The sequence below is a fragment of the Podarcis pityusensis genome (assembly GCF_964106645.2).
Source record: "Podarcis pityusensis genome assembly, chromosome: 3".
Classification (NCBI taxonomy): Eukaryota; Metazoa; Chordata; class Lepidosauria; order Squamata; family Lacertidae; genus Podarcis; species Podarcis pityusensis.
This window is the reverse complement of record NC_138026.1, coordinates 38,664,718-38,783,481: the sequence shown is the minus strand read 5'-3', so window position 1 is coordinate 38,783,481 and position 118,764 is coordinate 38,664,718. Positions and strand designations below refer to the sequence as shown.

Genomic DNA, 118,764 nt, shown 5'->3' with positions numbered 1-118,764 from the left:
TATTTATTATGCCGGGCTGTTGGTATAATTCCTCCAGGATGTCTGAATCAAAAACATATGGTGGGTAAATGTTTGTGCAGACCAAAGGTGCCCAGCTCAGTCTCCCTACCTGGTGAACTTTATTAATTGAGCACAAACCTCTGTTTTGATAAGCCAGTAAGGTTTAGTGGTCATAGCAATTAGACTAGGATCTGTAAGGATTCAAATCCTGAATCAGCCATGAAGCTCACTGGGTAACATTGGACCAGTCAGTGTCTTGCACCAGTCACAGCCTAACCTACCTCATAGGGTTGTTTTGAGGAGAAACTGGTTTTGGGAAGACTTGAGTTCTTTGGAGGAATTATGAGATATAATTCCATTTATTTATATAAAAGCTTTTCTAAATGGCTTCCTATTTTAATATCTCTATGTGGTATACAAAAACACAACATAAAAACAATTTAACAGTACTGTAGAAACAGGAATTCAGTAATAAAAAGGTTGACTTGCAGGTCAGGAAATCCTGGGCAAAAAGATATGTCATTACAAGCAGGTAGCTAATGGATGGTGCTTCATGTATGGCAGAGGGAAGGGCATTCCAGAACGCAGGGACAATGGTGGAAAATGGTATTTTTAGGTCACCGCCCTATGATAGTTCTTTAGGATGTGGTGCCATGAGTAAAACTTCCCAAGATGATCTATGTAAGTGATCTTTCGGGTCTACACAGGCAGAGGCAGGTGGTTCCTTAGGTTACATGGTCCTGAGATGTTCAAGGATTTTATACATCAGTAATAAGAATTTGAACAGGGCCTGGTAGCTATTTGGCAGCCATTGAAAATGTGATGATAAAAGAATAAACCTTACAAATCATTGGCATTGTATTAGAATCATATGCAGCTAGATGCTTGTTGTCATATCTGTTCTGTTTTCTGCACTGGAAATTCCTTAATACTGTGCGTATCCATCTGTCTTACTGTTTCCAAGGTTTTCATGATAAAAAGCTTAATAAACATATCAAGAATGCTTTAATTATGTGAAACATTTATTCGGTGCACATTTTACGCCTTCTGTTAAGAGCAGTGCTTTATTTGCAGTTTTCAGAATTCAGTATAAGATAAAATTATGCATAGTTTGGATGCAGACAGTACAGCCCACTCTTAAAGAGAATAAAAGAATTCTTTCAGACTCACAGACCAGTTGATAAACATCCGAAATGCTAGTACTTTTGTGTTTACTGCAGTGTGTTAACATATCCTTCAGAATTTGACTATAATTACATTTCAGATGGATTGACTGTATAAATTTTATTTCATTTGACTCAGGATTCACTAAGAATGCCCGGACAGTTTTGGAAGAATATCACTATAGCTCTGGTAAGACACTTTGTTTCATTCAGCCATTTCTGAGTAAAGATACTATTCAGTATGACAATATTATCTTTGAGATTTAAGCTTTACGCCATTGCTATAAAGTAACAATATTTAATGCCTTGGGTTTTATGTAATGGCACTGATAGTTCATTTGCACATAGTTATGTGTTACAACATTTTTATACTTTGCTTTCATTGCAGTACTAGTGTTGAATAAACTTCCGATTCTAAAAATGCATATTGCTTCCTATGTTTCAGAAAGCGCTTTAGCAAAGTATAGCAAAATAAGAGTTAAATTGTTTAGTTGCTGGAGTAAACAAATCTTTGTGTTGTCACATTTCTTACAACATGAAGAAAGAGCCATGGATATGAAAGAGGAAGCTTATGTAAGGGCTGCAGTTACTTCTGACAATAACTGTTCCTATTTTGAAAACAAACTAACAAAAAACCAATATGTGCAAATTGAGTATTCACTTTAAATTCTAAGGTAGGGTTGTCAAATTTCAAAAAGTAAAAATCTGGACACAAAAGTTTGGCCAAAGTTGTTGAGTTGCTTTGCAGGGGTGGGGGCAAAGTTCTGGAGCGAAATCTCAAAAAAGAAGAAGTTTTTGAGCTATTTTTAAATGAAAATCACCAAACTCTACACTACCAACATGGGCTGCCATATGTCCAGATTTTCTTGGACATTCTGGCACTTTCCATCTGGACACTGTTTACGAGGGCTGCATACTGCCTATGTCCAGGAAATTCTGAGCCTATGGCAACCCTATCCTAAGATCTAATTTCTCTGCTCTAAGGATTGTTCCGCATGCTATCAAATTACAGGAAAGCAATTTCTGGTATTGATGTGGGTGGTGAGAGACAGAACTCACTAGAGATAATTGGCCAAAGATGCACAGCAAGGCTCAAGGATCTGTGTATTCTTGGATAATTTTGTGCTTTGAAAAGGACACTTAAAAGTATTTGCTGTGACTTAGCTTTTATATGCATCATAACAGAAAGAGGGGTGAGTATGGAGAATAGCCACACATTGTCTGAAGCACAACAGGATGGGGAAGCCACAATGAGATCTCATGTCTTGTTCCCATGCCCTCTTCCTGGCTAATCCACTGTGGCACAGTAACTTTGTATAAAATTACTGGGCTGCACCTGGCGATGCTGGCTGCTGATGGTGAACCTGTGCTGTGTCACTGCAACACGCTCACTGGGAACAATATCCGCCTGGAGCAGCGTTACTTGTGTCCTGTTCTGAACACCTGCTTGGTAATGAAAACAAGGGGCAAGCCATCATCCCAAACAACATCCTTACCACTTGAGTGGTATCCATCTTTGATAGCTTGATCACCACAAGCTGTAATAATGGAGACTCAAGGCATCAGGTTGGAAAGGGGGGGTAGCTTTGATGTGCAGGACATAAATCTTATTTGTTCATTTTATATTAAAAAAAAATTGCAGGTGCTATTGGTGTTAGAGATGGGAAGCACATTTTTTTAAAAAATGCTTTAAATAGCTGGAGGATAACTGGACTGAGAAGTATACAGCTTATTTTGCCTTTTTAAAAAAATATCCCTAGAGCTTCTTTAAGAAATGAGGAATCAGGGTTTTTCTCTCTCTGGTTAGTGATAATTATGCAGAAAACCTGTATAAGCAGTTTAACTAGAGCCTAAGATATTTTTAAAAATGCATATACTTGGATTGTGGGTGGTGACATGATGCTATCATACAACTTCCAGCCCTGGAAAATCTTATGTGTGTTTCCAGCCTATTAGGCTTTCTGAAATCTGTTATTTGGCCCACATGCAGCACACTCCAAAGCTGTGTTGCTGTATTTATTTCTATGAAACCTATGATCAAGATTCCATTTCGGGTCTGTCCGATGATATTATACTTGTTCTAATCCAGGCTTTCTCAAACTCAGGCCTCCAGAGGTTTTTGGCCTACAACTCCCATGATCCCTAGCTAGCTGGACCAGTGGTCAGGGATGATGGGAATTGTAGTCTCGAAACATCTGGAGGGCCGAGTTTGAGGAAGCCTGTTCTAATCCCAAACAGTCCTCGGTGAGGCGCTTTCTAACATTCCTGGGTCCATGCAACATATGTGAACATGTTCATGGCTGGCATCAAAGGTTGCCATGGCTGAGCATGTGCCAGGGGGCTCACATCCTAACATGGGGGGCACTGACAAAAACGCCACCAGACCTCTTCCTTCTCTGTTGCCACCAGCTTGTTTAACCATCTCTCTCTCTCTCTCTCTCTCTCTCTCTCTCTCTCTCTGGTCCAAACATTGGTGAGGGGTGAGAAGGTGGGGAGGAGATGCCATTGTCTGTGTGCTCATTGGCTGTCAGCCTGGCAAGCCAGGAAGCAGGTGATAGCAGTGATGAGGAAGAAGAGAAGCAGCTGGTTATAATAGTGGTGAGGAAGTAGACTCAACGAGGGAGAGCAGCTCATGAAAGGTGTCCTGCCCAAAGGCATTCGAAACAAGGAATGTGCCACACCGATAAAACTTCCATGTAGAACAAACTGATGTTATCATAATGCCACCACATTTGGAATACTGTGTACAGTTCTGGCTGCTATATGCTAATATAGATTGTGGCTCAGAAGAACTTTAAAACAACTTTGGCTGCCTTTACCATATCCTAGATGTAGAAAAGATTCAGAAAAGGGCAACCAAAAGGTTACAACATTTGGGACTTTTCAGTTTAGAGAAAAAGTGAGTGGTGACATGATAGAAGTTTACAAAATTATTGAAAAAGCGGATAGAGAGCCAGTGTGGTGTAGTGGTTAAGAGCGGTGGTCTCGTAATCTGGGGAACTGGGTTCGCATCTCCGCTCCTCCACATGCAGCTGCTGGGTGACCTTGGGCTAGTCACACTTCTTTGAAGTCTCTCAGCCCTACTCACCTCACAGAGTGTTTGTTGTGGGGGAGGAAGGGAAAGGAGAATGTGAGCCGCTTTGAGACTCCTTAAAGGGAGTGAAAGGCAGGATATCACTGTGAGAACAGGATGATGGACTTGATGATTGGCCTGATCTGGCCTACTCTGGCTATGTTCTTGTGTTCTTAGTACTACAGCCTGCTTCAGAAGTCACGTGGCCTTAGCCTCAGGAGAAGATTCTATTTTGAACTGTGAAGCAAAACCTGCAACATATTAATAAATATATGTATTGTATGTAGCCTACCAGGTACTTGTCAACCTCTTATTCTGGTGGGGTTGGGGAGCAGGCCCCAGCAAGCAGCAAAACCTGGGTGTTTATCAAACTCTGATGATGCATCAGCATAGCTTAACCTAAATCCACCTCACAGGGTTATTGTGAGGATGAAATGAGGATGAGGAGAACAATGTCCACAACTTTGAGCTCCTTAAAGGAAAGGTGTGGTGTAAATGTAATAAATAACACAACCATTTATGGCTAGTGGACTATGTTCAATTTATAGATTACAAGGTGTACAGCTGCATAGAAGGTTCACTTCTATGAACTGGTGTTTTGTCCACACACATAGATATAATGTATCCATAATTGTGAATACTAACAAAAATTAAAGTGTATGCAAAAATTTAACGAAGAACATTTGACTGCGAATTCTCTCTCCCCCCCCAACAAAATATATACAAATTTCAGCAGTTTGGGTCCTATTTTAAAGTGAGAAATTCTGATAGCACAGTAAACAACTTAAAATGTTAGTTTAATAATAGTTTGGTATAAGGAATGACAAATCATTGTCGCTTAATGTAATCTTTCTTATGCTTAAATCTTGTGCATGGTTATCTGGTGGTAAGCACAACCAAAGACAGCACGACTCGTTTCCAAGTCACCCTCCATAAGATTGCACATTAAATGAACACATTTCAATAGAGCACCACGAGGTGGCATTGTTTTGTAAGCTTTGGACGCTGGTAAAGGAAAGTCTTAACAAGAATTTTGATATCCCCAAACGTATGGTTGTACTGCAGCCGATCCATATGGAGTGAGCACAATTAATGGAAATTAATGGGATTAGAAGAAGAAATCAATGGGATTTGCAGCCCAGTCCTAATCATACTTACTGAGAAGTCCCACTGGATGCAGCTAGTAATACCTAGGATTGCAGCAGCAGCAGTGGAGATGGAAACAAAAGGAAGCAATTCAATTAGCAGCAGTAATTAGAATTCACTAAAATTTAATGGGGAGGGGGTAGTGTCTTCTTAACCTCAATTTGACAAGTGGACATAATTTCCTCTTCACTCAAGTGGCAGACCCACAAAACAGTTACTTTGGACACAAAACAAATGTTGCACATTGCTATTTCCAAATGACGGAGAAGTCTTAGTGAAAAGAAGGCTATAAAGTTCATGCCAGGGGTAGCCAACATGGTACCTTTCAGATGTTGCTGGACTCCAGTTCCCACCAGCCCCAGTCAATATGGCCAATAGCCACGGATGATGAGGGTTGTAGTCCAACAGCATCTTGGAAGCAACTTGCTGGGTACCCCTGGTCTATGAGATAGATCATGACCTGGGGGAATGAACACAAATCCTCCTGATGCGCAGTTGCTAATTTTAGCTTTTCAAAATACAACATGTGAGGTAATGGTATGAAATCTGGCATAAACAGGACTAGGTGGTGACTCAATAAACATTCCAAAGATAACCAGGGCTGTTTTATGGCTTTCTAGCATTCTGCACTGTGGTGCTGCTCCTTATTTACATTGGTTTTGATTGATGCAAGAGAGACAGCAGAGTTAATTTATGTCAGCTGACCCAAGTTTAAGATCAAGCCACGGGACTTAATTTGAAAAGTTGGGAAAGGAATGCAGTTTGCAAGTGACATCATATGTAATCTTTGAAATACTAGTTATAACTTTAGGTTATTTTTGCAACCCACTGATCATGTATTATTTGGTATAGGGGAGCACAGCCAATTTTTAAACTGGGGATTAGTTATGTGACTGGAATTTATAAAAGTATCTGGCATTCCTCCACGATCTCCCACAGATTGTTTTCCCCATGGAGGCATGATTTTCCTCCAGACAACTCTGGGGACAGCGCAAAAGACGGTTACTGTCAGCTAGCTCTTGCATGTTATATATTTCCCACATGTAAAAATACTGGCAGTAATTTGGTTGGCCTTAATGAAAGAACAAAAATGCTCTGATGGGAGTTTATCACTCATGGAACATGTTATATTGTAAACTGTCCTGTGATCCCGCATGAAGGACAGTATAGAAATAATAATAATAATAATAATAATGGGAGTCTGACTCCCTACCAGGCTTTGGCTGGGTTCCAAGGCAGGCCACAACTGTGGGTCCAGTTCTAAGCAAACAAATGAGAGTTGAAAAGAGTCATGTAACATGGCTGAGGACTATGTCTGAGGACTAGGTGGGGTCAGATTCTGAAGCAAGCAGTCTAGGCAGGCAAAGCAGCGAGAGCAGTGGCTCAGACAGAGGAACTAAGACTGTAGCTGCAGTTATAGGGAGTCAGCCAGGAGCAGTAGTTATGAAAAGGCAACTATTGGTTCCTAACAGAGGCACCATATTCCAAAGTACATTGAGGGAGCCCGATGCAACGTCACACAACATCCAGACATTACTCTGCTCACGACTCTGCATTCAGCCTCAACAATGGGGGGGGGGCATAAAAAAAAGATTGAGGGAGCCCAAAGAGCCTTTGTCCCCTGGAGCAAGTGCCTATGGTTCCTAAAAAACACCCCAAGTTCCATATAGCCACACATCATATAGATAGGGTATCACAGCACCATATTTTTCTGCTACTCTCAAAAAGTACCCATTATCCCACGCATACCAATACCCTGTAATCCTCTCCAAACCTTGAACATTTCAAACACAGTTTACAAAAGTTTGATCCTTGTCAGAGATATATTACTGATTTTTAGTATCATCAATGGTAAATTATGATGCACTGCATCTTTCAGTACGTAAAGGAAACTCGCTTTGCAGGAGTGACTTATAGGAAAGACTGACTTAGGAACAAAAATGTGTTCTCACTAGACTACAGAAATTCGATAACTTGGCAAGAGAATTTTGGATGGTCTCGGGAGTAGACTACTTTACACTGGTGCTTGGCAGTGAATTCAACAAATGTTGAAATAGGATTGAAGCTTCAACATCTCATCTCTCTGTGGTATGTGTCAGCTAGTTAGGAGACCCAAAGGAACTGAAGGTGAAAATACAACTGTTTTGGTCACATAGTAAACAAGTAACAAAAATCAGGAAGCTTGGAGTCCACACTTAAAAGTGATGTGTTAAAAAATTCTAGCTGTAAAAACCACAAAGGTTGCTAGTACTGTGCTAGCGGAAGTGAAACTGAACTGTTCCTCCTATGGAGAGGATCACATTGCCAGCCTAGCTGGAGAAGTTAAGCCATGTTCGAACCCTTTCCTTGAGCTTTTGGGCATGTTTGCAACATTCCTGATCTCATAAATACATTTGCCCTCTCCTTGGCTCTTCTCAGCTCCATATCTGTGACCTCCTATCCTCCCTCAGGTGTGGATAAATATAGCCTACACCCACACAATACATTTAAAGGACTCTTTAAATGTGGAGAGCCAGTGTGGTGTAGTGGTTAAGAGCGGTAGTCTCGTATTCTGGGGAACCGGGTTCGCGTCTCCGCTCCTCCACATGCAGCTGCTGGGTGACCTTGGGCCAGTCACACTTCTTTGAAGTCTCTCAGCCCCACTCACCTCACAGAGTGTTTGTTGTGGGGGAGGAAGGGAAAGGAGAATGTTAGCCGCTTTGAGACTCCTTAAAGGGAGTGAAAGGCGGGATATCAAATCCAAACTCTTCTTCTTCTTCTTCTTCTTCTTCTTCTTCTTCTTCTTCTTCTTCTTCTTCTTCTCCTCTTATACCACTATCAACAGCTAAGGCTTCCTCCAATGAATCCTGGGAACTAGTTTGTAAAGGGTGCTGGGAGTGGTTAGGGGAACCTTAACTGACTATGTGTCTCAGGATTCTTTGGGGGAAGCCATGACTTTTAAAGTGGTATAATAGTGTTTTTGGTGAGTGATAAGAATGTGACCTCAGAAACCTATTGGTTATTGGACTCCACTTGGCTTGAGCCTAACCTTTGTTGCTCTTTGGCATGAATATCTAAATAGTTGCTTTATGTTATTTTTCAGTAACAATAAACTGATGGGAGTATTAAGAATTCTTGAACGATTCTCTCATAGCTCATTTCGTAATCTGAGTCATTAATCTGTCTTTTCTTCATTTTGTTTTATTTTACTCATGGTGCATGGGAAACTGTTATTTATGGTATATTCTCCTGTTTTATTGAGCCTGTACAGTGAGTGGGTTGGTGTGTGTGGTTTTTTGCTTAATTTATTTTGGATCCAAATTCTACGAAGCTGCACACAGAGAACTCCTCAAAGGGCTTCAGGTGTAAAAGAGCTGACTGAACCTCTTTTTTAAATTGTGTCTCATCTAGTGTAATAAGTAAAATGTTCTGCTCATATCTATAAAATTATAAAACTTTTAAATATATCAAGCTTGCTCTCTTGGGGCCTGTTGGTTAAAAGGCAGCAGGCTGATATTGCATTGATGAGAAATATTAGATATGAGCAATAAAATAAATATATTACTCATAACACTAAGCTATTCCCGAGTGGATTTTATAGATGTGAACATGATTCATCATTTTAGGCAAATATCATTCAGAAGCTTCTAAAATAGGATCTAATCCCAGAGGCAACAATAACCTAAACTGCAGGTAAAACCTTTATTAGAAACCAAGCGAAAACGTGTCAAACTTTCGAGTTATCTTGTTAACGCTAGTACTACTCCCAAACTAACATCAGTTCAACACACCTTAGTGTGTTCCCAAGCTGGTTCTGCCAGATGGAAACGTTTTGACTGCTACCACTTACAGCAAGCTCCAATCTTCAGGCTGTTTTCTTTCTTTCTCAATATTCTCAAACTGCAAATAGTTAAGCCCTCATCTAAACAGCTACAGTCTGCAAGTTCCAGTGAACTAGGCTGCATACACACTATATATTTAAAGCATTAACTTCCCCTGAAGAATCCTGGGAAATGTTGTTTGTGAAGGGTGCAGGAATTGTAGCTCTGTGAAGGGTAAACTACAGCTTCCAGGATTCTTGGAGGGCGGCTTCTCTAATCCTGAGGTCACATGACCTAGCTGAATGGCATTTGGAGTATGGTTGTCTCCCCCTGCTTCATCTGACCACACCTCTTATTTGGGACTCACCCCAGCCTTAGTTGAGTCAGGGTGGAAGATATAAGCCCCATTAAGTTTGATCCTCCAAATTAAGGATCCAAGTTTGGAGAGGATCCCATATTTTGGGGGTTAATTTTCCTGAAGATACATACTGCTGAGGGACTTCAACTGGCATAGCCCTAACCAAGATCTGAGTGTTGTAAATTGGAAAGGGGAAATACTGGTCTTAATTTTTACATCAAAACATCTACTTAAGTCACACACACCCTCAGTATTTAGATATTTTAAAATCATTTACAGGCATCAAGCAAAAATGAAACCAATGTCAGCTTAGGCAATTATGATTTTAAAAATGATTTTAAAATAATAATAATTTTAAAAACCACATGTGCAGAAACATACCATATATCAGCCACTGAATAATGGTTGCTTTCCTAAATCTGGACTATTCTACAATCCTTAAAACTATTTGTGATAGCGTAATCTTGCTGAGGTCTGTTTCTTAACAGCACCAGAGTATACTGTGAGTAATTTATAGCCACCAATCTCCCTTCACACTTTCCACATAATCTTTTGTTTATTGGGGCACCAGTTTCCTGTGTTGCTACACAGGAAGAGCTGCAGGAATTAGAAATTAGCCAATTGTCCATTTCGAATTGTTAATGCAGTTAGCGGAACTGTGCCTGGAACGAAGATTTCGGTGAAAGAGATTTCAACATGCGTTCAATTCTCCCCACTGAAATCAATGGGACTTAAATAATGATCTCGCCTGCATTGTTTCAGACAACATTGCCGGAAATGGAATATACAGTGCTCTATATGATATCATACCTTTTTCCATTACTGTGCTGATAGAAAAGCATTCTATGTTAAATGGCCTCCATCTAGTCTAGAGATAATTGAGTTTTTGTCCTGTTGATGATTGTAGTGAAACTGGAACTTGATTTTGCCTGGACTGAGGCTCAATATGTATGCCTTACTCCGGCTTATTATACCGCTGCAGCTATGACCACCATGACCACTGTTCTAGCTATTTCATATATATTAGATATCAAAAGTATGCTAGGAACTGTACTAAAAACATACATTATTAATGCCCTGCTCCAGGGCACTTACAATTAATGCAGGGCTGGCCAACATGATGCCCTTTAGATGCTATATAAGAATACCCATCATCCCTAAGCATTGGGCAGCCTAGCTACGGCTGATGGGAGGCAGTCTAGTTATTGCATACCAGGTATACTCATTCTCAGTGCTTTTTTTCTGGGGGGACGCAGGGGTACACATAACCCTAAACATTTTGTGAATCTAAGTTTGGCCTCATTGAGGGGCAGTATTTCAATATGAGTAGGAAAATAAGAGTACACCTAAACATTTTTTAAGAAAAAAAGCACTGCTCATTCTTACATTACTCCATGAACTCCATAAATAACAGCCTGTTGGAATGTTATATTTCTACATGTGTCTTGATTCTCTTCAATAAATCTATGTATGAGAGCTTTGTCGAGTTTTGTTGAATACTATCTAGACTGAGAGAGAAGTCTCAGGACGGAATGCACCATGTTGCCTACACCCTATGAACAAGACGGTTGTTTGGACAATTGCTTACCTCATAGTCATAAACCAAAAATTGGAGAAAAGATAGCAGGCAAATAAGATTAAGCAAAGGTCTCACATAACACTGTTTTGGATTGTGTCACCCTCATTGATTTGGCTAACCCCAATGTGCCATTTGGATGAGTAGGCATAGGAAGAATATTGTGTAGGCTTGTTGGTGTCAAAAGCTCTATATTTCTATACCTGACACCCATACCCCCCAAAACTGGTGCCTACAACCCCTTTTGCTCAGAGGGACGTGGCTTTTGCTTAGAGGGATGCTGACTTTTGCTCAGGAGTGTGGTTTATCATCTGCACTTGGCAGAGGGTAGGGGATAAATTAATTGAGTTTGCACTTTACTGTGAACCAAGGCTTTTTTTTCAGCTGGAACTCGCTGGAACTCAGTTCTGGCACCTCTCAGGTGTGTGCCATTGCCATTATAAGAGAACAAGGGAGGTGTTCTTGGTGAGTTCCGGCACCTCTTTTTCTAGAAAAATTGCACTGAAGTGAACCTACCTAATCTGTGCTCAGACACAAACATGGGTGTAGCCAGGATTTTTGTTCGGGGGGGGGGGGGAAGCATTTTCTTAGGAGGGCAGAACCTGAGTTAGTGAAATATACTCGGAGTCGAGAGTGGATTTCATGCTCTTTATTCAGCTCATAGTGGTGAGGAGGAATGGAAGTTCCCCCAGAATGTCTGCTTTATATACATTATTTACATAATGGGCCCCACATGATTGGCTAATTCCGGGATTCACCTGTAGGCCAATCAGGTTGCGGATTCACTTCCACCTGGAGCTGGATTGGGTGGCTCCTGTGGACCAATCAGACTGCTGCATTCTGGAGCCTATTGTTCTAGGACCAATCAGACTGCTGCATTCTGAATCCTATTGTTCTAGAGCCAATCAGACTGCTGCATTCTGAATCCTATTGTTCTAGGGCCAATCAGACTGCTGCATTTTGGATCCTATTCAACTCAGTACATAACAGTTAGCTATGTATCTTTATTGAATTTTATTGATTTAGGGGGGCAGCTGTCCCTCCCTGCTCCCCCTTGGCTACGCCCATGGACACAAACCAAAATGCAACTATGGGTTTATCCACACTTACCTTTCCTCTGTGCTTTCCAGGTACGGTCTGCACTTTAAAGTTCCATGTTTAAAGCTCTATTTTTTGCCCCAAAGCTTTTCACCATGAAAACCTAAATTGGAGCAAACAGCAAATCCATGGATAACCTGAATTGCCATTTGTTGCACTTCAACTTTAAAGAGCAGGTTTTCACAGGGAACACTCCAGGGTGAAAAACAGAGGACCGGGACACTGAGCTTTAAAGCGTGGACCTGTGTTTGTTAAGCATGGGGCAAAAGGTAAATGTGGATAAGCTCAAACTTTCAAAATTTGCACTTCTCCAAATTTTGCAATGCAGTTCTCCACCCAAAAAACGTAATGGGGGAAGCGCACAGAAAATGCATGATATGGTGGAGAATTGCTTCCAGAATTATTAGGATGAATGTACATGGAAATGTAAGTTTTGTGCAGACCTTTAATAAAATCACAGACTAATGTGGAAATGGGTTGAACTGAAGATCGAGAAAACAAGAAACCAAGAGAAATAAAAATGGTCAGATTTATCCATCCTTATTTGAGGGCTGAGACTTCTGAAGGAATTGGCATTCTGCACAACAGTATACATGGGGTTTCCTTGGGGGAAAAAAGCTCTGATGAATAAACATTCACAAACTCTTTATTGTAATATATAGATAGATAATTTGAGGATCTTTACAATTTTATAACATGCAGATAGAAATATGTGTTGAGAAACCAGAGAAAGGAGCTGAGGGAAGTCGGAGGGTGGGGTGGGAGGTTGGGTTTTCTGTTTAGGGGGGAGGGGGAGGGGAAAATGGAGGGGGAAAACAATGTGGATGATGTATTTTTGTTAAAACTATTGTGCTGAAATTTCTAATAAAAAAAGTTTAAAAAGAAAAAAAAACCTGAAATTTTTGTTTGCCCAGAATTCAGCAGCCCATCTATTGCTATTTCTTAAATAAATAAACAAATACCTGTGCAAAATAGATTTTGCTCCTAAGAGTAATCTAAAGGCCATTCTTCTCTGTTCCCCGTTAGAACCTTGCACTGGCATCTGCTGACTGCACTGCCTTTGAACAATTCAGTTTTGTCAGTGGATATCAAGATATTCATGTCACAGCCAGGTCATTAGTAATTATAGATTAGGAATGAGGATAGTCAGTGAATAACAGAAGCAAATGGAGAGAAAGTGCACCAAATATGTTCCCTTTTGAGCAGTCCTGTTCCTCTACAGATATTGAACTGTGTTTCATACAAAACTTTAAGAGCAGCCTAAATTTTCAGCCCTTGCCAAGCGCTGCAGTACTGCAGCGTGAGGTAACCCGAGTGCGATCATAACAACATACCTTCTGAGGTAAAGGACATTAGCACCAAGCTATTTATTTCTCATTTCCCATTGAAATATTCGTAGCTAAGCCTATGGCTGCCGTCCACAAAATATTTAATCTGAGTAGCCCATGCATTTGGAGGGGCACCTGTCCCAGAATGAGTCAGTTGTGGTTTGTAGTATTTTAGACAATCTCCCTGCTAGTAGTGATTTATTCAAGACTAGCCTTATCATTGGACAAAGCAAGGAGGCTAATTATGAGGCGGCATGTTATAATAGGCAGCTGTTTTGTTTCACTGGCAGATGGAAGGGACATTCTTTTCCCAGAAACAGCAGGATGTGAAAGGTAAATGGAATATCAGATCACATTAAGGATTTGAAGAAGGACCATCATCATCTATTTCAGAAAGCAACGTAAGGGATGTTTAGCCTAGAGAAGAGGAAATGAAGAAGGGAGAACAACACAATAGAGGTCTTCCAATACAGGAGATTGGGAGTGAGGGGCTTGTGTTCTCTGTTGCTCCAGAGGTTGGAAGATACAGGAAAGATTTCAGCTCAGCATTAGAGAAATGTTCTAAGAGTAAGGGCTGCTCAACAATGAAATAGACTTGGGTGGTGGTGGACGCTCCTTCCTGAGAGGCATTTAAGCTGAGTCTTGGAAGATATCTAGTGGTATCCTTCACTGCAGATCCTGCGCTGAGCAGTGGGCTGGAATACTAAACAATCAGCAACTATGTAATTCTTTGTTCTTTTCCAACAAAAAAGTCTCTCTCTGTCAACAAGGTCCATCAAGGCAAAGGCAACTGCCAGGACTGAGCTGTAGGTAGGTTGGAAGCTATGAAGCAGAAGTTGTATCAGAGTTAGATGTAGGAAACCTTGGCTTAGGCATTGGGCGTGTATCCCTCTCAGCCCCCTGCTGGAGATCTGAGGCTAGACAGGGTCAGGAATTCGGGGACACTGCAAAATGTGTGTTCACACAGCTGGCCCCCTTTATCCACACAGCTGAGGAGAGTACTATGGCCCAGCACTGTGCGCTTGTGGCCAGAGACTCCCCCTCAAGACCCCTTTAACGGGTAACCCTGATATCACCGCTGCAGAAGGAGCGAGTCACCGCATCACCTGCTCACTGAATATTGGACAAATGGATTCCACCCAAAGCCTAAAACCACCAAAGTTGTGACAATTGCTACAGGGAAGGCAAGACCTGCAGAGCAGGGGGAAATCCTTCCCAGCTCTGAAAAACAGCAGCCATCGTCCTACCGTAGCAACGCCCATGAACCTAGAAAGGAAGCAGTTAGTCTGAAAGAAAAGATAGAAGTACAGGGGGGCTGGGTGGGTGAGTGATGCCACGGCTGCAATGGATAGGGATACACCAGTTTAAAAATGGGTTCTGGTGGGAATCCAGACAAAAAACTCCACAGCAACCATCGGGGGCGGAAACCTCGCCCACCATCTGACCTGGTGAGTGGATATTCCAGTGCATGGAAAGCTGACAAGTCTTAAAGTTTGGTAAGAACCTTTCTCCCTGAGATTTAATTTTTCCATTTGGAGAGAACCTGAGGCAGCAGGTAGGGAGATGCATTCGTTCATAAGCCCCTACCTTGTCCCAGGTGGTACACAGCATTGTTCTAGTATTATTTCAGTTGGGGCAGCTGTTGAGAATCTGTAGCCCTTCAGATGATATTGGATTGCAACCAACATCAGCCTCATCTGGCATGGACAATGGACCTGGGATGATGGGAGGTGTAATCTTAATAACATCTGGAGGGCCACTATGACCTCACCTCTGGGCTAAGGCTTGTTCACCCAATCAAGATTCAGATGTTGTTACCTCAGGTTATCCTCCTTAGGATAGCATCTCCTTCTAGCTAAATGGATAAGTACCATATTTTTTGCTCTATAAGACTCACTTTTTCCCTCCTAAAAAGTAAGGGGAAATGTGTGTGCGTCTTATGGAGCGAATGCAGGCTGCACAGCTATCCCAGAAGCCAGAACAGCAAGAGGGATCACTGCTTTTGCTGCGCAGCGATTTCTCTTGTTCTGGCTTCTGAGATTCAGAATATTTTCTTTCTTGTTTTCCTCCTCCAAAAACTAGGTGCGTCTTATGGTCTGGTGCATCTTACAGAGCAAAAAATACGGTAATTCCCAGGACAGAACAAAAGACTTTCTTGGGTCATTCACTGTTCGTTGCAAATGTTCTGTGCAAATATGACCCCCAACCACCAGAGCTAAAAACAACAACACACCCTGCAGTTTGTTTACGGGATCACTTTATCGCAGGCTGAAAGTAAGCCGAGTCAAGAACTGGTTCTGCCAAGGGTGCTGTCTCTCCCTAAGCTCACCCTGACCTGCGCTTCACCCTTTGAATGTAAACAAACCAAGGATTGAAGTTGATTCACTGCGCTGTATCCCAGGATAGTGGATTCTGTAAACAGGATGCTAGAATGCCAAAGTGCCTAATGTGAGCCTTGTTAGCATTCCACACACCAAAATAGTTTAAATTGCTTCAAAATTGGCGACAGATTACTTAAAAGGTCCTGGTTTGTGATAGCTTTCTAATGAATACTGTTGGCTTTTCACATGACGATTTTCCTGTAAATGTTTTTTATTTAAAAAAATAAAAAATCTCAAAATAATTTTTAAAATGACGTTGACCTGCTGACCCTTCGCCACAATTCTTTTTTGAGGGATAAAAGGAATTGCACACCCTGTTTGTGTTTGATCATGTTTATAGTCACGAGAAGACTCTTCCTGCAAAATGTGAGGTTCCTTCATATGTACATACAGAGGTAGCTATAGAGTGCAGTTCTATATCCACTGATAACTCAGCAGCTGAGGAACTCGGCAAAGCCTGCTTCAAACTTCTCAGCTGTTGACAGGCTTGACTTGCTGAGAACACTGGTTAAATATAGCACGAACGAGCTCAGCTCAACAAAGTCATTGCTCTCTGAACAGTGTGAGAGGAGACCAGGAGAGGGGAAATGCAATCTCAGAACTTGACTGCCAAAGCTTAGCACCACAGAGCAACAGTTGTGGGTGGGGGCAAAACAACAGCAAAAGAGGCTTTCAGACAAAAGCCGGGGGGGGGGGAGAAACATAACTGAGAGGCTGTACCTCCTGTTTCTTCTGCGTGGTATTTCTCTTAACAGGAACTACGTTCCTCTTCTGCTCTCTTCCCTATTTCCTGCATTACTTCAGTCACTGATAGATCTAGAAAGCAAGCAAGGGGAAGCTTCTGTCTCTGTGTTCTTCTGGGCCTGATTAATACCTTCAGTCTTGGTCATGCAAGCTAGATTCCTGAAGCCTTCCAAGAGCACAGTGTCTTTGTAAAAGGAAGGCAACTCGGTCTTCTCTTCCACTTGGCAGGTAAGACTGAATTGACTTCTCCAGTGGAGTTTTTCATTGAGAATGATTGTTTTTGCTTCTTGTTTGTGAATGTTCCCTTGGTTCTTTTGTGTGTGTGTGTGTGTGTGTGTGTGTGTGTTTGCCTTCTGTGCTTAACATTCTGCTTAATGTGGAAAGTTGAGAAGAGAGACACTCTCTTTACAAAAAAAAGAGACGATAAAAAGACTGTCTTTTTTTGCTTTTATCAGTACAGGAAAATTGTCACGTTCTTTTACGCTATCTGTCAAACTAGCAAGGCTAATAGCAACATTCTAAAACCATAATAGGACAGGAGATGGGATATGGAGGCATGGAATATAACAAAGGCATCAGCTATGTTTGTGTAAGCACATGCTGTCAGAAGGCACATTAAGATTGGGGTTTTATTTTAAGAAGACTGGCTGAGGCTAGTATCACAACAGCTATAAAACCTAGTAATGAAGACTGGCTGGTCAGCAGGATGAAGTAGGCATGCTGTGATATTCTGAATTAATTGTGAGGCTCTTGTCTGATGCTTTCTAGCTCACCTATCTATTTTTCACAAGCCTGTAAGTGCTTTTGTACACCTGGTACATTTTGTTCTGCCCTTTTGACAATAGTCCTAAGTCTTGCTGCTGCTATCAAGAATATCTATCTTATTAAATCATAGTCCGAATGTTTACTCTCTGTGAATAACTCCATGAGCATTCATAAACAGGATATTTTTGGACATAACAATGTCAGGATTTATTTAAGTATAAATATATCTTTACAGAGAACTGACCATTCAAAATGTTACCACGTTGCTAGAACCCACATTCTATTTTTTACTATGACAAAAAATAATCCAGTTATAAAAACATTTACTTCCAGAGTACATGGAACTTACTTCCATGCAACTGATAGTACTCTGTAAAAATATGTTTATCATATTTTATTTTGTGTTTTTGCATTTTATCTTCTTTTTGTAAACCACACTGAAAACTTAGTTGAAGCATATAAACCCTGGAAATAAGTAATGGAACAATTGTGTTTAAGAACCGCAACTTGATAGGATTGTATACCCATATGACCACACCTATCTAACTATTAACTGCCTAAAACCAGCTAACAACAGAAAAATCAGGCAAACAAATAAATGCAAGAATAATTCATAACTTGTTGGAAAGTGTTGACATTTACCTGAAATACTTCCTGTTTCTTAAAAAAGATTTTTCTAGTAATAAAAGAATGCAGTAACAGAATTTTCTGTTGTGTGCCCAATGCAGATCATTTGTTCAGTCCTAAGAATATATAATTTGTTGCTTTATTTAACTATCTAAAGAAATAAAATGACAATCTGATATTTCAATCATTAACACATCTAGTCTGAATTCCATCCCAGCAATTAAATGACATCTTAGTGCCATGATCCTAAATTCTCTTACTGGGAAGTTTCCAGTAAGTGGACTTAGGATCATGACACTAAGTTACGATTCAAAAGTGGTTATTTTTGTTTATGGGTATAAATTATGGCTGATAATGTAACTGCTAAGAAAACAGTGAGAGAAATGAAACAGTAAGAATGAGACACATTTCCAAAGAGTCATGAGAAAAGTACTGTGCATTATTTATTTTCCAGAGATGTATCAATTGAATATTTAGAACCAAGATGATCTACAGTGCCTATTCATGGTCTTGGTTTCTCTTCTTGTCAGTATGTTTAGGAACGCATGCAGCTGTCTGTCTCTTTCTTCTAGTGCATGCCTTAGGCCGGCCCTAATAGGAACTATGACACACCTACTCCCAACCCAATAAATAATCAACTTCCACCCTTCAGCGCCAGGAACAAAACTTTCATCCATCCATATGGAACAGGTCAGCCATGTTAATATGTATCCATTCCTTAAAGAATACTGGCTAGCACCTGCAAGGGAAACTTTTTCTTTTCAATACTGCTCTTTTGTGTGAATGCATTTTTCTGCAAAAGAGCTGTTTTAATTGTAAAAATTGAAATACCATAAATGTGCCTTAGAAGCTGATTGTGGGGAAAGGCAGACTGTAGCCTTTTCTCATCTGCATGTTTCCATTGGGAGGAGCATAGAAAGAGGATGATGTCAAGGAGGTTTAACAAACTGAAGGACACCCGTCCTCTTTCTATGCATCTCCTGTACTCCTGTGGAGCTTTTTAAAGGATTTCCTAATGAAAGGTCAACAACTTTGATTTCCTAAAAAAACCTTAACTTTGGCTGCCCCCCCCCCCCAAATCCTGGCTACGCCCATGCTAGCAAATATCAACCGTGATGGCCGTCATGAGAAGAGTCCCTTAGTATAACTCTTTGAATATAAATCACTATAATTAGCAGCATTTTTGTTATTATTATTTTTAGGTGTGTAATGGCTGCTTGCTAAACACAATAAATCACACTGAACTGAGCTGAATTGACTAGCAGACCCACAAAGTTTCATGTAAAGAAAGCAGCAAGGTCTTATCCTGTGGGCTAAAGAACTATAACTCAAAACAAGAGAAAGGTTTGCATAGTCCTGGAATAGCTTGGGTGCTAGAAACTAATTTGTTCAACCATTTACCTCTTTATAATAAAAAGAGGGGGAGGAGTTAGTGAAGCACCATAAACGAAGAGCCTTGTGGAGTTAACCTTCTCACTTTGTGGGAGGGATCATTTGTTTCCCCTTGTCACAGCAAATAGCTTAATGTGTGCTGGCATTTTTGATGGCTTCGTCTTAATAGTTTTCAAACAGGAGTCTGTCTGAATAAAATTCACCAGCTGATATGTGTAAGGAGCAAAACAGTGTAATGACCTAGTCACCTCTGTGTGTTCCCTTCCCCTCACTTCTAAAGTGGGCACACTGTCTAAAATTACCCTTCTAAACAGGTGCCCACAAGGGGACTCTGGGGGTTTCCTATCAAATCTGTGAAATATGGAACATGGACTTTACAACAGCTGGGCCACAGGGATTGTTAATAGCTGGACTGTTTTTGATGTAGATTTTCATCCCAGGAAAATATATTGACCTAAAAGCATGTTCTTTCCTCCCTCCTCCTTCTTCCAACACCCCCTGAACCAGTTTTGGGGGGCAAACAGCGGGAGGAGAGTGGGGAAACCCCACTGCCCTATGTGGAAATCCTTGTGTGGGCTCTGCTACTGGGACTCATTATTTGAATCTTGCTCACTGCCATCATGGCTAGTCACCATTGACAGTCTTACCCCTCATGAATTTGTCTAATCCTCTTTTAAAGACATCCCAACTAGGGGCCATTACTCATCTCATGGGATAAAATTCCGTTGTTAAACTATGCGCTATGTGATGAACTATTTCCTTTTGCCTGTCCCGAATCTTCTGATATTCTGCTTCGTTGAATGGCCCTGAGTTCTGCCTCAAAAACTTTTCCCTATCCACTTTTTCTACTTCATGCATGATTTTTAAAGTAAACTTATTCAAAAGGCCTGGATGAACTTGGTGCAAAAATGGACACAAGGATGGCAGCAGCCAAGCTTACCTCAGAAGGCTATTATTCCTTATCTGGGGTGCCACTACTAAAAAGGTCTTCTGCCTTAAGGGGTTGACTGCTTCTCTTCATCTGGTGGGGCACCCAGAACAGGCCCCAGAACAGTTTTGGCTAGGTGGTTATATTTCAGGTAGCCTGGTCCGAAACTGCTTCTGGAGTTTGGGACCAAACAAACATGTAAAGGCAGGTGCTGCTTTGGCCTTCTGTGTCATCAGCTAACATATGGAAAGGCTGTTAACTCAGAGCTCCCACAGCTGCCCATGTAGCTGTTGTCCTGGCCTGATCAAGGCACATTCCATAGGTTCAGAGAGAAACTTGTCCCGACCACAGCCCCTTGGCAACTGTCCACACCTGCTCACAAATGCCTGCTTCACCATTTTAGGCACAAGCGCACACTGTGTTGGGGATGTAGATGCAATCTGCTAAGTGTGTGGAATCCTCTGTCAAGGCTATCATCTAAACACATCACTCACTGGTTACCTCTCCTTATCATCCGTTCCAAAGAACAAATAAAGCAATCTTTGTCATCTATGAATAAGCCTTTTGCTGGCCTCCTCTTCTGTGTTGTTCCCTATTTTCCCATTGTCCACTAAGCTTTCTGCTCCTTAACCCATCAACTTTGTGAGCCCTTCCTTTCTCCTTCAAAGCTCAGCATGCTTTTGTCTTGTATTCCAGTTGCCATTTCCAGCTCCTCTCCCTTCCCATGGGAAAGGCAGCCTATATCTTTCTCTTTCATTTCCTTGCTGTGGCCTTATTTTCTTATGCCAACAGATGGTTTCTACTCCTGGAACAAGCATTTTCTTTTGCTACATAAAATATTAGTAATTTTCAGCTATGCTTTGATATGGGTTTGTTTTTTTTAGCAGTTCTAAAAACAAAAACAAAAACCCCCCTAAATAGTTCATGGCCACCAAAACAAAGAGAGACTGTGAAGGCCTCCTTGTGGGGTCTGAACTGGCAGTGATGGACCAGGGATGAAACCTTGGGGTCATAGTAGATAGCTTGATGAAGATGTCAACCCAATGGTGAAAAGGTAGGGTTGCCATATTTCAAAAAGTAAAATTCCTGAAACCCACAAAATTGTTAAGCTTTTTTGGGGGGAACAAACCCAAATTGAGGGATCCTAACCCCCAAAATAGTGATTTTCAGCTTTTTGAGCTGCTTCCACTGCCTTTTCCATCGTGTTTTCCCTGACATTTTGCCGATAAAATCCCCCCCAACACCATTTTTACACCCGAAAACTAGGGCATGTCGGGGATTTTCCTAACATATGGCAAGCCTATGAAAAAGCAAATTCCATGCTAGGAATCATTAGTAAAGAAATTGATTAGAAAACTGCTGATACAGTATACAAATCTATGGTGCAACCACATTTGGAATAATATGTCCAGTTCTGCTCACCTCACCTCGAAAAGGATACTGTGTAGTTGAAAAGGTTCAACCAAAATGTTCGAGCAGATGGAGCAACTCCCCAATGAAGAAAATCTTGCAACGTTTGGGACATTTTAGTTTAGAGAAATGCCAGGCAAGAGGTGACATGACAGACATTTATAAAATTATGAACGGCATGCAGAAAGTGTTCTTAAAACTAATACAAATCTAGCTAGCTATTGGCTTTCTGTAAGGTTGGTTCTCAGATGGGACATTTGCAACTAGCAACTTTGGTTCCCAAATGGCACATTTGCAACTGTGGCCCCAATTCAGATAATGTTATTTATGCTTGAGTTCCACTGAAATGGATGGGACTGAATTTGTCACACTGATTTTAGCTGGATTAAAGTCAGCAATTCCAACTGATCAAAGTGGCAATTCTATCTAAACATGGGTAGGATTGTAATTTTATCCAGATTGAGAGTTACATGTGAAATGAGGGATTGCCATGTGAAAAAGGTGGCATTGATAGCTGTGGAGGAGATAGAATTTTGGCAGGTGTAAGCTAACCTGCTGAAATCACATATTCTGCGCAAGTATTGATGGCACAGGACAACAGCCCTCTCCTCTTTTTAACCTACCCGCCCTGTTCACCAATTTGGGATCTTACCTATTTCCTTTTAAGAACATAGGAATATTAGTCGTTTCATTTTAGGGTTCCCCCTCTCTCATTCATTCTGTCTAATGTGTTACAAAATACTTATTCACTCAAATTTCCTAAAAACCATAGTCAGCCAGTAGGATACACAAGAAGTTTCTTTCTTCAGTGCTTTTTCCTCAGCTTCTTCCATATTGCTTTTTCTTACAACATGTTCTAAAGTTACAGTGATTTCTTCTTGTGCTGAAGGTCAGGTTGCGTATATACACTAGAGGAAGGCTGTGGAAGAGTTTTGTAGGAAATAACACAACAGAGATTAGATTGCCATCGGCTATTAAATACATAAGGCTGAACTCACTGAAGTGCCCAGACCCTGATCCAGGATAAATTCCTATGACCCCCAAAAGTGCACTTAAAATGTGGATTTCTGGAATGCGAGCCAAATTTGTATGAGCAACATAGCAGTTGTGTGACTAGTTTACATCAAGCCTCCAGAACTGAAAGGAGGATAAGGAACCACACAGATCAGCGGCTGCAGCAAAAGGGATCACAGGGGACAAAGATGACTACTTTATTTTTTGGAAAGGGTGATAAGGAGAAGCTTCCTGATTTCTCAATGCATATTTACTGAATCACCGCAAAGTCTTCCAAGGGTTTGTCAGTTGCTGGGTTTGTGCATGGAGAATGATGTAGACATCAGAGTCTCTAGGGTTTCCCCACTCTCAAGTTTTCCCCTAAATCTGAATTCTTTCTGAGATAGACATAAACTATTCCATTGCTACATTTCATGGATTTTTAGGTGTGACTCTATCAAGCTTTTATGGATCATAGTTTGAGAGTTTTGAATTGCTTTTGTTCCAAAGATACTGTAACCTGACCTCTTTGGATAATGGAGCACAGAATCCAGTTAATTTAAGAAATAGCTAGAGGATGGCAGCAAACAGAAAACCTTGCATTTGCCAAAAAAACCCCAAAACTTATAAGGCTACAATCCTATACCCACATATCCGAGAGTAAGCACCATTAAACTTGCTGAGATTTACTTCTGAGTAGCCACATGACCCAGAAGCTGTCTGTGGACAAACGCTGGCTCCCTTGGTCTATAGAGCAAGATGAGCGTGCAACCCCAGAGTCGTCCGTGACTGGACCTAACGGCAGGGCCAGATTTAGATGAAGATAGGCCCTAGGCTACTCCACTTGTGAGGCCCCTCCCCATCCCCCACCCTCACAACTAGAAGAAAATGGAAGAGTGTTATAAACAAAATTGAGTGGAGCCAAGGATAATGACAGGTATTTAAAATTCTACAATTCACAATTCCTCCTCTAAAGGACATTAGATATTATTGTTAAATACCATGGTGATTTTAAAAAATGCATAAAATTAACACTGAAAAACTTTTGCAATAACTGAACTTTGTAAACCTTTTGTGGCCTGGGCAAGCCTAGAACTGATTAGTTATCATTTAACTCTTAGGGGAAATAATTAGCATCACACGTCATGTGCATGGAAGTTGCCGAACCAATTAACCAACTAGAAGGATTACTGTTAATATCACCAGTTTTCCTATAACCTGATATTGCTGGATAGTTTTGATGAACTGCAAAAGCATTTTTAGTTTGCTTTCTGTTGCCACCCTGGAACTTTTCTTTATTAGTGCCACTTTGTTTTGTTCAATTCCTTGCAAATGAAGGAAAACAACTTTTCTGCTTGTATATGTTGATAATATAATTTTGGTTACTGAGGACAAACAAGATTGTACAAAAACAAGATTAGGTGCAGGCCTGGCCAGGACATAGGTGCCCTGACTGTGACAAAGGTGACCTGTGTGCTTGCTTGCTTGATTAACAGCTGTTGGGAACTTCAAGGTCCCTGCTCTCCCTTCTTATGGTCTTTGTACTGGACCTCGAGACTCCATGTCAAGAAGGAGGGCAAGTGGGCACTCTATCAAATGACAGGGCAGGGCCTTTTCACTGGTGGTGCCCATGGTATGCCTCACTCTTCAAAGACCTGCTCTCTTTTGGCCTGTATTTTGGAGCTTTATAATTTAAGAAGACTTTGGAAGAACTGGTTGACAAGTGTTATCAGTTGCTGACGTATGGGCGGATTTTATTTGCTGCTATTCTGTGCTTCTGGTGCACCAGGGTTTACACTAGCGTAATAGAGTTGGCCAGGATGCCAGAAAGGATACAATTTATGAGCTTTCTCCATTATCTGCTCAGCAGGGGGTGTTCAGTCAACAGTGCAAAGGCTGAGCTAAAGCATTCCCTGCTGGTTACCTGCATTCAGCAATAGGGGTCGCTGTTTGGTAGCACCCAATTGGTTAGCTGTCAGATTCTAGAGCTCCCTATTGGTGGCTCTTAGGTAATTCACCAAATACAGAGTCCATTCATAAAACACAGTGTTCATTCATAAAGCAGTAACATAAATCTCCATTGTTACATATTGGGTGTATATTTCAGTGGTTGAACGTACAAGTTTATGGACATTCTGTAGTGTAGTGCTTATGCGACTGTGAATAAAAGGTGGCTGGGCTCATTGTCTTGGGGTTTGCGGGGGGGGGGAGAGGTGACAAAACTGATTTCCAATAAGTGCCCCCCTTTATTTCCATAACAATTCCTTGAGTCTGTACTCTGAATGGTGACATCAGGGACCTAGAAGGTGCAGGGCTTGTCAGTCCAACCCCTGCACGGTCTCATCAGGGCTGACCTTAAGGCAATTGGAGTAATTGGGCCAAATTGGGCCCCGCGGGCTACTCCTAATGGGCCCGCTGCACCAGGGCACTCTAGATGGATTTTATTTATATCTATAAGATTTTGCAGACTTTGGCTGTGAACTGGGGCCCTACAAAAAAAAAATCAAGTTGCACCCCGCTGCTTCAAATTGGGCCCCACTGGCTAGCCCTGAGTCTAATAGTTGCTGGGCCTGAGTTGCCCTGCCTTTGCAAGAAGTCTTGGGTTTACAATTTTGGGAGAGGGGAGACTGTGGCACTGGGGAGCGGGCAGGCTGGCGAGGCCCCCTAGACTTAGAGGCCCAAGTTGTCCTGCCCTCGCATGAAGTCTTGGGTTTGCAATTTTGGGAGAGGGGAGACTGCCTCTGGGGAGGCCCCCTAGATTTAGAGGCCCTAGGCTTCAGCCTACTTAGCCTATACATAAATCTGGCACTGCCTAACGGTCAGGGGTACCTTTACCTTTACCTAGGCACGTACATCGCATTACTGCTTTAGAATTCTTGCTGCCATTTATGTTACACCCCCCCCCCCACACACCACCCTTCATCCGAGGATCACAGGGCAGTTGACAACATAAAAACACAAAAAATGCACAACTATCCTGCGCATGCCTATCCATGGCGACCACCATGTGTGAGTGGCATGTGTCCAGGGCGCTGGCATAGTCCCTGATTGGTGGGCTTTGGTTAGTTGTTTCTGGGGATGTGGGAGGGAGAGGAGCATCTGTACCCTTTTTTGCCATTTGGGGATGTTCCAAGATGTAAATCCTTCTCTCCTCCTGGGCTGAGCAGATACAACATACAGGAGCCTTTGTGTCAGTGTAGCAGTCATAAATCTTCCACTCCCAGTGTAACTGGAGAATAGGATTCCTTTGCCTTTCCTTTTTCAACTGTAGGAATTCACTAGTGGTACAAATCAGATTTTGCCATCTTTAAAATAGAACTATAATCGAGGACGGGGAATCCCAACGAGGAGATCATATATAAAGTAGACATAACTAGTAAAAGTGTGGTAGACTTGTTGATGTCAGGAAATCATTGAAATCATGCTGTGTAGGATATTGAAACAAACTCTGCACATCACTGTAGAATCCCAAACAAGAGGCTTTCTTGGTCAATGATTAGTTCATGAGATCAAAACCCAGCCCTTTTCATGCAGTAAGTAGTGTATGGTGCTCATTACAGTTGGCCATGTGGCAAAGTGGTAATCTGATTTCTCCATGATGGAGCCAGTTTGTTGGGACGTGAATAATCTTTCTCCTCAACTTCAGCACAGGCTGAAAATCAATTCAGCCACGTGACCGAGCAATTAGATGGTGGTGGTGAGGTGGAAGCGCACAGAACTATCCATGAGGCCAGGTTTTTTAGGCTGGAATCTGTCATAGAATCGTAGAGTTGGGAGGTACCCCAGGGGTCATCTAGTCCAATCCCCTGCAACGCAGGAATCTCAGCTAAAGCATCCATGACAGATGGCCATCCAGCCTCTGCAAGGTCGCTTGTGGTTGCTTTTCAATGTGGGGCAGAAAGTAGCATTGTGCAACAATGCAAGTTTTAATGACACAGACACAGGAAATGCAAAAACACCATTTAAATATAGCTTGTGAAGATGACCTGTATGTGTGAACAGGCCTGAGTATGATTTAAATGTCTCCAGGGTTGAGAGAAACCGCTTGTCTTTCCTTTTTGGGGCAAATTATTACATACGCAGTTAACACTATTCTGAAACTTTGTACTACAGAGACAGATAAAATTATATTCTAAAAGTACGGTCAGTTTTTGTTTTGTTTTTGTACAGAAAGATATGTGAATTCTTTCAGGCCCATGGGAATTAAATGTTTCAGGGTTTATTAGCCTAATTCTTCTGTGGCACATGGGAAGAAAATGATCTTTTCTTCATAAGCAAAGGATCCTGACCTTGAAAGAATGGTAAAAGTAGCAATGTTAGTTGCATTTGGTTAAATGGTTTCTACTGCTGTATTTTTGTGAACTCTTATTGTATGTGGGTGGCGTTCTCGCCTTGCTCTCACAGTAGTTGCCATTACAGTTTATCAGACATATTAAATTCCCCCCCTTAAAACAACAACAGAAGAAACATGCAAAATAAACAAGGATGTGATTGAAAGCAGTAGTGAACTGACGTCATCCTTTTAAACTGCTGCCAGCTTGCTTTGTTTATTGATGAGATCTTTGTGAAAATAAGGTCTTTTCTACGCCCAGATGAGAAGCAATGGGGCTAAGTAGTCTTTACTTTTGTTTTTCCATTCCCATTTCCCTCTCTGCTTCTAATGCACTTAGGCTAAAAGTAACCTTGTAATGGGCTGAGTTCCGGTAACTGAGTAAGATACAGGCTGAGAGAAGGAAAGAAGCATTGTAGACTTCATGACGAACTATTTCAGCACAGCAACCTGAGTGTTTAAGGAAATGAAGCAATGCCCGTTTATTATATTTGCAGTTACTGTGACAACAAACATATACTCCCCGCTTCGCCTCCCCCAAACCCTCATACATCATTCCTGACTCCGTTCAAAGCCTTTGAGTCCGGCAGACAGAATTTTCTCTTAAGCCCTTTTGCATACCTGACAATATAGCTCACATGGTGTTATTATTACCTCCGTTGCAAGGACTGAATTAGGTTGTTTATTCAAGTCGTTTTGGAAGGGTAGCAGTTGTGCTGTCTGTTGACACCTGAGTGCTGACCCTAGCAACGCAGTGTTTAGGTAAGAGAACGGCCATTTCCAACTGCAGGTTCTACAGTCTTGTGGCTTTCAGGATTCTGAGAGCAGCTGCTTTCACCATTATTATTATTATTATTATTCTAAAAACACTGCTACTTTTACCATACTTTAAAAAAAATAAAAATCAAGTGTCTAGGTATCATGGATGTGGAGGGAATTTTGAAACAGTTGGCAGGAAGTATCTATTAAAAGAATTAAAAAGAAGAGATATATGAGATTTCTCACCCACCACACTGAGCCACCTCCTGATCATGGAAGTATCAAAGAATCATAGACTTGGAAGGGACCACAGGGGTCATCTAGTCCAACCCCTAAAGTAAAATACCTGCAAACTACAGATTCTATAATCAGAGTGCAAATACAGTGGTTCTCCTAACTAAGCTTTCACTGGTAAGATTGGTGGGAAATGCCTGTTTATTTTATTGGAGCTCAAAGTAATGTATCTGAGTTCCCCTCTCCCCATTTTATCCTTACAGTAACTATGTGAGGTCAGTTTAGGCTGAGAGATTGTGACTGACCCAAAGTCACCTTGTGAGCTTCGTAGCCAAATGGGGATTTGACCTCGGGTCTTCAACACTATCCACTACACCACACTGCTTGGCAGTCACGATAACTTCTGCCTTAAGAATAGATCTGACTTGTGTCACTCTGTTCAACATTTCTTATCACCCAAGTGAAGGAAAGTAGAATGAACAGGCCTTAGTTCTTAATGGGGCACACTAAAAGCAAACACTGTCTGACTTTCAAATCTGTTTTGAAGCTAGGCTTGCTCCACTCCCCTACTGGTGGTGTGAAGCAGCTAATGTTTCTTCAACGTTTCTGCTGACAGCTACAGCTGACAGCTACATCTTGGTGAACCGCAGTATAAACCCTGCCTTCAAGCTGTTGCTTTGATTATAAGTGTTTAATTCCTCTCATAACACATTCCTGCAAACTCCGCATGAATCCCCTTCCTTCCCAAGATAATGGTGCTACAGTTCCCTAGTGCTGATAGTCATGTCTTTGGAAATAATTGCGCTGATTTCAATTAAACTGCCTTTCATTTAAAGCAGATTAGGATTGTAATCTTGATCAAAATAACAGTCCAGTGCAGCGTGGACAGTGGATTCACTTAAAGGGTTTGTCGTGTGGGAATCAATAGAGAATGATGCTGATTGAAAATGATACGAGCTATAAGCATTCCAAGAAAGGCCGTTTGGTGAAAGGCGGCGAATGAGCCTGTCTCTGTGCAGTGCTGACATTTGCAGCGGGAAACATGTTGATCTGTGGCTGTTCAGAAAACAAAACTTCATCCTCCATCCATATAAATTTTACACTGTAAGGACTAAATGCCACATCTGTTACCATATAGCAGATGAAACTGAATAATCTCAGTCTATATCCTGCCCTCTTCAACTAGACTTCATGTTGAGGCCTCAACTACAGGATACGCAGCACAATCCTATGAATGCTTACTTAGAAGTTATTCCCATTGAGATCAATCTAAGATGGCCCTAGGGCTATTTGGACTCATAAATATGCCCAGGCAGTTTTAACAGACTGTATTAATGGGAGAGATGGAGATCATCCCACTACACATTCCTCCCGTCACCAGTGTGCCAAGGACCAAGTGACAGGAAGATGAGCAACCATCAGATAGAGCCCCTGAAATTATTGAGACGGTGAAGATAAAACAGGAGAGTTCTTATTGCTCACTAATCTGCATACATCTTCTTTCACTTTATTGGCTCTCCCCCACCTTCACCTTGCCATGAAAACAGAAACAATGAGAGAGAGAGAGACTGAGAGAGAGAGATGGAGAGAGTGCACAGGCAGGTAAGCCACTGATCCTCCCTATCTAGTCAATTCACCCACCCATTCCTCCCTTGAATGTCCAGGAGAAGCAAGAAATGGGCAAAGAGATTGCCAGCAGGGGCCCAAGGGGAGTACCCTCCTGAAATAATATGGTAGCAATGAGTGGATGCAGAAGCATGAAGTTCAGGATGATACGAGCTATCACATGTGTCATTTTGTCCTGGCTGCATCTGCAGTCCTGCCAGTGAAGTGAATTTTGTAGCTCTGTTGTGTTCTGGTCTGATGCCAAAACCCACAGGGAAACCAATGAGATTGCTTGTCCATGACAAAGATTGGAAACAGACTAAGGCATTTTATGCCTCTGTCTCCAGACTCCACCACCTTAAGAGAGCTTTGGAGCCTCGATTGGTCAATCCTCTGGCCTGTAGATGGGTACACCTCCTCCTCCTCCTTTCCATAGCCTCCCTCCTGGTGTGCTCCCCACCCTGCTGGACTGGTGGTGTGCAGTGAGAGGCATCTAGTTTTGGGGGCTCAGGTGAAGGTGTCTGTGAGGGGCTAGGCTCTGGCCTGTAGGCTCTGGTAGTCTGGGAGGTTCCTCTGGGAGTTCTGGTCCAACCACCTTGGGCACACTGGTCTCCCTATCTTCCGCAGTCTTATCTCTGAGTCCTGACCCAAATTCTGCTCCCTATCTGGTTCCCCTGCAGCCTACAGCATGGGTAGGCAAACTAAAGCCTGGGGGCTGGATCTGGCCCAATCGCCTTCTAAATCTGGCCTGTGGACAGTCCTGGAATCAGCGTGTTTTTACATGAGTAGAATGTGTGCTTTTATTTAAAATGCATCTCTGGGTTAGTTGTGGGGCATAGGAATTCGTTCATATTTTCCCCCCCAAAATATAGTCCGGCCCCCCACAAGGTCTGAGGGACAGTGGAAAAAGTTTGCTGACCCCTGGCCTACATCTCTGTGTCCAGATCATTGCTGGTCACAGAGGTCATGACAGTCTGTCCCAGCAAGCACTTCTTTTCCTACTAAACTCCTGTAGCAGTTAAGAAATGTATCTAAAACTGGGGTCCCCACTGTGGGGCTCATTGACACCCGGGCATCTCAGGCACCCCTGACATAAAAATAATGTTGTTTTAAAGGATTGCCTAATTCCACACACAGCCTTTTGTCTGTCTTTTATTTGTTTAGATGTGTGTAGATGTTTTGCCTGTTTTGAGGGAGTTCCAAGCATTGCTAGTCATTCTTCCGTGAAATGGATATTTAGTGGTACCCATAACAGTTTCTCAGATTTTCAAATGTGCCCCTGGGCCAAAAACAGTTGAGGAACTCCTGATCTAGAAGGTAGTTTATGAAATCCAACTTTAGACAATGGGATATCGGAGCTGGGCTTAAGGCAACGCAAAGCTAGGCCTCTGGAAAATCCCACACCGTGTGTGGGTGAATTGTGTGAACTGCAAATTGGTAGAACAGATTTACACCCCCCTATAGTTCCTTGAGTTAAAACAACATTTAATATATATGATTGTGAAAATAGCTTTTCTTGATCTTTCTGTGTGGCTGAAACAGGGCTAAAATTCCAGAAGATATAGAAGATAACAGTGGCTAAGTGTCAAATAAACACATATTTTAAAATGCTATCATAAAACATTACAGGAAGGAAAACAAACTGTAGCTGTTACATTGTTCTTATATGTTTCCAGCACGCTGCCAAAATGAATTCTTTTGGAGGTTAAGAAAGGGGCCAAATTCAAGCAATGTCTGGGTATGTTTTTGCTTAAAGTGGAAATCTATCTTTTGACAGGACGTGAGGTTCTCAACCTTTCTTTTTATAAATTAGCCATTGTAAGTGTCATGAAGAGAAGGTAATGGACAACTTCACAGCAGACAATAGCTTCAGAGTATAAAGGTAAATTAGAATAAGTAACACTAAAACTGAACTTTATGCATAATAGCTTGGAAAGCTACAGAGTCTTGTTTTATGCACAGAGAGCTTCAGGTCTTCACTGTAAAGTGTTGTGACATTCTAGCATGAGGCTGATTTGGATTCTCAGTGACATTGTTATTGCCCATTTGCTCATGCAGAATCAGCAGCCTTGATGTTTAAGTTAAAGAACCGACAAACACCTCTTATTCCCACCCTTCTTCTTGTAAACACTTAAAACTTCAAAAGTGACAAGTATTTACAAGAAGGAGTTTTTGTGCGCTTGAAGGCATACGGATCAGACCAGTTTAAATTCCTCAAACATCCCTTGCACCCACTCTGCAAACAGTCATCTGCATACTGCCCCCAAGAAATTTGCAGCAGAGAGAGGCCAATTCTTTAAAAAAAGAGGCTATATGCATGTAAATTTAAACATAAAACGTGTGCTAAATATGCTGCGTAATCGGTGCAAATAATGTATACACCCACAATGGAACCACTAAATAGTTAACACTGTAAGAAGTTGCTCACTGTCTTGGAATGTGAGGAATATTTGTGGCAGTTGATAAAGGAGAGGCCACAATCCATACAGGATACATGATGGGTTTCCCCACACTTCCCCTTAAGAACTGAGTCACTGCTGTGGCCGACATTCTGATTGATTGATTGATTGATTGATTATTGATTAAGCATGGATTGATTAAGAGGAAGAACCATTTGCCCTGCTGCCTTTTCTTTCGTTACCTTGCTCAGCGGGCTTTAAGGAAACACTTGCAGAGTTGGTTCTGTGTGGTTCAATTACCACTTTCTACAAGGCAATCAATGTACAATGCCTTGAATGGTGGGGGTGAAACATGCAAATATAGTAAACAAAGAAACAGCATAATTTGTAAAATACAGAATGTTGGGTAGTATTCAATGAAGTTTCGCTGAGAGTAAAGGTAAAAGTTAAGGGACCCCTGACCATTAGGTCCAGTCGTGACTGACTCTGGGGTTGCGGTGCTCATCTCGCTTTACTGGTCAAGGGAGCCGGCGTACAGCTTCTCGGTCATGTGGCCAGCATGACTAAGCTGCTTCTGGTGAACTAGAGCAGCGCACGGAAACACCATTTACCTTCCCGCCGGAGTGGTACCTATTTATCTACTTGCAGTTTGACGTGCTTTTGAACTGCTAGGTGGGCAGGAGCAGGGACCGAGCAACGGGAGCTCACCCCGTCGTAGGGATTCGAACCGCCAACCTTCTGATCAGCAAGTCCTAGGCTCTGTGGTTTAACCCACAGCACCACCTGCGTCCCTTCGCTGAGAGTAGGCAACTTCAAATTAATGAACATGGCTAAGTTAGGATCATTCATTTCAACAGGTTTACTTTGAGTAAAACTTAGTTAAATTCCACCTGATGTGTTTAATTTACTCTAGTCATTACCTGGGTTATCTGGAAGAATGCAATGGATGGAGGTTACATGCCTTGTAATACAATATATTGATGTCTACTTCGTTCTGATTCACCTACTGCAGGTTCAATGCAGAAGTTCATTTTTTATTTTATTTTTAGTCATCGTTTAATAATTACATTAGTATGTTCAAGATACTTGGTGTATAGAATGAAGGAGACAGGCAAACATGTCTTGCTGTTGCTTTATAACCTTGAAAACAAAAGAAAAATTGAGTGTGGCCCAGATACAGCCTTTACCACATCTTGGCCCAATAAAATAGACGGTTCGTGACACAGGCTAAGCCTTTAATGGATCGCGGCTTTAATGACAGCATAATTTTATTCAAGCTCTCTCTTTGATCATGGAATTGAGAAAGTATTTATTTAGCATGCTATTTCATCTCACGTAATAAGACACAGGTTTACTTTTCTGGTACCCAGTCCAGGCCAGATGCAAAAATAAAGATCCATGGACTATAATATTCATAAGAAATTCTAGGGGAATGTTGTAGACAGTTTAAAAAATGATAGATAGATGATGATAGATAGATAGATAGATCCATCATCTATCTGATGATAGATAGATAGATAGATAGATAGATAGATAGATAGATACCGTATTTTTCCGTGTATAAGACAATGCTTTTTTATTTTTTTAAAATGTTAAAAATTGGGGGTCGTCTTATACACGGATAGTGCAGGGGGGGCGGGCAATTGGTAGCTGCCGCGAGCAGGAGTTTGTCAGCTGCGATTGGGCGGGTGAGTGGTGGCTGTGGCAAGGCCTGCTGGTGTTTGGCTGCTATAGTGGCAGCAATTGGGCGGGTGATTGGTGGCTTCAACAAGCCCTGCTGGTGATTGGCTGCTGCTGGCGGCCAGCGGGCAGACAATTGGTGGCTTTGGTGAAGTGTGTGATTGGCAGTGGCGGTCAGGCAGGTGAGCGATTGTTTGCAACGCCCCCCAAAAAGCTTAACAACTTTGGGCAATCTCCCCCCATTACCTTAATTTGGGGTCCCATAAATTAGGGGTCGTCTTATACATAGGGGCGTGTTATACATGGAAAAATATGGTAGATAAAAAAGTGAAGTGTGTGCCATAAATGTGTGTGTGTGTGTGTGTGTGTGAGAGAGAGAGAGAGAGAGAGAGAGAGAGAGAGAGCAGAGCAGGCCTTCAGGCAGACCAGTGAATAGTCTTCTCTTTTGTAGGGTACCACTCCTTCTTTCTATCAGCAAAAGACAAACAAATAAAATACATGGAAAAAAACAAATAACAGCAACAATAATGTATTAACTAACTAACCATTGGTGGCCTTTTCATGACATCTGAAATCAGGTACCTGAGGTTGCCTCCCTCACTTTACCTAATGGTAGGGTTAGCCCTTAGTTGTGTATAGTCCCAGATACAGAAATTGCATACGTATAATTTCTAATGAGTGAAGCGCCTCACAATGTTCATTTCGCTAAATATTTCAGAATCGTGAAACAGCTCTTCCTCTCTGTTTAACAGAAGTTGAGGCACAATGATATGACCCATTTCAACCCACCCTGGGACCTGCTGTTGAAGGGTGGGCATTGGGTAATAAATGTGATGATGACGACAGACATTGTCGTGGCTCAGCCTGTGTGTTGCTGTCTCCCTCCATGTCCACACTGCACTGAGAGTCACAACGACACAGTCCCTTTGGGGTGAAATGTGATGGCATTCCCTCGGACGACTTGGATGTGTCTTTCAAATTTTATTTTGTTAATTTTTGTATTTTTGGCTGTTGTGTGCCTCCCTCCACCCCCACCCCACCCCCCATCCTGGTACTGGGCACACCTTGGGTATTTCAGCCATTTTGTCAGTGGCTTATATCTCCAATCTTGGCACAATGTGATTGCATGACTGCTCTGTGAGGCAGGTATTGGGTGATGAAAGAGCATAGAAAGAAAAGCTTCAGAACTGGACAATTAGAGACCAGGCAATGTATTGTTTAAAAGTAGACGGAGCAGCTTCTGGATCCAAATAATGGCAGGAAGTCAAAGGTCTGAAGTGGTTCCCCTTGGTTTCCTGTTGCTGCAGGTTTCTATTATCCAGTGGTGTTGTCTGCTGTAGTCAGACAACACCAAGAGCCATGCTAGAAATCTTTCAGAAGCAGAGCAGCTGCTACTTCATGTGCCAGGAAAGCAGCTCCAAATATCTACTGCCCTGTGGTGGCAAGAGGAATTGAAACTTGGGATTTTGGGGACTTCTAAACCACATGGCCATATTTCCCCCATTTCCCTGCCACAAGTGACATTGACTGCTTTAACTGGTTTGCTTCGCAGCGCAGCGGGAGCAACATTAATAATTCTTGTTCATGTTGTTTCATATCCTGAAGAGCAAAAGCTTACGGAGAAAGTGTTTTGGCTCTGCAAGGGGATGTGTGTGAGAGAAAAATTGGTTTGATTCCTCTTTTCTTTCTGTCAGTCTCATTCTGCTACGTCAGGTCTCTTGGGCTGGCAACATAGAAAGAGGCCTGATACTTCATACTTGAGGATGAGAGACCATAATAACACAGGCTGAAGTGGCTACAGAGACATGCAGTGATAAATAGCAGCAATTAATAATATATAATTAAGTAACACCCACACCCCATTTGTTAAGCAAACTGAGAAAAACTTATGACTTGTGGAAAACAGTTTTGGAAATAATTTTTGGTGAAAATAGTGAACTGAAGAGTTTCTAGGCAAGATAACTTTATCAAGAGCCATATGCATATCACATGCATGTGTTAATCGATGGAACACAGGTTCCACCATAATGTTTAATGAATTAAAACAACAACTTCATTTGTGAGGCAGACATATCCTTAGGCCAATCTGGAGTCTTAGGATGGCAGACAAACCCAATATTGACCTTTTCATACCTTCCAACATTTCTCCGATGAAAATAGGGATGTCCCATTCCATAATGATAATTTTACTATTTATGCCCCACACATCTTACTGGGTTGTCCCAGCCACTCTGGGCAGCTTCCAACATATATAATAACATAATTAAACATTTAAAAAACCCTTCCCTGTACAGAATTGCCTTCAGTTGGCTCTGGTGTCGGATAACTCCATACCCTCCAACATTTTTCCAATGAAAATAGGGACACCCTGAGGAAAATTGGGACATTCTGGGATCAAATCAGAAACCAGGACAACTTCTCTAAATCAGGGACGTCTCTGGAAAATAGGGACACTTGGAGGGTCTGTCTTTTTGCCAGATTCTATCGCAAGATATATATTTGGCATAAACAGCAATGGTGTTGCAGAAAACAAAAATGTCATAGCAGCTGTGACTGATGCCTGAATCTTTTCACCAAAATGCACAGAATAAAAAGTTAGTCTCTCTTCTAGTTCATTTTGCACAGGGGTAAACTTAATGAAAAGCAGGGCCTATGGATCTGCTGAACAAGACTGTGGAGTGCCAGAGAGTGAGTAAAATATCATTACATCATCATGGTATTTTTGGCCAGCTCACATCCCCATGGAACCTGCTTGTTTGTATTGTGGGCCTTTACGTAAATGTCTGTGACAGGTTTTAATTAATGCATTTTTGTGTGTGTGTGACCCTGAGCATTATTCTCGGTGTGTACAAAATATGCTGCATCCTTTACACTGTGAAGAAAAGGGATTTGGGGTTCCCTTATCACTTCTGTTCTTATACTGACTTGCCTTTGTAAGACTGTGTGTTGCTGCTTCTTCTCTTCACTAGAGGATGTGGGAAAATGGAGGAGGGAAGGAAGAGAATATTCCTTGAAATTACCTTCATAGGTGGAAAAGAGGACCACCCACTTCTTAAAATATCTCTGCGCCTCTGGACAAGCTGTTATGAAGTTTCAGAAATGCAATGGGTGGGGCGTGAAAGAAAATGTCGCTGCATTAGTACAAATCCTTGCGTGTACCTAAATGGGTTTTTTTTTTAAGATCACGGCCTGGCTTAGCCCATCACAATCCCCTTATAACCACTCGGACCATTTGCCCATCTAGGCTAGTGTTGTCTGCTCTGCAAGTGGTTTGGCATGATCTTAGGCAGTGCTTTTCCTCATCACCTGCTATCTGGTCCTTTTATCTGAAGATGCTTGGGGTTGATCTTAGGCAGTGCTTTTCCTCATCACCTGCTATCTGGTCCTTTTATCTGAAGATGCTTGGGGTTGAACCAATGCCTTTCTGCTTGCTCCACCACTGTGCTCTCTCTCCCCTGCCCTCAGATGCAAGCCAATGTCTCTGGCATAACTGGTCCTTGCAGCAATGGCAACTGCCCCACCGAGTATGCTGGACTCCAGCCCCATCAGTCCCAGCCAGCACAGCCCATGATCAAGGATGATGGGAGTTGTGATCCAACATTTGGAGGGCCATAGGTTGCCCCTGCCCTGGACACAATCTTATTGTTCTGCTATTGATGAAATCATCATAATCAAGTTTGATCAGCTGAGTTTGAGGTTTACATTTCATCAAAATTTTAATAAAAAGCATATGGCAAGATATGTAACAGCCATTGTATGATCTCAGAGGTATCTGAAACATAATGGCCAAAACTGAACTATGGTGAGATGGAAAATATGGGTTGTATCCAACTAAGTTCTATTCGGACTAGACCCTCTGTAATGAATGGACCTAAGTTAGTCATGCCAATTAATTTCAATGGATCTACTCTGAGTAGGCTTAGCATTGGCTATAACCCAATGCATAAAAAAAAAAAAAATCACAGTTCCTTACCATTTATCCTTGGACATAGTAGTAACAAATATTTTTTATACATATATTCCCAGATCCAAAGGAGTTTCTGTGGAGCATTGTGCCAAGTTAAAATTGCTCTGAGATCAGATTTTGCACTATTTCCATTGCTGTTCAATCAGAGTATCCGTGTACTCTCTGGAGTGCTCACATGGTGGTATAGAACAGTACTTCTGGGATGTATTTCAGAGATGTATATGTTTTCTTTTAAAGTATGATGTGCTTTCCCCCCTGGTTCTTCCATTGTTAAGCATGCCCAGAACACGCACAATGTATGTTAACAACAGTGTTCCCACTCCAGACATAGTTTCGCACAATAATGCAAGCTTGAAACAATGCCTAGGGTGGTTTGCCATTTTCTTTGCAAACTCTAATGTGCTAAAGAGCTAAAGAGCACTGCACTAGATGTGTTTGGTAATACATCCAGATGTACATTCATATACAGCCTGTGTCAGGCAAAGGAATTTGCAAACCAGTCTCTGCCTTTGTATCTCCCTTCCTCGGAATTATGGCAGAGAGATCCCTTCCTGGAAACAGTGAACATTTAAATATCTAGTTCAATAGACAGTGAGCAAGATAAGAGACCCAAGTTCAGTTTGTAAGGGTTATGAAGTCCGTTACTCAGAGTACTTTCCCAAATGAAAAGAATGCACAACTCAGTGGGAATTGCAACAAGGAGATACAGATAGGATTGGGTTCCAAAAGGCATATTTTGCATTTACTGTACCACATCTGCCAGGCAAATGAAAAGCCCAAAGTGGTTTTCAAAATAACTTTCTATACCTCACAAGCATAGACACCAATAGCATAGGTCCTCTAATGAACTGGTAACTAGTTAAGGAACAGGAAGCTGGGAATAGGAATAAATGGAAAGTTTTCACAGTGGAGTAAGGTATGCACTGGGGTCCTTGAAAGATCTATATTTGGATTGGTGCCCTGGGGTCTGGAGTGAGCAGTGAGGTAGTCAGGTTTGTGGATACTAATGTATTTATGATGGTAAAATCCAAAGCAAACTGCAAAGAACTCCAGGGGGGTCTCTGCAAACTATGGAATTTGATCTTTGCCAATTCCAGTATAAATCAATCTGATCTGTATCTCCTAGTCCAGCAGGTTAGACTTCTGCTCGCCATCAATTTTCATACTTCCTGAATGCTCCAATATATTTCTTGGCTTAAAAAAAATGAATCAAAATGTATATTTGGAGAGAAAGTAACACACACACACATGCAAAATTTAAATGTGTAGATTTCCTTTATCACTTCCTAGTGATTGAGGCTGCAGTCCTATGTTCCCTGGAGAAGTATCCCCAAAGCCATAGGATATTATCAGGGAATCTGAAGGAGATCTGAGTCCCATTCCCAAACCATTGGCCCAACTGACCAAGGGCCAAAAGGGGGGGGGAGGTTCTGGGGGTGTGCTGGTGAGAATAGGCAGCCCATGCACTAGCCACTCAGCCAGATATATGCCGGCATCCTTCAGGGGCCGAGATTCCAGCTGGCTAGCCCCCATCTGGATCATGCCCTTCCAGCCGTGATGAACCCCCAACCTCTGGTGCCATGTAAATCAGCAACTCAGACTTCAAAAGCCTGAGCACGCTATATCAGCAGAACATACTGCACAAACAGGACAGGCATGAGGCTTGTGGAAACATACTAACAAGCTACAGATTTATTAAGCATAAATCAGGACAAAAGAAACATGTCGTCTCACTTTCTTCTCCTCAGAGAGACCGTCAAAAGCAAAGGCTATACACACAACGGAAGTTCCCAGCAAGCTGTGCTGTTATGTAAACAGACATGTGACATGCAACAGTTCCATGTCTGCAACTAAAGGTGGAATGGAATTTTCCAACAATATTTTGCTTTTGAAGCTTTATAGGGGATCATGGGGAGGAGGGACCAAGGCAGCATACAGCCCCCACACCACCTTGCAAAGGAATCTGCTGGACTGCAGATTCTGAAGTGGACAGTGATCCTCTTTAGCCTAGCTCAGGAGTCTGCAACCTTTAAGACAAAAAGAGCCACTTGGACCCGTTTCCGAAGAAAAAAAAACTGGGAGCCGCAAAACCATTGCGACATTTAAAACAAATATAACACTGCATATATTGTTTCTTACCTTAATGCTATATATACAGGATCGTAACGCACGCACCGTCCCCATGCGACGTCACAGCCAGTACAGCGCCCGCCACAGTGGGGAGTGTCGGGGCGCACAATGCGCCTCCTCCCCTCGCTAGTATCCGCCCCGGAGCCGTGGCAAAGGTGTAAAAGAGCCACATGCGGCTCCGGAGCCACGGGTTGCAGACCCCTGGCCTAGCTAAAGGAAACTGCTAGGCCTAAAAGGCTCCCTTTTAAAAAATAATAGCCCATCCCAAGACACTGGGGCCTGCTTCCAAGTAAACATCCATGGGACAGCATTGTGGAATAGCAACTCCAGCTGCTGCTGGTGTGGGTCTAAGACCAAGACTTGTAACAAAGGACTCATATTCCAGGGAGTGGGGAGGGAAGCTGTTAGCCTGTTGTGGTTAAAAATGGCGAAGAATTTTGTGACACCCTAAAGACCAGCAAATGGATTTTACAAGTACTACAGTTCTAAGTCAAATCTTCCTGTTGAATAGTTCACCACTGTCAACTATGTCCAGTCTTTAGACTGCCACACAACTGTTGTTTTTATTTAGAAACAGGGTTCTGGAAGTAGAGAAGTTGGCTTTTAAATAAATTATGCCTCGATTTTGTTCCTTATGAGGTTAGATATCAAGCAGACTCTGAAAACCAAAACGTATTACAAACCACCCAGGAGTTCATTCCCTAGGTACTCACATTATCCGTCTCCTGTACTGTCTCTTTTAAACCATCACATTCAGCTGAAGGCAGATTTTGAGTTATACCTTTAAAGTAATATATGGACTTGGCGGGGGGGAAATGGTGTCTTTTATGAAATATAGCACCGTTTTATTCTGGAACTGGTCGTGCAGGATTGAAGTTTCCTGCTTAAACGTTCCAAAATGAAAATTTTTATTTCATTATCTGTGAAATGCTCTGCTTTCATCCGCGGCCAATATCTTCCTCTTTCTTACAGTGTTGCAAGCCTTCTGGTTTCAGTAAATCTTGAGTTTGGCTTGGATTTTACCATGGCTCTCTCTCTCCCCCACCCCTCCGCTTTTCAATTACCCTTCAACACAGACTTTTTTGAGCGTGCTCTTAGATTACATGTTGATTGTGTTGACTGTAAATGTCAAGTTGTTTTTCAACGTGCTCTTTCCTAGCACTATACAGCTTTCCCCAGCCCCTCCTCTTTCCTTTCCTTTTTTGTTTTGTTTTGTTGCAAGGATGCACAAACAATTCATTTAGAAAGGACATGGGGGAAATGTGTCTTGTGCTATTATAACTGCTACTACCCTGGGTGGCTATCCATTATCCCCAGGGCTATTACTTAAATGGTGACTTCATTTGATATGACCCTGCCACTGTTAAGCAAAGTAACATTCTCTAGAGGTGAACAAACAGTGCAGGTCCTGTTAGCCAGTGCAGAGACAGCTGGCACTGAGTTTGCGATTGGAGTCAATGGACTTGACTCTCGTTATGCTTCCAGGCAGAATGTCTGGAGCCAGTCACCATCCAAGAAAGTTAATCTTGAGGGCTTGTGTACATTCATTTTTAGCACTGCTGTTATTGTATCAAGCCTGGTTGGGTAGCATTAGTGAGACAACTGTTCAGACAAAATGGAGACAGAAGGCTGCCAAAGGGGCTTGCCTTGTTCTTCTCCAGGAAATGTCCGCTCACACTAGATGTGGGCACAGCCCTGAAGGGGTGGAGGGCACCTCCTTAATTATTTTTTTTTAAAAAAGCAAAGAGAAGAAGCCACTTCATGCACTAGAACAGAGAGGCCTCTTGGGGAGAATGCATGCGTTTTCCCTATTAACACTCATCTCTCATTGCATGTTAATGTATATTGTGTATCACGGAGCCTAGGACGTTGCCTTTAGTCCATCTAGCTCAGTATTGTTTACCTTGGCTGGAACATGTGCAGATGAGGGCAACCAAGATGACAAACAGGTCTGGAAACCAAGCCCTATGAGGAACAGTTGAGGGAGCTGGGTGTGTTGAGGAAGAGGTGATTTGGTAGACTTCTTCAAATAACTGAAGATGCCTCACATGGAAGATGGAACCAGCTTGTTTTTTGCTTCTCCAGAGGTTAAGACCTGAACCAATGGATTCAAATGACAAGAAAGGAGCTTCTAAATATTAGGGATAACTTTCTGGTGGTAAGAGCTGCTCAACAGTGGAACGGGCTGCCTCCAAAAGGTGGTTGACTCTTCTTCATTGTGGGTTTCTGAGCAGAGGTTGGATAGCCATCTGTCAGGGATTCTTTTGCTATGATTCCTGCAATGTAGGAGGTTGGACCCTTAGAATCCCTTCTAAGCCTGCAATTCTACTATTCTATGAGGAGCAGTAGCTCGCCAGGGTTTCAGAAGGTGTTGCTGAATCCAAGGCTGCATACATGCTATGCTTAAAGCACATTTAAAGTGCATCCCCCCAAAGAACCCAAATAACCATAGCTCAAATCCCCACAGAGCTACAGTTCCCTGTTACATAGGGATTAGTCTGTTTTTCCGAGCAGCCCTCCAGAATCTGCCTTGTAATTCATAAGTTCACTGGAGGCAAGGTTGCTTGGACTGGATATTCATACAAAATGTGGCTTGGATGTTCATACAGATGTTTGCAGAAGACTCAGCTCATGCCAGAATCAGCGTGGTGGTGAAGTCCTCTTCTGTGAATTAAAATGACCCCATGTTGCAGAAAACATAGTGGATTAGTCACATTCCAAGGAACAGCAATTGTGCCCTGGGGATGCCTGTCTCATACTCATTTGCCCCTTCAGACCAAAAGCACTTCCTACCAGCATGATAAGGCAACCAGCTTTATCAATATCTAGCAAATTGGGGATCTTTAAAGAACATTCCTATCTGAGCAGATAGGGATCCCTTCTTTCACTGACACACTTGACAATTGCTTCAAAAGTAAAGGTAGCTGTGCTGGCCCATAAGGAAAATTCCAAATCCTTATCGGGGAAATACCAAATGTCGGTTTTGCAGTTAGTAATTAACAATATAGCCGAAAGGGTTTGCTTCCAGCTACCTTCCTCCTTTGTTGTTATTGTTTAGTCGTTTAGTCGTGTCCGACTCTTCGTGACTCCATGGACCAGAGCACGCCAGGCACTCCTGTCTTCCACTGCCTCCCACAGTTTGGTCAAAACCTTCCTCCTTAGCTGAGCCCAAATTCATGATATTTCACCTTGGCCCCCAGGCTCAGTTGACCTAGGTGATATGAAAGCTCTGTTTATAGTGGTTGCTGAGTGATCACTGTTTCAGCACATGCAGATTATCACAATGGTTGCATGTGGAATTTGTGAATGCATCCATAATTTACCTTATGTCAGCCTTCCCCGGTCTGGTGCCCTCAGAATGTTTTGGGGTTGTATTCAAAGTAGCACCATGGAGATTGTTTCATCGGGCAAGCATTTCTGCTTCCAGATAGGATGAGATCCCCCCTCTCCTTCTCACAACCCATGTTGTTCTGGGGGTTCTCCCGAACCCCTGGAACAGATTTGGGGAGGATGCAGAGGGTGTGTAGGGGGAGAAGAGGGGGTAAAGTCCCATTACTGCAGTGTGACTCATTGTGCAGGCTTCTGCTAGTGCAGCAAGTTAATCAAATATGGCCCATTGTCTACAACTCCCATGATCCTTGACAATTGGCCATGCTGGCTGGGACCAATGGGAGTTGTAGCCCAAGCCCTCTGAAGGACAGTAGTGTTAGAATTCCTGCTCCATGATTGTAGTCATGGGATTTTTGTCTATCACATGACAGTGCATATTTGACTCCACAAAGTGGGAAATGACGGAGACAGGAAGCTTCCGAACGATCGACCAGGAGGGAGAGAACATGCCAGTCGGGCATGTTTCTCTGCCAGGGTCCTACTCAAGAGTAGGATGAGCGGCTGACAAGTAGGTAGGGGAAGGCCACCCAGCCTTCCAGCTTTGGAACCTTTGGGGTACATTTCATTTGTACAATTGTACAATTAATTGACTTCAGGCACACATCAGTAAAATACTGCTGTAATTAGTTGAGCCGGTAAGAGATGAGTGGGTCTTGAATTTTAAAATATAGACTTTGATAAGCTGCATTACGTATGTGCAATAGGTGACCAGATGGAAAAGGAAAAATGTAAAAACAGAGTATGTGCCAAGGTTTGAACACAGTCCAGAAATTTGCATTGACATTACGCTTCCTACAAGATATGGACATTTGAAACCACAAAATCTGTGAAGGGACTCAAAAAGAGGGAACCTCATAGGAGTTCTTGCTCTCCTGGTAGTTTAAGAAATATAGCAGTTACAAATATAACATCTAATAAACTATGGCTCCATGGACCGATCTTGAGGATCAGTTTCTTTAAGAAGACATTAATACAGAACCATTATGTCAAAATGTGATTAGCACTGATTAGCGTGTTAACCTATTTCAATGTGTCCTAAGAAGGGCTGGAACTCTGCAGCAACTGAATGGCTGAGTTATGAATTAAGAATTCTCTGGCTCATGTCTCACTTCTGCCATGACCTCAGTAAATGGCTTGAGACAAATCACTGTTTCTTATGCTATGTAAACATTCCCAACTTAAAAAGCAGCGAGGTTGTACTTTTATCGCTGCGTTTCAAACCACATTTTCAGGTTGTTGCACACATCAGCAAGGTGTGATGTAGAGTGTTACAAAGGTTGCACGCTACTCCCAACCTCTGCCAAGAGGTATCAAAATTCAGGTGGGGTTCCAGTTGCTCACCCAGGATTATTTTTCTGTTGGGAAATCAAGGCACAGCAGAGGCTTGTGTCTTTTAAGAAATATGGTATATTGTACACATATTTACCCCTGGGTCTACTTTGGAGTTCAGAGCATTGCATCTCAAGAGGGGCTTGTTCCAGCCCTGGATTCCAGCCCTGGATTGTTGAGCCATCCTGACCGCCATATCTGACTCTGCCCCAGCCTGCCAAACTGGTTCCAGCCTCCACAGCAGCTCATGAAGTCCTGCCCGCTTCCTTTCATCTTCCCAAAACCCCCTGCTCCAAGCAACTCCTCCCCATCTGTCTTCTCACCTCCTTCATCCAGACCTCTGGTTTTAAAAAGGACGGCATTTTTCCTGTGTGACATCCCGCCCTCTCCCGTCACCTAGGCAACCTCTTCCTCTCACCTGCAGAGCCTTCTGCCTGGTAGACAGTTTCTATTGATGGCTTAATGAATTATTTCCAGAACCTTTTCTTAAGGACTTCTGTCTCAGGTCCTCACCCTGGCTTGAAAGAGAAGCTTAGCCTGTATTTTTTCACTGGCTTGGGATCTTCCCTTCAATACTCCAGATATTAACTAAATTCTACCATTTATTATTTTCTAACATTCACTAACCCTAGCAGTTATGGGTGCCTTTGCACCCCCCCTCCAAACTCTGTTACCCTAGATCTGTAACAATAAGCTTAGTTTCATCCTCACATCTGCAGTATGCAGATAATACTGACGTGTTACCAGGTTTACTGAGCTACAGTGTGGGATATGCTTGGAACTCTGCTATAGAAATGATAAGTTAAGAAGTAATGTTATGCGATTGGAAATCTGGCTCTCGTTTAGCCATTTCAGTAAGAGCTGTGTGCTGTCGAGAATTTGGCTCTAAAAGTGTTATTCCCACTTCCTGCTTTTTTATCTGTCATACAGAATGCTGATACATTTGTGGTTTGCTTGGGCGTGCTAATAGGGCATATGGTTTTGTAACAACTGCATCCACTTTGTAGCAGGTTCCACTAATGCTTTTCATAATTTAGGAGTATAATTAGTTCTGATAAAACATTATTTAAAAAAAAAAAACAAGACCAAACCATATGCCAGGGAATGAAAGAAACATACCCTTGTTTATAAGATTGAAAACAAACTAGCATGTGTACATGGTGCCTGGATCATTGCGCTGTGTAATGTTTCTTCATTATTTTCATGCCTGGAAGCCAGTTTTGTTTTATCCTTGTTGGTGGCTTATTCATTTCTGAGTACCGTTCGAAGTGCTAGTTCTTATCTTCAAAGCTCCTCATGGTCTACACTAGACTATCTGATGAACTGCCTTCTCCAGTATATACTCTAGCCCACATGGTATGCTGAATATCAGAAGGCCTGTTCTGGGTCTGCCCATAGACTGAAGGGCATGTTTGGTGGTGGCACCTGTGCTGGGGAATGTCCCTTCCTAGGCAGACCCCTATGAATTTGTCAGGAGCAGGTCAGCAATAAACCACACGGAGTAAGTTAACTCTTTATTAGACGTAACAAGGTAGTGCCCGGCCCAAAGAGCGCGGGAGCTCTTCTCGGTAGGTCCTGCCCCTATGAAACAATTGTGGAGACTGAAGGTCTCCACAGCTTTCCACCACTGCCTAAGTCTCCTCCTCCCCCAAGCAATCTGAAACTATGCCGGCATGCCTGTCTTTGCTCCTCCTTCTTCATTCCTCTCCTGGTCCTGGGAGACCAAGGGGGAAGGGGAACTTGTTGTAGCAAGAGGGCAAGACACCCTGGCTTTTTCACCAGCCTGATTCATCCATGCCTGTGGGCCTCCCTCCTCTCCTGCTTCTGCTTCTGGACTTCTCTCTGCCACAAACTCTCCCTGCTCACCAAGTCCTATTACCGCTTCAGCTTCTGACGCCTCCCCCCCCCATTTCCTTCTTCCCTTGGGGGTTCCCCCATTGCTGCCTTCCACCATTCGCAGAATCACAGAATGGTAGAGTTGGAAAGGACCACAAGGACAACCTCCTGCAGTGCAGGAATTTTTTTTACCCAACAAGGACTCGAACCCACATCCCTGAGATTAAGAAGAGTCTCATGCTGTACCATTCCTTTGCATCCACCCAGCCCATGACAGACTTCTTCACTATAAGAGGCCAGATATGCAGTGGTACCTCGGGTTAAGAACTTAATTTGTTCCAGAGGTCCGTTCTTAACCTGAAACTGTTCTTAACCTGAGGTACCACTTTAGCTAATGGGGCCTCCCGCTGCTGCCATGCCGCTGCCATGTGATTACTGTTCTCATCCTGAAGTAAAGTTCTTAACCCAAGGTACTATTTCTGGGTTAGCGGAGTCTGTAACCTGAAGCATCTGTAACCCAAGGTACCACTGTATAATGAAGTCTAGCAATGTTCACTAAAGGCCAACTCAAAGACACCTGGCTTTGCCCTTGTGTTGGTTTGTACTACTACAGCTTTTCAGATAAGGAATTATTTGTTGGAAAGTGCCCCGCATGAATTCAGTCCTTCTCAGTAACCTGAACACTAACTGCAGTTACTAGGAAATATAAGTTTGTGTCCTGTCCACAGATTTATCGCAAGTTTTCTCTAGAAGGTAGGATGTTCTCGTTGTATGATTGGTATCTATTTGGCAGTGTGGGCTCACCCACACTTCTGCTAGACACAGGTCCTAGCCGTTTTCCACTTGCCCTGCTGCTCCCCCCCAGAAAACATGCTCTTTAGCGCTAAATTGGAACAAATAGCAATCCGCAGAAAACCCAATTACTGTTTGCTCCAATTCATCATTAAAGATTGGGTTCTGCTGGGGGAAAGTGGTGGGACAAACAGGTATGGATAAGCCCTATGTCAGGCCTCAAATCCACTGCAGATCCTGAACCCAAAACCTGGCAGACTACTGGAAAGGATTTAGCCATGAGTTTGATCAAACTGTGGGAGGCAGTGGAAGACAGGAGTGCCTGGCGTGCTCTGATCCATGGGGTGACGAAGAGTCGGACATGACTAAACAATCAAACAACAATGCTATTACCAGGCTCTGACCTACGGTAAATAAAAACACGAGAAGGGCCTGTTGCATCAGGTCAACGTCCCATCAGGTCCAGCATCCTGATCTCATGTCTTTGCCTCTGTCTTACCCTTCTCAGCTTAAACAAGTGCCGGTGTAACACTCTATGTATCACTTCTCACAGAGGAATACAGTTATTGCCTGTGGAAGAAGATGGGTCTCTGCAAGAGGTGTTGAACATTACCTTACTGGGGTTGGAGAATTAGAATTAAGTTTCTGCACAAAGTGTGGCAATGATATAATATTTTGATGGGGAAGTTGAAGGATAGGGCATTGGAGCCAGAAATTAGAGCCAACAGCTGTGTATATTACCAGCATGTTGTGCTGACCACATAAGGTGACATCAGCAAGTTCTTGCCATATTGAACCAAGACAAGACATTACTGTGGGAAGAGTAATGACCATTAAAAGCTGTTTGAGAGTACAGTGAACAAATGCATGGCACACAGAGTCAGTTTCCTACTGACAATAGAAAAAATGGCAAATGTTTCCTAATACTGAGGATTAGCCATTTCAAGAGCAAAGGAAGCCTTTTGTAGGCAAGCTAATCTATCTGGTAACTTGCCAGATACATTCCTGCTGCTATCGCCCTTCTTTGCTGACGATGAAGCAAATTTTGGAGCAAGATACAGTTTGTTCATTTGAAGCTAAACTTCAGGAGCTGTGCTCACAGATGAATGTGATGACATAAAGGAGAGAAAAACTAAGAAACATCTTAGATATACGGAGCTACGTTAAAGTGGCTTTCCTGTTGTTCTGCTCCATGCCTCTCTAGTAGAGTGTGGAAACTTGAATTATCAGGATAGCCCTAACCATGTCTGTCATTCATTCCTGCATCAGTGACCAAATGGTTGTCAGTTAAGCTGATTGCATGTGACTTGAACATTCCTTGCCAGGCAGGAATTGTGCTTTTCAGTGGGTACCATGCTGCCATGATACTGTAAGACTCAGCCTGGAAAATGTTGGACTAAGACCAGAGAGTCCAGCGTTCACTCCGTGGGTAACCTTGGACAAGTCAGTCTCTCAGCCTAACCTACCTCACAGGGTTGTTGTGAGGATAAAATGGGGAGGAGGAGAACCACGAGCTCCTTGGCGGAAAGATGGGATATACAGTGGTACCTCGGGTTAAGAACTTAATTCGTTTCAGAGGTCCGTTTGTAACCTGAAACTGTTCTTAACCTGAGGTACCACTTTAGCTAATGGGGTCTCGCGCCACCGCCACACAATTTCTGTTCTCATCCTGAGGTAAAATTTTTAACCCAAGGTACTATTTCTGGGTTAGTGGAGTCTGTAACCTGAAGTGTCTATAACCCGAGGTACCACTGTAAATGTAACAATCAGTACTATTTTTCTAGAAAAATAGGTGCCGGGACTCATCATGAACTTGTTCCCTTATAATGGCAATGGTGCTCACTTGAGAGTTGCTAGAACTGAATTTCAGAGAGCTTCAGCTGGAAAAAAAAAGCCCTGGTAACAATAAAATTTTAAAAATAAGACTTCAGCCTCTGTTGATCTGTAGGAAAAATGTGCTAACACTGGTGAATTGGTACAGATTTTTTCATCTGATCAATTTCATCTGAAATCAATTTCAGCTATGGACACTTCAACTTCTCTCATATGAGCATATTTGCATTCTATTAAAGCAGTAGAATTGGTAGCTATTTCAATGTCAATGAAAACAGGAGATGGGAACAAGGGGTTATTACTTACACCACTGTTAGGTTAAGCCAATTCGTAGAAATGAGGTGTTAGTCAAAGCCAGCTTGTCTAACTGACATGTGCCTCTCCACTGGTTTCCTATCTATATGTAATTCCGACCAGCCTCTTTATCTGATTCTACAAGTATTACTGATGCCACAGCATTATCTGATTTGGCCTGTTTTCCCAAGAGCTCTGATGAGTATATATCTTACACTAGATGAAAGAAAACAAGATTAGGTTGATCCTCTTCTGACATCCTCCGTGTCAGCAAATTCCATGGAAAGATTTCTTTCTGATCTCCGCAAAACCAATGTAGAAGTCATGTAATTAAAAGCACACATGTTGATAATTATTGAAAATTGAAGCACTGTTTCCCAGAACAACAAAGGTTTAAGTAAATAACCAGAACACTCATGTACCTACCACATAAAATGAGACAAAAATTCACTGCCTTGAAGAGTTACGCAATGTTTTCTTCATACTGTTGAAAACAACGTAAACACTAACTTTTTAATTTTCCCCTTTACTTTTAACATCTTGGATGTACGATATATATCCAATTTTACATATGAGAGTGGCTTTTGGTGGTTTGTGCATATTGTATGCAAAAGGCATGCAAAAGGATCCTGAGGTAGTGTGGTAGTGGTAAAATTATTATTGCCAGGCTCATTCAGTCATGAATTTGCAGCATTTACCAAATGAGATGCTTTAAAGCAATGTAGTTATTTGGCTGCTTAAAAAAAAGTGCGAACTGCTTACTGTTAATAATGCTGGTTGGGTATATGTTTTGTTCTGGAACAACTTTTATTAGCCACATCAATGAAGAAACCAGGTTTTGTTTGTCCTGTTCTGTTTTCATGCTTGGAACACCATGAAATCAGTGTTCTTGTAATATTTCCCCTCGCCCCCTTTTTGCATCTAATCTCTCCTGGTTCCACTTTACTGGAATTCTGCACAGATTTCCTTGTGGGGGGATGAAGAATTTGAAGCAGTGCAAGTCAAAAATCCATCCTGTGTGCCAAACCAGCAAATTCCATTTGTTTATTTCTCATACTTCTTTCATTTCACTCGTATGCAAATATCTAAAATAGCAAGTTTGCTATGTTGTTTTCCCTCTCATCTTTTGTTACCAAGTTAGCACAATCTACCATAATTTTTGAACTCTCAATTAAATAATGTGGAACAGAGATGGGAAGATTTCAGGCTTGTAGGATCTACTTTGCTTTTCTACTAGGAACCCTGTGGTACATGTATTTAGGAGAGTGTGTGTACTTAACACATGACTCTAAAACATGATTATGAGAGGTGAAAACTTTCCCAGAGAAGCAGTCAAGCATCATCCTATTGTGTGCCTAAACAGGTTGTTCACATCACACCAATTTATTTGGGACAATCAATAGAGCATCCATTTATAACAAAATAAAACAAAAAGAATCATAAGTCATATGTTGGCTAATATGGTGCAGCATAAACATAAAATCACAGGTGCATTTAAACACACAACTTAACACATTTATACTCCCAGTCTAAAGAAATCAGAGATGCTAATCTCCAATATAAATAAAGCAGTGGAATTATGAAATTCCTAGAAAACAGAGAAAGATCGCAAAGTGCAATCTCCTGTGCTTGGAGAGACTGCTGAAGCTTTTGATTATGATATGCATGTGAAATAGCATGCATGGAAGTGCAAAAGTATTTGCCTGAGTATGTGCAAACCAGACAAAAGTCAGGTCAAGCGTTCGCCCATTACACCCCAAATACCACTGTTCAGAGCCAGGTGCACTCTAGTGGCTCTGGAGGGTGGACCTCCTTGTAGGATTAAGAGACAGGCTGCCTCTGAGCGCATGCTCAGTTCAGGAATTGGGCCCAGTTACAAAATGAAGCTCAAAGACATTCATTACATAAACCCACTCCTGGTTTTATCCCCAAGCTTTTTTGTGTTAGAGCATTCATTCTGTTGTAGTCAACGGAATAGAGCTATTGGTCATGTTGGGAGCGTGTGGTGCCCATAACAATTTCTCCTGTTTGCAAATGTGCCATCAGGCCCAAGCAAGTTGGCAATCTTTGTACTAGGAGATCCTGCTCAGCCTTCCCCCAAGAACTGCTCACCAATAAAAATGTACTGCTCATCAATAAAAAGCATGTTCTACAATCATTAAGTAATTGGCCGACCCACCCTTAAACTATGTGAAATCTCCAAATAGGTTATTATGTGATGTTCATGTCACTTACTGATGGGGTGGAGTGAGATCCCACAAAACATCTGAGTCACCATGAGAGCCAAGTACTTTTTCCTGAAAAGGAAGTAGGCTGAAATGCTCATGACCCATTACAGTTCAGTAGCAAATTGAATTGGCCTGAAAGGAAACATTGGCCAATGTTTATTTTTCCACCACAATCCTGAGACACCAAGTGTTTCCTAAACCCCACAGGTATTGTTCACGTTCATAATAGATATTTATTTTTAGAGTGGGGGCACAGATCTTCTAAGAGAGAAAAATGCCACTGGTTGAGTGAGGATATTCTGCTTAGGTATTCAAGAGCCTAGGAGCCAGTGGGTTGGATTTCAGTGGGACCAACTTAGTCTGAACCCATAAACCTTCATATGATCATTTCCCTAATGGAAATAAGGCTACAAAGAAGAACTCTGTGCTTGATTTTTCTTCTTCAACTGGGGCAAATAAAATGGTGAAGCAGCTACAGAGCTTAAGGATGGCAATGGAGAAGGAACCAGGGTATTGGAAACTACAATAGTACATGGTAAGCTGCCTTATCGCAAGTTAGACCTTGGTCCATGCAGGCTATCTCAGTATTGTGTATAATAAATGGCCACAAACTAGTTTCAGGTGAGGTCTTTTTTAGCTGCCTCTGGAGATGCAGGGTGGGGATTGATCCAGAACCTTCTGCATGCAAAGCATCTGTTCTGCCACTGAGTTAAAGCCCTTCCAGCAATAATGCTTCACAGTTGCATGGCACATACTGAGAGCTCAAAGTGCTACACACATGCTTTATATCCGTAATCCTTATTCAAACAGCTCTGTTAGGAAAGACAACAGCATTAGCCTTGTATTGCAGATGTGAGGCTCAGAATGGAGAAAGAGTGGTTTTCTGTGGCTCACAGCTACTTCTACTGGGGAAAGCTTACTGAATTCATTGAAACTACAGCACTGTGATAATGATGGAAATTTGAGAAGTAATAAGACCTATGTTTAGGAGACAAGCATAGCACTGGCTAACTGCAAGCCCTTCTCTGCTCTGTTGTTGTTTAGTCATTTAGTCGTGTCCGACTCTTCGTGACCCCATGGACCAGAGCGCGCCAGGCACTCCTGTCTTCCACTGCCTCCCGCAGTTTGGTCAGACTCATGCTGGTAGCTTCAAGAACACTGTCCAACCATCTCGTCCTCTGTCGTCCCCTTCTCCTTGTGCCCTCAATCTTTCCCAACATCAGGGTCTTTTACAGGGAGTCTTCTCTTCTCATGAGGTGGCCAAAGTATTGGAGCCTCAGCTTCACGATCTGTCCTTCCAGTGAGCACTCAGGGCTGATTTCCTTCAGAATGGATAAGTCTGATCTTCTTGCAGTCCATGGGATTCTCAAGAGTCTCCTCCAGCACCATAATTCAAAAGCATCAATTCTTCGGCGATCAGCCTTCTTTATGGTCCAGCTCTCACTTCCATACATCACATCTCTGCTCTGTAGTTTCCCCCAAACAGATTTGTTAAAGTGCCTTAGGATTTACAATGACACTATTAATCTGGCCTTATTAAATTCCTCATGGAGACTAGATGGTCAGTTGCACATGTTGTCCTGTGTATGGTTGACAAGTCAGATAAGACTGCAAGCATCAAACTGAACATTAAATTCAGAGGAAGAGGTTATTAAGAGAAGATCAAAATAATATTATTTTCACTATGCATTTGCATGTTTTTGGTCTTCATAATCACTGTAATTAGATTAAGTGCCTAATTAATATTACAGACAGAGGGTTTTTTTTCCCCTTGCGAAAAACGTTGCAAGAACAGAGACAGAAGAGGATAACATGGTGAGATTTTAAGCCACAGAGGATAATGGTCTTTACTGATTAGTTCAAGAGAGGAGCTTCTACATCTTACAATAGTTTAGGAGAGGCTGAGAGGTGCAGTTGGAGAGAAACTGGTAATGATTAGGTGGATGAAAGCCTTTTCTGAGGGCAGGAAAGCTACATAGGAAAATGGAAATTATGAAGGGAGGGAAGGAGAGAAATATGAAATTGTGACAAATGTTGCATGTGAGAATTAAAGCCAGAAATTGAAAATATTTGTATGGACAAAAATATAAAATATTCTGCAGTGGGAAACTTGGGGGGAAGCTACAGTTTTGTATGGTCTTGCCAAGTCCTTTTAGTGACTAAGGAACTTGTTGAAGAGCTAAGCATTTTAATTGTTGCTAAAACTGAATATGGCCCTGTTATTGGAGGCTGCAATCTGGTACCAACTTACCTGGGAGGAAGTTACACCAAACTTAATGGGGCTTACATCTGAGGACTTAGGACTGCAGCAATAGTTTTGCCATCTTCCTCCTTCACTTTTAAAATGGTTGCTTCTCATAAAGTTTGGCAAAGTTCTGTTTCATTGTGTATGGCTGACTGACAACTGCAGTGAACCTGCCTGGATGCTTAAATGAGATATCAAAGTACTTTCTGCAGTATTTCATTGAAAAAGGTGTTGTTTATAATTATTATGAAAGTATCTTACTTAAAAAAAAAAAAAAGAATAATACATTGTTACTGGTTTGGAAGTTCCTGTGCAGATGGTGTAAAAATAAACAAACATTTTCCCACATGTTTTCAAATTTTCAAATAAAACTAAAAGTCCTAGCATTCAATTTTATTTTATTTTTGGTTTTGTTTTATCCAGGTCAGGATGAGATCCCGAAATCAAGGTGGAGAAAGCTCATCCAACGGGCATTTCTCCAAGTCAAAGCCCATTATAAGCAACACAGAAAACCAAAACCTTCCGGAAGATGCAAAGAAAAAGAACAAATCTAACCGGAAAGAAGATGAAGGCTCAGACTCCAGCAAGGTCAAGCAGCACAGCAGACTGCCAGGTCCTAGTGAGCGGAAAAGCAAGAAATCAATAGATCTTTCTAAAGAGGATCTGATTCGTCTCCTTAGTATAATGGAAGGAGAACTGCAGGTATATCAGAAATTCTCTGCCCCTCTATTTTTTTGAAATATTTTTTGCTTCTATGCTATAGAAAACATTTGTGCCTTGACATATATAACACAGAGTTCGTGTGTACATGTGCCATATAACCCAACCATTTTGAAGACATATGTCTGGGCTCCTTTGGTAGGAAGGCCTTATAAAAAATTAATAATGAATGAATGAATGATCTTAGGGAGAACACTTAGACTCTCCTTCAAAGGCATAAAGTCCCAGTTGACTTGGAAGAAAGGAGAAGCTGAGTCTCCTCTCTGAGGTCAAGAAAGATTGAAGGCCAAACTACATCCCTGTGATCTCTGTAAAGGAAATGAGAGCCCAGTTAGTCAGAATCTAAGTCTGTATGACTCCATCTGTCTCATAACAGCATCCAAAAATCACTAATTAGGAAAGAAAGAAAAAATCCCATTGTACAAGACAGCATCACACAAACAGAACAGGGAAGCCTTTTGCCAGAAAATACACAGAAACATATAATACTTCTCCGCCCAACAAAAGCAGTACTGAAACTCAGCACCTATTATACCAGCATTTGTTGATATTCTCAGGGGGAAGGAGCTATTGAAATGAATAGACTGAATGATCCACAGGGTGGTTGTGTGTTTGTTTTAAAGAAACTATTGCCCCCCAAACCTCCCCCCCCCCATGATGACTCCATGATGTCAAATCAATGGATAGAGTGGCCCAGATGATAATAAGCAAAAGGTGAAGAGTCTGGCAGGACTGCCCAGCTATTGCAGTGACCTAATACAGTGGTACCTCGGGTTACAAACCTCGTTCCGGAGGTCCGTTCTTAACCTGAAACCATTCTTAACCTGAGGTACCAGTTTAGCTAATGGGGCCTCCTGCTGCCACTGCACCACCAGCAAGCAATTTCTGTTCTCATCCTGAGGTAAAGTTCTCTTAACCAAGGTACTACTTCCAGGTTAGCGGAGTCTGTAACCCGAAGTGTTTATAACCCGAAGCGTTTGTAACCCAAGGTACCACTGTACATTGTAGCATGTTATATATGCTTTTCTTTTCCTTTGCTGTATGCACTCAACTCCTTGCTCGGTGTTTTGAATTATGGAGCTTTAACCATAGTCTTTTCTCTCTGGGTCTTCCTATACGAAGAGCCAACGGCTGACTAGCCCTGCAGCTGTTTTTAGTGTTACACTAATGCCAGGCATCTGCAAACGAATCTTTATACATTTTGCAGTGATGAAACAGGGAGGGGCTAGCTTTGCTATCAGAGTTTATCCTGTTGTGGAAGAAGGCAGCTGGATTTTTATAACGTGGTTGAAAAATTCACTGAAATGTTTGACAGACTGGGTGAGGGGAGGTAGGAGGCAGGAAGAAGCACCACCTGACCAAAATACACAAGGAAAGGACCTTTCAAACACATGAGGCATGAGATAGGAGAGGAACCTCCTGCTAACAACACAAGCGCCACCCAGATACCTCTTCAGATATCATAGGGCTCCAATTCCCATCAGCCCCAGCCAGCACAACCAATAGCAGTCCAGCAGCATCTGGTTGAACTAGCTACCTCATTCCCCTTCCAAAATAAACAAAACCAGGCTAATCGACAGCAGGGATTTTTCTTTGCTAGCAGCTACAAATGGAAGGATAGTTTTGCATTAAACAGCCATCATGTCACAACAGAAGCACTTGCTAGGGCAATGCACACGATGTGACTGATTTAGTCATAAGCAGGGGTGCCTGGTAAGGGGGGTAGGGGACAGCCCCCCAAATATTTTAAATGAAGTGGCCAGGCCTCTTCAAAGTTCTGTGGTGGTTTCTCGCAGCCCTACCTGGTAATGCCAGCGATTTAACGCTATTCCATTGGCCTATGGCCCTTTCCTACGGTATAATCGCTATGCCATAGTGGAGCACCTCTGCTTCCTTTGCTGTGTGAGGGAACGCGTGTCTGTGTGTGTGTGTGCTCAGAATAAAGGAAATCTGACACAATAATGCCATTCATCACATACCTCTGTGTTCTTGCATTGCCTATCAATAGATATCAATAGATTATCAATAGGCTGGGATCTCTTGGTCTTCTTTTCAGGTGCAGGCCACACGGCTTTTGCAAAATATATGCCTTCTTAATGAGAACAAATGCAAAACAGCCAACTTCAAAAGGATTTGCCTTTCTAGTTTTGTGTGTATCTGGTTTAAAGGCTCCACCTGTTGGCCAGCTCAAATGGAACAAGTGCTGTACATCAAAGTACTGCTGTTCCTGTCTTTTGCTCAGTAGGCATTTAACTTGATTTTCTTTTTTTAAAAATAACAATTGACATCTTTAAAAATGCCATTAGATTCTTGCCAAACAAGTGTGTTGTTGGGCATATTCCCATCAGATATCAACACTTTGCAAAGAACTTTGCAAATTAAATATGTGGCAATAAAAAATGAGGGACAATTTGCATTCTTAGTTATGATACTGCCACCAAAATTATGTGGGAACTAAATTAAGTCCAAAACCCATTTTACTGACGCATCTGTTTACCACAAAATAGATACTTGTGCTGCTCTTCTTAAGTGATCAGTCAGGGCTTTACAATAGCTCAGGCATAGGAAACCTGTAAGCCTCTGGATGTTCTTGAACTCCCAATTCCTGTCAGCCCCAACTAGCATGGGCAATAATCCGGAATAATGGGACCTGTAAATTAACAACATCTGGAGGACCACAATTTGCCATTCCTGCTGTAGATGAAACTAGGCCTGGATGGTGTGGAGGGGAGAGATTTTACAAAGGGGAAGGCTCCCCCACTGAGAAGGCTCTCTCACATGACACCACCATGCGAGCAGCAAGCCTCAGCCAGAGGTTGTAGAGCCAAGAAAGCACAGCCAGTTTTATGGGGAGCTAGGCCTTGAAGTGGGCTTCACTACGCTATGACTTGTGAACGTTCCTTGCACATATAAACAGTGGAATAACTCAGTTGGTAGAGCATGAGACTCTTAATATCAGGGTCATGGGTTTGAGCCCCACGTTGGGCAAAAGAGTTCTGTGTTGCAGGGGGTCGGGCTAGATGACCCTCGTGGTCTCTTCCAACTCTACAATTCTATGTTTCAAAATACAACAGGCCCAATCCTTTCGTGGTTACTACTTTTTTGCAACTCAGTATGACCTCTTGGTACTTGTACACTATTTGTGTCTTCTACTCTGGTATCTGTATCCAAGCAAGACATGGACCACCCAAAGCTTGCCTATTTTCCTGTCTCCTGTGTGTGTTTATTCAGTGATTCATTTAGGTAACACTGGCTTGGATCCAAGGAAGCATTTGAGAGAGTGGATGGCGCTTTCACTTGCACAAAGGGGTGGTGGTCTTGGATTTCTGCCGTTTCCTCCACACAGCTGCAGCCCCCAGGCCACATCAAATGCTATTCTGGAGTATGCCCCTGACTCTCAAGAGAAGCTTCTTTTTCGGGTGGCGGGGAGGGGATGAGGCTGCAGGAAAGCCTCTTTCCATGAGCAGAGCAGAACTCACAGTTCCCAGGCTCTACACCTCTCTGTGAGAAATTTGATTCTTAATCTAAGGGGAAAGCTAGACCTGACTATGCTAGATGTGATCAGTTTGACAAGGCACGTCTGTGATTTTTGGTTAGCAAAAATGTAAGCAGGGATGGTGAATCTGTCAATATCAGTTTCTCTCAGTTTCTCAGTCTGAAGTTCCATTATCCACCTCTTTTTATTTTAATGTCTTTGTGAAAATTCACCAGCATTTTAGCACAAATTCCTCCTTATAAACACATTTGCATTCAGTTTCCCCAATACACATTTTTTTGCAATGCATTTTTGTATCTTATTTTCAGTAATATGTGATTTTTTAAAAATGCATACTTTACCCCCAGTACATGCTTTTTTGAGCATGCCTTGGCTGCAGAAATGTATTGCAAAATTCAGAGATGTGCAAATTTTGAAAGGAGGGTTGCATTATGGTTCCCATGTGGTTTTGGGAAGTATGAGTTAGGTAGCTTCACCTTTCAGTGAGAGATGAATCGATTTTTTCCACCATCCCAACACAAGGGGCCCTGAGGTGAAATGCGACCAGAGTGTGGAGGAGGGGGGGAGGTTATCCCTTTGCCCCTGCTGCAGTCCTGGTTGGAATCAACACACACACTTGCAGGTCACAAAGGGAGGAAAGCTTCTGGTGCCAATGGGAGCTTTTCTCCCATTGCAAATTTATTTTGTTTAAAGCATTTCCAAACCACTTAATATTTCAAAATTTCTAAATAGTAAGTTCTATGTACAATATAAAAATGATGCCTTTTAAAACTAAAGTACAGCTTAACACCAAGGAAACAGTGTAACAGCATATAACAGCAACTAAAACAGAAATTCAGGGGATTCATACATTTAAATCAGTTGCTCAGAAGGGAAGGTGGCCCTCAAGCTGCGTAATCTTCCCCATCCTTGCTCTATCCACACCTCCTGAACTTCACAGCTGCAGTAGTTGTTTCCCCACCCAGTTTTCCATGTTCACCGTTGGAATTGTGCCCTCCCCCCAACCCAATGGGATGGCAAAGAAGCTGCACTGCTGCAGGACACTGGATCATCTGAAGGACAAAACAGGCAATATATTAAGCTTTCAATGTGTAGTGTTTTTCTTCTTTTAACAATGCCAGTTCCCTGGGATTGGAAACTGACGATTATAGGATTGCCCCAGAGCCTTGTTCTTCTTCTTTCTTTGGTCTTGGTCAAATGGCTGCAGGCTTTACTCAGCATCATAACACAGTTACTCGACTTGAGCACAACCAACAGATGCCCATGGGCGTCCTTTCGTTTTCCTGAGAGCCTCCAGCAATCGCTGGAGAAGAGAATAACACTGCTCTGGTTCCCCTCAGCAACTCCAGCCACTGATAAACCTGATGGACACAATATCTGCAGATGGCTAAATTTGGCCATGAGAGCATTTATAATAACCGGCGAGGGCAAACCGCGAGTCAGCTGGTTTGTCCATTGTGATGCCTTAATTCCTGAAGCATGTAAGACATATCGCAACACACTTTGATCTGTGTACATAATCTACATTGACCTTTCGATTTTGCTTCTTGTAATGCCAAGGATCACGGAACCGTAGGCTTGCGACTAACCTTCCCCTTTGGTGTGATAATAGAGAACAAGGCTCCTTTTCAGTGTCAACAAAACAAGAAATGATATCTTTCAGCCCTTAAAAAGTCTGACAACATCAAGCAGTGTATATAGTTAATTCCTGGTCATGGGAATTTGCTGTCCCCAGGCCAGACTACAGATAATGAATTATGTCAGTGAAAAGGCTCTGGTGGCCGGTTCTTTTCACAGAAAAAGTGACATCATCTGTGCAGCTCTCTGGCAATAAAGCCGAACCAAAAGCTATATGGCAGGAAATAACAGACAGATGTCTTCCAGGGTGCATTTGATCTGTTTCAAAGCCTGATGTAAGAAGTAACAAAGTGGGGCTCTGCTGCAGCGCCGCAGTTCTCGCCTCCTCATTTTGTCTTCTGAACATTTGGAGGCAAAGCCCCCAGCCCCATTGGAAGTGCAGTTTATATATATAGTTGCATGCACATGCGCACACACACACACACACACACACAGAGAGAGAGAGAGAGAATAATATAATAGGCTCACTGGTTTAGATCAGAGGTCTGTCTGGCCCAATATCCTGCCTTTGACATCAGACTTTACTAGTTGCTTGAGGGTGTGTGCAAGCCAGCACAGCATTATTATGTAACAGAGTTACTCCATTCATTGAATTGGTATAACTGGTACTTCACTGGGCTATTCATTTGTCTCTCCTGAATAAGCAACAGGGATGTTGTTGTGTTGCTGATACATGGGAAAAAGTTTTAACTGTATATTTTATCTTTTAAAAAGACATCTAAGTAGTGGGGTGTGCCTGGTGCTGCCTGGGAATCTGTAGAAACTATTTTTTTTTAAATGGATTGTGTAATTCGTGAGTTTGGATATGTCACACCAAAAACCGGGCAAAGTCACAACACAGTTAGGTCCTCCATCTTGATTAAAAATGGTGCCCAGCACCCAAACTTTGATGAAGACTATGACCCCTGCACCTCGTGAACCCTCATGCTGAGTTTGGTGACAATATCTTGAGAGGCGCCCAACAAATGGACAAAGTCACATTTTTGTCCACTATCTTGATTCAAAATGGCACCCAGAAACCAAACAGTGACAAAGCCTGCCACCCCCACCTCAGAAACCTTGATGCCAAACTTGGCATTGTCATCTCGAGAGGTGGGTGGACAGACAAGCAAACCACTTTCCAAATATATAGTACAGTACTTAACCCGAGGTACCACTGTAGATGCAAGTGGAGAACCTCAAGCCTAGGGGCTGAATGTGAGCCTCGAGACCTCTTCATCTGCCCCTTGAAACTCTCCCCGGGTCACATCCCTCACAGGCCTTGCTCCATACCCAGAATTGGCTGTCCTTGAGGCCTTATAATGCCTCATGACTAGATGGAGGATGGAAAGCGGCCTTTGTGAGTGTGTGTGGAAACTCACATACTGTAGAAAAGGAACATTTGCATGTTTTTCTCTGCCTGCATTTGCTGCTGGCAGACTCCAGAAAGTTGCTCAGAAGCAAATACAGCCCTCAGGTTGAAAAAGGTTTCCTACCCCTGTATTGCATCAGGGCCGGGTCAAAATTTGAGGGGTGCCTGGGCAAAGCATCATCTAGTGGGCCTTCTGTTGTGTTGATGGGCTCCTTGGATTTTCTTGGTGGCGGCAGCACTCCAAAGGTGGAAGCTGCCACTTAAATTTCCCACAAAGCCCTGGGATACCCAATATATTGTCATTTCAGTGTATTGTGAGAAATTAAAATGGAGACTCATGGTCCCAGTTTCCCATTGTGAAGTGTCTAGGACAGGTTTTATTGGTGGACGACCCTGTGGGGAGTCCAGAGGCTCTAGCAGCTGCCCCAGGATGCTGATGCCGAGCCTGTATTGCATGTAGATATGTTGTCAACATGGATGATGAACATCTGAAAGACACATGCCATACTAGCCTAAATTGCCAGAAACTGAAGAGAACTTTTCTTTTGGCTGTGAGAGATAACGTTTGCAGCTGCCTGAGAACAGGCACTTGAAATCCTTTAGAGGGCTACCTTGTGAGTTTTTATTTACGTTCTTTGTCAGGCCCAGTGCACAGAGTCCTTTAAAATTTAGAAAATGTACCACTGGTATGACCACAACACTGAATTGGGGATCCATGACCTTATCTTATTTCTGATCCTAGTACGCAGCAGCTGTTGCACTATTAATAAACTGAATGAGGACTACAGAGTGCTCATGTCCAGAGTTTGACAGTTACGGGTGTAGCATAATCAGAAGAAAAAGTCTGGACTTAGTAAACTTTGATCCCCTGTTTCATGGTGCCTGTAGTCATGTACCCCAAGCTGTGCACCATAAAGGCTCGAAGAGCCATCTTGGGAAGTTAATAATATCCAATAAATCTTGAATGATTTCATGAAGAACTTTATTTATGAGTGGTGCTATTTGTCTTTAGCATTGCTAGGCTTCTTCCATGTGCAATGGTCATTATATAATTGAAGTAACAGATCTCTTTTAACAGCAGAGTTCAATTATTATCTTACACAGCTCATCAGTCAGCTAGGAAACAAAGTTGTTGGTGGCTAAAAGGCAATGATGCTTTTAAGCAAAGAAACAGTTGGGCTTCATGACCATCTTATACTGAACCTAAAATTAACTAGCTAATGGACTGTTGCTTCCACCCAGGGAATGCTCAGATTGCTAATGGTTAAACAATTATGTATGTGTTGCAAATCAGTACTTTTAACCCAAATAATTACTACAACAGCATCCTATGCAAAGCAGGTATGCCAGAGCTTTGAAGACAACATGCTAGGGACTAGGAATGCCCCAGAAGTATTTGCTTTCCTGGATCAGACCAGAGGCCCATCTAATCCAACATTCTCTTTCTAACAACAATCAGTAGACCTTTTCTGGAAGCCCAGCATGCCCAGGTTCTTTCAACTAGACTACTATCATGTGTTCAGTGTGGGGCTGCTCTTGAAAGCTGTTTGGAAGGCACAATTACCGTATTTTTCGCCCTATTGGATGCACTTTTTCCCCTCCAAAAATGAAGGGGAAATGTGTGTGCGTCCTATGGGGCGAATACAGGCTTTCGCTGAAGCCTGGAGAGCGAGAGGGGTCGGTGCGCACCGACCCCTCTCGCTCTCCAGGCTTCAGGAAGCTATCCGCAAGCCTTGCACGCCCGGTGGGAGTTCCCGTGGGCTCACAAGCTTGCGGGCAGCAGCCTGCAGCCCGAAACCTGGGGAGCACAGCGGAGTGCACCCCGGGGCAATCCGGAGGCAGTGGTAGGTGAAGCGCGGGGCTTGCGGCGCACGACTGGAGGAGGCGGCTCCCTTATCCGCTGCCACCGGGCTGAGCTCCACGCTGGCTAGCTCTCAGGCTGGTGCTTTGCGCCCAAGCGGGAGAAGGCGCACCTCTTGAGGCTGGGAGAGTGGAGCGCGCCAAGGGAGCGCGGGCCCGGCGCGCGTTGTGGGGGGAAAAGCACGCATTGGGTATGGGTCTTTACACAGAGGAAGGAGGGTGTCTTGGTGTCTGTGCCTCTGGAGAAATGGGGGCTGGAGGGCTCGGAGCTCGGGCGCAGGCAGACCTGCAGTCCCCAGGGATCTCTCCTGCCTCGATCGCAGCCTGGCGGAGAGAGAGATCAGGGAGGGGAAGCCGGACGGACCCTGGAGACAACTGGACAGGCGACCATGGGAGGCCCCGCCGCTCTGATCATGCGCCCTTGGCGGGGATGGGTGGACATTGGCTGCCCCTCCGACGCCCCTCCCCTTGATCTGGGGATCTTTCGAGGAGGTCTTTGTAGAGGGAGAAGATCCCCATCTTTTTCCAGGAGGCAGCTCCCTTTTGTTTTCATGTGTGTGTGTATGTATTGGGCTTTAGGAACGCGGGCTTTTCTCCTCGCTTGCGGGACGGGTGAAATACAAGGGCTGGCGGCGCATCACAGAGCATTGACAGCCACAGATCGCCCGCAACCATTTCCAAGGAGGAGGGAATGGGAGGGGCTCATCGCCCTGGAATTATTCCCTCCCCTTCCACATGTGCTGCCTCCCCCACCCCGCCAAGCCCCCGAATAACAAGCGTGGGATATCCTCTGTTGTTCTTTCCCCCTCTTCTGCATCCAAGTGGTGGAACAGGAAAGATCTATCTTGTTCTCTTTTTTTGCTATCCTTGCTGGAGGCTTTCTCTCACGCGAGTACAAGAGCACACCCCGCCGGGCTCCCAAGGCTTGCGGACAGCAGCCTGCAGCTCCGCAGCGCACCCCAGGCTTCGGGCAGATGTCCGCAAGCCTGTTCTGGGGTCGGGGGAAGCTTGGGCTTCCCCCGCCCCAGCCCCAGCCCCGCGGCTGGGGGGGAAAAATAATTTTTTTCCTTTATTTCCCCCCCCCCAAAAAAAACTAGGTGCGCCCTATGGGCCGGTGCGCCCTATAGGGCGAAAAATACAGTAGTTCAGAATTCAGCAGCTGGATAAATAGCTACAAGGAGTATATAATTTCAGTTCTTTATGAGCTCTACTGGTTGCTGATCTCCCCTAGGCTTCCTCTTTCTCTGGGGCCTTCTGAGGCTTAAAAGACATCAGCCTGAGTCTGGAGGCTTGAAACATCTTCCAAGCCCCACCCTTCCTTAGCTGAAACCAATCCTGGCTGACAGGGCTACTCATGAGTAAGCCATGAGTTTAACAGCTTCTTCCCCACAGCATGGCAAAACGATGATAGCCATTCCTTGTTGCTTGTTCCCAGCTTCTGCTTTTCTGAGGTAAACTGCATCCAAACATGGAGGTTTCATACAGCTATTATGGCAGTCAGTAGATATCTCCACTACAGATATGTTAAATCCCATTTTTCAAAGCCTTGAAGCTGGCATCAGTGATCAGCCCTTGGGTCTGCAGGCTTTTCAGATGAGGAGCAAGAATTGGGGGGGGGGGTGTCTCATTGTATGGGGTCTCCTGTGTAAACTGCTTAGAGACTGCTGTCATTAAGCTTTATACAAATTGTTGAAATAAAATGAATGAATGAAAGGAGTGGGACCCTTCCCACACTAATGATCCTATTGGAACTGGACATCCCTGCACCTTCACTGGAGGTCCCCACAGAAGCTGCCTTGGTTCCTAGAGGGCTCTCAGATGCCTGGCTACCACCCACAGGGCCTCAGATGAGGAATTCAGAACTGCCCCCAAAGTGCCCAGCTTATGCATGGACACCATTGGATACAGCCCATAGTACGTCAGCAGTCGAAAATGCTGCTATTTCATTGTTTAAGTAATTAAATAATAGTAGTAGTAGTATTAATAATATTGTCAATTTGCAGGCTCGAGAAGACGTGATCCATATGCTGAAAACAGAGAAAATAAAGCCTGAAATTCTGGAGGCGCACTATGGCTCTTCAGCTCCAGAGAATGTCCTCAGGATATTGCACAGGGATGCGACCCTTGCCCATGAGAAATCAACAGGGGAAGATGTCTATGAGAAGCCAATTTCAGAGGTAAGCAAATTACTTTAGGAACCTTCAGTCAGGGTGTCCTTTTCATTTTGACTTGCATTTGCGATTTGCTTCACAAAATACCACGACTGAAGGCATGAGCACATCCCCAACCTTGCATGTCTCTGTTTTCCTCTCTTGCACAACATGTGGCAGTGGCAACACTTGCGTACATAGATACCTAATCTGATCCTCTACAGTGATAGTGTGTTAGCGCTCAACACATTGCATGTTTGCAAAGTTTCCGAGAATTAAAATTCTAGAAAGCAGACTTTGAGACTGTGATTGGAGAAACACATGCCTTTGAGTAAGGGAACACTGTGAGAATTACCTCTGAGGAAACATGCATGTTCTGAATGTGGAACCAAGGGCAACAGTATGTTACCATTTGCAAATTCCACAGCAGCACAGCACACCAGTGACCAAACCACTGTGATATCTGTATATAGTCCTGTGAAGTTGACTGTGTTTGCTCTCAAACAGGGATGGAGAACACTAAGCCCAGGAGCCAAATGTGGCCTGTTGGCCTTGAAAGCATAAGCCCCAGGGATATTGTGGGGTTTGGGGTGTGTGAATCACCCTGTGTTCCAAATCCCATTTAGTTATTCCACAGAAACTTCTAGACTTCTGATTAACTTGCTGACTCTATATAATGGATGACTATTATTACAGAATGGGTCTCTGTGCTAGGCATAGATGCCAAAGGAAGACTTTTTCTCCATTTTTTTTTTTAAAGAGAGGGGTAACTGTTAGCTGTCATTGAGAACATTGCCATAGTGATCATGAAGTATAAAAGGGCAATCACAACTAATCTTCTTAAACTGCTCTGTACAGTTTAATTCTGAAGAGATTTAAGAGTGAGCCTTTAAACCTCACTGAGAATCTTCCCTTCCTTCACACTGAAATCTCTTTTCTCCTTCCAATGAAATCTGAAATAGTGAGCCGAATAATCAGTCCCTTCCTTCAATCTAAGCTCTCATCAAAATCAAAATGTCAGTAGCTCATTGCTGAAGCAGCTTGGTATGGTTACAATTTTAACTGTCGTCCTCTACATTTGATCTGTCATGGGCAAAGCTAATGGGTATCTGTGGTGTTTATTACTAGTGACTGCTTATAGGCAATGAAAGAGGCCATGCCACGTTTACAGTAATGCAACATCCTTGTTCAGCAGATGTACCAATGTCAGCCAACAATGTATTTAACACAGTCCATTTTATATTTCAACCAACCAGCTGGACAGACTGGAAGAGAAGCAGAAGGAAACATACCGGCGCATGCTCGAGCAGCTCCTCCTGGCAGAGAAATGCCATCGGCGCACAGTTTACGAGCTGGAAAATGAGAAGCATAAACATACAGATTACATGAATAAGAGCGATGACTTTACCAATCTCTTGGAGCAGGAGCGTGAAAGGTGAGCATTAAGAGACAGCCTGTTGAATAAACTCTGCATTTCGGGGGTTATTCTGATGGGAAACAACGGGTTTTTCAAATACATTTTTCAGCAGAACTGCAGAATTCCAGATATCAGAGATATTGTAGAGAGGGAATTAACATTTTTAATATACTGTTTCTCACCACTTATTGAACTTTTTTGCCCAACCAAAACCTATTGTCAGTTCTCTTGTACTGTTGAATCCGTATTACAGATGTGGGAATAATTCATTCAAGGCTGCAGAGCTAGTCTAAGACTTAAAAAAAAAAAAAAATTTGGGAACAAATATACAATCAATTACAGTTCCTCTCTGTTGCTGCCACACAAACCCTATGCCCAGCTGTATTAGTAGTAATAAACTAAAACATTAATTCAACCACTGCCCATTTAAGAAGTGTACCAGTTTCCTGTGGGTCTGGGGTGGTCTATATGCATGTTCTTTCTTTGTTTCAAATGAAATAAAAGTGGACCACATAGTCCAACACTTTTTCACATCTGAAGCAGAGTGGCAAATGGCACCCCCTACTTCTTCAATAGTTTCCACAGCCAGCCAAATTATTTTGGCACCCAAGAAAAGAAAATCCCACATATGCCTCTTCCCCACCCATCTGACAATAAAACTACAATAATAAATTAAAGAACTAACAACTTGGTGCCCTTTCATGATACCCAAAATCAGATGCCTGAAGCAGCTGCCTCACTTTGCCTAATATTAGGACCGGCCCTACACACATTTTTATATAATGAATCCAATCCTCACTGATTCGCTCTGTGATTTCAGTGTGAATGTTTCAACATGCAAAGATACCCTTGGAGAAATAGTTTGGATTGGTATGTGCTAAATCATGATCTCGACATATGTTTAGTCATTGAAAAAAATAGTTCAGGATGCACACTGGAAACATCAAGCAATGTCAATTTCAACATATAAAGAGCAGCAATCTGAATAATCTCTAGGATAACCAGTAAAAGAAACTGACTGGTTTATCCTAGTTTATCTGCTGTTTTGGTAGTGGTGATGGTACTCCATAGGGAATATATAACCCAATAGACTTATATCAGTTTTATAGCACAGTCAGTCATGGTTTCACCTAAAGAATGCTGAGAATTGTATTGCGATGAACTACTGAACATTTTATGGGGCATCTTCATGACATCATGAGAAAAACATCCTTCTCCTATGTTTTCCCTGTTCAGCCTCTATTCCCCATCCATAGCTCAGAAGATTTTACTTTTTTGAAGACAATAGGACAGCTGCACACTTTCCCCAGGCATAGATGACCAATCAGACAGCTGTCCACATGTTTGGGTTGGTTGTAGCCTGTATAAATTGTTCTAGAGATTCTCTCCTCTGAGATCTGTCTCTCCTCTCTAGGAATCATCTCTATTGCTTTTATCTTTCCCAATTCCAAATAGCAGTGCTTTTATATCAGTTTACATTAGAGTCTCCCCTGTTGGGAGTCTACTTAGCTTGAACTACCACGGCTTTCTCTAATTGCTTTGCAGTGGCACCAAGATTATGGGTCGGGGACAAAGCAAAAACAGACACATAATTCCAAAGTACGTGCAGAGTTCAAGTGGAACTAAGCTAGCAAGTGTTTCTCTGTGTTCACATATTCAACGTTTGATTTTGATTTTTTCATAGTCTCTTACAGAGGAACTGTCCTGATTGGTTAAAGCAAATCACTGAAAATACAGGCAATTGATGAAATATACGACATCAATTTTCCTGTGTAAACTACAGTTCCCATAATTCTTCAAGGGAAGTCATGTGCTTTAAATGTGCAGGGCCAGTGAGGATGTGATGGCTAGGGAGGAACAAATGCACAATGCTCACTCTCCAGCCTCGCAGTTGTGAGAGAATGTCCCCAAAGGGCCTGAAAGTGGAAACACTGGCTTGCAGTTCTTGGAGCCGCTGTTTCGGAGGCCTTGGAAAACAAAACCAATGGAGCAACACTCTTCCTTATATTTCCCTGTATACAAACTGCTGGAGTTATTTAGCCTAGCGTAATCAGTTAGCTTTTACGTAAGGCTTCTTTGTAGGTTAAACCGCTGATAGTGATTGGATGTTTGAATTTTCTTAGCTCAGTATCCTCAAAGTTCTTTTCTCCAGTTGAAACAGTAGGGCCCAGGTATAGAGAAACGCTGATTAATTTATTCCAATACAGAGTACACACACACACGTTATCCTGCTTCAGTGCTAGCCTCACAAATATGGTCTTTGTTAATGATCCTGGTTCCACCCCCCCTGAAAATGCACGGCTATAATTGTAGATATACGCAGGGGATCCTCGGACCCCCGGATCTTCCTCCTATGAAAACTTTCGCTCTTCTAATGACATTTTCTGCTCTCCATCCCAGCACCCCCAGCAAAGAAAGAACTGGCGAGTTTCTCAGTAGCCTGTGATAATACATTCCTCTCTGCTTCAGTCATCCTGGCACTGAGATGCTCTTTGGCTGCTCTTCTGGTGATGTAATGCTGGGACCGCATCACCTGCAAAGGAAACTGATCTGCATCTAATAAAGAGCGCAGGCCTCTTGAATCAGAAACGGGAGCACTGATGTTAGCGGATTTCAAACATCTCTCTCGTACCCCCACCCCCCCTTTGTGCTTTTGTTATTCAGGTTTCCTTCTCTTCCCTTTCCCATGAGAAGCCAGCCCCAAGCCTTTCTTCCCAAAATGTTTTCATTTTGCTCCACTTTATTTCATATACATGAGATGCAGAGCGACTGTGGAGGTCTAAATTCAGAGAAAGGCCTTCTCCTATGATGGGCTTAAAATCTGCAGACTTCTCTCTCTGGGTTTGTGTGTTAAACAGAATGGTTGCTTTAAAAAAATTACAGCAACAGAGAATAAAAGGGCTATACTAGTGTCATTTTGCTGTCGACTAGTTGAAGCTTTGTCAGAGCATGTAGGCCGAGATATAAACCACTGCTTAGACTCGCGCAAGTGTGTTAACCCAGGAATAGAGACAGATTGTGTGTTAGCCCAGATGGAGGGGGTGCCAACTCCCATCAGCCCCAGACAGCACGGCCAACAGTTGCTGACCCTGATCCCTGATCAAGCAGCTTTTGAAAATTTGGTTCCACATAGGCAGTGCCTAGCGGGGGGAAGGTAGCTCCTCATACAAACAGCTCCCCACACCCCATTGCCAGACTCATGTTGCTTCTTGACAGAAAGCCGTTTTTCATAGGATTGTTTCATACAGATAGAGAAATGCCGTCCTGTGTGGGCTGAAGGCTTCCTTCCAAGCCACTAGAGTTCCGCTCTCTCCTCCTTTTCTGAGGAGGGTTCTGTAGCAGTTCCTCCCTAACACTTGTCTTTGGCTCTCACCTTGTAGCCCCTTTTGGGGGGCTTCCACCTTGGCCTACACCCCCTTCTCTGTTGCAGGAACCACACACCTGGCCTGTGAGTCAAACCAACTGGATTTACTTTAGAGAAACCTAAAGTGGGGCAAAATTCACCTTCACATAATACACTTGCCCCTTTCTGTTGCTCCCTTTTTGCTAGTGCCTCCACTGCTTTTTAAAAGCATTGCTGGGAGGCAATAGAGGCAGAAGGGGCTGTTCTTCAAGAAAAACAAGTATAGAGTCCCCTTGGGCCCAAGAAGCTAATTTTATGGTTCTTTGTAATCTGATCATAATTGGTAATTTCTAATAGCAATACACCTATAACAATATTTGAAGACCAAAAGCCAGAAGGTGGTTTCTTATATTAGGCCTACTCAGAGTAAACCCATTGGCTTTAATGGATGTGACTAACTTGGGTCCATTTATTTCAGTGGTCTACTCTGAGTACGGGACCACTCAGCGCCTAGGACTTGCTGATCGCATGGTCGGCGGTTCAAATCCCCGCGGCGGGGTGAGCTCCCGTCGTTCGGTCCCAGCTCCTGCCCACCTAGCAGTTCGAAAGCACCCTTAAGTGCAAGTAGATAAATAGGTACCGCTTTATAGCGGGAAGGTAAACGGCGTTTCCATGTGTTGCTCTGGTGCCGGTTCGCCAGAGCAGCTTCGTCACGCTGGCCACGTGACCCGGAAGTGTCTGCGGACAGCGCTGGCTCCCGGCCTCTAGAGTGAGATGAGCGCACAACCCTAGAGTCTGTCAAGACTGGCCCGTACGGGCAGGGGTACCTTTACCTTTACCTTACTCTGAGTACAACCTAGTAATTTGGATACAATCCAAAATTTTCATCTCATACAACATGATAGATTATATGTAAACATAAAATCTGTCACTTTAATTGTGCAAGGTGGTGTTTTTTTAATGTTCAGATACATTTTCTGCCCGTATCTTCTGAAGGTTTCATACGTTCTGTTCATTAGTTTTTCTCCCTTGATTCTAAAGCTATGATCCAGAGCAGCGGTGGGGGGTGAGGGTGAGCAGGACAGCACTATTGGGTGTTGTGGGAATTTATAGCATTTCAATTATTACTCCTCTCACTGTACAGTGATTAAAATCTGCAAGAACAAAAGAGCAGGAGAATCAGTGTAATATTCTGAGAGTTCTGGCATAACAAACCCTCTTTCATAACTGCTGCATATCACTGTTATATCTACAACACTGATATATATATTTCTACTTTTCTCAGGGATACCGTCGATATGTTGAATTTCTTGAATTCAAAGACAATAATTTCAATGAAAGGGATGATCTTGGAAAAGACACCCACTAATTTCATTCAAATGTTTTCTAATTTCCATAATGAATATTTAGAAACTGGTAAATGAAAGGAAAACAACAACTCCTAATCCAGTTGTTCTTACTTCCAGCTGATCTTTAAGACAGCAGTTTATAGATGCTACTAAGACTGGATGGAAATGGTTTCGAGCTTCTGTATGGGTTGAACAGCTTTTAAGATTAAGGAGGGATAACTAGATAATTGTAGCCACATGATAACTAGACAGGGAGAAAGGAGGATGTCAGGACACTGCCTCAAAATAGTTTTGCAGGAGGGGACCACAACTCAGCAGGACAGCACATTCTTTGCATTAAGAATTCCCAGTTGCCAGGTTCAATGGCAGGCATCTCCAGATAAAAGGATAAAGTGATGGGAAATACTCTCATCTAAGAACTTGGAGAGCTGCTGCCAGTCAGAGAGTACAATATTAGTCTAGGTGGACAAATGTCTGATTTGGTATAAGTCAGCTTCTTGTGTAGTGAGAATTATGGCCTGCCTGATACTGTTCTCATGCTGAAAATAAAATCTATTGAGCTTCCATTGGGTTATAAATTACAGCTGATTCATCTAATATTGTGAATGTTGTGAACATTTCTCTAGTGGAGAGTGAGTTGATGGCTTTAACAGGAGCTGAGAGTAGCCCAAGGATATTGCACTACAAGTTCCATTGACCTCAGTATGACTTACCGGTACTTCTGAGTAAACATGCCCAAGATTGCCTGGTAAGAGTGTGATGTATGATTCTGCAAAATAAGTATAAAAAGGAAATGGATTTAGGCAGTTTCAGAACACCACAATTATTTCTCTGTGTGTTTAGCATAAGGATTGATTTAGTGCCAAGTAACATAAAAGCGCATGCAGCGTGGCTGACATTTGAAAAGGTAAAACAGCTTTGATTTTATCTGGAACCAGACAGATCATACAGCTTACAAAAATAAATAAATACATTGGTAGGGTTCTGTCATATTATGATTTGTAACTAACAGGGGCGGCTGTGGACATTGCAGGAGGCTAAACTAAATGACCCTCACTGGTGGAGGAACAGGGGTGCGGGGGGGAGTGCACCACCCCTGGCGGCACAATCCTGGTGAGGTGCCATCGCGGCTGCCCCCCCCCGCGCTGGGGGCCACGCCCCTGCAGGCGGTGCACCATGCCCCAGGAAGCGTGCCACACCCCTGCGGTGGCGCGTCGCGTCCATGCGGGTGGCATGCCACACACCCTGGGACATGTGCCACACACCCCGGGACGCACGTCAGCCATGCCCCCGCCTGCTCTCTGCCCCACCCCCCACTGGAGCTTGAAGCTCCGCCACTGGACCCTCAGGGTCCCTTTCAATTCTACAATTCTATGAAATGTCTGCCATAAGCTATAGTTTATGGTTTGCTCTTTTTGAAACTGAATTTTGTGGGTGAGGCATGTGACTGACAGTGCAGTTCTCTACACAGAAGTAAGCCCAACTGGGTTCAGTGTGAGGTATTCTCAGGTAACTGTGTAGAGTTTGGTATTGCAACCTATGATTTCAAAGAGTACGGCACTGTATCATTCAATCAAATGGAAGCCTTGCATTGATGGAGGAAGAGGAATGGGACAGGATCAACCCCCCCCCCCAAGGGCTTTCCACACCACCATCTGGTCATATGCTTTGAGAAAAGCCTGAATTCTCCCCAGTCAAACAGAAATGCTTTTAAATAAAAAGTGTCTAAGGTCATTATGTTTAGTTCATGAATCATACTCCATAAAAGGCAATAAATGCATAACAGGGAGATATAGAAAAATTCACGGCGTGATTTAAAGAAGAAGAAAAAGCAGCGCCTCAGCCCATCAATTCAGAGGGAGAAAAAAGCCTCAAGAGAATAATATAATGTTTTATAACATCTGCCTGGAATGACCTGTTTTAAATAAAAGCACGGCTGGTGACTACGGCCAGTTGTTCAGCTTAAGTTTACTAAGTGAGGGGTTTTTAGGGAATATGATGTAAGTAATATAAAATGTATAGCCCAGAATCAGCACAGCTTGCAATCCTCTTCCCTCTTCCAGCATTCTTTTTTCAAGGATATGTTTTATTTCTCTTTATTGAATACTTTCCCAAGAGGCACAACATGAGTAATGCAATATATTTATATTAAAAACAGCCAGCTTTCCTTTTTCCCATGATTAAAAAAACCCACCCTTCCCTCCACCAAATGGGTTCTAGGAACTCATTAACATACATTAAGCACTGCACAGGTGGAAATCTGCAGGTTTGCATAGAAATATGATCATTATCTAGAAGCCTCACCTCTGAGCATACAGTAACCTGGAGCGTCATTAAGATACGGCTTCTTTAAGGATGGTGATTCCTTGTTTGCAGTGCACTTTTCATGGCAGCAAGTAAATGGGAATCCTGGGGAATAGTTGTTTGTTCTTTTGCAACAAGCATCTGGCTTTGTTTGTAGAGGATTTAAGTAATTTAGCCTAGGAATCTAGGAGTTCTGTGGGTGTTACCTTTACTACATTGCATGAGTTCCATTGCATGAGATAAGAAGCATGAAAAGAGAAGCCAAAGCAGGGTTTAATTGATGCAAAAGCACAGTCCTGAAATCTATGTTTAAAAGGGGGCTGAATCCTGGAATATAAGCAGCATGGTTGCAAGAAGAAGCTACTGCTTGTAAGTATGGAACCCAAAACTGGTGGCCGTCATCTCCTCATTTAATTAATGCAGACCATAAGGCACAATGCAGCATATGGCATATATGATAGCAAGGTAGTTTTATGGAGAGGGTGGATCTAAAACACCTGGCTTCAGTCAAAACAGTTGAAAAGATCTTATCAAGATCACAGCCACACCATACATTTGAAGTACTCGGATGCTACTTCAACAGCCATGGTTTCCCTCAAAGAATCATGGGAACTGTAGTTTGTTAAGGGTGCTGAGAGTTAGCAGAACTGGGAATTACAAAACCACTTTTTAGCACTCAGTCGGAGCAAACAGCAATCTTCCAGACTGACATTTGCTCTAATTTAGCATTGAAGAATGGGTTTTCCCTGGGAAAGGAGTGGGTCAAGAGGAAAACTGCTTGGACTCACTCCTTCTAGTCATGGGACAAGTGGAAGTGGGGACAAGCCCTAAGTGTTGCAGTAGTAAGTCCTTGGGTTTGGCCAACCAAGTCTGAGCTTTTGAGCAGCATGAAATACAGCTTAGGTTGATAAATAGGTGTTTGGTTGCTACTGATCTAGTTCCTAATTATTTAATTATTGTTTATACAGTAATTCGTGATTTGTTTTTACTACTGCAATCTGCTTAGCGTTCTCACAGGAAGGTAGGGGAAAAATAAAGAATCAAATCTGTCAAGAAAAATACCTCTGGCGGAAATTAAACAGATGAAAACTGATAGCTCACTCAGTAGAGCACAGGACTCTTGATCTTGAGGTCGTGGGTTCGTGTCCCATGTTGGGCAAAATATTCCTGCATTGTAGGGAGTTGGACTAGATGACCCTTGTGGTCCCTTCCAACTCTATGATTCTGTGAAGTTTTTGCTAGCATAAAGATGCATTGATGGGGGGAAGCGCTGGCCTGATTCATCTTCTAAATTGCAGCTGTTATAAATAAGGGTGTGTGGAAAATTTTGATTTCAGATGATGCTACCAAACTTCCAGAAAGGTAGCATACCCACCTTCAGCCTAGCTTGGGGAAAATGCATATTACCATGTCTTTCTTCACTGGTCATGTGAATGTACACCAATGGCATTTAATTCAATGACAGTGTAACCCAGATTTAGCTGCTGTAGGATGACCCCCTGGAGACTCATAAAGTGGTTGCTTCTATATAAATCAGGACTTGTTTGTAGAGTGATGCTGTTAGTCCAACAGCAGTCTCATACCCTGAAGCATTATGTCACAGCTGTCTCTTAAATACACAACAATTGTAGACTGGATTTTCAGTGTTGTTTTTTAAAATTGCAACCCAGTTTTTTTCCTGAGTTACAAGCAGACTTTGGGCATGTAAATTCCTAAGATAGTTAGCCTAGTGTCTCTTTAGGAGATGTATAGCAACTATAATAAACAGTCTGTAGAAGAGAGCATACCCTTCATGTAATTTTTAGGTGGAGGGAGTCATTTCAGCTTCCATTGTCCTTTGTGCTGCATTTAGGATGGGAATCCATAATAGATAAATAATGGTTTTACTTTACTTTCATGCTGTGTGATTTCAGCTCCTTAGGCTGATTCTGAAAGGATTGCAATTGCAGCTTGAACACATGTTTGAATGGAACTGGCTGGAGTTCAATTAGTTTGGAAGAGGGGGGGATTTTGGGGGGGAGGATGAGAATACACTTCTATTGTACCTACCTTCCCCCCTACTTCCCCCCAAGCCTTTCTCTAGCCACTGTTTTCCTTTGCTTTCTGAAGTAGTGAGGCTCCACCCCCCCTCACTGCCCAAAGTTAAATCTGCACAATAATGAACCATATAAGGGAGGGATGACATCATCAGTGAGTGGTCCCAAGCTGTTTTGCACAACATTCACCTTTCATTGTTCTGATGACATGGCTGGAATGTGATGGCTAATTCCCTGTAGAGCAGGGGCTAAGCAGGGCCTGCAGACTAGCAAACTCTTGCAAAGAGAGGCAGGGAGGGGGAATCGAAAGTGCTCCTCATTAGGAGAAGGTAAGAAAACCACACTCTGCTGTTTTGTTTGTTTCCAAAATGTTGCTTCTTGTGTATGCACATTTTTCAGTACTTGCGCTAATGGATTTGCTTGGCAAGAAGACTCTGCTAAGAGCCTGTTGCATGTAACAGGGAAGTACAGACATGTGCTTCGTTACAGCGGCAAATTAACTGCAGCTTTTAAAACTAGAACAGCTCGGATCTCCCTGTTGACTGACTTGGGGAGGGAAAGCTCTACCTTGCATCAGAACACAGCCTGACTTTCAAGGTATGGCATGTTCTGACCTTGTAAATAGAGAGATGCTATGAAACTGAATCTTTCCTTGGAGTTACTTTGTGGTTCGGTTTTCATTTCATTGTGCAGAAGACAATTCACAAGTTCTTAAGGGAAGGATAACCTAGACCAAATACAGCCTTGGCAGAGCTTTAAATCTTTTGCTTCACATTGGCATAGATCTTTTTTTGTTGAACTCTGTACTGATAATTGCTTATTATGTAACCAAGACATTGAATTGTTTGGTCCTATAAGCATTCTGTGTTGTGAGTACTCTTTAGGTTGTAATCCTGTGTTTACTTACCTCGGATTAGGGCCCACTGAGCTCAGTGGGTCTTACTTCTGAGTAGGCTTGTGCTGTTAATGTGATTGCTACAAAACAGTGTGTTGGGAAAGCCTTCAGGGCATTTGAAACAAGTGAGATATCCCACTGCTCTAAAACAGGGGGAATTTGTCTTGCACTGTATTCAACAAAAGCAGTTGGTGTTCATGCTGGATTAATCTTTAACTACTTTGTAAAATGATTTTCTAGTTCCAGTGAACAGGAATTGTTTATTTCTTTGGCATAATTTTTAATAGGGCAAATCCCAAGGCGTGTTCTGAAAGCACGTGGTGGCAGCCACCTTAAAAAGGTCAATAGCCTGGATAAGAGTCCACCTTGGAACCTCATTATTGCATCTTGAGTTTATTAATGGAAGAAAGGTGACATATAAGTAAAGGTAAAGGGACCCCTGACCATTAAGTCCAGTCGTGGCCGACTCTGGGGTTGCAGCGCTCATCTCACTTTACTGGCTGAGGGAGCCGGTGTACAGCTTCTGGGTCATGTGGTCAGCATGACTAAGCCGCTTCTGGCGAATCAGAGCAGCGCACGGAAACGCCGTTTACCTTCCCGCCAGAGTGGTACCTATTTATCTACTTGCACTTTGACGTGCTTTTGAACTCCTAGGTGGGCAGGAGCTGGGACCAAACAACAGCAGCTCATCCTGTCGCGGGGATTCAAAACGCCGACCTTCCAATCAGCAAGCCCTAGGCTCTGTGGTTTAGACTTTAACAAACAAGGTTATTTTCAATGCTACCTTCTTTATCTGACCAGTCAAAAAACCTGAGTGGTGAATTGGGCAGATCATGCTTGCTTACCTAGCGCGCGTGTGTGTGTGTATATAGACACACACGTATGCACACACACACACGTGATAGAGGTAGCATGTTGTACGTCACAGGATGTCACATAAACCATCTTAATCTTTACAGCAACTACATAAGTTAGAGCAATACAATTATTTCCATGTTATAGATTACTGGGGGCTCAGGTTGAGGGCTAGCCTAAAACAGCATGCCTTAGCCTTGTTTTTGGGCTACAAGTTCCATCAGCCCCAGCTAGAATAGCCAATGGCCAGAGAGGACGGCAGCTGAAGTTCATCATTATCTGGAGGGCCACAGGTTTCCCATCACTGCCATTTCTCATACTTATGTGCATTTCATTTACTTCCTGTGCAGTCTCAAACATGTCTCCTCAAAGGTCTCATGCATGTTAGAATGTGCATTTGTCTTTGTATGGCTGCAGTCTATCCACACCAGGCTGCTTTCAGCTGGATGCGCAGCTCTGTCCACATTATGGTACAGATAGTCATGCAAACATTATCTTATTTAAAGCGTGACAATGGCTGGATCGGAGCACCTGAGTTCCCCCCTACATATGGTGTCAGAAATAAACTTGTTCACATAGTCATGTGTGCAGATCATGCAAGCCCTTGTTTTCTTGTGGAGCCCTCATCCCAGATTGTGGTTTTTCAGGGAATCCACGCTATCCTTGCGTGGGGAGAAGAAATCTACACCTTTATAAAAACACAATGTGGGCCAGAACCTTTTCATAGATTATAAGCATATGAGCAAGGATTGTGAATTCCTATTTACGGTCTACTGCTTAAAAGCTCTTGAAGTAACAGATGATGTTGATGATGCACAGCTACTAAATATGATAGCTTTTGCACAGAAACAAGAGGCAACTAGGACACAACCAGGGTTTGTTGTGCATTTCACAATAAGCTGTTGAAATATATTTACATTCAGCAAGACAGCCCTTAAGAGCAAATGCTGGATAGCTCCCTGAGGAAGTTTACTAACTTTAAGGCTGGCTGAGTTGAGGGCCATCATGTTTTTCTTAAATGGAGAACTCTTCCATATGGGACAAGGTGAGGGCTGCATTATCACTCTGAAAGTTGTTGGAGGCTGTATTCCAGTAGTGAGCGGGCTAGATCCACCACAACCCCTCACAACAGATTCCCAAGAGGAAAGTCTACTCAGTATTGAGCTTTCATTTTCTCTATTGACTTTTTGGGAAAAGAAAAGAGATAGAAAAGTTTTAAAATTAATTGATTGATTGATTGATAAGACTGCTCTTCAATAGAACTGCTTTGTCTGGGGGGGGGGGAGCCAAAAAGAACTCTGTAATCCCAACAGAAGAATGCAAATAATGCCAAACCACAGCTGTATTGCAAGCTATGCCACAATGCTATTCAGTGCCTCCATCTTCAAAATCCAACTGCAGCCCCCAAACTTGCAGGCATTCAGTTGCAAAAATGCATGGATGGCTTTTTGCATATCTGCAGGAAGTCCAATCTCTCTTTGCACAGACACTTTCCCCTCTGCTTTCATCTCCTTGTAGCAGATAATTGCAGAGGAAAGAGCTGCAATTGTACACTTTTCACAACATCAGAGCCCTTTCTCCTCTCAGCTGTTCATTGGGGAGCAGCTGTTGCTGAGGAGGGGACCCAGAGGGTGGGTGCTTGTGCAGCTAGGAGTTCCTTACTTCATTGTAAGAAAATACATACAGTCCAGAAGTAGATTATTTTGGGTTTTGCATGCTTAGCCTCCATGAAAGTGCTTTCCATGTCTGAAAATTCATAGTAACCTTTGTGTAATCCTTAATAAGGGGACCGGCTGAACAGTTTCCTCAGTGATTCTTTAGGCAATAGTTTTACACATGCTTTAGATATGTGTCAATTATTATTATTTTTAAATCCATGACTGCTTGGTTTGTAGGTTGTAAAAGCAGAGTTATAAAAACATCTTATTACTTTCTGGAAATTTCTTTAAATATTTCTGGTAAGAGGAAACATGAAAATATTATGTGAACTTGAACTTTAAATAGCTTTATAGAGAAGTATTTACTTCTACTCTAAAGAGTAGTAAAGTTGGCTGTTTAAGGAGAAAACTTCATTGAATCTGGAATGTTCTAAAGCCTGCAGTGACGTACCCACTGATGGCAGTTAATACAAGCGGAACAGTAATAATAGCACTGATTCTGCTCTCTCCCTGCAATAATATCGGTTTATACTAGTGAAAATATTGCTCTACGTTTGGGTTCTCCTTTTCAGAACCCTTATTCTTGACCAACTCAAAGCTTGGTAAAAGGAACTCGGATCTCTAGAGAAATATCGATCTATAGTTCATTTCAGAGAAGCAATAAACTCTGGGCTAATCTGGAAATTTCTGAATATTCCAAATTAAGTGTGATTCTTTTGGTTTTTTATATTCTTCTAATTAAACGACAAGGTCTGGCTAGTTGAGACTTTGAGCTTGAGATAACCTCTGAGTGTTAGAATTCCAGAAGCAAGGAACACTTTGATCAAGCCAGGCTTACAAATATTTTAGTCTGAACCAGTAGTTGCTAGTAGGGTGGTGTTTGTCACCGGCCTTCTGAACACTGAGCATCCCTGGTGGTTCTTGAGAAAGGTTGCGTTCAGCATGGGGCAGGTGTGATGGCAGGAGTGCCAGATTTGCTTCACCACTGAGTTGCACCGCACTCTCTCTGTCTCAGGAACTAGCAGTGATGCTCAGTGTTTAGAAGGCAAGTGAGCAACGCTACACTCCCTGCCCCACTCCACTAACTGGTGCTGATCTCAGCTTAATACCTTCAGTGAAGGAGAGCATTCTACCTCCCTAGACAGTCTTTGCCACTGTCACAAGGTCACATTATGATCAAGGCACAAATAACTGGCCTATATGGATTTGATACACTGACTTCTACTTTAAGCTATGCTCTCAGCCATTGAACAGCATTAGCAAGCCAGTGCAACATTATCCTGGGCCAGAGATGCCTGATGTGCCAATGCTGCATGTGAAATTGAAGACATCCTCCATGAATTTGCCTAACCCTCTTAAAACCCCATTTAAGGTTGTTACTAATGGCACTTATTCTGCTTCTTCAAAATCATGATGTGCTTCCTGAACCTACTGCCAATCAACCCCATAGCATGTCTCTTGAGTCTCAGGTAGGAGAACAGATTGTGACAAACTACCTCAGGGAAGATGGGAGCAGGGCAAGGTGACAGAGTCTGTTTCTTAACCTCGGTCACTCCATGTCTATTAACAACTGAGAATTCAGAAATTCTCAAAATGTGGCAGCATATAATATAAATATGCAGCAAGAACTATCAATATTGGGGTTCCCGTGACAGTTTACTGGGTATAAATTAAAGCTGAGGCACAATGGAAACGAAAACTATATTTTTATGAACAAACACTCAATGGAAGATAAAGCTTGATAGTTTCACTATTAAACAAGATTTCTTTTAAAATTCCCAGCAAGAGAGCTGCTTCTATGAAATCTTATTTCATCCCAGAATGGCTATCTGCTTTTACTCTGCCTGTAAAACACCCCTAGCCCCTTTGTAAGCCCCCCCCTTCCCCTGAGGAAATTAATCAGGTTTATCCTTCCTGATAAACCCCTTTGCACCACAAGCTGCTTCCGTTGCCATGCCCTTTTCTGCTGGTTAAACCGTCAAATTACCCCTTTACCATCCTCACTCTCTCCTGATTGGCCATTTCTCCTCTCTGCCATGATTGGCTAAGGGTCGCCAGGACGGATAACACAATGGTTTGTCAGCTGCACAAGCATCTCTAAATGTGTTCTTCCTAGTTCAAGGATGGGGAACATCCATGAGATGGCCCTTCAGATGATGTTGGACTCAGGCTCCCATCAGCCCCAGCCTACGTGACCAGTAGTAGTGACAGATAATGGGAGTTGTAGTCCAGCAACCCCTGGGAGCCACAGGTTCCCATTCCTGTTCTAATCATGCATACTTTTATAAATCTCTGTGATGTTCCCTCTTAGCACACACTCTCTGAAGCTCCATGTTCTTGAGCCTTTCCAGGGAAACTGTTCCAAGCTTTTGACCATTGTAGTTTCTTTTCTGTGCCTTTTCCAGCTCTACAGCATTCTGTTTGGGTAACCAGAATTGCACACAGTATTCTAAATCTGGGCACAGATTTGTATAATGGGATTATACTTTCTCTGTTTCTTACAGCTGGGGGGCAGGGGGCAGGTTGAGCTAAGCCTCTGTCCACTGTTCCTACTATGCTCATCAATGTGGAAAGAACATTTGGGGACTGAAATTCATTCTGTTGTAGTGAGCAAATATGACTTATAGTTATAGATGAAGTTTGGGCAACTGGTATATTAGAAATTTTTTATTTTAAAAAATTATTTAGTAAAGTATCTTTGAATTGATACACTGCAATAGTAAGAGTGAGATAATAATTTGTATTCTTTGGGTTTGAAGTTACTGATCCACGTTAGTGTCTGAACTGGAACTAAGCCAGAGTTTTCACTTATATATACACACAACTGCCTGCTAATGAACATGAACTCTAACCAAACCCAGTTTTTTTGTAGTTTAAGCCTTGGCTTTCAATACATAGAAGACCAGGCATCAGATGTGTAGTCATGTAATCATTGGTACAAGATGTCTCTAAAGAGGCAGAGAGGCATAGAAAATGTTTCAACTTTACAGTGATGGAAAAGGGTAAATGTAAACCTTTGGTCTGATCCATAAGAGATTTTATGTTCTAATGTTACCCAAGCTTTGGATAGCATTAGAACAGAAGAGGATCCTGGTTGGACTAGACCAATGACTTACATATAGTACAGATAGATGCCATCTATAGGGAAGGTAGTACATGTTTCAATGACAGTATGTACATTGGTTGAGAAATTTTCTGGTGAAAAAAATCTGGTGGCTGGGGAAAGAGAGGATCAAAAGGAGAATTTCCTTCCTGCCCTTTCTTGTTAAAAGTTGTGCAACATTATGCACAACAGCTCCCAAGGAATGTACTTTTAAAAGAACCCTTAATGTACTCACCCCTTAAAGGAATAGCATGCTGCACATTTTGGCAATTTTGGGTGTACTCATATGTACAAGCACCTAGAGAAGGGATGGGGAACTTGTAGGGATGGGGAACCTATAGCCATCCAATTGTTGCTTGACTCCAACTCCCATCATCCCTGACCATTGGCCATGCTGCCTGGTGCTGATGGGAGTTGGAATCCAGCAACATCTGAAGCCCTACATGTACCCCCCTTGCTTAGAGATATGCATAGTTTAGGTAGTAGGAATTATTATTGTGTTCTTTTTAAAAGAAGCTTATAACACTGTGAGTTTTCCCCTTCCTCAGACTAAAGAAGCTTCTTGAACAGGAAAAGATCTACCAAGCCCGAAAGGAAAAAGAGCATGCAAAAAGGCTCAACAAGCTAAGAGAAGAATTGGTCAAACTCAAGTCATTTGCACTCATGCTTGTGGATGAAAGACAGATGCACATTGAACAACTGGATCAGCAAACCCAGAAAATACAAGATCTAACTCAAAAACTAAGGGAAGAAGAAGAGAAACTTAAGATTCTGGGTACCAAAGGAAAAGAGGATGGGCAGAAGCTAATGAAGCTAGAGGCAGAACTTGAACACAAGACATCCTCCTTTTCCCAAGAGCATGAGGAGATGACTGCCAAACTGGCTAGCCAAGAGTCGCACAATAAACAGCTCAGGCTGAAACTGGCTGGTCTAACGCGGAGAATTGAGGAGCTGGAAGAAACCAACAAAAACCTTCAGAAGACTGAAGAAGAGCTTCGGGAACTGAGAGACAAAATAGCCAAAGGGGAATGCGGGAACTCCAGCTTGATGGCTGAGGTGGAAAACCTCCGCAAGCGGGTGCTTGAGATGGAAGGCAAAGACGAGGAGATCACAAAGACTGAATCTCAGTGTAAGGAGCTTAAAAAGAAACTACAAGAAGAGGAGCATCACAGCAAAGAACTGAGGCTTGAGGTGGAGAAACTGCAGAAGAGAATGTCTGAACTGGAAAGGTTGGAGGAGGCTTTCAACAAAAGCAAATCTGAATGCACTCACCTGCGTTTGAACCTGGAGAAAGAAAAGAACTTAACCAAAGACTTGATCAATGAGTTGGAAGTGGTGAAGACGCGAGTGAAGGATCTTGAGTCTTCAGAGAGTAAGTTGGAGAAAGCTGAATTAAACTTGAAAGATGACCTGACAAAGCTGAAGTCTTTTACTGTCATGCTGGTTGATGAGAGAAAGAACATGGTGGATAAGATAAAGCAGGAAGAGAGAAAAGTTGAAAGCTTGAATAAGAACTTCAAGGTGGAGCAAGGCAAAGTTATGGAAGTGACTGAGAAACTAATAGATGAGAGCAAAAAACTGTTGAAGTTGAAATCTGAAATGGAGGAGAAAGTGTCCAGCTTGACAAAGGAAAGGGATGAGTTAATTGGCAAGCTGAAGAGCGAGGAAGAAAAGTCCGCTGAGCTGAACTGCAAAGTGGATCTGCTGAAGAAAAGGATTGATGGCATAGAGGAGGTAGAAAGGGAAATAGCCAGAGGCCGCGTTAAAAAAGGGACTGGGCTTTCTGGACAAGAGGACAACAAAATTAAAGAGCTAACAGTTGAAATTGAAAGACTGAAGAAGCGTCTCAAGCAATTGGAAGTTGTTGAAGGAGACTTGATGAAGACGGAGGATGAATATGATCAGCTGGAGCAAAAATTTAGGACTGAGCAAGATAAAGCTAACTGTCTTTCTCAGCAGCTGGAAGAAATGAAGCTCCAGATTGCAAAAAACAAAGCAATAGAGAAGGGAGAGGCAGTGACTCAGGAGGCAGAGCTGAGGCAAAGGTTTCGACTGGAAGAGGCGAAAAGCAGAGATTTAAAAGCAGAAGTGCAGGCTCTCAAAGAGAAAATTCATGAGCTGATGAACAAAGAAGACCAGCTTTCTCAGCTCCAAGTGGATTACTCAGTCCTTCAGCAAAGGTTTCTGGAAGAAGAAAATAAGAACAAAGCCATGGGCCAGGAGGTGCTGAATCTGACGAAAGAGCTTGAGCTGTCTAAACGCTACAGCCGTGCCCTGAGACCCAGTATGAATGGGAGAAGGATGGTAGATGTGCCTGTTACATCCACCGGAGTACAAACTGATGCAGTAAACAGTGAAACAGCAGAAGAGGAGACACCTGCTGTGTTCATAAGGAAATCCTTCCAGGAGGAGAACCATATTATGAGCAATCTTCGACAGGTTGGGCTCAAAAAGCCCAGCGAGAGGTCATCTGTGCTTGACAGATATCCTCCTGCGGCAAATGACCTTACCATGAGAAAATCCTGGATCCCATGGATGAAAAAAAGAGAAAATGGCTCTCAAGTGACTCCAGAAAAAGGAGCCAGAATACAAACCAGTCCAGAGCGTCCTGGGGAGGTTGTCCTTTCTCCGAAGCAAGGGCAGCCTCTCCACATTCGGGTAACTCCAGATCACGAGAACAGCACAGCTACTCTGGAGATTACTAGTCCAACAGCTGAAGATTTCTTCTCCAGCACCACCGTTATCCCCACCTTGGGGAATCAGAAACCACGGATTACCATCATTCCCTCTCCTAACGTCATGTCCCAAAAAGGAAAAGGGGGTGAGAGCCCAGCGGGCCCAGAGCGAGCCATGTCTCCAGTAACTATAACTACTTTCTCCAGAGAGAAATCTTCAGAGAGCCCAAAGTCTCCATTCATGGAAAGACCCGTATCACCAATTCAGATAATGACAGTGTCTACCTCGGCAGCACCTGCAGACATTACCATGTCTCCAGAATCGCAGGACATGACCATGGGGAGGGCTGTGTTTAGAGTGACGCCGGAAAAACAAACTGTCCCAACTCCTGTCCGAAAGTACAATGCCAACACGAACATTATAACGACCGAGGACAACAAAATTCACATCCACTTAGGGTCTCAGTTTAAACGCTCGCCTGGCACTTCTCAAGAAGGAGCAAGCCCTGTGATAACGGTCAGGCCTATGAATGTAGCAGCAGAGAAGGAGGTGATGACTGGGACTGTCCTCCGTTCCCCCAGGAATAACATATCCTCAAGGCCTGGAGCAAGCAAAGTGACAAGTACCATCACTATAACTCCAGTTACTACGTCATCCACACGAGGAACACAATCCATGGTAAGCAATAGGGAATCTTATGGAATATGTTTGCATGCAATATGGTAGGGGGAAATATGATTTTTGAGAGTTGGGCTTGGATCTGAGAGATCTGGGCTCATCCTCAACTTGGCTTAGGAATTTGGTGGCCTGAGTCAAGATGAAATGGAAAACCGCTGTTGCTTTTTTAAATGAACGGCTGCAGCAAATCTTGACGTCACTCTCCTCCTTCACCTCTTCTTTTTCATGCCAGAGGGAGAGTAGAAGTACCTTTGCTGAGTGTTTTGGGCAGGGTTGGAGAATCTTTCTCCTCCCTAAGGGCCAAATTCCCTTTGGGAAAAGTCATGGGGGGACAAGCTCCCAAAGAATGGGGTGGGGAAAGGGATGTCTTAGGGCAAGCATCCCCAAACTCGGCCCGCCAGCTGTTTTGGGACTACAGTTCCCATCATCCCTGACCACTGGTCCTGTTAGCTAGGGATGATGGGAGTTGTAGTCCCAAAACAGCTGAAGGGCTGAGTTTGGGGATACCTGTCTTAGGGGAAGCACTGTGGGCTATATAAAAAGAACTGATGGGCCAGAGATTTCCTATGCTTGCTTTTTAGGGCATAGCACTTAGCATATATCCCTTTAAAACTCTAATCTTCACACACCCACACACCCTGTTGCCTATTCTGAGACTCCTTGGGAAACATCTGGGAGAGGAGGAGCCATAGAAAGGGTGGACAGCAGGGACCTTCAGTCCTGGCAACTGCTCTGTAGGGGCAAGGGTTGCTGAGTTGTATGCCATTTCCTTGAATAAATAGTTAACACTCTGGCAACTTAATCTGCTTCTTCATGCTGATGTGCATCTGACTCCAGCCCTGGCAGTGGGTGGTGAGTCCACGTGTTTCTCCCTGTCCTTCGAGCACTGAGATACTAGGAGGATTATAAAAAGACTGGGGCAAATTTTTACTTTATATGAAAGAAAACTGTAAACAGTTGAAAATGCTTGTAGGTTTGAGTTGAAATGTTTGATAATGGGAAATTAAGGAGCTGATTTACATATAAGAAGGTGATTGCAAAAAGATTGATATGGGGTAAAAAAGTGGATTTAGGTATTGGTAATGGTGTGTGGAAGTCTGTCAGAGGGAGGAAAGGAAGTTGATGCTTTATTTAAGCAATGCTTTAATTTATGGATATATATTTTTTATATGTAGTGAAATATAGAAAACTTAATAAAAATTATATATTTTAAAAAGAGATACTAGGAGGATTACTGTTCTCTCCTTTTCCTCACAGAAGGCATCTCAGATGACACCCGGGGCACAAACAGGAAACTTGATCAAAATCTGTCTTTATCTGTCTTTATTTTATTTTTTTCCTTGTCTTGCAGACGGGACAGGATGGGTTATCCCAGAGACCTACACCCACCCGAATCCCTGTATCTAAAGGTATGAAAGCCGGGAAGCCAGTAGTGACAGCCCCAGGATCAGGAAATCAGACCAAATTCGAGCCTCGAGCCGAGACTCAGTCTATGAAAATAGAACTGAAGAAGTCTTCAGCCAGTAGCTCTGCCTCCCTTGGTGGGGGGAAGGGCTGAGGGCAGTGGCTAAGGGGGTATGTTCTGCAGGTTTTACTGCTACCATGGAAATAAGCCCCCTGTCCTGTTTAGTTGTTAGTGTTTGCACATACTAATTAAGTCTGCTGAAGCTGTCACTTCTACTAATGCATGCATGTCTTACCTATTGAATGTAATAATCCCCTCTTCCTTTCCTCTCTGCTGAGTAAAAAAAGAACCCCCCCCCTTTCTTTTTTAAAAATGGTCTAGTTCAGCAAGTTCTAAAATGGGGCTGCTGTTTAGATTTACCTCTTTCAAGCAGCTGATCTTGTCCCCCTTATTTTGCTGCGCATGATCATTTTAGTCAGTAGTTTGCCAGTAAAGTTGAGCACTTTACTGCTGCTCCTTTTCAAAGCCACATCTATCTAGTTCAAACTGTTCTGAGATAGCAACAGGCAACATACAAGTTCCTCATTTAAATACAACAGGTATCATTCCTGCACTGCAGGAAGGGTTAGGAGTGTATTCTAGGTGTAGATCATTAGGGTTTTTGATCTTGCAGATCTTTTTATTCCCAAACTCAGGTTGGACCTAACTGAAGGCTCAACAAAATCAATTAAATCATTCTTGTTCATGCCAATGACCAATGGTTAAAATCTGCAACAAGTGAACAACCTTATATTTATGCCTTCTACCTTTTGATCTGGGATGGTCCTAATGTCAGCATGTTGGCAGGGGCAAGAGAGAGGTCCTGCGGGCACACTTTACTTAGAGAGAGAGATGATATCTAAAACAATGAATATGTTTGAGCCTCAAGATCACACCTGTATTTATCTTGTCAACACCTGGACTTAGGGACATCTGGCCAAACTGTGTGTCTTCTGCCTGCGTTGGAGTGCTTTGCTTTTTATTCTGAAAGCATGCTTTGAGAGTGGAATTTCGTGTGAATATGACTGGCTGCCATTATAACTGTGTTTGTCTATTAGAACCCCAACGGTTTATGAGCATTTCTGTTGAAGGAAGTAAACAGCTACAACCAAAACCTTTAACCTCTGGCAGAGGTGACGTGACATGCAAAATCTTCTGCCAGCTGCACTTTCCCCTTTCTTTTCTTCCTTTTTGTTTTGTAAAGATCTAGTTGAATGACCTGCGGAAATTCAGCAACAAATTCCTCAATGGCTCTATTCTGGAGGAAAGGGGGAAAGTATGCACAGTACCAAAAAGGACCTCTGTGCAACCAGTGACAATAAAAAGGATGAAGTGCTTAAAGCAGAGTGAATGGATTTGTCCATTAGGAGACGAAACTGAACTGCAGAAAGATTGTGTAGTTTAAAAGTAGTCTGAGTTAGAAGTCTATAAAAGGAAGACTGCCATCAATGGCTGTAAGTAAAATATGAATGCAGGAATGAATTGTAGGTCAAATCATGTCATTAACTATACCTTGGTCTGCTAAGAGCCACAAGTATTGCACAACAACTCTAGTGCAAGGACAGTGCAAGGCTCTCCTCTCCAGATGTTGGTGAACTCCCCACTCCCCAACCAGCATGGGGAATAGGCCAAGGTTATGGCAGTTGTAGTCTGACAACATCTGGAAGGCTACAGGTCCCTCATCCCTATCTAGTGGAACATAATTTTCTTATTCATTAGTGTGTTTATGGGCTGCAGTGTTTTGCTGGCATTTCAGATTCCAGGTGGGCAGCTGGATTAGTTTGTTGCAGCCCCGAGGCACCTTTAGCCATGGTGGACGCTTTCATGGGGCCAGGCAGACACTACTTCATCAAATTGTGCTCTGATCTACAAAAAGCTTATGCCACAATAAATGTTTGGGGCTTTTTTTTGGTCTTTGAGGTGCCACAGATCTTCGCTGACATTTCGGTTTACTTCTCTAGCATTTGCTACATCAATAGCAAATGCCCGTTATGAGAAGGAGTGAGGGATGTGAGGCTTGTATATTACAATGACACAACCTGTCTTAGCCAGCGCTAACCAAGTGCCAAGCTTGGAGGAGGTTTTCTCTCTCTTTTTCCTGCCTTCCCTCCTCACGGGTGCACACAATAGCTGACTTAACAATGCTTTCCACTTTTCCCTTCTGTGGTAAGGCTGTGGCAGAGCCAGCTGCTTTTCTGTCTCTCCAGCCAGGAGCAGAGAGAATGCTGCTTTATGCCAGAATTTTCTTAATGCAACGAATGGAAGGAATGACAAAGTGTGTACAAATGATTAATGCAATCCTTCCTCCTCCTCCTCCTCCTCCTCCAAAAAAGGGGGGGGGGGGAATAACTCACTTCTACCTCCATCTTCCCCTCTCCTCCCACCTTCATGTTTGTTTCTGGTTCAGAAAATAAAGTGTGACAGAGTGAAAGAATCCAGGAACAGGCTTTTACCTACATCAGCAGCAAAATGCCCCTTATTAGAATGAGTCAGGTATATGTGGCTTGTATATTACAGTGACACATCCTGTCCCAGGCAGTGTTAAGCTCAAGCAAAGCTTTTCTTTATCCATAGGAGTGAATGGCAGCCATTCACTTACATGGGAAATAGGAAAGAAGTGCATTCAGGTGGTGACTAAACCCTGCTTCCTACACCCAGTCATTTGAAAAGTTTCTATCCATGTCGCCACTCCTAGGATCTGTTTCTGGCTTGCACGTTGACACAGTGTGGGAGCTGACTTTTCATGAAGCAAGAGCAGAGACCTTGTGGCCCACCAGATGTTGTTGGACTCCCCATCAGTCCCAACTAGTATGGCCAGCGGTCGAGGTGATGGGAGTTATAGTCCAATAATATCTGGCAGTCGGCAGGTTCCCCGTGCCTGTTAGAGAAAGAGTGATGCTGATTATAAAGGACCAGATCGTGCCAGGCTGAGAAGCCTGAACACTATTCTTCCATGACTTTGCTTCTTAACCACCTATATTCACTGCTCCTGCACAGCCTATGGTGGTGCTGTGCAAATAGGAGAAAGCTATTCTCCTTCTTTGAGGAGGGAAGATTGCATGATTTCATGTACAGAAAAGCCTGCCCGCATAAGGAGGAGGAAACTGAGCATGCAATCACTAAATATTTCACTGGGTGCCAAAACAATGCATATTATTTCTGCTTTCAGGATTACATAAACTGGTACGCGTGTGCAAGAGCCATCTGAGCAAAATCAGACTGCTTTAAATGGAAATTTGGTCACCTGACACTGTCCATTGATGCAATTAAACTTCTTGCTGCTGCTGCAGTAGCATAGATCATTTTTGCAGCTATTGCTGTTACTTCAGTACTCTCAGTGCCTTATATTAACTTGAGGCTCTCCGTGTGGGTATTGGTGATGGACTAAATACATTGCTCATCCGCTGAGGTACTCTTTTGAGATTATCAGATTTTGGGGTCATTTTGATTACAATGTAAGGACATCACACTTGCATTGTAAACTAACATGCTCCTGTGTTTTAACTGGCTTGTAGCACAGGCTACTACAGTAAGGGTTATTTACATGCTTTTTATTGCTTATCTGCTGCTGATGTTCCTGGGTTTGATTGGAGCTGTCATTTGCTGGCAGCTGGATCTTCTGTTGGGGCTTATTTTCATTGGGAATAATGTCCTTTCTTTCCCAGATCAGTGTGAGTCCCTTAATCTTGACTGATCTTTAAGAAGAGCTTGAGCGAATAGTTTGCACTTGTAAAAGTTGACTTCATTTTAAAATCATCTTACTATTTGATCTATGTTCAGTTTTGGGGCTACATAAAATTTCCAAATGAGTAGTAGTCAACAATTTACAAAGCCAAATAGCAGTTCATTTGGATTTAATTTCACCTGTTTACAGGAAGGGTGGAGGGAGATATGCTCTACAAAGGTTCTAGTCAGATAAGGATTTTAGTTAAACAAACTGAGTGGCAGCCAAAATATTATGCATTTTGTCACAGGGCCCTACAAAGATATCGCCTTTTGCACACAATAGTCTCAGTTGTAAAGGGAACTAATTTAAAATTATAATTTAATCACTAGGATTTAATGATACTTAAGCCTTATGCAAACTGTTCAGTATGAGCCTTATTGTGTGTGATCTCAAGGCTATTACTTATTATAATTGGATACTGAACAATTGTGTTTTATAACAATCTGTTATAAAAGAGCAAATACGGGTATACATTGTAGGTTCCTTTTTTCAAAACACTCAGTAATGGCAACCTGGTAAATAACCTTCATGATTTTTTATGGCTATTTCCAGGCATGCTAGGGACCAATTGCTGTTTAAGTTAAATTAGAGTAGTGCCATCTAGTGATAGTATTCTAGAATAGCTCATTCTTTTAAAGACCATGATTGGTTTATTTATTTATTTCTGTTGTTACTGTGATTTAACTAATACACGTTTTGGCTTGTGCACAAAGGTAGCTTGTTTTTTAAAAAATAAGTAAATAAGAAGATTATATGCAAGGATTATATGCAAGCCATAAATGCCTGCAAATTTATACATTTGCAAATCAGTTTAATAAGTTCTCAAAATTAAACTAGGGGAAACAATGAACAGAATGGGGACTATCAATGCATCCCTATAATTTGATTCCTTGAGTATTTCAGGTTATAGAGCCTTTGTTCAGTGGAATATTTAGCATCAAATGTAGCTACCTGAAAAGGAGAAATATTCAGATACATGTGTCTGGTTTTATGAAGCTTCTTGACTTTGATCTAAAGAACCAAAACTCTGCATGTTTATTCAGATGTCTCCTCTGTTTAACGGGGCTTACTTTCCTAGTACTTAAGGATCAGAATCTGTCGTGCCTGTTCAAATATCCGTACCCTGTGGCTATATTTGGTACTAAATAGTTTTTTTCTGTAGAAGGCTCGTAGAACTTGAAATTTGTTTTTGGCTTATTCACTGTTTTGAAGCAGTCAATTTCTATCATCCCTTTTATAGTCTTCTTTGCATCCAATAAAATATCTCCCTTCTTATGGAGAGAGACCTACACTAGAATGCACAGATGACTTAATATATTTGAATTAGCTTTAAAAAAAGTTATACAGAAGAAAATATACCATATAGAGAACTAAACTCCCTCCAATCGAAACTGTATATAGCATCATGATAAAGCTAATTATCTTGTAGAAAGAAACAAGTTGGAAAACCTTAAATTTGCTATTAACAACTGCAGTTTGGAACTGCAGAAAGGACCAAACTCTCAGTCCCTGCTCAGTTTTTAAAAAGAAAACTATATGGGTTGGAACCTGACGGACAATGCAGTTTTCATTACTCAGAAGTAAGTACCATTGAATTTAAGGGAGCTTACGCCCAGGTAAGTGGATACAAGATTGCACCCAATATTAGTTCTCATTTATTTCAATGGGATTTCATGTTGGTCACAGCTAATCTTTTATGTTAAATATCAGTAGGACCTAAGTGTAATTAAAAGAAATGTTATGATATAGGGATAGTACACTTCCAACTAAAGATATGTAAGTAGTGCTGGAAGTATTTGAAGCAGAGGTTTGTTTGCTTTTTAAAAAGATAAGAGAGGAGGTCTCAAAGTGGAAGCATACTGGGAAAAGAGAATGTGTAAGATAATATTTTTTAAATAACTACTTTTAGATACAGGAGTGTTTTAACCAAGCTATAGTTAGTTACTAAGGAAAAGGAAGTGTTTCCTTTTTATGTAACTCCCACTACAAGTAATATTAGCCTGCTGGTGGCAAAAGATGATTTCTGAAGCTCAGGAGTAGATGGCAATTATTGGTATTTTTGAGCAGCACAATTAATAATTTCGAAGAAAATCGATGTGTTAATGGATTGGACTCTGCTTTCAAGATGTCCACAACAGAAAGTGTTTTCACTTTGATGTGAGAAAGGGGCTTTATATCTGTGATGTAAATAAGATCTGAAATTGTTTGAATTTCTGAATTAAAATTTATTTTAAAAGCTAAAGACATGACCCCATCCTCTCTAGGTGTGGTGCCTAAATATGGAGGATCCCAGTTAAGTCTCAGTAGAGCTGTTTCCTACTCCCATTTCCTATGTGGTAAAACTGGTACAAGGGATCATTGGAAGGATGGGAGGTTTGTCCTTTGCCCAATGCAATTTGCATGTGACCATGAGGAACTTATGCTGAGTAAAGGGAACAGATGGCTGGGGATATGGGAACCTTCAGTTCATATTAATTGGCTCCCTCACTGGTTGAGTGCACAGATGGTGGAGAGAGGAGGGAGAGCTGTACAGTGCTCTGCAGAGATACTCTTGAGAATGAGTGGACTGGATTATGCTCCTTCCATTTACATATGACAAGCAGCCGCATACCCAGCAGTGCTCAGGAATTCTAAGAAATCAATTAAATCAGTGTGGCTTTGAAATTAGTCGTTGAAATCCATGCAGTTTTGAAAGGTTCAGTCCCATCGTCTTGATTCAAAATGGCGTCCAGTTGAATCCAAACGTAGGCAAAAACCTGTTCCTTGATCTCAAGGAACATTGTGCAAAATTTGTTTGCGATATCTTAAGAGGCATCCAACAGCATGGCAAGCAAACAGCTTTCCAAAATGTATTGTAGATGGGGGTAGAGTGCCCTCAGTTATACTGCTAATTCTAATCTCTTCTTTGGCCATCTTGATATGAGTAGTTCTGTTCTGTCTTTCTTGTTTGAAGTGGCACTTTGAAGTTTCTGTAATGTAGCTAAGCTGTTGATGGGATTAAAGATTTAACAGTGTGGGTCCTGATAAACCTTTCATGTATTCTCATGGTAACAGCCTATGCTTTGCTATGTTTCTTTTCCCCTTTAGAGAGCATCATCATCCATCAGTTACGCATGAACTCAAGATGAGATGCCATGCAAGCTCCATCCTATATACTTGCACTTCTCCTCCACACCACTTGGTTGGATCACTGCTGAAGCGCCACCTCATTCCCTGTGATCTTCCCTGCTACTGATTGCTTGTGGAAGTATTTTATTCCTTCCATCAGAATCTGGCTTTTTGTGTGTGCAGATCCATTAAAAAAAAGTTTGACCTTTGGAAATTAGTGGAAAGAGAACATCTTCTGTGCCAATTTTACTCTTTAATTTTGCAAAGCCTTTGAATCATGTGTGCTTTTTGTTTGGTGTTTCCTACGTAATTTATTTTTATAATACAATTTGTAATGAAAGACATTTTGTGGTTGTTGGGGTTTTTTTGTTTTTGTTTTTTTTTGCCAAATCTGACTTTGCTGGTCTGCGGCACATTTGGTAGTAGAATACACTGTCAAAGATTTCAGAGTGCCGGTTTGTATATTTTTTATTGGAGTTTATAAAGATGTTGACTTGACCTCAATAATGGCACCTTTTAGAAAACTTTGCCACATTTCCTAGCCATAATGTGACTGTGAGATTAATTGCCCTAAAGACTGCTCTGTGGGATAGTATTATAGTAATTTTTTTTTTGTTTTGTTTTTGCACTGTGCTGTGGTTTTAATACAAAACTGAACACCAACAAACCAAAGCCTTGAAACAGTATTAGACTGAAGAATTGTTTTAAAATGTTGTACGCTGATTTCTATTATGCCATGCTCATATACTGTGTGTTTTTACATATGTCTGTACCAAAAAGGTTCGTTTTTAATTACACTGTAACAAATAAATTTTCACAAGTGTGCAACAGTAATATGGTGTTCCAATTCTAACCCTAGTGTTAGAAAAGGGTGCTAATACTGAAACTTACTGATCATTCACATTGGTTTTTATGCTTGTTTCCTTGTGAACCAAACACTGATCCGGTTAATCCTGTGCACCCAAAGCCTTTTAATTTCACTGCGCTCAAGCACACCTAACTCTGCATTGTATCAGGCTGCAGATCATTGACCAACTGCTTCACCAGTTGAATCACAAGTTTGCAGCACACAATTTGGGAGCATAAAACCTAGCCTTATTTGACTGTGCTCCTCTATACCTCAATACTATATTCTAGATGGAACACAAAATTAGTACAGTTTTTCTGAGTCAACAACACTGGTGAAACATTGTGGGAATTGCATGGAGATCCTGTGGTATCTGCATTTTTCTTTTTTTTAATGATCCATCTTTAAACATGCCTTTCCACCGAGAGATAAACCCTATATTATTAAACTACTTCTAAAAATAGTTCTGGTTTCAAATTGTTCCCATATTTGCAGACTTTCTATGATACTGTATAATGAATGTGAAATTGTATATAGCTGCAATAAGGAGTGTGTTGATAGAAAGAGTATTTGAACAGATGGGTATCAATACTATTTTGCACCCGTAGTGCAGAACACAGAAGGCATGTGATTTAGGGGCTTCTAGAAAGAACAGCTTGGGTAGTGTAAGGCACATTGAACTGGTGCATGTGGTACTCACAAACAGCTGGGGGGGTATTCCTCCATTGTGTGCTAATCAATGCTACTCCAGATGTACTAGCAAGGTTAGGGCAGTTGGTATAATTCATATTTGGCAACCATCAACCCCTCTCATGGTACCAGCCAGCATGGAGAGCTAGACACTGTGTTAGCAAGGGAGAGAGGGTGTAAGCAAAAGGGGAGGGAAAGGTTTTGATAAAAGCAGTAGCGAATGAGGGTAAAGAAAGGTTACCTGTTGACATCAAGGGATAGAAGCTGCGACGACATGAGGGGAAAAAGGAAGTAGGAGGAAGTTTGTGGCGAAGAAGGACTTTTGTTCATTTATAAAATGCAAGGAAAGGGAAAGGAGCTCACCACAATGAACAAAATTTTCCAGACATGGAGAAATGGTATGAGGGCAGACACTGAGGTGTACTGTACGTTAGATCATACAAAGAGATGGAATTGAATTGCGGTACAAGTACGTTGCCAGGATATTTCTGCAAAGTACCCAACAGGTAATATTTAAGCAGCAGGAAACCCAAGTTTGCCAGCAAGTGTACATTTGAAAAGGAGCTGCAGCCAATCATGATTGGCTGCTTGAGTGCAGCTGTGTGACAATATGATTCACACTTCACATTCTTAGGTGTACACCTAAAATTTTTTTAGATATATAATATGTGAAGTCAGTGGCCCTGTAGTTAACGTCTGTGAAAGTAAATGCCAATGAAACGAGGAAGACTTAGTTCCCCCTAAAGAAAAAGGACAAGCTAGGAGGAGGACAACAGGCAAGTTTGTTGTAGAATTCAACTTCCTAGTGAGATAAATAATCCAACCTGCCTGCCTTGAAATTCCTACTTCAGGTTCCAGGTAGACTTCAGAAGTGTTTGGATTTGTACATAACGAGTTGTTTGTAATTTTCTGTTCCTTTGAAAATCATAAACATTAAAAACAATCTCTTTGCGTGTACACTTTGTTTTCCAGTAATCTTTTGATGCTGAGGCAATAACTGCTATTCTTGTCCACACATTCATAGTCCCTCCATCCCTGTGATTCAGTTGCTTTGGATTTTTATTAATGGTGTCTTCTTCTTGTCCCACAATATTTTCCTGAAAAGATAACAAAGCACAAATATTCTAACAGCAGTGTGTTTACACCTGGAGCCAATGAGCTAGTGCCATTCCCTGAACTATAATGCTGAGGGAGGATGTGGACTGAGATGTATATCCCAACTTAGCCCATGGACACGTACATGCCTATTTCATCACCAAGATGAGCGTTTTTTCTTCAGGCTGTGCGAGTTGTTAGTGAAACAGATTCCTATCTGGTTATTATTTGGTGATGTTGACCAGCATCTTACAGCGAGCGCGGCAGGGGTTATCTATAACGTCTCGTGTTGGAAAAAGCCCTAATTTTATACGGTATGACGCAAGATAGTTGAAGACTCTAATCACATGTGGAAGGCCAGTGTAACTTTCCATCCTTTCAAAAAAGCTGGTGTTATGGCTTTACTGATTTCCAATAAAGTGCCTCTGAATCCACTTTAGAAATAAGATACAAAGGAAATTGAGGAGGAATGCTTTCCTTGTCCTGCATCAGTTAAACTGCGTGTGCTTCACCTGTAGTGGGGGAGATGAAAATAGACAAAGCAGACTTGGGGTGGGAAGCACCTTTGTTCTTTCTCTCTGCAAAGTTCAGCATGATAGAAAAGCAAATTCACTGTAACACAGTAAATTAAGAGAAGAGGACAGAAATTAGAATGAGAGAGGGGTTGGGGTGGGGTTGGCCTATGGGACTCTAGCTCCCCTCAGCCCCAGCCAGGAAGGCCAATGGTCAGGGGTAATGGAAGTTGTAGTCCAACAATATCTGAATGCCACAAGTTTCCCACCCCTGAATTAGAGAGAGGAGTTGAGAGGAGTTAGAGGGAATGGACGAGGTTGAAAAAGAAAGACTGTGGTCAAGACAGAGGAAGTAGATAGGTATGTTGAGTTGCTAGTTTGAGTAGAAACATTTCCTGTTCTTTACTGAATGGCTGCATGTTAACAAATTGATTCATTTGGAGTTGTGTCTAAATGGTTGTTTTATGTACCGGATATATTCTGGTGTGAGAGAATCCTAGAGTAATATATTTCAATCTACAAACACAGTCAAGCATAAAGGGAGGTCTCTCAAATGTTGAGTGGTTTGCTGGGAAAGGCTGCTCCTCATCACATTATTTTCTCTGTCATTAAGATGTATCGGGAGCATTGATTAAAAAAGAACTGTATTACAGTATGTTCTGCACCAATTCATGCTTCATAACCAAGATAAATCCAGCCTTCCATGGGCGCCATAAATCTGTCCTGATAAATTTTGCCTAACTTCAGTTCATTCCAAAGTGATAAGCATAGGATCATAGAACTGCGGTGTTGGAAGGGACCCTGAGATGATAGAATATGCAGCCGCCCAGAGTGGCTGGGGAAACCCAACCAGATGAGCGGAGTATAAATAATATGGGGATCGAAGCTACAACCTTGGCGTTATCAGCACCACACTCTAACCAACTGAGCTATCCAGGCTAAAACACCAGGTTCTTCATACATTTCTACATCTGTGGAGTGTATACCGTCTGATAGCTTGTTTTGCATCATCAGACCTATATTTCCAAGATCTTAAAGTCAAGTGTTTCTACAATCAGGTCCTTCTCTAGGACCGCCCCAACGCTGTTTGGAAGGGCCATTCACTCCCCTCTTTTATGGGGTTTTGCCATGCCTTTCTGTTTAAGCAGCTGTAATAATAATATCCCGTGGCTTTTTGAAATCTGCTGCACTGATCTCCGTTCGCCAAAAGTTAGTGAAATTTAAAAGGTGACAGATACCGGCTAGCGACAAGATGACTGACAAGATGGCTTCTCCACACTCACTATTCCCTCCTAACCCCCGAAGGCTTCATTTTATATTTCCAGTATGTTATTATTAATATATGCTTCCTACATAGATCACTTACACGACACAGTAATCATACTTTTATTCAATTTGAAAAACAGTAGATAAAATAATGTAAAACTATCCAAAAGAGTTAAAAGCAAACTACAAACAACACTATTGATGCAAACAAGGCGTTTCTGCTGGCGCACTATGATCCTCAAGCACAATTACGCTCCATGCGGGTCCGCTCCTTTTTTCCACCCAGTCGCTGCTTACTACGCAGGCGTGTCTCCGCCATCGCTCCCGGCCGTCCGACTTGTTAAGCCGCTCCCACTGGTTCTTTAACCCTATCAAGACCCGGGCGGAGAAGGAGCTGGAACCAGACTCCGTTCCGGAGTCGAGAGTTACGCGGCAAGTTCGCGCATGCGCAGGGAGCCTTCGTGCGGGCCATGCGGGAGAGGGCATGCCCAGAAGGAGTCGCTGGCGGCGGCGGCGTTCGGAATTCCACCCCTCCCCACTTTGCTTTGACGTCGTCGGCGTGCTTGCGCAAGCGCAGTGCGAGCTGCTCTTATACCGAGCGAGTGGTGGTTCCGTAGTGCCAGTTCCTGCCGCCTCCTCCTCCTCGCCTCCCTTTAGCGCTCGACCCAGAAGCCCGGACTCTCCATGGCGATGAACTTCAACGCGAAGGAGGAGGTGGACGGGCAGGTTCCCGGGAGCAGCGGCGTGGGGGGAGCCGGGGTCGGGGTCAGCGTGGCCGGTGGGGCCGGAGTCAAGAGCCGAAAGCCCGACAACACCGCCTTCAAGCAGCAGCGCCTGCCGGCCTGGCAGCCCATCCTCACGGCCGGCACCGTCCTGCCCGCCTTCTTCGTCATCGGCCTCATCTTCATCCCCATCGGCATCGGCATCTTCGTCACCTCCAACAACATCCGCGAGTACGAGGTAGGCGGGGGCGGGGGGGCAGGCAATGAGGGGGGTTACCCCACTTTTGGGGGCACGCCCCCCCTTGTCAGAGGGGGAAGGGGGCAGCCCCCCACTTCTTGGGAGCAAGCGCCGTGGGTGGAACATTATAAGCCAGTGAGTGGCATGGCAACAAGGAAACGAACACACTTTGATTTGGGCTTATATAGAAGCCTTAAAAAGAAAAAAAAATCCTTTAAATGTCTTTCAACTTTATCCCTTTCGACGTGGAAGAAATATGCCACCCAACTGGATAGGGCAGTTTTTTTCATCATCACAGGTCTGGCACCGTCAAGCACCTTGAAAGAAATAATAAGCGCTTGTGGTGATGATGCAGAGAATTTGAGGATGGCGAGGGCACCAGGTTGCGCATCTGTCTCCAACCTGGTGGTCTCTGGGTGGTCTTGGGATACAGCTTCTGTCAGCGCCCAAATATTGTAGACAAGAACCTCCGGGTGGTGCCTGATTTGTGGCTGCAGTGTCTGTGGGAACTTGGGGCCGATTCACGTTTTCTGTTCCAGGGTGTAGGTAAAGCCGTTACCTGGGCAGGCATATCATGTGTTCTGTTCCACACCTGTGATGTGTTGGCACACTAGCAGTGCAAGCACCTTGGGCACTGATGAGTTTTATATTACATGGGCATGGGTCAGCGCATGTGTACGCTAAACACAAAGAGGCGTGTGGGGAACACTTACACAAATAAAGCCTTTACTAACAACCTAAGGCCTGTCTAATTCGTGGCTCCTAGTTGTTTTATGGGTTTGAGAAGTGTGTGAGGTGTATAGGAACTTTCAACTATAGCAACTTCCCGTGGAACAGGGAACCTCCATAAAATTCCATAAAAACTGTTATGGTTGTACTGCCCCCGCCCCCGGCTGTTACTCTGAAGAAGAGTTTCAAAGGAAAATGGGTCTTTGATGGTCAAGTTGGATAGTTTGTAACCATTGTTTGCAGTTCTGGTTTAAGAAAACATATTGGAGTTTCAGAGACTATTACCAAAATGTAATTGATCCAAGGGATGCAAAAGAACAGAAGTGTTTCCATAAAGTGCATATTTAAGATGGACAAAATGCATACAAATAGAAATGAGCAACAATGTACATAACTGGTGTATTAAATAGAATGCAAAACAAGAGAAAATAAAAACTGCTTCTGCAATTGGATCTTAACTTTTTATAAAGGAGCAGTTGTTTCCCCCCCTGCCTTTTCCCCAGACAGGGGAATCTTTGATCTTGCAGAAGTTGCTGAACTATGATCAGCCCCAGCAAGCATGACCAGTGGCCAGGGATGATGGGCATTATAGTTCAGCAACATCTGGAGGGCCAAAGACTCCCTACACCTCCTACAGTTTGTTGCCAGTTGTTGTCTGAAAGACTAGTAAGCACTGTACTTGGTTCTCGGTTTATCACAGAGGTAAGGAACCTGTGACTCACCAGATGTTGATGTACTACAGCTCCCAGCATCTCTCACCATTGGCTATGCTGGCTAGGGCTGGTGAGAGCTGGAGTCTGACAACAGGTGCCACAGGTTCGCCAAGCCCTGGGTTATTAACTTCGGTGTTTTTCCTACTTTATTTTTCCTGCACCAGCTGCTATTAAGTTGTGAGTGGTCATTATTTTTGGAGTCTGCGTGTACACTTTAAGTATATTTTGGTGGAGACTGTTGATGTGTCTTGAGTAAAGTTCACTGAGTATTTTTCCTACTTTTTAATGTTTAAATGCATTATTGTGTTCATTCTATGTCATTTCATTTTGGTTAAGCTCTGGCTTTGCCATTTACTGCCAAGTTCCTGGTGTTTTGAAATGCTGATTTGGCAAGCTCTGTTGTAGATAAAGCTTGGCTGATGCAGGAGGAAGATGGTGCAGGTTAAGCGAGAAGGAAGTACTGAAGATGTGTGTGGGAGATGGAGAGAGAAGAGAAGCAAGAAGTAGCCAGGGACTGGGGAAAAACATTGGGAAATGCAGGGATGAATACGGAGAAATAAGGCCTGGCTGTGAGAGGACAAAGGGGTGAGTGGGTAAAACCAACAGTGCAAAAGAACTGATGTCAGGAGAGTGCACTCTTTGAAATAAGGGGGGGGGGTAAAATCAAGAGGAATTAAAGCCACTCTTAAGGGCCACTTAAGACAAATCCTCTTCGTATTTTGATGCAAGTTGAGAAGGAAGGTTTGCCCCCCACAAATAGACACCCAAGAGTGCAAAGTTAAACTATAGAATTTGCTCCCACAAGATATGGGATGTAGTGCTGCCACAAGATGTAGTGATGGCTTGAAGAGAAGATTCAACAAAATCATGGAGGATAGTTGCTACTAGCAACTTTGGCTATGTTCTCCCTCCACCGTCGGAGGTAGTATACTGTTGTGGTCACGTCCTGCTTTTGGACTTCTTGTAGGCATCTAGTTGGCCATTACGAAAAGAGGATGTTGGACTAGATGGGCCTTTGGCCTGATCCAGCAGGACTATTCATATGTTCCTGTCCAAACCACAAAGCCGCACCTTTGGCCCCAATAAAGCTGAAATATTGTGGGCCAGATGCAGACAGCTGACCAGAACTGTGTCCTAGACCCGCACAAAACCTTTTACATATTACGATAATGGGTGCAGGGCTTCCCCACCTTTTTATTTGGGTTGTGTGTGTAGGTATAATTCAGGGAGAAATGCACAATGAATGTCTTGGCAAATACCTCCTGATTCTATTCAACAGGCATAGAAACCTATAGGAGACTTATTTTGTCTTCAATGTAGCTGATCAGTGTATAGTAACGACAACTGCATCATTCTGTTTGATCATCTCAAGAACTCACAAACAGTTGCAGTTCTTCCTACTTCTTCCACCCCTAGTTTTCTGTGTGTGTTACTATGTCAGTGGGTACAGCAGTTAGGCAGGTTAGCCCCTATGCACCCAGCATTATTTCTGTACACTGACATAATTGCAGCCTGAGAAAGGCATTGACAGGTACATACTTCTCTGGCTGCACACAGTAATGTTAATTATTTCTCTGGTATTCTGATTTGAGAGTCTTGTTGTGGGCCTCAAATGGACAGCAGTGTCTTGAGAAATTAGCCCTTGGGCAAACTCCACTCCACCCAGCAGCTTGCTTTGTATCTTGCAGTGGCTCTTGATTTGGATGCATTTCATCCCATCTCCAGTATTTCCTGCCTGTAGCAATTCATGGGAAAATGTAGAGCTTAGGGGAAGTGGCCTTGCCGCAAAATGGGCACCAACGCTTCTACTTTTAGAATTGCGAAGGTGACTTGAAATGCAAGAAATGTTCAGGAAAGGGAAGCAAGACTCTTAAAACCAAACTTGGCATATTGCTTGAAAAAAAATGGATGATGGAGAATGCTTCATGAGCTAAAAATACATGGTCCGGAGGAGGGTGGGGTGAAGGTACTATTGGTTCTGTTTTCGATTGGATTGTTGCAAAAAAAAAAAAAAGGTGGTTTACTTTCAAGTGACTCCCCCAAAAAAGAATCCTTTATCATAAGATGGGGAAGTGGATTTAAACAAAATTCCTTTGGTATGAGGGGCAGTTCAGGTATGATTCTAGACATGCTTACCTGTATAATGGCATTCTTCCCTGCAACCTCCCACCCCACTCCAAGTATCCTCAAAATCTGCTTCTGAAGGCCAAGAGACCTTCTGGAGCAGATTTGAGCTGTGCACAGAGATAGGGAAAGGTAGTTGACATGTGCAGTGCATGATACAGCCCATAATGAATATGCCAAAGTTGAAGAAAAAGATACACAGATGTAGGGGTAGTTTTCTGTCAGTGCAGACTTCAAGTATTGTAATTAATCTAGTCTTTATAGCTTGGGCCAAAACCTGGATACATTGCTAAATGTGCTTTTTTGTTGTTGCTGCAGCAAGCATACATTATTGCTGTGGCAAACAAACATTTAAAGGGGGAGCATTGCTATGGTATACATTGATGGTTTGTGTGTTAAGAGAGATTATGGAACAACAGTCTCAAAATTCTTTTTTGTAAATTTACTATTCTTTAGGACTAAATACACAGTTGTTTTGCTTCAAACTGAATACATATATAGAAAACAAATAGGGGACAGATCTCATGTGATGTAAGTTCATAATGGTAGTCCTGAACAAATACTCTGTATTGGTCTCTAATTAAGGGATATATTCATCTTTAAACTCTGAACTTCTTTAAAACCAAAGACAAGGTTGACATGTACTTAATGTCCTCCCTTACTCACTGTGTGCTGTTAATAGCTTTCTAAAAATAAGCACCTTTGTTTCCATGTTTAAGGATACAAAGCAAATCTGTCAATATTGAGATGTTGCTAGCTCCAGTACGGTTACTAAAATGAGACCTTGTTTTAGATTTGCTTTAGGACAAAAATATAATGGACCATAATCTTGTGTCCAGTACAGCACAGGTTTTCTCCCCTCTCTTAGTATCATCATTTAAGCAGAGTATCTGTCAATGTTTCTGAAAATATTAAAAACCCACTGCAAATATTTTAAGAGTTTAAGGTGTTAAGGACAAAACTAGGAAGTACCATTGACTGGCTGTTTTATATTGTCCTCTTTTGGTAAAACTTCTTTGTGTAGTTCCTTATTTTCCACTAATAATGTAGCCCTGATATCCACACCAGAAAACAAAAGTGAAGCTTTCATTTTAAATAAATTATCAAATGGTGAGATTTTGTCAGTACTTCCAAGACTGCAGGTGTGTCGGCTTCCCATAGAGAAGCATCTTGGGATAAGCGTGAAAATGAGACTTCTTTAAGCCAGGAGTGGGCAACTTGTTCCACATCTTTTCCCTCAAGCTCAGGTGCTCCTGTAAAGTCATGAGGTCTGGGAGTTATTCCACTTAAAATGTGGAACTGTTTTGAAGATTTAGACAAGAGGCAGTGAACTGCACCAAAGATCATCCCATTGTGAAGTGCCAGCTAAGCTTTCTTCCCCAAACTGGGCAGCTATTGAAGTTCCTGCCAATAACTTTGTGGCATTCCCAGGACCAGATAGATAGATATAAAACACCTACATTTTCTTATTTATTTTACAGCATATAAACCTTGCTTTCTCATAGAAATCTAAAGTGTGGGGTTGGCTCAAAGCAGGCATCTCTCTGGACTTCTGCAGTTTGGTCATGTAGAAACTTAGATAGTTTATTGTAGTGCCTTCAAGTGTGCTATGGCCTAGATGCCACCACCATAAAATGTCTGCATAGCCAGCCCTCAAAACATGATCCACATTTGACGCATTATCTACTGATTACCGTAGTCAACAACTTTGGCTTCAGCAGTGAATCAGCTTTATGTTTGTGGTTTGGTGCTCTTGTATTTTATAGTAAACTTTTTTCTTCTTTTTATTTTTATTTTTATCTGTCCTTTCTCTGCAGATTGATTATACAGGAACAGAGCCAGGTAGTCCCTGCAACAAGTGTTTAAATGTGTCCTGGAACAATACACCTTCTTGCACGTGCATCATACACTTTACACTGGATCAGCCATTTGAGGTATGTTACCTTAAATGTGTGTATATATGGCAAAATAACTGTTTGACTGTCTGTGCTCATGTACAACTCTTAACTGGAATTCTTTCATACCGGCCTCTTTCCACATTGCAGACTATATGCAAGACTATATATATATGAATATATATGAATGAATGACATCCCAAGGGTTTTGGGTGGTATTCAGCTAAGTTTTACTCACGGTAGTCCCATTGAATTTGAGGACCATGACTAAGTTAGGTTCCTTAATTTCACTTTCTGCTCTGAGTAAAACTTAGTTAAATACTATTCATGGTAAATGAGAATGCTTTGGGAAAAATCTCAACAGCTGGTTTAGTAGTAAGAAGAAATTCAAAATCAAATAAACCAGTGGACATACTGCAGTGGTACTGGAATGTACAGGATACAGCATTATTAACAAAACTTGCTGTAAGGCAGTGGTTTTCAGCCAGGGTGCTGTGGCACCCTGGGGTGCCTTGAATGATGGTCAGGCAACACTGGCCTCTGTCCTTCTTTCTTTCCCTCCCTCTGATGCCCTCTCACGTCTCTGCCTCCCAAAGGCTTGCACAGCTGTTTAGTGCAGCAGCCCTGGCTATAAGCTCTGCAGGCAAATGGTGCCTCTGGGAAGCACCACTTTTTGGGTGGGGGCAGCTCAGAGACCAGGGACAGCAGCAGCTGCTGCCCAGAGGACTCCCAAGGAGAGGAGAGGAGGCTGAGGGAACACTCTACAAAGGAAGGTGTTTCAAAAAAGTGTGAGAAGCTGCCAGCTCTGCAGGCAAGTGGTGATATAACTGGGCTCCTGAGTCCCACAGGGGGTGCTGCAGAAAGCAAGTAGTTGGCTAAGGGAGCTGTGGACTCAAAAAGGTTGAAAACCTCTGCTCTACGAGATTGAAGGTGTAATCCTGTCCCACAATCTCCTCCCGCAACCAGATATTCGTTGTAGCATTTGAAAAAGGCTTTTTCTTTCATCTGAAGCCACCATTAACTGTGTACATTGGTGAAGCATCTTAATTTGTGTATTGCAGAGCAACGTGTTTATGTACTATGGACTGTCCAACTTTTACCAAAACCATCGTCGCTATGTGAAGTCTCGGGATGACAGCCAGCTAAATGGAGATAACAATTCTTTACATGTAAGTGAAACTCTTTGCATATAATGACATCGTTCCTGGCTTCTGATACATAAAGCACAATAGCTTTTTAAATGTTAAAGGGAAAATGCACAGATTGTCATTTGGTGTCTTTTTTATGTTGTCATAATTGAATGCTGCGTAGGCTTCGCTATTTGACTCCAGTCCACCATCCGTTCCCTCTCTCTATGTGTGTTAAATAAGCCTGCACAAAGTCCCGCTTATATCACTGAGAAAGCTTAAGAGCTGCAGGTGGGGAAAAAGCTGATGGAAGGCAACGTTGTCATTCACTCCTGTGCTCTCCAGTAAAATCTTGGACTGTGGGCGGGGGGAGAGAGCCCCCTTCCACTAAGAATCCATATGATGGGAATCATCCCTGTGTGTTCAATTGAACCCTTAAGATTTTTTAAAATCATTTTCAGTTGACCTTAAATAACAAGTTAGGCTGTTTTGGGGCGCTGTATCTGTCTGTTGCCTAGTATACTATACCTGATGTGTAGAAACTACTTCAGAGTGCTTACTTTCACATTAATTACAGCAATCCAGACTCCCTCTATCTTGAGGCATACCCTGTTAGCTTCTTATTGGGCAAGCTTTTCCTTATTGGTCTTTGAAAGTATTTCCATGCACTCTTTCTTGGAGTGTGCTTGAGAGAACCTCTTACCGCTGGGTGCTAAGGCTGGCTGCTACTGTAACTCCTTGTTTCCTTTGGCATCTGATGAAAAGGAAACGGGAGCATTCTAAGCCTCGCTGACTGTCCAAGCTGTTTTTTTATTCAATAAGCTGATGATAGATTTATAGAAGCAGTTGGCTATAAGAATTTTATATCTACTTTAAAGATTTTCAGAGTGGATAGTTTGTTTTACTACCGTTTGAATGTTAGTTTTTAAAGTTTTATTTATATATTGTCTTGTGATTGATGTTTATCATAGCTAGGCAAGATACAAATGTCCAAATAAAGAAATTGCTTGCTGGGTGTGGGCAGGAAATAGTGCTATTTTTTAATGAGTGTCCAGATACTATTCTTCCTTCTTGGTAGTAAGTAGCTTCAGCAAAGGACACTTGGGAGAGTGTCAACTCTTTCTCTCTCTCTCTCTCTCTCTCTCTCTCTAACTGTGATGAGATTGTAGGCTACTCAATGTGTCCTTCACAGGGCAAGAATTACATGTGATTAGATAGCTATAAAAAGATTAGGCAAAGGGGGGCAGATGTGGGCTGTGTGTGCTTTGGGTGTGTTTAGAAGTGGAGCACCTTCTTTTAAGATGTCATGTTACAGCCACAATTCAGAGAGATTACATTCTCAGATTAGAAGATAAATGTCTGTTTTCTCTTATTTACTAGAAGCAAATAGCTCGAATTAAAATTGGTCATTATCTCTGTAATCATTATTTTGGTTACTAGTAGTCAAGCAGCAAGATGTGAATTCACTGAAAATGTAAACATTGTTCAGCTTTTACAGTGTTTGATATACTAGTAGTGTGCCCAACTGTGGTTACATTAATTTCTTTCCACCTTGCATCCAAGGATCACAGGGCAGTTTACAATATAAAAACACAAAAAGCTTGCCTTCCCAATTACAATACCCTTCCTAGTCTTCCTTCCAGTTCTATCCTTAAATCACCAACGATGAAACCCTAATGCCGCATATTGGCTTTCTCTTTTGTAACTTTATTTATCTTGCAGAACTGGGACTTGTAGCGTTAATTGCAGGCAGCTGCTGACTGAATGCTTTATAGTTTTTGGCGTGTTTGCCAAAGCATTTCGTCCTGTAACTTGAAACCGTATTTTTTATTTTATTTTTCTGCAAAGGAAAGTAGGAGGAAGGGTTGTTGTGGTATCGGTTAGGCAGCCTGATGTGTCGATTATATTTCTGACTAGTGTGTAATCAAGATTGACTTTTCTTTTCTTTTTTTTTTACGAATTAGCACCCCAGTAAGGAATGTGAGCCTTACCGCACCAGCGGGGACAAGCCTATTGCTCCTTGTGGCGCTATTGCCAACAGCATGTTTAATGGTATGATTTTGTGTTGGATTTTGAATAAAAGCAAGGAGATATCTATTACGCTGTCACACTTTCTATCAACATTGTATGCACATAGATGCACCTGAAGGGAGCACTGTACATTCCCCCAATCCAGTAGTACTCCTAGAAGCCTTGTCCACAGCAGTTAGATTTCTTAAGCGTTTACACATCTTATGGCAGGAGCGGTCATAGCTCCATGCGCCTTATCCCAGGTCCAGTGCCTGACACCTCCAGGTTGGGTTGGGTAAGGCTCCTGACCGAAGCCCTAGAGTGCTGCTGCCAATCACCGCAGACAGTGCTGAGCTAGCTGGACCAATGCTCTGACTTGCTATAAGGCAGCTTCCTAAAAGTGGCTGCCATGCTAATTTCAGTAAACCAGTTGGCTCAGTTATGTGTCACACTGAGGCTTCTGGGACACGTCAGCAGCCCATGATGAGGGAGGGCCTTTAGACTGGGCTGACAGTCTATATTAGCTTTAAGTTATGAGTGTGTGCCTATGTGTAAATAAAGACATGCCATTGCTTCTTCTTGTTGTTGTTGTTGTTTTACAAAGTTGTATATTCTGTGCTTATGCACCTTGAAATAGCATCTACATGCAGAATTTGATGTCTTATCTGAACACTTAGGTCTTGTATATGATGCATTGAAGCTTTTGGATACAGCAGGCATGGAATGTGAAAATGAACCTTGAAAGTGATGCACGTCTATTTGTGTTTCCTTCTAGATACGTTGACACTGTTTCGTATTGACCGTAATGAAACCAAATATATACGTATTCCTTTGACTAAACAAGGCATTGCTTGGTGGACAGACAAAAATGTGAAATTCAGGAATCCTACTGGACCTACAAAGGATCTGGCAATACTTTTCCAAGGTAAAATGATAACACAATGAATTGACCCATGTATGAGAGAACATAAAGACTCCAATCTGGATCAAGACCTTCCTGGGAAGGTATTGTGGAGGCTGAAGTAGAAATTGAATTATTTTTCCAGAAAAATAATAAACGAGCCAATTCTCAGTTTATGTGGGGTTTACAATCCAAGAATAGAGCATAAAGCCAAAATTGCAGATAGTCAAAACACATTAGGTTCAGTTGTGGGTGGGATTGCCAAAGTCTTTTTTCCTCCAGGTGATGGTCCCCTTTCTGCCCCCTTCTTAATTTTTAAAAGAAAATTTCCTGAGCTCGTAAAGCTGAAGGCACGCAAATTAAATGCATCTAAGTTGTGAGTTATCTGTAATGTTTTGAATGGGATACACTGTATTGATTAGTACAAGTTGTTGGGGAAACTGTAAACAAAAGTTAGATGTACATTCTTGTGTGCTAGCTCATTTATGGGTTTGCTTTGCTTGATTCTCTGTCCTTCCAAATGTCCAAAATTTCTATTCAAACAGTTTGTTACTAGCTTTCTTCTTGTTCTGCTAATATATTCATGCCTCTTGTCTCTCTCAACCCCACTCCCAAATTATTTCTTAGCAACTATGCTTGCGTTTGATTGCTTGGCTGTGTTCCCCAAGATGCATGTTTTCTAATAAAAATCATAATCTCATATTAGTGCTTTGCATTTTTGTTTTTAAGGCACAGCAAAACCTGTCAACTGGCCCAAACCAGTGTATGAGCTAGACAAGGATGCAGACAACAATGGATTCATCAATGAAGATTTCATTGTGTGGATGCGTACTGCAGCGCTGCCTACATTTCGGAAGCTTTATCGCCTTATAGAGAGACCAGATAACTTACGGCCTACTCTACCAGCTGGGAATTATTCCTTGGAAATAGAATACAGTATCCTTTTATTAAAAGGTCTAAGAAATTGCAGTCAGTAAACCTTGTACAGTCATATCTCAGGTTGAAGTTGCTTCAGGTTGAGCGCTTTTGGGTTATGCTCCGCAGCGACCCGGAAGTAACGGAACGTGCGGAAGCTCAAAATGACATCACGCGCGGAAGCGGCAAATCACAACCTGCGCAGACGTGCAGTGAGGTACCACTGTAATCGTCTTTTATTGAATTTTCTTGTAAACCTTGAAGTCATTAAATAGGTAACTGTTGGTAGCATAGCAGGCTGATAAGAATCATTTTAGGGCTGAATGAAAAATCTACAAAGGTCACAGTAGGAGCATGCACAAAATTGTCTCAGTCTGCTTATTATTATTTTTAAAAGGTGCATTGACTGTTGGGTTGGCTGATCTGTGGCCCTTGCCTTCATGTCAGACATCCCCTGCAAGTAATCAGTTCAGACCTCTGGCCAGAAGCACCTGTCCCTCCCTCGGCATCCTGCGTGGAGAGGGGAGAGAAGGATGTGCCCCCTGCACTCACTTTTTTTACTTCTGGTCCCATCCCCCCCAAGGGAATATAGTTTTCTACACACCCCAAATAGAATGCAGTTGCTGTGTATAATTCTCACACCTTGTGATATTTACCAAGAATTAGGTCAAACATAAGGTCCTTTTGGGGGGATCTCCATGGCAGACTTCTGCTTCTCAACACCCTCTCCTGGAGTAGAAAACAGGGTCCTCGGTAGGGCAAAGGGGCCAACTTACTGAGGCCTGCTATTCCTTGTGTCAGCTTCATTCACTCTTTGCCACTGTTACTTAATTCTGCAATGCTGGTGTTCCGGACTTTTGAGTAGCAAAATTTGCTCTTTCCTCAGCATTTGCAGCTCATGCAGAGGTGGAATAGAAGGTGGTGACCTTTTTGGCTTGTAGGAAAAGGAACACTTTGATATTTAGGCTGACTGGATGAGGAGGGGTGTTTGAGAGGTATTTGGAGGGACAGCATGACCTGGTGAGGAGGAGAGAGCTCTAAGGTTTTGCTCAGCCCAGTGGTGGTGCTGATGCAGTTTTAGCAGGTAAGCTATGGCTGAATAGTACAAGGCTATGGAATGGAGAAGGGTGGGTGTACTGAGTAGCTAATTACTGGTTCTTGTGCTGGTTTCCTACCAAGTCAAAACCCATGGGGGTTTTCTTTGATAAATTCTGCATGTGGCTTTTGGAATAGGAGGTCTGGCCATCTATCTTCGTGCAAAAAACAACAGCAATAAAAAACCTTCAAAAGTAAAGAGACACATAGCTTCATTGCTGCTTTAATAATAGTCATGGTTCGGATATTATCTACATCTTTGGTAGCCCCCTCTGCCCGTTGGTTTCCTTGTCTTGAAACTTCTTCAGCCAGTAGCCTTGTCTCTGAGTAATTTGCTTCCCAGGTTTTTTTTTTTGTTGGCTCATATTTCGAGTAATAAAGTGTCCCCTGGCTATCAAGCCTTGACTATGATACAGCATGTTCTTCAGAACACTTGCTGTTTGTTTTTAAGTAACGCAATCTCCTTCCTTTGTGCCGATACGAAGCTTTCTTGTTAGCACTGTGACGCCAGACAGTCATTATTGGCGAATGTTTTTCCTATACCCGAATCAGATTATCCTGTGCATAGCTTTGACGGGCGAAAACGGATGATCTTGAGCACCATTTCGTGGATGGGGGGCAAGAATCCGTTTCTGGGAATCGCCTACATCACCGTCGGCTCCATTTGCTTTTTCCTCGGAGTAGTGCTGCTAATCATTCATCACAAGTACGGGAACCGGAACAACAGCGCAGACATTCCCAATTAATCCCGCCTCTCCAAACCACATGTACTGCATGTGCATCAAGGCCAGTCCAGAGCGGACACAGCTTTGGAAAGCTCTATCCCTGGTATATATATAAAAAAAGTTGCTTCTGACACAGAATGCATAAGTATATATGAAGCCTTTTGTTTCCCCTTACGGTGGATTAACTTGAAGATAATGGCTTTAAAAAAGTTACCTATGTAAAACAGTGCTGCCTAGAGGACTTTTTGAGGCTTGGCCTCTGGCTGGACAGGTGCCATGATGCGCATTTAGTCTTTCCTCACCTAATGCATCTGCTGCTTGTGTGCTTTGTAACATGTCCATACCGTGTATAGACTGCCTGGCGAGAATGTGTTTAGGATAGAGTAGCTTCACGTTTCAAGGATGTCAGGTGTGCTGGTGCTTTTGGAAGGAGAAGAGGCCTGCCTGGTTTGTTGTTTGGTTTTTTTGGTCACGCATGGTGCGCATGGGCTTTTGTGTTCGCGGCTGAAATGTTTGCTGTATTCAACCTGTGCAATTTGTTCTCTGAGCCCAGCTTCACGTTCAAGCTTCGCCGTATGTTCCAACAGGTGTGCTTGCCATGTGAACGTGTGCAGCAGCAAAAGGCTTCCTCATTACATTAAAGCCGCTTTTTCCCCACACGGAAACAACTGCTGCCTATGCAAGTCTTGCTTTAAATTCTTCCGCGTGCAGCTGTGTTCTGTGCCCAGCACCTTGTGTGGTCCAAAACTGTTAGCATGGCTCGTACAGAAATGAAGAGCTTCTGTCTCAAAGGCAGGAACAGCTGTCTGTATCGGTACAGAAATGTCCATCTCTGGTTAAAAGCAAGGGTTCGACCCCGTTTAACATTCCTAATTGGGGAAGAAGCTTTAAATTTAATTCAGAAGGTGCTTGAGCTCCTGAATTCAAGTACTTGAGGGTCAGCGAAAGAAACTTGAAGTGTCATGCAAGTCTGTTACAGCTTGCTTGCGGTGGGGTGTGGGGGACGTCCCCTTCTTGCAAATTTTCACTGAAGTCTTTCCGGATTGTAAGAACCCAGCCCGTTGATCTTAAATTATTAAATTGCTATGTATATGGAAGTTGTTTTACGTGAAACTGATTTGTCAATCTGAATATTTGCTATTGAATAAATGCTGTCATTTGTTTTATGAAACAATCTTTTAGCAGAAGTGTCTCAGTTTTGAGTGGCAGTCATGAAAACTTTCAAGAGGACTTGAAAAGGGATAATGCAAAAACCTCATACCTTTGATCCTTTTGGGAACCAGAAAAAATACAGGAATGTTAAATGCGGAAATTATTCTGTAGAAGGATTTTGAAAGCTGAGATCACTCAGTTGGAGGCACAGTAGAATTCATTTCCTAGAAAACCAAGTGACTCACAAATAAATGTACAGTCAGTTGTTTTAGTTTACACTACTTCTTTCCTTCAATACACACACTTCCTTGCCAAATTGAATCTTACATACACCTGACTTGTATGTTTGCTATAATGTGAAAAAGGGGTTTTCCGTGTTCCAAACTCAACACTTCTTAATGAGATACCTATTTTATTTATTTAAGCATTTGCTACTTGCCCATCAACCATCTCCTCAACATTGTTTACCCTCTGCCCATTAAAAACATTTAACAATCCAAAGTTAGAACAGTGAGATCAATACAAATTACCACTTAAAAATCAATGCAAGCAGCATAATTCCTTCTAAAAATGAGTTTTAAAAACAGCTGACAATTGGTTTATTTTAGCCCTTGGAACAAACATGGTCCTAAAAAGCTTGGGAAAATAAAAAGGTCATCTGGCACTGCAAATAATTTGGTGTAGGCATTAGACAAACCTTGCTAGTGAGAGCATTCCATAACTGGGGCTGCCACCACCAAAAAGGGTATCTCCTTGGTAGATACCTGCCTCACCTCATTTGATGGGAGGTGCTGGAGAAGAGCCTCTGGTAAACATCTGAAGGTCCAGAGAGGTATGTATGAAAGACAATCCTTCAGAAAACCTGACTCTAAGCTGTATCTCAGGTCTGTTCTCCTTGAAAACAGTGATGTAGACAGAGCGTGTCTACCCAGTTTGCACCAGTTTACCCCAGTGCCTTAAAACTTGCTGTCATGTTAATATAATCTCAGCTTCAGTGTTGGATCATGCCTAACTCCAGTGATCCTTTTCTGTACCTGTCAAAATCTGCAGCTGTCTCAAACATCCCTACGGAAAAGCTACTGGCTGGCTTAACTCAGTAATAATAGCAATGGCAAAGCTCACCTGGGGTAACTCAGTTGGTAGTGCAGGAGATGCTTAATCTCAGGGTCGTGGGTTTAGTCCCACGTTGGGCAAAAAGATTCCTGTGTTGGGGGTGGACTAGATGATCCTTATGGTCCCTTCCAACTCTACAGTTCCAGGAAGGCAAATTCTGAGACATATTATACATAAAGTGGTTTGGAATATAGATGAAGAGCTTTTTAGCGCTAGAACAAGGCTGTAAGATGAACTGCTAAATTTGGCAAAGAAAAACCTCATTGGAACGAATTTGCTAGCACCTGACTTTCCTATTTCATGTTGACTACATCTGACTACAGCCACCTCCTGAGGGTTATTCCTAGACAAAGCTGGGAAGGGTTAGGGTTCTTCTGCTGTCACCTGTCCAACAAGAACAGGGCTTGGTTAAACAGGTACGGTGATTTGGCATCTGTTTCTCCATGACTGGTGTACTTTGTCACCTGCTTCCTGTTTAACCACATGCCACTGTTAAAGCAGATTTAACTTGGGTTATCCAGTTAGTCTTTTACAGAGCAGAATTGCTGTGTGTTGCACAAGCAGGATATTGTTCTTGTCACAGAAATATTGCTCAGCAGTTAGTCAAATGATTTCTTTCCAAATTTCCTGCTATCCAGCATTTAATCTTGCTCCAACACAAAGCACTGCTGTTCATGGCAAGTAACTGCAGTATAATACTGACTTCTTTCCGAGTCTTGTGTTTGCTTCACATATGGGGAAGAAAAAACTTAGAAGACAATCCAGAAACCCAACTTCCAGTAACTCTGTTGCAGACTATGGGCTTAATTAACATTTAAGCTCGAAAGTCTGTTAGTGTTGTGGCACTGGTGTCTTTAAAGCAGCAAATTACGTAAGAGCTGTCATTCTAATTTGTTGTACCTTCTGTAGAAAAGATGAATAACAAGTTCCCTGCTCTAGTTTTAATAGAGACTGAGGTTAATTTAGGATTACCTTTGTTCATTTGAAACAGACGCAGCTGCTTGAATTGGTAAGTTCCTCATACTTTCATCTGAAAGGTTTTGGGATTTTAGTGGATGGAAATCAAGACAAAAGGCTTGAATGAAGCAATGTGAGATATGATTATTTTAGAGACCAAGGTACTAGTTGATTTTGTTCTTTGTAATTTGAGTCAACTGTTTGGCTGCTGATCTAATTGGCTCCATTGTTTGGCTGTTTTTAAGCAAGTACCTTAGAAGGAAAAATGCAGTTAAGAGTTGCCTATCTTCAACTGCATGTGGCTGCCCCCCTCCCCCTGAGGTGTACAATGTTCTTGCTAACAAATGATTAGCCCTGGTTTCTTCTTCCTATTTCTATGCTGTGAATTTTTCACCATGTCTGCAGTTGGTACTAACCACAACTCCAGGTGTTCTTAGCTACCGTTGTGCATAAATGTGTTACTCATGAGAACTGTACAGTCAGCACATGGGTCCTAAAGGCACTGCTTATGCCCTAATGAAAGGCAGGCTGTTGTCTTCAAATCATGAAGATAATCATTATAGCAAGTGTTCCTGGATTCTCTTCAGAGAATCAGTTTCCTTTCCATTTCATTCTAAATTAACATCCATTGAAACCCTAAAATGTTCTGTGAAGTCAAAATAAAACTACCAGACCTACAAAAGTAATTTTTATTTTTATATCAGAAATAATTTAATGGTCAGAGCAAAAAAATAAAAGTACAAAGATGAATTTATTATGTTGAATAGCACATCAGACAACATGTGAGTGATAACTAGAAGCAATTTGGATTTGCTGGGAGAAGTCAGTTTTTAAAAGTCTACTAATTTCTTCATACCAAGCATTACTTAGGAAAATAGTAATATGAAAAAAGATTCATAACAGTAACTAGCATATTCATATAACAGGATATGGGAAAATAAACCCACCAATGAGGTTATATATTTTTATTGGCGGGAGTTTAACCCCAGTAAAAGGATCATATCGCCTGTTTTGTTTACACTAATGGTAGTGTAATGTCACAACATTCAAAATGTATTTCAAGTTGTGTTAGTAATGCTGCTTGTTAACAGTCATTAGGGACAATTTGTCATGCAAATAACTAGTACAGTGGGGCCTCGCAAGATGAAATTAATTCGTTCCGCGAGTTTTTTCGTCTAGCGAATTTTTCGTCTTGCGAAGCACGGTTTCCCATAGGAATGCATTGAAATTCAATTAATGCGTTCCTATGGTCAAAAAAAGTCCAATCAAAGCCAAATTAGTTTATTAACTGCTCTTTAAAGTCACACATACTTTAAAGAGCATATCAAAAATTGAAGGAACAATAAATTAAGTTTCTAAACATGACAGGAAAAACATTTAAAAATCAAAAAAGGGTACATTACATTTTCTAAGACTCTGGGGGACCACTCGAAGAAGGTTCCTCTTCCACTCTTTGCTTCTTGCTGAGGAACCTGTCCATGGTCTGCTGCTTCATCCGCCTTTTCAGCAGCTCCCTGAGAGGCAACATGACCGTCGTATCAAAAGTGTTCGCTTGGTCATGTGCCACGTGCTTGTCAGGGTGGTGCCGCTCTGCAAAAGCCTGCACCTCATTCCACTTCTGGCAAATGTCCCTCAGTTCTTTGGAGGACGGCCGTTCCTCAGTTGCTTCCTCCTCTTCCAGCGAGGCCTGCTCCTGCGCAACCTCTGACTGCAGTTCAACCAGCTCCTGGGTGGTCAGCTCATGGTCGTGCTCCTCCACCAGTTCGCAGACGTCCTCCTCTGTGACCTCCAGGCCCATGGTCCTCCCCAAGGCAACAATGTCCTGCACCACTGTTGACTCTGGTGCATCAGAGTCACTTGGTGCCACACAGTCCGGCCACAGGCTGCGCCAAGCGCAATTCAAATTTCTCTGGCTGATCCCGTTCCAGGCCGTGGTGATCATCTTCAAGCAGGTGACGATGTCGAAGTGGTCCTCCCAGAATTCCCGCAGGGTGATGGTGGTGCAATCAGTCACCTCGAAGCATCGCCTGAAAAGCTCCTTGGTGTAGAGTTTCTTGAAATTGGCGATGACCTGCTGATCCATCGGCTGGAGCAGTGGCGTGGTGTTAGGCGGCAGGAACATGATGTTGATGAAGCTGAACTCCTCCAACAAGTCCACCTCAAGGCCTTTAGGATGAGCAGGAGCATTGTCCATCAGAAGCAAAGCCTTCAGCGGCAGGTCGTTGTCCAGCAGGTACTGTTTGACAGCAGGGCCAAAAGCAAGATTGACCCAGTCCACAAACAGCACACGTGTGACCCAAGCCTTGCTGTTGGATCGCCACATGACACTCAGCCGCTCCTTGTCGACCTTGTGTTTCTTGAAGGCCCGTGGGTTCTCCAAGTGGTACACCAGCAGGGGCTTGATCTTCAGGTCGCCGCTTGCGTTGGCACAGAAGAGCAGGGTCAGACGGTCCTTCATGGGCTTGTGGCCAGGCAACTTGGCCTCCTCCTGTGTGAGGAAAGTCCTTTTGGGCATCCTCTTCCAAAACAGCCCGGTCTTGTCGCAGTTGAAGACCTGCTGTGGAACGTAGCCCTCCGTCTTCACAGCCTCCAGGAACTCCAAGGCAAAGTCTTCAGCCGCAGGAACATCAGAACTGGCAGCCTCTCCATGCCTGACCACGCTGTGGATTCCAGATCTTGCCTTGAACCGGTCAAACCAGCCTCTGCTTGCCTTGAAGACTTCTGGCTCGCCTGAGGTTCCTGGCTGTTCCCGGATGAGGTCTGCGTGCAAGGCCTTGGCCTTCTCACAAATGACTGCCTCAGTCACTGTGTCCCCTGCACGCTGCTTCTCTTCTAACCAGATGAGCAGCAACTTCTCGACCTCCTCCAGAACAGCTGGGCGGTTCTTCACGATCCTGGTGACTCCCTTGGCTGCATCAGTCGCAAGGATCTTCTCCCTCATCTTCAGGATGGTCCCGATGGTCGATGGGTTCCTGCCGTACTCCCTGGCGAGGTCCGTCACACGCATTCCACCGTCGTGCTTCCGGATGATCTCCTTCTTCATTTCCAGCGTCACCTTCTCCTTATTCCTCTCGCCGGCCTCCGCAGCAGCAGCAGTCTTCTTGGGTCCCATGACAGCACAGCTGTTACCTTCGTAAACTCAGAAAAAGAAAAAAGAAAAATCAGCAATTCAAACCCAGAACCAAGTCCTTGAATTCCAAACACCCAACCCAAAATCCAAAACCCCCAAAAAAAGTTTTAAAAGTTTAACTTACGAAATGGCTGCAAATCACCAAAGTCTTCAAAATCCTCAAATGGCTGCAAAAGAAGTTTTGGGAAAGCTTTAAAAATCACCAAAGTCTTCAAAAACCTCAACTGTTCCCCCAGCCCCTCCCCAACTGTTGCAAACCCCTCCCCAACTGTTGCAAACCCCTCCCCAACTGTTCCCCCATCCACCCAGCACACAGAAATTCAAAACCCAGAATTTTTTTCAAAAAAACAACAACATGGCCCAATGGTCACAGAAAACCATAAAAATTCAAAAAAAAAAACCACACAAGCTCCCAGATTCTTGCAAACCCCTCCCCAGCTGTTCCCCCAGCCACCCAGCACACAGAAATTCAAAACCCAGAAATTTTTTTCAAAAAAAAACAACATGGCCCAATGGTCACAGAAAATCATAAAAATGCAGGAAAAAACCACACAAGCTCCCAGATTCTTGCAAACCTCTCCCCAACACCAAGTCCTTGAATTCTAAACACCCCAACCCAAAATCCAAAAAACCCCAAAAAAAGTTTTAAAAGTTTAACTTACCAAACAGCTGCAAAAGAAGTTTTGGAAAAGCTTCAAAAATTCAGCAAACTCTTTAAAAAGCTCAAAAAGACCACCACACCGCGTGCAATGTGTTGCTCCTCAAAGTCAAGTCGCAACTGCACCTCTTCCAGCAATGCACCCTGGGTTTTAACGGTTTTACGAAAAAGGAAACAAACTTGCAAGACGTTCTCGTCTTGCAAAGCAAGCCCATAGGGAAATTCGTCTTGCGAAGCAACTCGAAAACGAAAAAACCTTTCGTCTTGCGAGTTTTTCGTCTTGCGAGGCGTTCGTCTTGCGGGGCACCACTGTAGTAAGTTCCAGGAAACTATGCCATTGTAAGGCCTCTTCTTTGAGCATTGCTGAACTAAAATTAAACAGCAACAAACCTTGTCAAACTTGCATGATGACAAAGATATAACAAATAACAGCCCTGATTATATGGGTCCAACATGATGGTGGCTGCCTCTTTTCTTCATCCCACTACAGCCTCCCCACTTTCTCCCCC

General features: G+C 42.6%; 2 protein-coding genes and 1 long non-coding RNA gene across 6 annotated transcripts; 2 read left to right on the top strand and 1 right to left on the bottom strand.

Annotated features, from left to right (window-relative positions):
- Positions 1 to 12,641: 12,641 nt before the first annotated feature.
- LOC308472864 lies at positions 12,642 to 15,263 on the bottom strand. Its single transcript, XR_013983788.1, has 2 exons — positions 15,130 to 15,263; positions 12,642 to 12,817 (listed from the first exon to the last, which is right to left on the bottom strand). It is a non-coding gene; the product is annotated as an uncharacterized lncRNA (long non-coding RNA).
- A 1,207-nt stretch (positions 15,264 to 16,470) lies between these two features.
- FILIP1 (filamin A interacting protein 1) lies at positions 16,471 to 96,135 on the top strand. Of its 4 annotated transcripts, XM_080997962.1 has the most exons (8): positions 16,471 to 16,895; positions 29,653 to 29,707; positions 54,257 to 54,535; positions 64,902 to 65,075; positions 66,305 to 66,483; positions 82,557 to 85,362; positions 86,714 to 86,937; positions 93,621 to 96,135. In XM_080997962.1, the coding sequence occupies exons 2-7, from the start codon at positions 29,687 to 29,689 to the stop codon at positions 86,918 to 86,920; spliced, it is 3,666 nt and encodes a 1,221-aa protein (XP_080854088.1). In that variant the 5' UTR covers positions 16,471 to 16,895; positions 29,653 to 29,686; the 3' UTR covers positions 86,921 to 86,937; positions 93,621 to 96,135. The 4 variants fall into 4 exon arrangements, with proteins under 4 accessions (XP_080854088.1, XP_080854089.1, XP_080854090.1 ...); XM_080997963.1 differs by lacking the exon at positions 29,653 to 29,707; XM_080997964.1 differs by lacking the exons at positions 16,471 to 16,895; positions 29,653 to 29,707 and adding an exon at positions 31,572 to 31,592.
- A 2,468-nt stretch (positions 96,136 to 98,603) lies between these two features.
- TMEM30A (transmembrane protein 30A) lies at positions 98,604 to 112,419 on the top strand. Its single transcript, XM_080998031.1, has 7 exons — positions 98,604 to 99,011; positions 104,395 to 104,511; positions 105,534 to 105,641; positions 107,564 to 107,651; positions 108,385 to 108,534; positions 109,240 to 109,446; positions 111,073 to 112,419. The coding sequence occupies exons 1-7, from the start codon at positions 98,736 to 98,738 to the stop codon at positions 111,264 to 111,266; spliced, it is 1,140 nt and encodes a 379-aa protein (XP_080854157.1). The 5' UTR covers positions 98,604 to 98,735; the 3' UTR covers positions 111,267 to 112,419.
- The last annotated feature ends 6,345 nt before the right edge of the window (positions 112,420 to 118,764 follow it).

Coding starts and splice junctions, on each gene's coding strand:
- FILIP1 (XM_080997962.1), top strand. CDS start 29,687: ATGGAGAGAGTGCACAGGCAG. Junction 54,536..64,901: donor TAATGGAAGGAGAACTGCAG/GTATATCAGAAA, acceptor GTCAATTTGCAG/GCTCGAGAAGACGTGATCCA. Junction 65,076..66,304: donor ATGAGAAGCCAATTTCAGAG/GTAAGCAAATTA, acceptor TCAACCAACCAG/CTGGACAGACTGGAAGAGAA.
- TMEM30A (XM_080998031.1), top strand. CDS start 98,736: ATGGCGATGAACTTCAACGCGAAGGAGGAGGTGGACGGGCAGGTTCCC. Junction 107,652..108,384: donor TGCCAACAGCATGTTTAATG/GTATGATTTTGT, acceptor GTTTCCTTCTAG/ATACGTTGACACTGTTTCGT. Junction 108,535..109,239: donor TCTGGCAATACTTTTCCAAG/GTAAAATGATAA, acceptor TTTGTTTTTAAG/GCACAGCAAAACCTGTCAAC.